Below are 141,369 nucleotides of genomic sequence, written 5' to 3'. Positions count from 1 at the left end.
CAGCACTGCCTGCCCCTCATTCACCAAAATCTGACTCTGGGTCTCGGTTTCCTCACCTTTAATTAAGAGTGGTTGGGCCAGAAGATCCTTGAGGTCCCCCGGCTCAGATCTTCTGAGTCTTGGCACAGAAAACCCCTAGCTAAGATTCAGAATCAGGCTTTGCCTAACCACTAGATACCTGGTGAACCCCTGCTCAGCCTCACTGCTTCTGCTGTAGTGTGGGCTGCTGGCCCTGCTTTGCCTCCCTGGCCTGGGAAGGGTGAGCAGAGAGCCAAGAGCTAAAGGCTGGGCAGGCACCCCCCACCCCACCCCACCCCACCCCCACTCCCGGCTCTGGTGAAAGGGACAAGTGCGCCCTCTGGTGTTACGAAAGGAAACATAACTGATGACTATTTCTCTCCAAGGAAAATCGTTACCAGTTTAGGGACCTGTCTCTCCCTGGCTGGGACCCTTTAAATCAGAATCCCCCAGGCCAATTCACCTGGGAGTCTTCCAGGGAAAAACTGATTTTGGCAAAGGCAGTCACGCATGGGGCATGTCCAGTTCTCCCCCTGGAGGTTGGGGCATCCCTTGCCTGAAGGACAGAGCTTCAAAGCCCGCAGTGCCCTGCTTTCTCCCCAGCCACCCAGGTGGTTCTGGGGAAGCACCTTGATGGATGACTCCATATGCCTTAAATTCAAGACCTGTCACACATCAACCACGCAGGTGGCAGTGTGAGACGCAGGTGAGATCTGGAAAGGGAGCGGGGTCTCTAAGCACATGCCACCGCAGGGCTACTCTGCCCCTGGGCCCTGCTCTCTGCCATTTCTCCCAGCAACCAGCCCCATCCCACCTAAATCCCCAGCCCCATCCTCATCTCTGCCCCCTCTCCTCAGAAGGATGGCCGACACCCAGACGCAGGTGGCCCCTGCCCCAACCATCCCGATGGCAACTACAGAGGACCTGCCCCTCCCTCCACCACCTGCTCTGGAGGATCTGCCACTGCCACCACGCAAGGAGTCCTTCTCCAAGTTCCACCAGCAGCGGCAAGCCAGCGAGCTCCGCCGCCTCTACAAGCACATCCACCCCGAGCTCCGCAAAAATCTGGCCGAGGCCGTGGCTGAAGACTTGGCTGAGGCCCTGGGCTCTGAGGAGCCCACTGAGGGTGACGTGCAGTGCATGCGCTGGATCTTTGAGAACTGGCGGCTGGACGCCATCGGGGACCATGACAGGCCACCTGCCAAGGAGCCCGTGCCTGGCGGCAATGTCCAGGCCACCTCCCGCAAATTTGAGGAAGGCTCCTTTGCCAACAGCACAGACCAGGAACCAGCTGGACCTCAGCCATCTGGAGGAGATGTTCGTGCAGCCCGCTGGCTGTTTGAGACAAAGCCCCTGCATGAGCTGACGGGCCATGCTGAGGCACCGGAGGCTACAGTGAGGGAGCCTGCAGCCAGCGGAGATGTCCAGGGTACCAGGATGCTCTTTGAGACACAGCCACTGGACCGCCTGGGCTCCCGCCCCTCCGTCCAGGAGCAGAGCCCCTTGGAGCTGCGCTCAGAGATCCAGGAGCTGAAGGGCGATGTGAAGAAGACAGTGAAGCTGTTCCAAACAGAGCCTTTGTGTGCCATCCAGGACGCAGAGGGCACCATCCACGAGGTCAAGGCCGCCTGCCGGGAGGAGATCCAAAGCAACGCGGTAAGGTCTGCCCGTTGGCTCTTCGAGACCCAGCCCCTGGATGCCATCAATCGGGACTCCAGCCAGGTGCGGGTGATCCGGGGGATCTCCCTGGAGGAGGCAGCCCGGCCCGATGTCAGCGCAACTCGCTGGATCTTTGAGACACAGCCCCTGGATGCCATCCGGGAGATCTTGGTGGACGAGAAGGACTTCCAGCCATCCCCAGATCTTATTCCTCCTGGTCCAGACGTTCAGCAGCAGCGGCATCTGTTTGAGACCCGAGCACTAGACACTCTAAAGGGGGAGGAGGAGGCTGGAGCAGAGGCCCCACCCAAAGAGGAAGTGGTCCCTGGTGATGTCCGCTCTACCCTGTGGCTGTTTGAGACGAAGCCCCTGGACATGCTCAGAGACAATGTCCAAGTGGGTCACCTGCAGCGGGTGGGACCCCAGGAGGGTGAGAGGTTCATGTGTGAGCGTCTATCCAGTGCTGGCGCCTCAGCACTGTCCCTCTCTCAGAGTGCCCCCCAGAGGCATGGGGTGAAGGGAGACGTGAAGACCTTCAAGAACCTTTTTGAGACCCTTCCCCTGGACAGCATCGGGCAGGGTGAAGCTTCGGCCCACGGGCGCACAAGCAGAGCAGATTCTGCCCAGCAGTCCCAGGACATAGGGTCCCCAGTGTATGCCATGCAGGATGGCAAAGGCCACCTCCATGCCCTGACCTCCGTCAGCAGAGAGCAGGTAGTTGGAGGTGATGTGCAGGGTTACAGGTGGATGTTTGAGACACAGCCCCTAGACCAACTAGGCCGAAACCCCAGTACCGTTGATGTGGTGCGGGGCATCACCCGGCAGGAAGTGGTGGCTGGAGACGTGGGCACTGCCCGGTGGCTCTTTGAGACCCAGCCCCTGGAGGTAATCCACCAACGGGAGCAGCAGGAACGACAGGAAGAAGAAGGAAAGCGTCAGGGGGGCCCTCAGCTTGAAGCACCCCCCAAGGGAGACGTGCCGACGATTCGCTGGTTGTTCGAGACGTGCCCAGTGAGTGAGCTGGCCGAGAAGCAGGGGTCAGAAGTCACAGATCCCACAGCCAAGGCCAGGTCACGGTCCTGCACCTGGATGTTCACGCCCCAACCCCCAGACAGGCCAGAAGGCTCCAGGGAGCAGCACCTAGAGGTCAGCCAGGTCCAGGCTACGGAAAGACAGACAGATGGACATGTCTTTGAGACTGAGCCTCTGCAGGCCTCAGGCCATCCCTGCGGAAGAGGGCCTGTGAGATACTGCAGCAGAGTGGACATCCCTTCAGGGCAGGTGTCTCGTCAGAAGGAGGTTTTCCAGGCCCTGGAGGCAGGCATGAGGGAAGACCAGGGATCCAGGGTAATCCCTGAGCCCATCCCGGCGGGCTCTGTGCACAAGTTCACCTGGCTCTTTGAGAATTGCCCCATGGGCTCCCTGGCAGCTGAAAGCATCCGAGGGGACAGCCTCCAGGAAGAGCAGCCTGTGGGCCCCTCAGGCGACGGGGTGCGGGAGAGGCAAGAGACCGCAGCCGAGGGGACCCTGCGGACCCTGCATGCCACGCCTGGCATCCTGCACCACGGGGGCATCCTCATGGAGGCCCGAGGGCCAGGCGAGCTCTGCCTTGCCAAGTATGTGCTCCCAGGTCCAGAGCAGGGTGGCCCCCACGTTCAGAAGGAGGAGCTGGTGTATGGCGAGCTTCCCAGGATAGTCCGCCAAGTGCTGCGCCGGCCAGACGTGGACCAGCAGGGGCTGTTGGTGCAAGAGGACCCAGCGGGCCAGCTCCACCTCAAGCCACTGAAGCTGCCAGGACCAGGCAGCAGCGGGAATGTCGAAGACATGGACCCCGAGTTCCAGCAGTTGCTGGCTTGTAGCCTTGGGACCTCGGTGGCAAGGACTGGGCTTGTGATGCAGGAGACCGAGCAGGGCCTGGTGGCACTGATTGCCTACTCTCTGCAGCCCCGGCTACCCAGCAGGGCCCCCGAGAGGAGCAGTGTGCAGCTGCTGGCCAGCTGCATAGACAAAGGAGACCTGAGTGGCCTGCACAGTCTGCGCTGGGAGCCACCGGCTGACTCAAGTCCAGTGCCGGCCAGCGAGGGGGCCCAGAGGCTGCCCCTGGCTGAGAGCATCATCCATGTTCCCCCACTGGACCCCAGCGTGGGGATGGGGCCTCTGAGAGGGCTGGGGGCCAACCCCTGCCCCCCACGGGCCACTGGAAAGGCAGTCCGTCCGGCTGGGGGAGAAAAGCAGGAAAGCAGGAGCACTGGACAGAAAGGGACGGCAACTTTGGACAAGTCAGATGGAGCCACGACTACGCTCCCAGGGCCCAGGTCCTCAGACCTCCAGGGTGCCATGCAGAATCTGCAAACGGCAACAGCCAAAGCCCAAAGCCTGCACCAGCAAGTTCTGAGCAAGCACACGCAGGGCCCCACCTCTGGAGCTGCCTCTGTGCCCTCCCAGCATGGTCTTCTGCAAGCACCGGCCACGGCCACCGGGACTGCCCAGAGCAACACCAGGCCTCTGGCTGGAGGTGACCCCAGGATCCCAGCAGCCCCCAGAAAGGTCAGTGGGGAACAGAAAGCACTGCCTGGAGGGCTGCCTGGGGGGTGGGTGACTATTCAGGATGGCATCTACACTGCTCACCCTGTCAGGACATTTGACCCACCGGGGGGTGTCTGGCCTTCTGAGCGAGGAATCCTGCCAAGGGGCAGGGAGACTGCCCTGCACTCCCAGGCTCCCAGCCCGCTCCTGGAAGGCCCAGCTCAGAGTGTCGGACCAGGGCAAGAGGAGCCTGGGGGCCACACACCGAAGGCCTGGAGGCCTCCAGAGAAGGTGACAGCAGGACTCAGCCCAGGGGGCCTCCAAGCTGCAGAGACCCCCCTGAAGGCCGCCCCTTTAGCCCACCACACGCGGGCCTCTGGGCCTCAGGCTGCAGGTGCCAGCCTGCACTCCCATAATGCTTCTGTTCCCCCTCCTCCTCCTCTCCCAGCTGCTGTGACGGGACCTGACTTTCCAGCCCAAGCCAGCCACGATGAGAATTCCATCCAGCAGGCCTTCAAGCCCACACAGGACCCCCTCCTCCACTCCCACAGCAGCCCTGCTGGCCAAAGAAGCGCTGGGGAGTCACAGACAAAGACTCCGAAACTGGAACCCACCAAACACCCAAGGAAGAAGCCCCAGCTGCCCCCCAAACCTGCACATCTAAGCCAGATCCCGCTTCCTCGCTGGTTGCCCAAGCCCTCAGCCCTCTCTCCCAGCTCCTCTAAGGAGGCTGGGCAAGGAAAATACAAACAAGGTGAGACTGGTACAACCGACCATGACCCTTGGCCAACCAAGGTCCCCACCACTGCAGGCCAGGGCCGAGTGTCTCTGGCTGGATGCTCCACTGGACAGAGCCAGCCCAGCCCCCAGCATGACTCCAGCGCCGTGGCCCCCAGGCCCACCAAGAGTCAGGCTGCGGGTAGCAACGACCAGAGCCCTGAGCCCTTCAAGCTCTCAGCTCTCAGCAGTGACCCCACCTCACCGCAGCAGGGCCCCAGCCCCTCAGGAGAGAAGTGCATGAATGGTTCCCAGCAAGAGGCTCCTGAAAGCCCTGAGATTCTGCAGGGAAGCCAGCAAGAGCTCCAGGGCCTCCTGAGCCAGGTGCAAGCGCTGGAGAAGGAGGCCAAAAGCACTGTAGACGTGCGGGCGCTGCGGAGGCTCTTTGAGGCTGTGCCCCAGCTGAGAGGGGCCCCTCCAGCTCCCGCTGCCCCCCGCAAACCTGAGGCCTCGGTGGAGCAGGCCTTCGGGGAGCTGACGAGGGTCAGCACGGAGGTGGCCCGGCTGAAAGAACAGACCTTGGCCAGGCTGCTGGACATCGAGGAGGCCGTGCACAAGGCCCTCAGCTCCATGTCTAGCCTCCAGCCTGGGACTAACACCAGAGGCCATTCCCAGGGACCCCCGAAGGACCACAGTGCCCTCAAGGGCAGTGTCACAGACACCAGTAGAGTCAGGCCCAACTGCCCAAGCCAGGAGGTCAGGAGTCAAACTGCAGTCAAGAGCCAAACTGAGGTTACATGCCACATTGAGGTCCAGAGTCAAGCCAAGGTCAGAAATCACACTGAGGCTAGAAGTCAAGCAGCCCCGAACACCTCTTCTACCCAGAGGCTGGAGACCCTGAGAGAAGATTCGAGCCTCCCTCGAGTGTTAACTCCCAGCCGAGATTCACCCTCCTCCCCAACCTTCATCTCCATCGAGTCAGCCACAAGGAAGCTTCCGGAGGCTCCCAGCCCCAGGGGCGGCCCCGAGGTCTCAGTGAAAAGTGCACACCTCACTCAGGATGTGGGCCAGGCTCAGCCCCACCAGAAAGATGTCAGGGACAAGGCCACGAAGAAAGAAGCCACCCAGTGCTCTGGACAGCCTCAGCCTGCCCCTGCCTCAGCCAGCCTCCTGCCCACCAGGCGGCAGAAAAGTGTTCTGGAGCTGCAGACTAGGCCGGGTGGCTCCCAGCACTACGGAGCCACAACAACAGTGACTGAGGAATACGAGAGGGTGGACGAGTGCAGGACCACAGCACTCACCTCCCCCACCATGGTCACTGAGCCTACAGAGCTGCGGGGGGACCCAGGCCCCCACCTCGGGCTCCACACCTCCCCCTTGATGAGGCAGTTCCTGCGCAGCCCAGCTGGGCTCAGTGAGGTCCTGGCAGAAGCTGGGATGGTGTATGTGCCCTGTGGCCACTCCCAGCCAGCTGCCCAGTGAGCCCCTCCGTCTCCCCCCACAACCTCCATCCCGGGACAGAGATGGGTGCCTACCTCCTGCACACGTGAGGCAAGGACCAAAAAGAAAGGGCACTTTCTGAGACTTGTGGACAGTTTACCTTTCATCAGTTCCATCCATTGGCCAGGTTCTTGCAAAACGGGGGAAAGAAAGGGTGGGAAGAAGCGCCCCCACCCCGAGTAGCCCAAGCCCAGAAGCAGGATGGGGGCGGGTGGCTGCTTGTCGAGGATGTAATATGTACAGACACATGCGCTCCTTGCACAGGCCTGGCCCACATGCCAACAACGCGAGTGAGTCTGCAAGCCACTGCCTGAGACAGAGCCCCATGAGCGACCCTCCACCTTCAGCCGTTATTTCTTTTAATATGAGTCAAATGTCCTCAGTCATCTGCTCTTTAACTCCTGGAGAGGACAGGGCCAGCTGGATTGGTCTCTGTTTTGGATTGACGAGGGCCCCAGAAGGGCCCCTTCATCACCATCTCCTTCATTCATCGAGTTATCCTGGCAGCACAAAGGTCATACAGAAAAAGTCGGTGATCACCAATGTCCCTAGAAGCCAAAGTTCTCTCCACCCCCACTGCCCCTCACTCTGTACCCCAAATGGGAAGGATACAGTCTGAATAAACCCAAGTTTTATTCCCTCCTCTCTGTGTCTGACTGTTTGTGCCTCTGTCCCAGAGTCTGGATTCTCACTGTGGGGGAAAAACAGCCACACCTCCAGGTGCCCTGTTTTCCTGGCAACAGCAGTGTTGGAAGGCTCTGAAAAGCCACCCCTTCTTCTACCATCTGGGCTGGGAACCATAAAGGCCATCCCCCATTCTCCTTGTTCCCCACGCCCCTGCACATAAATACACTGCTGCTCCTCTACCTCGGGCTTCCCTGCCTGCAGCTTCTTGGACATCACCCTGGGGTGGAATCTGAACAGAATCCTGCCCCAGGGACTTCCCTGGCGGCGCAGTGGATAAGACTCTGCACTCCCAATGCAGAGGGTCCAGGTTCAATCCCTGGTCGGGAACTAGATCCTACACGCATGCCACAGCTAAGAGGTCACATGCTGCAACTAAGGAGACCATCTGCCACAACCAAATAAAGGAGCCGGCACAACCAAATACATATTAAAAAAAAAAAAAAAAAGAAAAAGAATCCTGCCCCAGAGTGGAAGAATGGCCCAGTCAGGCCTGGGAAGGAGGGAGGGCCACAAGTCAGGAGAACTCCAGCAGCCAAAACGGCTGGGCCACTTCCTCCTGCTCAGGCCAGGTGCAAGGTGCAGAGCAGACGTTCCTGGGAAGGGGAGGGCACAGATCCTGGCCTGGAAAGTCACAATGATTTGGTGAAGGACCCTTTCCACATTTTCAAAAAATCACTGAGCGTCTGCGGCACGCCAGGCCTGTTCTAGGCAGGAAGGACACAGAGGTGAAGTCTAACAGGGTCATACAGTCAGGGAAATGACTTTCTAGAATGAGGAGGTAGAGAGACTGTGAATAAACAGGAAAAATCATATCAGGAATAAGGGTGATGCACCTGACTGGGCCACTCTCCCACTATGGGGTAGGAATCTTGAAACATGATAATGTGACAGTGACAGGTGATTGCCTTAGAGAATGTGGCCAAGGCATACCCCTCCAAGGGGAAAAAAACTTTTCAACTCAGATCTGAATAACAAAAAGCCAGTTATGGGAAATCAGGGAGAAGTGTAAGCTATGGAGGGGGACGAGCACATGCAAAAACCCAGCATAATTCCTGGATTTCCTAAATACCCTTCGGTATAGGAAGGGGCTTTACCAACTACGACTGTCCACCTCCCAAACACACACATACACATCCGGCCCCTCACAAGGTTAGGCGGGAACTTGTCCATAGTTTGCTTTTGTTAACGGGTAGGCTCCCATCCTACCACCAGCCAAGGGATTAGCTCTCCACACCCCTCCCAGCCCCATCACTGCCTGCTCCACTGACAGGGATTCCCCTGGGGCAGCAGAACTCTGTGCCGGAAGCAGCCTGTCCCCTGGAAGACTGGTGTGTGGGAGCAATTAAGATAGCAAGTCTGCCTACCTGGGCCGGCTACACATCTCGATATTACCCCCTCGCCAAGTGTCCCCTTCCCCTGCCCTCTGTGGCATCTCACCTGATGACAGGGCCTAGCAACTTATGGCATGACTGTTCTCAGTGTTCTCATTTGTAAAGTGGGCACGATCATAGTGCCTACTATTGTGAAGCTTAAGTGAATTAATATGTGTAAAGTGCTTGGAGGTATGCCCAGTGTCTGGAACTCAAGGATGTTCACTTTTCATACTGTAATTATTAGTTTCAACCTATCCCTTTTTCTCACCTCCAGGTGGAGTCCCTGTCTCGTTCATTTCAGTATCCTTACTGCTTATCACAAGTGTCTACAAGGCACTGCACAAATGTCAAATAAATGAACCCATGGATGAATGAAATGATTGAATGAATTCACTGATTCAGCCAGCTAACATTTATTAGCACCTACTTCATGCCAGGTTCTGTCCAGGTTGCTGAGAATAGAGATGAACATGGCAGAACTTGTCCATGACCTCATGGAACTTAGAGAGGGAAGACAATATATTATAAGCAGACAAGGTAATTTTAGAAGGGAGTGATACTGCAAAGGAAATAAAAACAAGGTCAGCCCAAGAAAAGAGAGTCGGCAGTTACTTTAGCTTCCGTGGCTGGGGAAGGCACCTCTGAATGACAGAGGAGCCAATCCTAATAGCTGGAGGTGGTGGCCTGGGGGGGAAAGAGTAGGGAGAGGTTGATGGTTGAGTGGTGAATGCACCGGAGGCAGCACGCAACAACGAGAGCAGCGAGCAGCGACCGCTGGTGAGGTCTCGCCCAGTGCCCTGCACACCTGCTGTCACACCTGCCGCGGAGCCTGAGGCGCCACCTCTCCTCCTGCTGGGGAGGCGGCGGCGTTTGAAGCTGGGCCAACTGGGGGCGGAGCGTGTGGCGCCCAAACCCTGCCCCGAGCCTGGAGGGGGGGTGTTCCCACCCGCCGTCGCCAAGGTGACAATGACATCACCCGGGCCGCTGGGTTCGGAACGTTTCGGACGGCTGTAGCCGTTGCTGGGAAACACCCCGCAGGCGCGCAGCCAGAGGCAGGCTCCCGGCAGACGCCGGACGCCAGTACGCGCCGTCCTGGCCGGCCCTTGCTCCGAGCCTCCCTCTCGATTCCAGAAAGATGCCGGTTCCGGTTCTTACCCACACCGCACCCCTCCACCCCCCCCCACCCCCCCGGCCCCGGGGCCGGACTGTCGGCGGAGCGCCTCCTCCCTTCTCATTACTCTGTCACTGTCTCTGTTCTGAGTTTATCCAACAGTCCCCATCTTCATAGCATCACCCATCTTCACAGCCATCACCCTGTCCAAGGCCACCAACCATCCCCCCTTTCCTGGACCACTGACATAGGCTCCCAAGTGGTTTTCCCTTTGACCAGTCTTTACAGTCTGTCATCCACCTGGCACCCAAAGCTCTTATCAAGAGTTTACCAGACCAAGTCACTCCTGTATAATACGCTCCACAGGCTTTCAGCTCACTCAGTCTGAAATCTAACTCTTCTCAGGGGCCTGTAAGACCAGAATGACTTGCCTCTCAACCTTCCTCTCCAACTTCATTGCCCCACTTTCCTCCTCACCCACATCCCCTTAGTTACACTGGCTTTCCTGATCTTCACAGAACACACCAAGCTGATTCCTGCCTCAGGGCCTTTGCACCTGCTGTACCGTATGCCCGGAAGTCTCTTCTCCAAGTGGCTGGGCTCTTTCTCACTTACATTGCAATTCAAATGTCTCTCCAGAAAGACCTTTCCTGATCCATACCTCTCCTGTCTCCCTCACCTATCCTGACACCCCCTGCCACCATCTATAGCAGCCTTCCTCCAAGTTATCATGATGTGTTACTTTCGTTTGTTTTCCCAAGGACCTATCACAATTATCTTGCTCACGTACTTGCTTGTTTATTGTCAGTGTTCTGGATACTATTCCTGCATGGCAAACTGCCCCAAATTTAGTGGTTTGAAAAACCATTTTACAGGGACTTCCCTGGCAGTCCACTGGTTAAGACTTTGTCTTTCAACACAGAGGGTGTGGGTTCAATCCCTGGTTGGGATAAGATCCTACATGCCTTAGGGCCAAAAAATGAAGAAGCATAAAACAGAAGCAATATTGTAACAAATTCAATAAAGATTAAAAAAAAAAACACATTTTATGATGCTCATGAATTCTGTGGGTCAGGAATTTGGATAGAACACAGTGGGCATGGCTTGCCTCTGTGCCATGATGTGTGGGGCCTCAGCTGGAAAGTCTCAAAGGCTGGGGGTAATTTGACAGCTAGGGTCTGCAAACATCTGAAAACTCATTCACTCAAATGTCTGGCAGTTGATGCTGGCTATTGGCTGCAACCTCAGCTGGGATGTCAGCCAGAACACATATGCCCGGCCTCTCTATGTGGCCTGGGCCTCCTCACAGTATGGCAGTCTGAGGGTAGTTGGACTTCCTGCATTTCATCGCAAGTTTCCAAAGGCATGTGTCCCAACTAACAAGGCAGAAGTTGCATTGCCTTTTTACTTATTTATTTATTTAATTGGCTGTGTTGGGTCTTCGTTGCTGCACACAGGCTTTCTCTAGTTGCGGCGAGCGGGGGCTACTCTTTGTTGTGGTGCACGGGCTTCTCATTGCAGTGGCCTCTCTTGTTGCAGAGCATGGGCCCTAGGCACGTGGGCTTCAGTAGTTGCAGCACATGGGCTCAACAGTTGTGGCTCACGGGCTCTAGAGTGCAGGCTCAATAGTTGTGGCACACGGGCTTAGTTGCTCAGCAGCATGTGGTATCTTCCTGAGGCAGGGATCAAACCCGTGTCCCCTGCATTGGCAGGCAGGTTCTTACCCACTGCGCCACCTAGGAAGTCCTGCATTGCCTTTTATGATCTAGCCTCAGAAGTCACACACAATCACTTCTGCTGCATTTTGTTGGTTACAAGGGAGTCACCAGTCTGTGTAGACTGAATGGAAGGGGTATTAGACACTACCTTTTGATGAGGAAGAGGCAACGTTCTAGAAGAATATGTGGCCAACTTTGGAAAGTGCCATCTCCATAGCCAAGTCTTCCTCCACTGGAATAGCATCTCCATGCCAACCACTTCTCATTTGTTTATTGTTGCATCTCCAGTTCCTAGAATGGTACAAAAGCACATAGTAGGTGATCAATCCATGTTTTAGAGTGAATAAATGAAGGTTTGTCTTTCAAGGAGTCATTTGAGCCCAGTTCTTTCCCCTGTAAGTATAGCTCCTGTCCCAGCCCTTGATTTTGGCCTGGTCTGCTCTAGAGGAAGCCCAGTGTTTGCACTGGAAGGTGGGAAGCAAGTATAGTTTTTTGTTTGTTTTTTGTTTTCTGGCAGGGAGTGGAGGGTGGGAGAGAAAGGGCAGTTATTGGGGATTGAGAAACATGTAGCCAAATGAGGTTCTGGAACAGTGTTCTACTGTAAGGGGTGTTGAAAACCCAGTCTGTTTTTTCTCATTTTGAACTCTGGAAATGCCCAGGTGAGGACTGTGGTTTTGTCCTCTGGGCCATGGGGAGCAGGAAAGCAGCCCAATGGGAATGGAGCTTTGGAGAGGTGCCTGGGGCAGCAGAGAGGGGGTTGGAATGGCTAGTAGGAGCCACTGCAGACATCTGAGCAAAAGGTGGCCCTGAAGCCGCCCACATACCTATTAAGGTACACAAACCCTCTCTGCTTTGTGACTGGTTAAGGACCCTCCGTTTGATCTTCCCAAAGTCTTGAAGCCAGTACAGTTTCTGCTCTTGTTTTCTCCTTTCCAGGAGGGGCGAGCCAGAGAAGTCAGCCCAGGCTTCTTCAGGCCTCAACTCCCCACATCAATCTGTGGCTTCCCCTTCCCCCTTCCTTCCATCACCACTGTGGCTCAGGAAGAGTTTGGATGTCATTTCAGCAACAGCCATCCCAATGCCCTTCCCACCTCCGGTGCCACCCCCAAACTGTCAATCTTCCAGTCCAGCCTTGCAATGGCTCCCCACCACCTCCACCATAAAATCCACACTCCTCAGGTCCTTCAAGGCCCTTCTTGTGCAGCTGCCACCTGTGTTTATAGCTTCTCTCGTTCCATTCCCCCAAGAGAATCAGACCTTCCAGGTCCTTTAATGTTCTATCCAGGCTGTGCACACCGCCCTGGCTTTGTCCAGGGCCAGCTTACCCACTGGGCACAGCAGGCCTGGATGGAGCCTCAGGCCCACAATATTTCAGGGGCCCATGAAAACATTCTAACTTCTTTTAAAATCAGAAGGAAAAAAAAGAAATTTTGGGTAGAAGAAAATGGTTTAATATATAACAGTAGTATCTATTCTCAAATTTTTTTTTTTTTATGGAGGAAGGAGTCCATGAAAGCCCAAGTGCCTAGGGCTTAAGGAAATCAAAATGCAGTCTCCTCATTCCCCCCCTTGGGTCATTTCTGGAAAGCTAGGTGTTGAATACTCAGCTGTGAGGCAACCTCTTCAAGGAAGCAAAAGCCATGGAGAGTGTCCTTCTCTGACCTCTTAATCTTATGTAGTTTTGTAGGTTGGAAAACGCCACTACAAACTTTCGGTTCTATGTGAGTTCCTCCTCCCCCCACGGCTGTACCTGCGAGTCAGTGACACACACACTTTTTCTGCCTCATGAAGGTAGCCGCTTCCCACCTGTGGCAGAGCTGCCAAGTTAGACAACCATCTAACTGCAGAAGAAAACTCTGGCAGAGGCTCAGTATGGCCCCCCCATCCCTGGCAATTACGCCCGGGTAGCGACGGGCGCCGGGACCTCCCCCGGGGGAGGCGCGCGTGCGCGCCCGACTGCGGATGGGGGCGGGGCGTGGGGGCGGGGCCTCTGGCTTCTCCGGAGGCTGTTCGGCCGCACTCCGCTGCCAGCTCCACCCACCCCCGACCGGAAGGAGGAAGCAGCCTCGCCGCGGCTCCCTCCCTCCTTCCCCAGGAGCTCCGGCCCCCTCCCCCGACGCACCTCCTTCTTCCTCCACTCCCTCCTCCCCCGTTAGTTTTCTTACGAAAAAGTGCTGCTGAGAATTCCCAGAAGGTCCCGGACGTGAAGTCACCGGCGTGAGGTCACGGAGTCTGGTTCCAGGAATCTGAAGCTTGTGGGGGAGGAAGGAAAGCGCCGAAAACAGGGGAGAAGGGGGAGCGGGTGGAGCCGTGGGTGATGTCGGCTGGGCCGCCTGGCTCCGCTGAGTCCCACGCTTGCCTCCAGCTGGGTCTTCTGACCCCAGGAGAGATTCCAAGGAAAAAGATGCTTCACTTCTCCCACAGTATAGAAATGTCAATCCAAACCAATATACTAATCCAAAAGGAGTATTTATCCACTGTTGGGAGGCAGAGGGGTAGGAGAGAAGTGGAGAACAACCGGGCAATAGGATCATACTTTTCAATGAACATACCCTTTGACCTGACAGTTGCGTGTACAGTAGCTCTATCACCTCCTAACTTACCCTGGAAATCATACAGTAACACTTCTTTCAGACTTTGTTCATGACAGGTCACTAAGGCCATATTCAAAGGGAGAAGAATTAGATTCCTTCCTTTGATAAGTGTGAAAGAATTTGCAGCTATGTTTTTAAACCATCACAGCTGTTATTGTGGCCCTTAGTCTACGCTAGCTTCGAGTAAGTGAATTATCTCACTTCTTACCTGTCAGCTCCAGTGGGAGGGCAGGGATTTATTGGATTCATTAAGATCTCACCCCATCATTGCTTCCCAATGAACCTAAGGCCCTGTGCACTGCAGAGCTCGATGGATGGTATAGAAATGAATTTCCTCTTGCAGGAGCTGACCCTGGACATGGTGCTCCAGTTCCATTGGATGGCATCCCTGTTGGCCCCATAGAAATCATCATCAGCACATGTGAGAATTGTGCGTGTGAGGGGATAAGTGGGGCATGGCAGGGTCTGCTACACAGACAAGCAATTTTGTTCACATATGTTTCATAAATGTGAGATCAGTGATCATTTCCACAGAAATCCCATTACCTTTGTAATCCTTATCATGGTCTTGTAGGTGCACCTGTACCACCAGAAGTGAGTTGGCCAATTCAGCTTAGTTCATAGTATGGAGAATGCCATTGACTCTAGCTCAACTTGCTAAAAGATTTTTCACACCATTTACATGTGATTGTTTACATGTGTTATAGTTCTATTTTACTGTTACTATTATATGGTAGTATGGCCTCAAATTATAAAGATGGATCAGTAGTTCAAGAGGTTCATTAAAGCATAAAAATAGTATTGAAAATAGCAATGAAAATACTGCAATATAAAATATGATCACATGTACCAGCATAAATGAGTGTGTAGAATGAGATAATTTTACACAAGCAGAAAAAAAAAGTGCAATTCAGAAAGAGATGGGAATGAATATCTGAAAATGGGATTTTGTTAGCTGGTAATCATTTCCTCTAATCATGGAGGCATCATCTCTTATGAAACTTTGTCCAATAGTGGCACAAAGCCCACTGAGACTTTTGCATTCTCTTCACATCAGATCCTGTATGCTAGTTAGCAAACCAATCAAGTCTTTCCATAATATGGGTAAATTAATAATGTCCAGTATGGTCAAGATACATTTTGTCACTAAAGACAGAGAAAAGATCAAAACCAGACAGGCATCACTAAGTTGTGCAACTTACAGTGAAAATCAACACAATGCAAACTATGACATGTAAATTGAGTCAAAGGCTACTAAGGAAAAGCAGAGCAAGCTCCTGGCAAAATTACTTGATCAAACAACACTTTTGGGTGTCACATAAAATCAATGGCACGTAGTGTGAAAGAGCAATGGCTGTCCTGAGTGAGTGCTAGCAGACAATTGGCTTTATTGTTGATACAAACCACTTGTGGCAAGCCTTGTTCATTGTTGATCCAGAATTTTATTCCGTCCCTTCTTTCCTGATAAAAGATTCCTGATTTTGATCCATGCACCAAGGTCTCCAGTCTCAGGCAATTAATTGCAGGTGGTCTAAATCAGTCATGACCAGAGCATTTCTCACTTTCCCAGTCTGCCTTGCTGCTACTTGAGACCCAGTTATGGCCAGTGAAATATGATGAAAAGTCTGCTGAGGGTACTTCTATGAAAATTTTTGGTTTTGTTCTGTATTTTTTTTTTTTTTTTTTTTTTTTTTTTTTTTTTCAGAAAATGGGTATACATGCCGGTACTTACCCCTCTTCCTCCTTCTTCCTAACTTAACCATGGTCATGATGCCTGGAGTTGGGCAGCCATCTTGCAGCTACGAGGCAACCAGCACAAGGTAAAGGCTGAGAGAATTCTAGAGACACCAGCACTGACATTATTGAATGTCAGTGGCTGCCAGCTTCCAGCCTTCCTGTTACAGTACGGAAGTAAACTGCAGCGAATTCTCTATTATTGGTAATTGAAAGCATTCCTAATAGATGTATCACTGATGTGTGCTCACCACATATTTTCCAAAAACACAGGAGGGAAATGTACCTGCTGACTTTTTGTTCTATTTATCACTAAATTCCTTTGCAAGATTAGATGAATGAGCTTCCAGCTTCCAGTTGGGTTCAGCCATGGGGAAGCCCAGCAAGGAAAGGAGAGGGAAAAGAATGAGATCAGGCATTTCGTCCTTTGGTTTCCTGCCTGTAAGTCTCCATGGGTTGGATGTGTCCTCCAGTGGGGGCCACTGTTCCTCCCCAGGCAGCCAGCCCCCTCTACTCAGCTCTCTCTCTTATGGTGACCTCCCCCACCCCTGCATTTTCCCTTCAGGCCTGTTGCTGGTAACAGCTCTGCTGCTGCTCGTCCAGGTTACTGCACCATCCCTTGGGGTGCTCCTACACCCACATTTGTAAGTAGTCCGTTTGTAAATAAGCTTTCCTAAAATGATCCTATTTTGAGTATGCCATTATCTTTTGGTACATGGACTGTCTGATTTAAAAGAACACACACACACACACACAACTTGCATCTGAACACCAACCACACACCACTGTATTCACAAAGATCAACTGTCAGGCAACAATCTGTCCCCTGATCTCGATATGCGTAGAAACAAATCGCAAGAAGAGTCAATGCCCTCCATTCATGCCTCTCCAACTATGCCTATTCAGAATACTGTGTGGAGAAATGGACAGCAGATAAAAGACACTGTTGAACAAAGTATGCTGGCTGTTGAGGGAAAGATATTCACACGAGGTTTTGAAATAAGAGATGAGATACAGCATCCCTTTGTGGTACCGATAGCTGTTTGCCGTAGGTAGCTCGCTCACTCAAGAAGCATCTCAGTGGCACATTCAGTATCCTGATTACCCTGAACCTTTGGCTTCAGGGCGAGACTATCACCATTTTTCATGTTGAGGATATCAAGCATTTTGTTTTGTTCTTTGGTTTTTGTTTGTTTGTTTCTGAGGATACCAAGAATTTGAAGACAGAACTGTGGTGCCAAGGCTCAGCCTTTGAGAATATGACTCTTTCCCTACATATGAAGGTTTTCTTTTCTTGGCAGAGAAATAAATCAATATAGAGGCAACCACTAGAAAAATTAAAAACAGACTATAAACCTTCAAATCATCAGACAAAAATACAAACACATGTGCGTACACACACACATACATATCAAAGAAAACAAAAAACTACACATGTAAAACATAGAAAACAGAGGAAGCATTAAAATAGAAAACTGCAGAAGATGACAGAAGTAGGCATAATGCATGTTATATCAAGAAATGTAAATAGGATAAACCCATCTGTATAACAGAAGAAAAGATTCTCAGATCAGATCATAAAACAATGTTCTATTGTATGTTGTATAGAAGAGACACATCTTTACCATGCTAAATGAGAGAAAAGGAAGTTAAACAGGAGAGACAGCAGTATCCACAATGAGAATCTAGTTTTTAGAAATCTCTAGGCACCAAATAACATAGCTTCAAAATCAAGAATAAGATATGAGAGTTGTGAATAACAATATACATACAGAAAATGCAGATAGAAATTAGACAAGACATGAATACATTTTAATCAACCTCATCAGCTCATGACCTAGTGAGAAACAAAAGATAAGGAGGAATGTGGGGAATCTGAATAGTAATTAGTAATTAAATATGATAGAACGCGAGGTGCAAAAATCTCAAATAAAATACTAGCAAATATAAATCAATAATACCTTCAAAGAATCATTCATCATATCCAAGTAAGTTCATTCTAGTAATGCAGATGGTTCAATATTAGAGAATCTGTAATAAAATTGACCACATTAATAGATCAGAGGAGAACTATATAACATCTCAATACACGCAAAAAAATACTTGGAAAATATCCCACATCAATTCCTGCTTAAAACAAACAAAACCATAACAGAATAGCTAAATTACGTATAGATGATGTGACTGAAAAATACACAGCTATTACAATAAGAGAATTCAGGATGATGGCTGTTTACAAAGTTTAATGTACAAAACTCAGTAGCCTTCCTTTACATAAAAAAATACAATTTACCAGAAAATATAATAGAAAGAAATTGCAGTTACAATAGCAATCAAAAAGATAAAATATAACAATATTTAAAAGACATACAAGGGCCTTTATGAATATTAAAATTATACAGGGAATATTCTATACTGAGCTTTTGAATAGAAAGACCCAATATTATAAAAATGTCAGTGCTCAATTAATGTATCAAATCAATGTGATCCTAACTAAAATGCAGGATTTTTTTTTTTTTAAGGAGGGGAGCTTGTCAAAAAATGATATGAAACAAATGGGTGTGAGTTGAAACTGAAAAAAGAAAAGTAGCACGATGGGGCTACACCTATCAGATACTAAAACACATTATGAAGTTGTAATCTGTAAAACAATTTGGTACCCAAAGATGAAACAGACAACCCAGTGGACCAGAGTAGAGAACCAGAAACAGATTCCAGAACACATGAGAATTCAATTTCTGTTTAAGGTGACATTTTAATTAAAAGAAAAAGGTGGTAGGAAAATTAATCATTTGGGGGAAAAAATAAAATGGAAACCCTATACCATTCCTTAAGTCAAAATAAATTCCAAATGGATAAAGGATTTATGTATTAAAGATAAGACCGTAAAACTTTAAAGAAAAGAATAGGTGAATTTATTTGTAATACTCAGATAATGCAACACACAAACGCCAGGATCCTTAAGGTAAATAAGAAGTTTGGCTACATAAAAATTTAAAACTTCTATATGATAAAACATACTATCAACCTGGGTAAAAAGCAAACCAGGAATAAGTGTCACATGTGGGAAGACAGAAGGCTCATCTCCCTAATCCTCAAAGACCTAAAACAACAAGTAAAGGATATAAACCGGTGGTTTAGAGGGAAACAAAAATGACTTATAAGAGCCTCATAATTAGAGCAATGCAATGAAAACAGTAAGATCTCTTCTTGGTTTCTCCTATCAGATTGGCAGAGATCAATAAGTTTGATAACACTCAGTGCCAGGGAGGGTGTTGGGAAACAGGCATGCTCAAATACTATTGGTTGAGAGTAAAATTGGTGCAACTTTGGAGAGGGTGATTTGGTAATATCTGTCAAAATCCTTTGACCCAGAACTCAACTGCTCAGATTTTCAATCCACAGATCTACACTAAAAAGTTTTTCAGTTTAGATAAACAGGAATGTTCAGGAAATGTACTTGAAGACATCCCCCTCTCCTGGGTTTCGCTTTCCACAGCCTCAGCTCAGTAGGTCTCAATCTTTGATGTGCATCAGAATCAATGGAGGGCTGGTTAGAATGCAGGTTGCTGGGGCCCCGCTGACAGAGTTTCCAATTCAGTGGATTTGGGGGGTACCCAAGAATCTCCATTTCTAACAAGTTCTCAGTTGATGCTAATACTGCTGGCCTGGGAGCCACACCTTTAGCCTGTTTCAGGAACTAGGGTGCGTGGAGGGATGGGGACTTGGAGAGATGAGTTCCTTTGAGGGAAAGGAGGAAGACGCAAGGTGGAGAGGAACAGGATGCTCCCCAGGACTGGGCAGAGGAGGAGGTGGTAGGGTGAGGTTATCCCCAGAGGGATGTTTGAGTGTCCTAAAGAGACAGGACTTAGTCCCTGTTCCCAGCCTCACTAAAGACTCCTCCCTTCCCTCCCTACAACCAAGGGTGGCTGAGAAACAGTAGAGCCCACCTACTCTCGGTGAATCCATAAGCATGACTAGGGGCATGTTAGCCATGAGCAGAAAACGTGGGCTGCAAATCAGAGAGCCAGGCCATCTGGGATGGAGGAGGCACCCCCACTTCTCAAACTTTGTAGGTGGCACATGGGAGAGGGTCCCTGCTGACTGAGGTTGAAATTCTCCTTGAGACTTAGTTGCTTTGATTTGATTTTGAAAAATAGTATTTGTTCAACAAAGGGTGCTGAGAAAACTGGCTATTCACATGCGAAATAATGAAGCTGGAATCTGACCTTATACCATATATGAAAATTAGCTCGAAATCAATCAAAGACATAAATGTAAGAGCTACAACTATAAAACTCTTAGATGCAAAACCCATGAACCTCCTTGCACCTAAGAATCATGGTGGAATAAACTCTTACAGTAATTTAAATGGAGAGAAACCTAAACAGTTGAACCTTACCTGTGAGCCCCAGGTATCCCTTATTGGTCAGGAGGTAGACTTACTGGTGGACCGCTGAGAACAACAGCATCCCTTTCACAGTTATGGCACCATGACTGTCACCCCCTCCTCCCCTCTTTTTATCAAGGTTAGACTAACATACAGTGACATGAACAAATCTTAAGTGTAGAACTTGAATTTTTACATATGTATATACTTGTCCAAGCATTGTCCAGAATGAGATAGAGAACATCTCCAGCACCCCAGAAGACTCTTGTCACCCTTCCTAGTCAATACTCCCAAAGGTAATATTATCTATCACTGTGCTTTAGTTCTGCCTGTTTTTAAACTTCACAGAAATAAATGGAATCATAGTTATTCCTCTTTTGTGCTTGGTTTCTTTTACTCAACATAACGTTTTTAAGATTCATCCCTGTGATTATTCATTCTTTTTCATTGTTGTATAATATTTTATTGTATGATAAATTGCAGTTGTTTTCACTTACCTATTGGACATTTGCGTTGTTTCCAGTTTCAGGCTGTTATGAATAAAGCTGCTATAACATTCTTGTAAGTGTTTTTCAGTGGACATAAGCACCTTTTTTCCTCTTGGGAATATACAGAGCAGTAGAATTACAAGATCATAGAGTTTGGCCTTAGTAGGTACTACCAAATTATTTTCCAAACTGATTGTAACAGTTCACCCTCCCAACAAGAATGTAAGTTAAATCTGTTGAATTCGCCATCTTGCCACATTCAGTACCTAAAAAAAAAAAAAAAAAAAAAGTCCTTTTAATTTTAATCTTTTGGATGGAAATGCATCATTAATTTTTTATTTTAAAAAACATTTAAAACTAGTAGTAATTTTTTATTTACCTAAAATTGGGTGGTCCATGGATGCTGAATGTTTGAGAAACCTGTGGGTGTCTCCTAAGTATTCAGCAATTCCCTGCGGATGTGTGGGTGTGTTTCTGCCTGTGCATGTGCCATAGTCACAGATGGATGCTGCTCCAGACCCACCCTCCTTGCCTGGGAACAGACCCTTCATTTCCCTACCAACAGGAAGAGCTTACTTGTGATCCCAGAGGAAGATGTTTCTCATCACCAAAAACATCTGGGGAACATCTGGTGAGCCCATCCCAGGACAGGGAGATGCTTTTCTAGAGAAAACACATCACTTATTTGATTCCTTTTTATTCTCCTATGTTTTCTCTTATTTTCTCCTTCTCTTCCTGCCTCCCAAACCATAGGACCCATTGGGCTCTCTGCTCTAAGCCCCCACTCCATCCCTTGCCAACTCCTTGCCCAGGTCTCTGTCCTGTCTGGTTTCCCTCATACACAGCCCAGCAGGATGCAAACTGAGACAGCCTGAGAGACCCTCGTTAACTCTAGTGTTCAACTCAGCTCAGTTCCCTGATCAGCAGGCAGCATCTTCTAGAAACTAACTCAAGGAATGTTGAAGGTAGTGGAGTTCTCTGGTCTAATGCCCTCATTTTACAAATTGGAAGACTTGAGAGAGACAGAGACAGACAGACAGACACACACACACAGAGAAAACTAAAACTCCGCTGTAGGTCACAGAGACCCCCCCTTTCTCCTGAGGACCTAGCTAGAGGATTCGAGGCAGGAAGGAGGAGGCAGTGGAAGAAATGATTCCTTGGGACCAGCAAGGTCTACAACACGGCAGCCACAGGAAGACAGTGCTGCTGAGTCTTTGAGGGGGGTGAGGGTGCGTGGGTGGCCACCCGTCTTGTAGCCCTAAGGGCTGAGTCACCTCTAGCAAAGGACACTCAGCTTTATAGCCTTTCGACTCCCTCCAGAGCTGCCTCAACCACACGCAGGGCTTCAGCGTACCGGCTGTCTGCTGATGACCCTTCCATCCCCACTTCCAGCCCTGCCCTCTGCTTCAGCCCCAGCTCCTGGTACACATTTACTGCACAGTTTATTCAATACATTCTTAATGAGCCCGAGCATGAGCACGAAGCATAGTCAGACATGGCCCCTGCCCTCCCAGGGTTCACAGACTACTCACGTGGAAATGCACAAGGAAACCATACAACTAAGTGGGTGCAAGGCAGGTGCAGGCTGGAGATAAGTATCTTTGGAAGTTTAAACCAGGATGAGCACCACACACCCCAAAACTGACTGCTAGCAATCAGGGCTGGAGTGCAGTTATCCAGGGCAGGGGGTGGAAGTGCAGAGGTAAGGGTGGAAGAAACTTACCGAGGTACAGAACAGAATACTTCATTTGTAAATTAAAACTATGCGCGGTTGTACCAATGTTACAAGCACAATGGGCAAACAAAAAGTGCACACGTTAAAGACATTAAAATGGAGAAGCAGGGAAGGGAGTGGGGGATGGGAGTTTGAAGAAAGAGGTGAGGTTGCAAAAGTGGGCAAGGGTCTGATTATTCCTGCTTTGTAGGCCCCACGGAGTTGAGACTTCATTCTGAGGGCACTGGGAAGTCACTATAAGGTTGGCTCCAATTGTCCAGACACCTCCCCCTGCAGGCCCCCCAGGTACACACATTCAAAGCATCCGGGGAGAACAGGGGCTGTAGCTTCCCCCAGCCTGCATTCCTCCTAGGGTTCCTCTCCGGAAAGGTAAAGGGCAGGCAGACCCCTCCTGGCTCCCTCTACATACACATCTGTGGCTAGAGGGACCCTTAGCATCATCTCTACCCCAGATGCCATCCAGGCAGGACAGGTCACCCCCACCCCCCACCTGGAGTTAGGTAGAAAGGAATCCTGAGGGCTGGGCTAGTCACAGACAGCGTTCATCTAGGACAGTCAGAGAAGAACCCAGAATGCAGCGGGAGCCGGACTGATTGGGGGGAGGGTCAGGCTCCCACGAAGGCTCCCTGGAGGAGGCAGTGCAAGCTGAGACCTTAAAGGCTATGGGATTCTGGTAAGCAGCGAGAGGGCAGGAAGGAGTTGCAGGCGAGAGGAACACCTGCAGCAAAGGTGTGAGGGAAGAAACGCTCAGGGCACCAGGGCACGCGCGGTGGGTAGGATCTGACCAGCCGTTGGGAAGAGGGGCGGAGGGTGGGTTCCTGGGCCAGAACTCCCTGCCGGAGCATGCACACACTTTCCCCGGCGCCGTAATTGTGGGAGAGTTGGCCCCTAGTCAGGAAAGGCCTTGGCGGGAGCAGAGCCGGCAGCGGGCCATTTTAAGTGGCCAGGGTCTCGCTCAGAAGAAACCAGCCTTTTTTTTTTTTCCTTTTTTTTTTTTTAAGAGAGGGATCGGGTGGCGGTGGGGATGGGAATAAGCTGGTTCTAGGAACTCCTAGCTCGGGGCTTCTGCAGGGTCTCTGGCCCATGGGCAGAGGTGAAGGTCAGGACCAAGGATGACCTTCTTCCGCAACCCCCCATCTCTACTCCCATCCCCCACCCGCTTCATCTCCCGAGTATACTTTCCAGGCGGATCGGGGGTGGGGGGTGGGGTGGTAGGAAGGGGGCAGAGGAAGGAACGTTTGATGGGATTATAGTAAACTGCCTCAGGCCCCGGGGGGGAGGGGGGTTAGGGTGTGTAGGAGGCCTGGGCTCTACCGCCGGGTGGCCTGACAGACGCCCCGCGCTGCTCCGGGCCTCAGTGTACCGATCTGTAAAGGGGGGCCGCGAGGAGAGGTGGGGATCTTCCCGACCCTGCGCGGGCCGCCGGGAGCGTCGGCGACTCTCCAGACGCGTGCGGGAGAGGGCCCGGGGGAGGGCGGCGGAGGGGCGCGGGACGGGCTGGGGGCCGAGAGCGGCCGCGGTGCTGGCGCGGGGTCAGAGTCCGCAGGGAGGCCCGCGGCCGCCGCGCCTGCTGGCGGGGGGGTGTGTACGGTACCTCCGGGGCGGGGCGGGGCGGGGCGGGGCGGCGGGCGGGAGGCCCGGCGTGCGTCAGCGCCGTGAGCCCCGGAGTTTTCCACTGACGAGAAGGGCGGAGCTGCGGGCGGGGCCGGGCGCAGCCAGTCTCCCGCCGCCGCCGCCGCTGCCGGACGCGCAGAGCCAGGGGCAGCTGGGCCGACGTCTGGCGGCCGAGCTAGCGAGCGAGCGAGCGCGGGGTCGCAGCGCAGGGGGCGTTCCCGGCCGGGACGCGCGGGTCGCGGTGTTGCCCTTGGCGAGCGTCCGGATCGCAGGTCAGCACCGGGGGCTCCGGGCCGGTGGGACGGGACTTTGGGGAGGGGGTGTCCCGTACGGGGGGCGCTGCTCCCCGGACCCTGCCGTTTGTCCCCCGCCACTTGGAGCGGGTGCCGGTGCGGGGACAGCCCGGCTTCGGACGGCGCGCCGTGGGTCGGGAGACCGGGAGGCGACCCTCGCAGGTTTTCCGCTCCCCTCCCCCGCCCCGCCGCCGGGACCCCAAAAGAGGCCCCGGCGCCCCGAGCGCGGGGCGGGTGGCGGCCGAGCCGGGGTTGCGCGCGGGTGGCGGGGTGGCGGGGTGGCGAGGGGCGCGCGGCCGTGGGTGAGTTCCCTTTTGACCCAGTTGCCTGAGAACTTTTCAGAAGTTCCTCGCGTGGCCTGAGCAGGTGACATTTGTCGCCTTCCTCCTTGGGCTCCCCCCGGGGGCGGGTGCCGGGGCTGCGGCGAGTGCCCGGCGCCCGTCAGGGAGGGAGTGGAGGGGTGAGCGAGGAGTGAGGCTCCGTGAGTCACGGACCCCGGGAAGGAGGGAGGGAGGAGGAGGGATTGTGTCGTACGCTCACCTGTTTGTCAGTCACCGTCACACGCAGAGGCCACCGCTGTGAGTCACGGGAGCAGCTACACCGGGCACACGTAGGCTTCTCCCACGCATGGCTCCCTCCCAACACATACTTCCTCCGGTCCTCAGTTTCCCTTCCCCAGGGGCCCTTCCACCCGCCGGGCGCTGCTGAGATGCCCACACCACAGCAGCCGTCACACACTTAGTCACTCCTGCTCCCTGGCACAGTCACACATAGCCCACACTCCTGACACAAGGGGGTCCCTCCCCAGTTCCACTGCCCACCCAACACCTCCACTCAGATGTCTCACAGTCCTCTGGAGTGGAACTCATCGCATACCCCCAAATCCTCAACATCACTCCCTTCTTGGGCCCTCACCTCCAGAGGTCACCAGGTTCCCTTCCCCTTTCTTCTAAGCCTTTGGCCTGTCATCTCTCACCTAACTCTGGCAGCCTGGTCCAACCGGTCACACCCCCCTCCTGTCCAGTGCTGAGCCATCTTTTTAAAATGCAAATCTGGTATTGTCACTCCCTACTTCAACCCTTCTGTGGCTTCCAGTGCCCTCAGGCTAGAGCCTGCCCTGTCAGCCCTGGCGCCCTGGCTCCCGAAGCCCCCTCCCAGGCTGCCCCTTCCCCCTTATCTCTCTGCCTCTTCCTCTTCAAGTCCCTCTCCCTTCCTGTGCCGCCCTCTCTCTCTGGAACTTTTCCTGCTTCCCATCCTTTCCTCCTGGAGACCTGTCTTCACCCCCAGCTCTACCCCTCCCACCCCCTCTTCCTCCTGGAGACCTGTCTTCACCGGAAGCTCTATGCCTCCCACCCTCCATCCCGGCACTCAACATGATTTGTAACTCATTGTACTTCTCCCGACTAAACTCAAAGCTTCACGGGGGGCAGCACTAGTCTATGTCTTGCTTCCTGTATGCCCAGGTGTGTGACACAGTGCTTGGCATGTTATAGGTGCTCAATAAATATTTGTTGAATGAATGAATGAATGAATGGGAGTGAAGGGGGCCTTGCTTAGGTGGAGGAAGCATTCTCTGTCAGGTGCAATTTCCCTTCTGCAGGAGCAATTGCCTCATGTAGCCAGCAAACATTTGGAACCTCCCCAGTGCCAGGCCCTGGAAGCCAAGACCGAGGAACTGTGCCCTCCCCCAGGATCACTTTCGGAGGGATGGGTGGGGGAGGGGTGTGCCAAGGCTTCCTGCCTGCCCTCTCTGGGCTGCCTTGGCTGTTTTTCTATCCAATCCTTGTGGGGGCCTGAGGTGCTCAGAGGTGCCCTCCCCTTCTTCCAGGAAGTAGTTCCTGAGGGTCCGAGGTCACATGAGCCCAGGTATTGAGGGGAGCTGGCCTGGCCTGACCAAGGCCTGGGTCTCTCAGGTTAAAGGACATTCTTCAAATTCCTGAAGGAGGGTAGAGGCAGCTGACGTTGCCCCCTTCCCAATACCAGCTCTGACTGGGGGCTGGGGCATTGGGACTGCTGAGGTTGTAGAGGAGTTGGTGTGACTTTTCAGAGGCCTGGGGATTCCCGCCCCCAAACAGCTTTTGTTTGCTTGGTATCCAGGGTGAGGTGGCCTTCCCGTGGATCACAAAGTGTGGCCTGAGTGTGTAGATAGTTGTGGCAAGTAGGGTGGGGAGGCGCCCCCCTCGCCCTGGGTTGTCAGCTCCTGTGAGTGGTGAAGGCGGGGCGGCCTGATTCTCAGGGCCCAGGCAGATCCCGGAAGAAGCCTGGTTCTCTTTGATTCAGGGCCTGTCGCCTGGGCTCCTTGGGGGTGTGGTATTTCTGTCTGAGCCAGCTCCTGGGAATTGCTTTTCCTTCCTCCAGGACCCTTGGAGGGGGCTGTAGTCACCCTGGGAACAGTGCCACAGTTGGGATCTTGATTCCTGGGTAGCTGTTGAGGGCCCCTCCCCCACCCTCTGACTCACTGTCTGACACTTTTCTTGGACTCTTTCACTATCTTTCATTCCTTTTCTGACTTGGCCTCTCCTGTCTCTGGCTGAGTCTTTTTGCCTCATCTGCGTCTGCCTCTCTTAGCCTCTGGATCTCCAGGTGGGGCAGCAGAGCACAAGGGCCAGGGACTCTTCCTCCTCCCCCAGTGTCAGGGAGGAGATGATTTCCCATTTCCAGGTCTGCAGATTTTGCTAGGTACTCATCATTAGAACCTGCACCACGGCCGTAGCTTGTCCCTGTTTCCCTGTCTGCCGCCTTGGAGTTTATAACCCCTTCACCTTAAGCTCCCATTCTGTAGATATCCCTGAGGCAGAGCCAGGGTGTCTGGCTTGAACTTGCTTCCTTAACACTCCTTCTATTTGTTTACTCTTGGGGAACCTCCTGAGATGCCTGCATTGGCACCTGCCTGCAGCCTGAGCTTCCTTTTCCTGCCCTCAGAACTACCCCCTTCTGGGTGCCATTCTTGCTGAAACCTTCAGGCACAGGTTGGGGAATGGGCATGTCCCCTCCCCCCCCCACTAACTGTGACAGGAACAGGAGGAGGGCACACTGACCAGTGGCCCCCAGAGACCTCATGTGCCTAAATTGTCTCTCTGTGTATACCTGATCTGCAGCGCCAGCTGCCTACCTCTGATGGTCCTCAGGAGCCTTCTCTGTGCCAGACTCTATTCCAGGCACAGGCATAGTGCCAGTCAGGCAGAGAGGCCTTCAGCCTGGCATGAGGGAGATGAGCAGTGAGGCCGTCACAGGAAGGGGACATAAGGGCTGTGATGGGGAAATCCCGGCGCCCATAGGAGCCCAGGGAGGCATGTAGTAGCGGGGGAGTGAGGGTTTCAGGGAGGCCCTCTTGGAGATGACTTCTAAAGGGGAGTGAGGCTGGATTCCAGTTTGTGCAAAGGCCAGGAGGTGAGCGGGTCATGGCCATTTGGGCAACTGCAAGTTCAGCTGGAGTATAAAGTGAGGAGGGTGGGGAGAGGCTTGCAAGATGAGGCTGGAGGGGAGGCAGCAGCCAGGCCTTCTTCAGCCTCTTTTGGAATTGTGGACTTGATCCTGAGGGCTCCCCTTAGGGAATACTTCTCCGCATGGGGGTGGCAGTAGACAAGTGGTTTAATAAGATCACTCTCCCTGCAGGGTAAAGAGTGGCTGTGGGGAGAGGGCAGGAGCAGAGGCAGGGGACATAGGTAGTAGCCATGGAACAGAGACATAGGGGTAATAGACTTTCAGAATTGAAGGTGACATATGTAAAATACACAGAGTATATGAATCTTATGTGTACAGTGAGATGTTTTAGACACCCATGGAACCACCACCCAGATCAACATAGAACATTTCCAGACACCCCTCACCCCTGACATCCACCCCTAGGAAAATTCCCTCATGACTGTCACCAGTGCATGCCCTTCCCACCTGCTGGATAACCATGATTCTGAATCATATCATCACTGATTGGCTTTGCCTTTTCTTGAACTTCATTCACATGTAATCTTGTGTCTGGCTTCTGTCACTCAACATGATATCAGTGAGATCCATCTGTGTTGTGTGTATCCAGGAGCTCTTTCTTTTTTTCTCAATGTAGAATGACGCATTCACCAAGCATTTACCACTCTTCTAAGAACCTGACGTGTTGATTCACTTAAACTTCCCAACGCTGTGAGGTTGTAAGGCAAATAATTGAAGACACAGAGACGTTAAGGAACTTGCCCAGGGTCGCCCAGCCAACTGATAGCCAAGCCAGGGTTCAAATGTAGGCAGTCTGGTTCTGGAGCCAAGACTCTTAACACTGTGCTGGATGGCCTCCATGATACCCACCAAGTCTGTGCCTGGCCTTGTGTGGCTTAAATGATCTAATGTGTACTTCCAGGACTGGGTGACGGGATGTGGATGGAGGGAGACAGGAAGGAGTTGAGGATGACTGCAGGTTTCTGGCTTGAGTAACTGGGTGGGTGGCAGTGCTGTTACTAAGATAGGGAACACAGGAAGAGGAACAGATGGCATGGGGGGGTGGGGAACAGAGACAAGGGGTTCGATTTGGGGCCTGCAGAATTTTATGTTTCTAAGGGATAGCCAGGCAGGGAGACCAAGTGAGCATTTGGTTTGGGGGAGTCTCAGGCTTAGGTGTGTGATTAGGGAGGCATTCATCACCCTGTAGACAGCATCTGGAGTTTGAGAAAGGATGGGGTCTCCCAGCGAGACTGTGGTGGGGACAAGATGTGTGGGTGTGGTTTGTCTGTGTTTCTGTGTCTGGATGCCTCTGTGCTCTGTCTGCTTGTATGTGTGTGTATGCCTGCCTCTGGGCCATGAGTTCCTCCATCTCCTGGGAGAGCCTTCAGGTCAGCTGAGAGCTGGGTTGTTTTTGTTTGTGGTTTGACCCTGGGAGGAGGGGTGCCAAGCCTGAGAAGCTATCTGCCGAGAAGCCCCCGGAAACACCTGTGTGTCCTCTTCCCCTGGGCCCGGCGTTGTTGGAGGGTTGGCAAATTGGGGAGCTTCTTTTGCTGCTCATGTGCATGTGGGGAGAGGCTGCCCCTGGGATGAATTTCATCTAGTAAGTTGGTTGACAGCACACCACCTGGGTCCGGGATCCACAGACTTCGTGGAAGGCCAGGCAAACGGGGATAGGGGTGTTTAGAAAGGACACCTGAGTAGGGGAGATCGCCAGCCTTCTGGTTGGTTTTTCCTGTTCGCTCTCATTTCCTGTGATGGCAGTGGGGGAGGGGCTCCCCAGCACTGGGGCCTCTGCATAGTTTCCCCTTCCTCCTGGTGACCTCCTGGGGCCCAGCCCTGAGTGCTCAGGAGGCACAGAGAGACAAGGTAGCTGGGCTAAGCCCGAAGGAGCACGTCCTTTGGGGATTCCCAAGCAGTGGAAGGGGCTGTTATTTGCTGCAGCATTTAGGGGAAGGAACCTCAAGTCCCCTCCACTCGGGTGAGGCCAGCCAGGCTGTGGGAATCTCTGGTTGCACTCTGGCTGAGACCCTTAAAGGGGAGACACAGCGAGCAGTGTGTCCGGGGGTGCTCCAAGTCACCGAGCTACAGACGGGAGAGCGTGGGACATCGCCTTGGCCGGTCAGTTTCACTAGAAGAGGGTTTTTTTCTTTAAGGGGAGAAAATAATTTCCCTAGGAAGTTAATTCACATAAACAGGGTTAGATAATGGCAGGGAAGGCAAGATGAAGGTAAATTTTGAAGATCAAACAGGAGATATTAAAGAGACATGAAGCCCAGGTGGCTCTGGTCCCACAGTCAGGCCTGGAGGCAGGGGACTTCTCCTGTGGGTGGGGGTTTCTAAGGGAAAGTCTGAGCAGCTCCATCACAGGAAAGCTGTGCATTGGAAATCAGGGCCGATGTCAAAGCCAGCCTGTTCCCTGAGTGCCCTTGTTAACCTGGCCCTGAGCGAGGGCCCGTTGTGGGGGTGTGTGTGGGGCGGCATGTCTGTGGGTGTGCTGGGGGCAGGAGGAAGAGGAGGAGGAGGAAGCAGAGCCACCGTACGAGGGCCGTGCAGGCTGTCGGCGTGCACCCGGCCTCACACACACAAAGGCACACAGATGCAGCCGTGTGAATCACCCAGCCAGTGAGTCAGCCCCCAGGATTCCTGCCGGGGACTGAGCGTGGCCGGGCTGAAGTCTGCTGGTCCATCTGTTGGTCTGGTGTGTGCGTGCGTGTAGGTGGGTTATAGGAGGTAGTGGGGGAGGTGCTTGGTGCTGTCCCGGGAAGGCTTTGGGGCAGAGGTGGTAGGAGTCTGCAAGCCTCAGGATGAGGGTTTGGACCTCAGTACTCCGTCGGTTGCAAAGAAGCCTCCTGGAGACGTGGCCCCGGCATGTAGGGCTTCTCAGGGAGGGCCTGGGCCACCTAGAAGGGTGGACGGGAGAGGTGATGACCAGGGCTGGGTGCCCACCTCCTGCCCTCAGGCCTGCCACTTAAAGCTTTCCCCTTCCCATTTCAGGCTGTCTGTGCCCAGACCCCAGAGCACCTCTCACCACCATGACTGGGCTGCTGAAGAGGAAGTTTGACCAGCTGGATGAGGACTCCTCCTCGCTCTGCTCGTCCTCCTCCTCTTTGTCCTCCTCGGGCCGCCACTCTCCCTCCTGCTCCCCAAGCTCTTCGGTCTCCCTGACTTGGGACTCGGATGAGGAGAGCTCCTGGGATCAGATGCCTTTACCTGACCGTGACTTCTGTAGCCCCCGAAGTTTCACCCGTGAGTCCTTCCGCCCTGGGAACCCATCACACCCCTCTTTCCTTCCTTAAGATGAAATTGGGGGGCCCCGATGAAGCTGTCCCGGCCTCTGGGGGTCATGTCCCCATAGCTTTAGTTTCCCTACTTGGCTCCCCACCTTGACCATTTCCCGTTCTACAGGGGTCACTTGGGAATGGCCCCATCCAGAGGTACTTGGGTCCAGTTACATTCACCTTTGACCTTGGGACTCTCCAGCTTATAAGTCATCATGTTTTGCTGGGCTCCTTGGTGGCCCTGGGGCCTTCCCGCCCAGCTGGGTCCCTCAGTTCCAGTTTCGTTTCTCCAGCTGGCTCCCTATCCTCTACCAGCTGAACTGCCCGAGTCCCACACCCCATGCTTCTGTGCTGCGGGGCCTGTCAGGCTGGTCCCTCACCTAGCAAAATGCTGGCTGGCTTTGCCTGAACGTAGTGAAAAGGTTTTTTCCCAGTTATTTTTTCAAGTTTGCGTAATTCTGATTCCAAACTGACGAAGATGGCCCTAGAGCAGTGTTTCTCAACCTTATTTTTCATTATTGCACCCCACCAGCCCCAAGGAGCCCATTGAGACATTTTTTCCCTGATCATCTGCACCGTGATGTCCTAATACCACAGATATGTCTGTTTATGTACTACATGCATATCTGCACATTATACATGAGAAAGTATAATTTTTAGCAGATAGAGTCTAACAGTACATTAACTGACTAAATTACTATGGATTTACTCTGGAAATACAAGGATGATTTAATACTATAAAATCTAATTATATAGTTTACCAAATGATTATGTCAGAGGAGGAAAAATATAAGAGCTGCTGCAGATACTGAAAGAATATTTGATAACATGTAATAGTCCTTCTAGATAAGGCCCTTGGTATGATAAGAATAAGTACATTCTACCCTAAAAAATGTATGTCTCAACCTAAAACCTGGCAATACAATTAATGAGGAAATACTGGAAGCAGTCCCACTAAGTCAGGAACAAGATGAGGACATTGTCTGTCACCACTGTTAGTTAACATTGTTCCGGAAGTGCTAGCCAATTCAATTAGCAAAGAGAATGAGAATTAAATATACTGGATTGGGACAGGCAAAATTGCCATGATTTGCAGGTGGTCGACTACATGATAAATTTAAGAATATGTATACAGAAAACCTATTAGAAGGGAATTCCCTCAGGTAGCTGGATACAAAATTAATATATTAAGTTTAAATATATGGAATTGTCAAGGTTTGATTATTTTATGGTAACTTCTTATGGTTCAACCTAATAAAAATCAATAATATACCAATATAAATATCAAATATGCCAATATATAGCTTACTAATCAATTTGCTTAATAACTTATAAAGGGTAGAACTTTCTAAGCTTATTGCAAAATGCAGAAGCTATAAAGGAAAAGCTCAATATACTTTTGATTACATAAACCTTACAAATTATTTCACAAAAGCCCACAAGCAAAAATAAAGAACAAAAATAGTTACACAGATAGGTTAGACAGATGATTAATGTGTAATACTGAATATATATATAAAAAGCTCCTACAGGTCAATTTTTTAACAACTACAGAGGGACTTCCCTGGCAGTCCAGTGGTTAAGGCTCCGTGCTTCCACTGCAGGGGGCATGGGTTTGAACCCTGGTCAGGGAGCGAAGATCCTGCATTCCTGCATGCCGGACCCCCCCCCCCCCCCCCCGCCAAAAAAAAAGGACTATAGAAAACTGTGCAGGGGACCTGTAAATGGTTACTAAAGATGGGAAAGATGTTTAATCTTACACATGGTTGCATTTGGACTAGTAAATAACAACGAGCCAGTGTTGACATAGGGTGATGTTGGATTTTATGGCTCCAGTCTCAGCCAGGCCTGCTCCTAGACTCGGATCCACTTCTTTTTGGGGATGTGAGGGGTGTGAGGAGAGATGGTTCAGTATCACCTCCTGGGGGTTAGGCCCTGTTTCACAGAGAACTAATGCCCACCCTTCCCCTGCCTGCCTTCCAGCCCTTTCCATCCTGAAGCGGGCCCCCCGGAAGCGCCCAGGCCGAATAGCTTTCGATGGCATCACTGTCTTCTACTTCCCTCGGTGCCAGGGCTTCACCAGCGTGCCCAGCCGTGGCGGCTGCACCCTGGGTATGGCCCCCCGCCACAGTGCCTGCCACCGCTTCTCCCTGGCCGAGTTTACGCAGGAGCAGGCCCGGGCACGGCAAGAGAAGCTGCGCCTACGCTTGAAGGAGGAGAAGCTGGAGGCGCTGAGATGGAAGGTGGGGAGACCTTCTCCATGGCCCTCGCCCCAGGAGTTGCTCTGAAGCCCTAGCCTTGGGGAGACAGGCGTCAGGGTGGATGCTGATTTGCTTGTTGTGTTTTTGGGAGGCCTGTGGGTCTGTGATTGGCTTCATCGGGGTCTGCTGCCAAGTTATCTGCAGGCAGATGGGTGTGCTGCAGGGCTGGGGGTGGGGTGCCTGAATCTGCCTGACCTCACTGGGGAGGGGCGTGTTCTTGGCTGTCCCATTCACTATGGCATCCACAGTGCCCAGCCCAGAGTGGGGGGTGGGGTGGGGGTTTTTATCGAGTGACCGATGCTGTGGGGACTAAAACCGCGTCTGTGTCTGCCTCTCACATCCCTCCTCTCTCCTCTGGATGCAGCTTTCAGAGGCTGGGGTACCCAAGACAGAGGCCAGCCTGCCGCTTACAGTGGATGCCATAGATGATGCCTCTGTGGAGGAGGACTTGGCCGTGGCCATGGCAGGTGGTCGGTTGGAGGAAGTGACCTTCCTCCAGCCCTACCCAGCCCGGAAGCGGCGGGCTCTGCTGCGGGCCGCGGGCGTGCGGAGGATCGATCGGGAGGAGAAGCGAGAGCTGCAGGCCCTGCGCCAGTCCCGGGAGGACTGTGGCTGTCGCTGTGACAGGGTCTGTGATCCTGAGACCTGCAGCTGTAGCCTGGCAGGCATCAAGTGCCAGGTATGGGAGTCAGGCAGGGAGGGAAGGCGAACCTGAGTCGGGGGCTCTCCCGGGCTCCGCTGGAGCCTCACCTGCACCTCCGCTTTCTCTGCAGATGGACCACACAGCGTTCCCCTGTGGCTGCTGCAGAGAGGGCTGTGAGAACCCCAACGGCCGTGTGGAATTTAATCAGGCACGAGTTCAGACCCATTTCATCCACACACTCACCCGCCTGCAGCTGGAGCAGGGGGCCGAGAGCCTTGGGGAGCTGGAGGCCCCAGCCCAGGGCGGCGCACTCAGCCCCAGCGAGCAGGTCCTGGCCCCCCCATTCCCACTGGCCAAGCACCCGGTGAGCAGCGAGCTGGGAGACAACAGCTGCAGCAGCGACATGACTGACTCGTCCACAGCATCGGGCACCAGCGAGGCCCCCAGCGGCTCTGCCCACCCGGCCCTGCCTGGCCCCAGCTTCCAGCCCGGAGTGGACGATGACAGCCTGGCTCGGATCCTGAGCTTCAGTGACTCTGACCTGGGTGGAGAGGAGGAGGAGGAGGAGGACGGGGGTGTGGGCAGCCTGGACAACCTCAGCTGCTTTCACCCAGCTGACATCTTTGGTACCGGTGACCCTGCTGGCCTGGCCAGCTGGACCCACAGCTTTTCCAGCTCTAGCCTCATGTCAGGCATCCTGGATGAAAACGCCAACCTGGATGCCAGCTGCTTCCTCAATAGCGGCCTTGAAGGCTTGGGGGAAGGCAGCCTCCCCGGCCCCTCTGTGCTGGCCAGCACGGACGCCGGCCAGAGCAGCTCAGTGGACCTCAGCTTGTCCTCCTGCAACTCCTTTGAGCTGCTTCAGGCCCTGCCAGACTACAGTCTGGGGCCCCACTACACCTCCCGGAAGGTGTCTGACAGCCTAGACAACCTCGAGGCACCCCACTTCGCCCTGCCTGCCTTTTCTCCCCCTGGGGACGCCAGCACTTGCTTCTTGGAGTCCCTCATGGGCTTGTCTGAGCCAGCTGCCGAGGCCCTGGCTCCCTTCACGGACGGCCAGTTGTTTGAGGACACTGCCCTGGCGTCGCTGGTGGAGCCTGTGCCTGTGTGAGGGTTAGGGTGCCTTTTCCTGGCCCCAAGAGCCCTGTTGCTGCTTCGTTGTCATTTGGGGGCTCCCTGAGGTCTGTCTGTATATAACCGTCTCCCGTTGGCTGGCTCCCACGTGGGCACTCCTAATTCTCATGCAACACTCTGGATTGATTTATTTATTTTTGTACCTTTCTATGCTGAAGGGGGGCAGGGGGGCACTTCTCCTTTCAGCCGCCTGGTCCCCCATATGCCTGCACTCTCTCTTCCACTTCCATGGCCATGCCAGGAGCAGGAAGAAATGTGGCTCCCCTGGAGCTTTGCAGACTCCTTTTCGGTCTTGTTTGACGTTCCTAAGCCCAAAGACAGCCACACAGGGCTGAAATCAGCCACTTCTTATGGCTGCTTCTGCCACCCTGAGCCCTAGACTCATGGGTGGCTGAATCCTCTGGACTGTGAAGACTATAATTTATTTCCATAATTTATTTGGAGACTAGGTGGCTGGCAAGCAATGCCAGGGTTGGGGTGGGGCACAGACCCCTGTGAGTCCCTTTGCCTTGTAGTCCTGCAGCCCTGCCCTTGCCGGGGCTTTGGTGTAGACCAGGCGTAGATTCGAGCCTTCTGTCTAACGTGGCAGCTGCCCTGCTCCGGATGGTTGAGCAAGCAGGGGCTGGCCCGGGACAGCATCTGGGCAGGGGGAGGGGCTGGGCTGACCAACCGTGACCAAAACCCTCTTCTGCCCCACGCAGCCCCCTCTCCTTCCTGTCCTCTGCCCCATCTCTCCCCTCCCCAAAGGCTTTCATTCCAAGCCCATCAATGTAGGAGGGGGAAGCAGGAGGCCCAGCGAGGGCAAGCAGCTGCCTCAGGGCCTGTAGCACACCCCTGACCGCTCAGGGCTTTCCCGGCACTGCACTCCAGCCTGGTCCACCTGCCCACACCCTAAGGCCAGTTGGCCAGGGGTGAGGGGTGGCTCCTTATGGCTTTCATGCCCTTTGTTTGCTGATGTTGAATTTTGCATTATAATTTCTATATTGTCCCTGAGTATTAGAACTATAATTTATTCATTTTTCTCTGTGTCTGTGCCAAGAAGCCCAGGCTCTGGGCCTGCCCTCTTGCCCAGGAGGCCTTGCCAGCCTGCGAGCTTGTGGGAACACCTTGTACCTGAACTTACAGGTACCAATAAAGAGGCTCTATTTTTAACACTGTGGTCTGCGTTTGTGGATCTGGGAGCACACCTGTGGGACCAGGAGCACAGGTACACCCTCAGGAGGGAGGAGGGAGGGCAAGGGGGAGACAGGCCTTGCTGAGCAGCATGGACACTGAGACTGTTGGGGATAGCAGTGCGGGGCACACTGGGCCTCTTTCCACGCCAGCCAGTCAACTCCGACAGGAAACCAGCGAGAAGAGGCTGGCCAGGCAGATGGAGCAGTTTTCCCTTTGGATGAAGCCATCTCCAGTGGTCCCCTGGGCGGTGATGGGGAGCCACAGCAGGGCAGTCTTCTGGGACAGGGCTGTCTGCTTGGGATGGGTCTGGGCATGCTTCCCACTCACCGGCACTAAGTTGGGGCCTGGCCCTGAGGGTGAAATCATTCCCTCTAGGTGGGGGCAGGCAGTGGGATGTGGCTGGTACAGGCCTTATGTGGGACTGAGTGGCTGAGGTCCCTGGGGACCTGAGCACCGGAAGCTGCAGAACCTCATCCATCTGTACCAGCCAGACCTGTCTGACCTGTCCCTGCAGCCTGGGCCAAAGGCCAGAAGAGCAGGCTGCACCCTGCCCCAGGGAGCCCTAGTCTGGGGACCTGAGGAGCAAGATTGACCTCTCCTCTAGGAATAATCATGATTTATATGAGTGCTAGAAAGGGGCACTAAAAAGACCTGACTTACATCTCCCTTTTCTTGCTCTGATTCTCTGCCCCTGGCCTGTGCTGGGCACCCCTTATCTCCTCTCTATGGCTTACTGGTTAAGAGCACGGATCCAGAGTGCCAGGGTTTGGATCCCAGCTTTTCTACTAACTAGTGAGGTGACTTATGCAAATAACTTCCCCTCTCTGTGCCTGGTGTTCCCCGAGCTGTCCAAATAATAACACTGCTCACCTCACAAGTTTGCTCAGTTCACACGCACCCAGCGCTCAGAGGAGTGCCTGGAACAGGCAAGCCTCGGTGCGTATCTCTGACTTCCCATTCTGTTTTCATGTGTCTGCTTCTATTTCTGTATGCTTTATCCTCTTCTTTTGCGAGTTCTGTCACCCTTTAGGTATCCATCTCTTGCCTCAGGACATGTGTGGACATGGTCCTGTGGTCATATCATCAGTGGAGTGGCTGTTAGAGAACTCGTGGCTTGGAGTCTGGCCTATGGTGGGCCTGCCTGTCCCTGGAACCAGCTTAGGCAGGGACAGCCAGGTCTTAGGTGTTTCAGGGTGGAGTATCCTGGTACGTCAAGTTGTTTCGTGTCCCCTCTCACGGACCCCTGGGAGCCCTATTGTACAGATCGCTCCAGCACACATGATCCAAAACCTGGGTCTCTCCGAGGGTCCCGAGGTTCTGCTCTGACCAGCCTGGGGGTCTGGGTGGCCGCCCCCCCACAGCTCCACAATACTGTGGCTGGAAGCCCCTGTAGGCTCCTACCCATGGCCACGGCCCATGGCTGGGACTGAGCCTGCTCATTCCCCAGCTAGGGCCACAGGGTCATTTCTTGGGTTTTTTCTCTCAACATAATCCACCCCAAGAAACTTGGTTGTAAAGCAGATCATAATAAAGGCAGCTGGCTTCCCATAGGAAGGATGGTGATAACCTGGGGAAAACGTTTCGGATCACTGACTCATACCAAAAGGCCATGCATGTGATATCAGAGGGATGTTATAAAAACAAGGCTCAAAGCCATCAGGGGAGACTTTGGCTGTCCTAGAAGGGACCCTCAGCCGTTCACTGTTCCCAAACCTTAGTCACTGGACAACTTCTCTAGAAAACTGCCATATCTGTGTTCTACTCACACTAAGTATTTTACTTTACATCAATTATATCAATATGCTTAACAGTTAGAACCATTCTACATAACAGCACTCACAAATGCATGAGTTTATTGTGCTATTTTTCCTCTCTTATATAAAGGTATTTAAACACACAGTTATTAAACTTCCAAATGTTTGCAGGGATTTGTACCATGATTTGGGAACACAGAGATCTAGTCTAATTTCCTGCCACAGATGGGGACACATAGAGGGGAAGGTCACACGGGAAGATTCTAGGCCTCCTGACTCCCAGTTCAGAGTTCCTTCACCCATTATTGCTATCCTGAGAAACAGGAAGAGAGGTATTGGGAGCACACCAAAGGTGACCTCTGTCACCCTCTTGTCAGTTACAATTAACATCATTCATCTACACAGGGACCCCTGCTTGTGTCCCCTTCAGTGTTAAAAGGGTTCATGGAGGATGAGTTGGTCACTGTCTTTTACTAAAGCTGAAGTGGAAGCTAGTTTTTCTTAGGATGTATTTTCCTGCCCGAGGCAAGAGTAATCAGGCCTGTCCCAAACTGGTAAGGACTTGGGGAGGAGGAGGCAGAACGTAGGGACAGAGTGGGCCTGTCTGGGCCCCCTGCCAGGGAGGACGCAGTGGGCAGCATGGCAGGGAGGAGTAGTTGCTTCTTTACTCCAGGATTCTGGGGACCAGAGAGGAGAGGGGAGGCTTGTATGGGCCGACATAAAAATATTAAAATAGCTGTAGGGTATTTTTAAACCACCTCTCTGTTCCCCTTTGGCCCCTGAGCGTCTGGGATAAAAGTGGGGCCCATGAGAAGTTGCCCAATGAGCTCAGCGGAAGCTAAGCTGGTTGATATCTTTCTTCCCTACAGCAAAATTGCTTCTTGTGCCTTAAAAACATAAAGCTTTGGGATGTCCCTTAGACCAGATTAGGCACGATTTAAATAAACCACACACCATTCAGAAATGGGGAAGAATATGTTATTTTCTGACTCTCTTCTCCACTGACCCACTTCCCACCCCCTCTGTGAAACTTCTGTAGGTTGATAGTTTCCACCCACCCTGGCTCCCACTGACCACAGCTAGGGCCTCAGAGACCCTTGGGCCTTTTCCAAAATTTCTTCTCTGATTTTGGGGTAGTTGGGGTGCTCCCTGAGGACCTGGGACAGAGAGAGAAAGGGTGTGAAGCACAGGCAGGGCTCCCTGCCACTGCACAAGCCCCACCCCCCACCACTGCTGGGGGCTTACATCGTGGCAGACTTCAATGGCCTCCACAAATCTCTTGTCCTTCAAGTAGTTGAAAGCGAGTTTGAAGCCTGTCCAAGGTCAAGGAGAATACAGACAATGGGTGGCATTCTGATGACCCAAGAACCCCCCCTGGTTCCCACAACAGCCAGAACACAGGCCTTGTGTTGTGGGGTCAGGATGGTGGTCCTCCCGGCCCAGCTCCCCGCTACATCTACAAGCGCCTGCCTGGCTGCCCTACCGATGGCAGGGTTGGCACGATGGCTGTACTTCCAGGCCAGCTCGTAGTTGGTGGCTGCATCTTTGTACGACTGCTCTCTCTCCATGATGAAGCCGATGTACTCATAGGCCTTGCAGCAGGACTGCAGGGAAAGCGGGTCAGAGCCTCTGCGGAGGGGAAGCCACACCCCTTCCCAGCAGGGTGGGACCCAGTGGGGGCGAGGGATGGGCGGTGGGTGCATTAACCCAAACCACTCAGGGGCTCCAGCAGCACCTCCCACCTTGGTGAGGGGTGAACTCTGTACCCTCTTCTCAGCTATTCCCATGCTCGCATGACCCCTTCCTCCACAGCCCTCCTGCCCTGACCTGTAAACGCCTCTCCAGGTCTGACCAAACCCTCCCTGTACGCCGCCGCCGCCCCTCGACCTCATGAACTCTTCTCATCTCTCTTCCCCATTCCACGTTCCCCACTCAGGGCTGCCAGACCCTGTGCGCCTCCTCTTGCCTTGCTCCGCGTTCCTATCCTGCTCTGTGGTCCACGGGGACCCTCTTGCCTCTTCTCATCTCTTTCCTACCCCCCACATCTCTGTCCCCAAAGCCCACGTGCCCCCCGCCCCAACGGCCGTGCACCCCTCGCCTTGTTGTACTGCACGCAGCGCCGCAGCAGCTCCGAGGCCAGGTCAAACTTGCCGCCTTGGCAGTAGATGTCGGCCAGCAGGAGCCAGCTCTTCTCTAGGTCCTCGGCCTCAGCCAGCGTCCATGGGGCCTTGGCCAGACGCTTCAGCTGCGTGCGTGCCTTGGGGATCTGCTTCAGCAGCGAGTAGGCCTGTGACATGGCCAGCAGGGCGGGGATGCTGTCTTTCTGTGGGGGTGGGAAGTATGGGTAGTCTCACCCGGCCCTCGGCTTTCCCCCCCTGCCCACCGGCCCGCCCACCTGCTCAGGCAGCCGGCGCACCTCGGCCTGGGCCATCTTGATGAAGGTGCCCAGTGCCGCCTCCATGCTAGCCTTCTCCCTGGTGGCCAGCAGGCACAGGCTCTGCAGCAGCTGAAGCTGGGTCTGGCCCCAGGCTGAGTGTGGGTAGAACTCTCGCAGCAGCTTCTCAGCCGTGCGTATGCCATGCTGCTCCAATTCCTTCCTGTCAGTGGAGCCGTGGGCATCAGATGCTGCGCGGGAGGGTGGAGGGCATCGGCCTGCCAGCCTAGCCCTTGCCTGGCCTCGGTTCACTCTCTCTGCCTTCCCCAGGGTCCCGCCCCTGCCCTCACTGGCCAGCCAGGCCCTCACTTGCTCTCAGTCACCAGGTTCTCGAAAGCCTCTCCGCCCACGATCTCATTGTCCGGGTTCAGACAGATTTGCACCATGTAGTAGATGGCACTCTGGCCCCAAGAGCTGTCCTTGCGTGCTTTGTTTAGGAACTTCAGGGCGTCGTTGGGCTGCCCTACGTGCCTGTAGTGGAGGAGAGAAACACCAAGCGTCAGACAGGGAAACCGAGGCTCGGGGAGTGCAGGGACACAGGGGGCCACTCTGTGACTCTGCACAAAGCAGGGGCAGGGTAGCTGGTCTCCCTGCTTCCTGATCTGGAACTGAGTTTCTGCTTCCCTAGCAAAGCACAGCGTGTGTGTTAGGGACAGCCTCCTGCACATAACTGCCAACACATCCACCCCAACCCACCAGCAGTAGATGCCTCTGCAGTAGTTGAACCCTGGCTCCAAAGGCACACGGCTGGACATCTTCTTGGCCAATTCAAAGAAAGCAGGAGCATCTTCTAGTTTGCCACTTCTTCGTAGCAGATCGATTAGTTTGTTCAATACAGGAAAATTGTCTAAAATAAGAGAGCAGAAACCTTCAGCTGTGATAACCAATAGCTGAATCAGGCAGAGAGACAGGCAGGGAGGACCAGGAAACACTACCCACCCATCTGGGCTGAGTAGGGGCAACCCAGTGGTTCCAGTGCCTCCACTGAGACACAATGATGTAGGTACTCTTATTGTTCCCATTTTACAGATGAGGAGACTGAGACACAAAGAAGTAATCTGCCAAAGGTTACACAGCTGGTAAATGGAAGACCAGGATTCAGACCTAGATAGTCTGGCTCCAGGACCTACACTCCTAATAGCATGATCGCTGGGCAACTCTGCTGTGGGCCTGGCTGGGGCTCCACCCTGAGCCTCACGTCTGGCCCCTTCCCCAGTAAGAAGAGGTGATTTTATGTTGCAGTGAGTGGGAATGCAGCTACATGTCAGGAGAGAATTTCTAGCCACCTCTAGGTGGCTGTGAACTCAAAAGGGGACTTATGTTGAGCCCCAGTGTCTGTGATTCAGGGACAGACAGGCTGTCTTGGGTCCAGGGCCAAGGACTGCCCTGCCTGAAACCAGGAACTGGCCCCTTGGACTTGGGAAGGGCCAGCACGTTCCACTGGGACTTTATCAGTTTCCTGCCTCTCTGGGAACAATCAGAGAGGAAGGGGCTTCCTCTGCTTGGTCAGGAAGGAGGGGAGAGGGCCCACCCTTCTGGGGGAGAGCAGCCCTTGTTTGGTGGGAACTGACACAGGCAGTCTCAGCGGGCAGGATCGATGCAGGCAGTTACCTGGCACTTTCTCCAGGACTTGGTGGTAGAGACTGATGGCAGCGTCGTGTTTCTGCTTTCTAAACATCAGGTCAGCCATCATCTATCAGAAGACACATGATGCTGGGACAGCAGCTTGCTGGGGCATGGGGGGGAGGCTGTGATGGGAAGCGGGTGGGTAAGGAGGGAAGGCAGGAGAGGACGTCCGAGGTAGCCTCTCTGGGCGCTGGGAGAAGCTGCCACAGGAGAAGCCCGGGGCAGCCTGGGGAGCAGGGGTGGGGGGGAAGATGGAAGCAGGAAGGAAAGGCTGGGGGTAGACACCTGAGGAGCTAGCCCCGCCATCCACGTCTCCGAACTGCCAGCTCCAGGCAGCGAGGTGGAATGGGGCTCCCCACCTCCGCTGGGGTGGCCCTGGAGGTGGTCTGGGTGACAGGGTGGACAGGGGCAGGACCGGGGATGGCTCTTCCCACACGCTTCCCGAAGCCCCAGGAACCTGTCCCACCCCTGCCTGCACCCATTGGGTGTGGTTTCCCCTGGAGTGAATCAGCCTCGCCGCCTCCCCTCAGACAGGCCTGGGAGGGTGCTGCTGCCCCCTGCTGCCAGCCCGCCCCTCCTGTCCGGAGGGCAGGGCGTCCAGGGCTGAGTCCCTGCTGCCCCGCAGCCCTCAGGGCCGGGTCAGCTGGGCACCTGGGGTTATAGGGCTAGGAAGCAGCTTACATGTGGTCATGGGGACCCTGGGGAGGGCAGGGAAGAGGGCCCGGAGCCCCTTACCACAGAGGCTGCCTCATGGTTCTTTTCGGTCTGTAGGAGGATGGCACAGTGCTGCTCACACAAGTCCAGATGGCCCTGCAGCAGGTAGAGCTGCGCCAGCTCCAGCACCACCTGGACAAGACCAGATACAATACCTAATCCATGCACATCACGGGAAGGCTCAGAGACCAATGCCTCGTTCTCTCACACCCAGGTTCTGTCAGCTCTGCCTTCAAAATATGTCTCTGCTCCCCTGGGACGGTGTCTCTGGCTCTCCCCTTCTCCCACCCAATACTCTAGTCACACCATATCTTTTACGAACTAACCACCGAGAGTCAGGGCCTGGTTAACTCATCCTCATCCTTCAGCTTCAGCTCTGACCTTATCTCCTCTGGGAAGCCCTCTGTGCCCAAGACTCTGGGACAGATACTCCTCTTCTGAGCTCTCATAGTGTTGTGACCCCCATGCGGGTATCACACGATATTAGAACTGCATACGTACGTGTCTGTACCCTGGGCCCGAGGGCAGTCTTTGGGCAGAGACCGTGTCTTGCCCCACTGCATCTCCAGGCCTAGCCAAGTACCTGGCTTGCACATTTTGGTAATCTGTTAAATGACAGCATATTCAATAAACGAATGGGTCTGTCACTAGGCTCTTCATCTACCTCCTCCTGTGAACTCCAGCCGCCATTCCCTATCTGAAGTCACACCTCTCACATGACTTTAAACTTCCTTGGAAGTTTAGCCTGGGCTTCCTGCCCAAAGAGCCCCCAGCAGCCACACTCTGTCTCTCCACCTGCAAGGGGGACGTGAACACACCAGGCTTACAGTATCTTTCAGCAACATCTTCCCCGCTCCACCCTCCACAAGTGGCTGTCCAAAGTGAGGCTTCCGAGGGGTCATCTGTGGTGGGCCAGTGGTTAAGGTTCCACGCTCCCAATGCAAGGGGCCCGGGTTCGATCCCTGGTCAGGGAACTAGATCCAGCATGCTGCAACAAAGAGCCCGCCTGCCGCAACTAAAGATCCTTCATGCCACAACTAAGATCTGATGCAGCCAAATAAATAAATATTAAAAAAAACAAAGTGAGGCTTCTGGTCTTGCTCCAAGGGCTGTGGTGTCAGCTGGAGCAGGCCCCTCCACACCAGGGTCTCTGCCCCTTGCAGGGAGGCACAGAGAAGGAACTGGCCTCTGTCCCTAGTGAGGGAGCTCTGCAAGGCTTCATGCCCCAAGAGAAGGAAGAGGGTCTCGCTCTAAGGACCCCACCTTATTGTCAATGGGTGAGTAGGAGAGGGCATCCTTGTAAGACTGCACTGCCTTGGCATACTCCTTCTCTGCCAGGTAATACTCCCCAAAGTGGATGCAGATGGAGGCTGCCAGTTGCTTCTGGGAGGGGATCACTTCTGGTTGCTCCAGGGGAACACGCTTCAGGATCCGAGACTGGAGGTCCATGGCCTTGGAAAACCAGTAATCTCAACATCAGAAACCCAGGGCCTGATGTGCCAGATCTCAGGTCAATTCACAGCAAGTTCCCAAGCTCTCATCTCAGGGCTAGCGGTCTTAGCAAGGGCATCTCAGGTGCCCTTGAGCAAATCTGGGTCACTCTGGACGGGTAAGGCCACTGGCTGAGTACCCAGGGGGCAAACTGGCACTGCCTCTGGGGCTGGAGCAGAAGAAAAGGCACTCAAACAAAACCCTCTATTGTACTTGACTTGTTTACCTGTTTCCATCACACCTTGGCACTCACTGTGTCTAATTTGCTGCGGCTGTCTTACAGGCTAGAAACAGCACACAGTAGGTATTCAATGCAGGCTGTGTTTTGATGGATGCATTTGTTCTGAATATTGCCCTGCTGGGAATTTAAGGCGGCCTCCACAAATTTCCAAGACATACAGTGATCAAGTGAGTAACCAGAGAGCACTGGGGCAAGAGGAAATGATGATGCCAGGGTTAAGTTTTGGGAAGTGGGCACAGATCAGCCCTAGGTTCCCTGAGGGCCAGAGAGAGGAAGGAAATCCAGTGGGAAACAAGGGGATAAGTCACCTTAAGCAGTCTGAGATGTTCTACAACCACAGAATATACTCCAGGGGCAAGTGCCAGGCCACACCCTTGGGAAAGAGTGAAGGAGTAGAAAGAATGGCCAGGAGTCGCCCAGCAGGAGACTCTGGGTTGGGACAAGCCAAACCTGGTTCAAATCTCAGCTCCATCACTTACTTAGCAGTGTGACTTTGGGTACATTTCTTAACCTCTTTGAGCCTTATCCGTTAAATAGGAATGTCGCAGTGCTTAACTCAAAGGGCTACTGTGAGAATTAAATAAGAAAGCAAAAAGCCTAGTACAGAACTCAGCACAGAGCATTTAATGCTTGGGAGCCCGCTGGCATTGTCTATTATCATCACCACAAGCATCCTTGAGGACAAAGGCACTGTCTCATGCCCTGCATTCCCCAGCCCAGCCCAGGCCGGCTTAGAGCCCTTCCGTGCACAATCAATAAAAGAGCAAGGGTGGGGGGATAAATGGAAGGTGGAGGTCAGAGGTGTAACCTAGATCCTCTTTTCAGGACCAGGCCTGGAGCCTTCCAGACCTGCAGTCCTATCCTGTCTTCAGCTCCCATCAGGAAATGCCAGACAAAGAGCTTGCATCTCCTTGTCAATTACCTTGTTCAAAGTTTCCATCACATCTTCTTTTTTATGGCTCTTGTAAACCTTTGCCAGCAAAAGTAAGCACTTGACATCATTCATCATGGATGGGATGTCTTTGACTGCAAAATGGAAACTCAAAGTAGTGTTTTCTGGCCCCTGGGAAGCAGGGGATAGGGGAGGAGGGGGGCTGGGTTCAGAGCCCCCACCAGTGCCCATTCCCTGCCCCATTCTGCAGGAGAAGAGGGTGCGGGCTGGAGGCAGTCTGTCTGCTCGAAGGCTAGGGGAGTGAGGATGCTGACTCACCAAAGTCATGATCTAGTGCCTGCTTCAGAACTTTTTCTGCTTTGTTGAACTTCTTTAACTTCAGGAGCAGTTCAGCCAGATCGCAGCACAGAAAGTCCTGTCCACTAATCTTCTGGGCGGCCTCATAATAATTAATTGCCTTAGTGCACACAGAAAATATTGGCATCAGGTCTGGTTTCACACATGAGCACCTCGTACCTGGCACCGTGACCCTGCCCCGCTCCCCACCATGGCCACAGCGCCTGTGTGCCCCTCCAGAACACAGAAGCATCAGATGTAAAGGCCTCCCTCCTGGCGCAGGGCTCAAGCCCCAGCCTCGGCAGGTGTTGGGGGAGGTGGGGAGTTGCTGAGTCCTCCCCTTGACACCCTGTTCAATGGGGTCTCCCCTCCCATCCAGCTTCCCACCCATGCACCCTCCTCCATCATCCCTGCTGGGGCGGCCCTCCCTACCCCTGCCCAACCCAGCCCAGCCTGACCTTGGTGTACTGGTGGGTCTTCACGTAAGCTTGCCCAATCCTGCTGATCAGAGATGCGTCGTGTGGGTTCTTTCTGTAGGCCTCGTCATAGACCTCGAGGGCTTTCTCGGGCTGGTGGGGAAAGGGTCCACGGTTTCTCTCTTCTCTCTCACTGGAGAAGTGAGACTGAGGGGCCACTTGGCGAGGTCATGAGACCTTCACTCACCTCCTGAATGTTCATGAAAGCGTCACCCAGTAGCAGGCTGGTGTGAGGGCCAGGCAGATGTTCACAGAGCTCCCTGCAAAAGTAACTGAAACCTTAGCTCAGACCCGTGCATCCTTCCTACTCCTGAATCCATCTCCTCTTCTTTCCCACTCATTCTGGCTGCCATTCATTCATTCACTCATTCATTCATCACCCAACACTTATGGGCTCAGATGAGGCATGGTGCTAGCTCCCTTAGTTCAGGCTCTCTTCATCTGTCGTCCGGACCACAACCAGCACTTCCACTCCTCTGGCTTCCACGCCCAACCCCCCAGACCCTTCTTCATGAGGCAGCCTGCTCTTTCTAAACCTCCATTGTGACCACGTCACCTCACTGCTCTTGGCATCACATCCCCTTCCTCCTGAACTGGCTAGACAGAGTTTTGCCTGAGGAAGGGGACAGGGGTGGTATCCTTGTAAGTCCCAATGTCAAATCGTAGAGATAGCAACTTGGGGCTTCCATTCCCTGCTCTCCATCCTCCTTCACTCACATCGGTCACATCCAAGTCACTGAACACTTCCTCAAGGACAGGCAGAGCCAGGGGCCAGGGCAGAACCATGGTTCCCACCAGGATGTGAAGCATAATGGGGGGCAAACAGGGCTCAGGGCAGATTCACCCCTGACCCTCACAAGTCAGCAGCAATGGCCTGAGTGACCTGTCATACTCAAATTCTAACCCATGGGGAATTCCCTACTTTCATCAAACACACCCTGAGGACACATTCTGCTGAAGACCCAGGGTGAAGAAGACAATCCTTAAGATGCCACTGGGGCCGGGGCTGTCAGTGCCCTGCCCGGGGCTCACCGGTAGCACCCAATGTAGAGGCGGGCATCCTTGCGGGTCTGCAGGTAGATGCTGGCCATCTTCTCCTTGGCCTCTGTGTAGCAGGGCTGCTTGGGCGTGATGTTCCTCAGCATGTTCAGTGCCAGGTCCGCGTTTCCCTTGCTTAGGGCCAAGTCCACGTTGGCGATGGTGATGCGGATCTCCTCCGGCGTGCCGCTGAACTCGTTGATGGCGTCCTGCATGACCTTGGTGGCCTCGTGCTAAGACATGGGAACCCAACAGACCCTCCATCTGCCGTCACCCACCTCCACCTCAGAGCGGCAGGAAGGAGAGAGAGCCTCTCGGTGTCCAGGACCACTGTTACTGGAGGGCAGGGCCAGCTGGCGGACATGAAACCCCTGACTGTAAGAACTCGTTCCTGAGCATCTCAAAGTCTGTTGGGAATTCCTTCCTATGGGAGGCCTGTGGATGCATCTCCTTGTATTTTCCTGCTTTCAGTCAGAGATAGTTTAATGTTATGGTACTGGGCACATAAAGGTCTATTTGAATTATATCTTATTGTATTTGTACCCTTGATTATGCTAACAAAGTTACTCTCTTTGCCCATTTTGGTGCTTCCTGCCTTTACCCAGCCAGGCTGTCCAAGGCTCCAGGGCTGCCTCATACAGTTGAGCAGGTTGTACACTGCAAAACTCTAAGAGGATGTAACTGGCATTCACTGGAGCTATGCACTGCCCATTCTGCACAACCACCTGTGGTGGGGCTGGTGGGCCTGTGTGCTCTGCCTCCCTGAGATCCTTACAGGGACAGTGAGGTAGGCAGGGGACAGATCATGCAGGACTCAGTGGGATTTGGAGTTTATCTTGAGGACAATGGGAGCCATGGAAGCCTTTTAAGTAGGGGAGAGGGATGCTCCCAAATGAACAGAGGCTCAAATAAAGCACAAGGAGACATCAGCCAGAATCAAACAGCCTGGCTCCCAGGCCTACCCTGGACTTCTGGCATGCCCCAGCACCAAGGGAAGAGAGCAGGGCACTTCTTACCAGCTCCCCATTCATCCGGAGGGCATCTGCCAGTTCCAGTAAGATGGATACCCGCTCGGTGGGCCCCACAGAGGGCCCACGGAACTTCTTGCTTTCTTCCATCTTCAGGGCTGGTAATTTTATGATCATCTTCAGTGCCTTTATGGCTTCTGGGTAGTCCCCAGACTTGTTGAGGGCCCTGGCCTTGATGAAGTGGTAGAGGGGGTGGTCTCGGACCTAGAGGAGCGTAAGCCAAGCATGGGGCTCCAGCTCCCAGAGGAGAGGAAGCCACAGGTGCCCACTGAGCCTGCCCCTGCCTCTGGGCCAGCAGAAGGGGCTGAGGGATGTAAGGCAGCTCCTGGGGCTACTCTCCCCAACCAAGGTGGAGCCGGTGCCAGCTGGGCTGCGGGACGCTGAGCGGGCAATAGGGCATGGGGGACCCTCACCTGGAAGTTGTGGCTGACGCCCAGTTCCAAGCAGTGGGAGCACATGGCAAAGTTGCCCTGAGCCAGGTAGATCTGAGACATGAGGAGGTGGGCGTCCACGAAGGTGGGGTCCAGCTCCAGGCAACGCTGCAGGGTGCTCTGGGCATTCTCTAATTCTCCTAGAAATAATAAACAAATCTCTACACCCAGGGATCCTTGGGACTCTCAGGACCCACAATGCAAAGGCAGAAGGAATTTTACATGTCCCGTATCCAGAAATACCCAAGTTGGGCATTTTACCCAGTTCTGTTCTGCTTGACTCAGAGGCCTCTTCCTAAAACTAGAACTACACAGTTTTTGCCTCGACCCAGACAAAAGCCAGGAAAGTCAAACCTTGGTGTAACACCTCCCTTCTCTCTGTACCCTCAGGGAGATGGCCAAGTCACTTCACTGCTCCATCTGGAAACTCGGGGGAACACTGAAGTCTCAATTCCCACACCTAAGAGCAGAACAAAACCTAATAATAACAGCAACCATAATAGCCAGAATTTAAGAAGCCCCTGCTCTGTGCCAACGCAGGCAGAGCACTTTGGAAAGGCTGGCTTAATGTCTGCCCAGCCCTGCAAGGTTGGTATTATGATACTTGTCTTTCAGATGTAGGACTGAAACTCAGTGATGTAAGTCACTCAGCTTGGAAGGGACAAAGTCAGTATTTTTAAATCCAGGCCTACTGGCTCCTGAGGCTGAGCTCTGAATGCCTTGGCACACTGGGGCTGAGAGACCTCCCTGCAGCCAGGCTGGCCCTTAGCAGGTGGCAGTGGCAGCCCAGGGGCGGGGTACAGTGAGCTGGTGGGACAGCCCTCCTCCCTCTGCAGCCAGGTCCCTCAACAGCTCCTGCTCGGGGTCCATCACCCAGCTGGTGGGGAGCACCTGCTTCTGGGTCCCAAACTCCCTGCTCCTTCCCTTGTGCTTCAGAAACATAAAGATGTCACCATGACAACCTAAGCAGCTGGAGATCTTGCTTTGTCCCTAAAGCTGCTGGCAGCTGCCAGCACCCCTGTGTGTGTATGGGGGTGGGGGGGGTCTGCCCTCGCCTTGTACCCAGGAGACTTTGAAGCAGTGGGTAAACCTGGCAGCCAGATTAACACTGGGAGGACCAAGGATGAAGACCCGGGGAACTCTGGGCAGAGCACAACCCACACAGCGCAGGGCCAGAGGACACAGGCACGCCAAGCAGTCTGGAGCCCTTGGAAGCCTCTGGACACGAGAGATCAGCTTGGCTTTCAGGCAGATGGGGGTGAAAGGCTGCAGGGAGCGAGGACTTCAGAGAGGACAACAGGCCCCCACAGAGCCTTCTCCCCCTCTTTCCCTCTCTCTCCAGGATCTCAGCCTTGAGATGGGACAGGCTCCATGGGGACTGTTCTGGCCACTGGAGCCGCTGAAAGTCTAATGGTACAGGGTCTCCCCTCCCCATGAGGCCTTCCTGACCACCTTTTAAAAACTGCAACCCTGCCACCTCTGCACCCCGACCCCGGCTTTCATTTTCTTCACTGCACAACTGTATCCTAACAACAAATACATTTACAAATATATGCAGTTTATTGTAAAAAATAAAAAATAAAAAAAAAAACCACTACATTTACTGTCCACGTCCCCTTACTAGAACACAAAGTCCAGGGTGGAATTTTTGCCTGTTTTGAGTACTGCTGCCCCCCAGGATCAGAGCAGTACCAGTGCGTAATCAATTTCAGTGACCACTGCCTGGCACAGATCAAGTGAGTCATCAGCGAAGGGGTGGGAGGGAGAGACCCCTGCTGGTGAGGAGTCAGGAAGGTGTCTGGGGGATTGGAAGCTGAAAGGACTGGGTCTGCCTGGTGAGGGTGAGGGCGTGTGTGTGGGGATTATCCCAGGCAGGGAGCCTGTGGACACTAACCCAGGGGTCCCACTGACCACGAATACTCACGAGCTCACCTGAGAGATACTTGACCTGGGCCATCACATACAGAGGGTCGATGAGAGCTGGTGCTGCCTTGACTACTGGATTCAAGATCACAGCGACTTGTTTAAGAAGTGGAGACACAATCTGGCCTGGCAACCGGGGCTGTAGGGACACGGGGGACTAGCTGTATGATTTGCCCTGTTCCAAGAGAGACTCCTGGAGCGCTCAGAAAACACTCTCACAGGGAAGCAATTTTACTTTCTTCTCACATACATATACCATCCACTGTGTACCTAGTGCAAGAGCATAAGCTCCTGAGAACGGGGACTTTCTTTTGTTCACTGTTGCATTTCCCACTCCCAGCACGGCATCTGGCACACGGTAGTGCCCTCAATAAATATTTGTGGAATGACATTGCAAGACACTGGCGGGGGGGGGGGTGGATATTAAGGCGTGTAAGATACGATCCTTGCCCACAAGGAAGCTTGATTGTCTGGGAAAGCTGGACAAACAAGAGAAGACCAACATACTTCTTAGAAGACGTCTGGAAAAAAGAGAGCCCAGTTCTTTCCTAGGATAATCGCAGGGACAAAGGCCAGTGCCCTGCTCCTCCAAGTGCAGCCCCTGGACCAGCAGCACTGGCATCACCTGGGAGATGCGGGGCTTGTGCCCCACCTCCAGGGTGATTGGTGTAAGCGTGCAAGCGTGAAAAGCACTGGGCTCCCCAACCACCCGAGGCTCTAGCAGGCTGGTGACTGGTCAGGTAGGTCCTGCCTCTGCCCGGACCTGTCCTCCAGACTGACCCTCTACCCCTGCCCCCATGAAGATGCACCCTCCTCTAACCTGCTTGGGGCAGAAGACCAAGTACTCCTTGGCGATGCAGACCAGGAAGAGGGGGTCGAGCCTTTCGAAGTACTCGGTGCTCAGAGGGAGGGCCTGCATGCTGGAGAAGTGCAGCTCGGCTGCCTCCTTCAGCAACGCCGTGGCCTCCTGCTCCCCCTTGTGCTTCTTGGATGCCAGGAGGGCTTGGAGAAAAACCAGCACCTGTGGGAGACAGGCCCAGGGTCTTGGAAGCAGCACCCACTGGGCAGAGTCGGCAGACAAGGGCAAAGCAGCCCAGGCCATCTTGGTTGCTTTACTGGAAACGGGGTGGGAGGAGGGCAGGACGGGGCACAATCCTGGAGCAACCCCGGCGCCCAGAGGGCTCTGACCTCAGACTTCCCAAGGGACTGCTGCACCTCCTTCAGGAATTCCAGCTGGTGCTCAGCCTCCTCCAGGTGGCCGTCTAAGATCTGGCACCAGATGATCCCTGGGATGGGACAGAACCAGGATGAGCAGCCAGCTCTGCCGCCAGCAGTCCACAAGCGAAGGGGACGGGACGGGACGGTGGGTGGCAGGGGACCTTTCCGACTTCTTCATAAAGAGTGGTACGTGCTCAATGTAAAGAATGCAAATCATGAGGCAAGGAAAACATCCCTAGCTCATGTTCTGGCTTTAACTGTGTCTCTCACTAGAGAGAACTAATATGAACACTTTGGGGTATATATCTTCAAACATCTTTCAGAGCATTTCTATGTTATTAGTGTATACCATGTTTTCCCATGTCTACCCCATTCTCTCTAATCTTGACATAATATCACACTGTGGATGCAACCATTTATTTAACTACTGCCCTACTGACGGACGCCTCATTTCACATTTAGTTTGTCTGCAGCGTTTAAATATTACAATGCCATGGTCAACATTCTTGTGTGTTCTAATTCCTGAAGTAGTTGATAGGTCAAAGGGCATGCATATCTAAAACGTTGACAGATAAGGCCAGCTTGTCTTCCAAGGATATTTGAATTAATATTACTTCCAAGAATTTGAAAGTGTTCTTTCTTTCCCCACAACATCACAAACATACTTTACTCTCTACCAGGCTAAAGAGTGAATTCACATTTTAATTCACATTAAAAAAAATTTTTTTTAGGGATTTTTTTAATATATTTATATATTGAACATCTTTTTCTATATTTAATGGTCTTTTCTACTGTGACGTTCCTGCTCATAGCTTTTCCCTGTTTTCCTTCTGATAGATTTCTCTCTCTCTCTCTCTGTATGTATGTATATATTTTTATATTCTTTATATGTACTCTTTGCTACAAACATTTTCCATTAGTTTGCCTCACCTTTTAACTATTTTACTGTGCCTTTTGCCAGCCATTAGTTTTAAATTTTTACATAGTCAAATTGGTCAAATGCTGTCCTTTACAGCTTCTGAGTTTGTGGGTAGGCTTAGCATCCCCCAGGGAACACAAGTCCAACTTAATTTTTATGTTTAAATATGGAATTCATCTGGAACTTATTTTTGAGGATAGTGTGAGATGGGCATTTGTTTTTTTCATAATGGATAGTCAGCTGTCCAATCACGAGTTACTGAAACTCTATTGGTTTGAAATGTCATTTTTATCGTAAGACCTGTTTCTTTCCCATTTATTTATTTGTTTATTCCAGTGTTGGCCTCATACTGACTTAACTACTCTTGTTTTGAGATATGTTTTGATATTGGGAGGACAAATTCCCTCTGTTCCTCCTATTCTTTTTTTTACAAGATATCCCTTCGCCATTTTGGTGCCTTTATTTCAGTCTTTCAAATCACCAATTTGGTTTCCAATTATATCCATCCCACTATTTGCCTCATCTATGGAATTTTTTACTTTGCAATAATCATATTTTAAAATTTCAGCAACTTTCTTTTGTTCTCTGTATTTTTTTCCTAGTAGCATGTTCTTTTTTCAATATGCACTTCTCTTTTTAACTTAATTAATTTATTTGGTTGCATGGGTCTTAGTTGTGACAGGCAGGCTCCTTAGTTGTGGCTGGCAGGCTCCTTAGTTGCAGCACGTACGTGGGATCTAGTTCCCTGACCAAGGATGGAACCCGGGCTCCCTGCGTTGGGAACTCTGAGTCTTAACCACTGTGTCACCAGGGAAGTCCCCCAGTAGCATGTTCTTTACTTACTGACATAACAGCCTCTAGAGCCAGCCAACATGGGAGGTGTTTGGGGGGAAAAGCCTTTTCTGTATCTGGCTTTAACTTTGCTCCTCAGAAGGGCACTGCTTTGCATGTTCGACTTGGTCCCTCTTTCAAACTGCTAGTAGATTTATAAGTGGACGAGAGTGATGAGTTTTAGCATCCGGGGCAGATTTCCCAAATTTTTAAGGTCACTGATTTCCCCAGACAGGCCAGATAAGATGGATGAGTCCAGGACACACACGAGTGGGCTCGGCCTGGGCTGGAGTGTGCGGACTTGCCTTTTGGCTGATGGGCTGGGACTCTCCCTTGAATGAGCAAGTAAGGAAGGACTCAGCCTGGCGGAGGAATGTTTCCGAGGATTTTGCCTATGTGCCGGGCACCCAAGTCTTTTTGTCCTTCACGTCCCTGATGCTGGTGGGGTGTCATGGGGGACTCTGTTTTGCTCCCTCCTACCCCAGTGCCTGGTAAAAGCCTCCTTGATCCCATTCTCTGGCTCTCAATAACTCTCCTGTTATCTCGATGACTACCCCAATGGCATGTTTTACTCCCAGCCTCTGGGGATCCCAAGCTTATGTTTTTTAAAATTTTCCTTTTCTTAGACCCCTTTGGGGAAAGCTGATCTATTAATTTCTCTCACTGTCCCATCTCTGCCCATGTTGGCTTATGGATTTTTAGACCTGCTTGGAGTCTCCATGTGTTGGATGCAATCTGCTTTATAGTCTCTAGAAATATGAAGTCCTTCAAAGTTCCTGGTCCACTGAAGGCACCTTTCCCTGTTTCTGAGGCTGCTACGGGGACTTGTTATCTTTTTAAAACGTCGCCCATGATTTCTGTGGGATCTGGGGAGGGAGGAAGAGGTTATGACGGCTGAGTCAGCCTGACATGTCGAACCAGAAATCAAGACCAACCACTTGGCTTTTTTGATTGTGCTGCACAGATGAGGAGCCTGGAGTGTAGAGGGAAGTGACTTGCCCCAAAAGACACAACTCCTCAGAGCCGGGGCAAGAAGCTGGTCATGAGACTGCCTCCACTAAAATCAGGATTTGCCGGAGACCACAGATTTGAGGGCTTTGTGTAAAAATGAAAATTGGGCTGTGGAAAATTCATTTGACCTTTATATAAAGTGGGAGGGAAGCGTTGGGACAGCAGGGAAGTAAAACTCTCAAAACTACTCACTCCAGTGGCCTTTCAGCGCAGTGGCCTGAAGAGGGAGGGTCTACAGAGGTGAGGCTAGAGGCTCTGAGGAGGGCGTGCTCTGGGAGTAGAACTGTCTCCCGCACGGGCCTGGTGAGGCCTGAGAGGAGGCAGGGCTGACTGAGCATAACAGGCTGAGTGTGGCTATCAGAGGTCGGATATAGATCAGAATGGCTCCAACCACTTTTGAGAATTCCTGTGCCTCTTACATGTGGATTCGTGAACGGGCACCCCATCATACAATGCAGCGCCAAGCACACACACACTCTAGGGAGAATGCTTCCCAGCCCCTCTCTCCTGGACCCACGGAGGCCCCTAACCCCGCCCTGCCGCCCCTCGCTCTGCCCGGCCTGCACAGACCTGTCAAGGCAGCCACGCTGCTCTCGTCCAGTTTCATGGCCTCCGAGTACCACAGAGATGCCTCCTTCACTCGGTCCTGCAGGATGAAGAGGTAGCCCAGCTCCGTGGCCACGTGGGTGTAGGAGGATGTGGCCATGAAGGCTCGCTCGATGAAGCTACACACCAGCCGCATAATTGCCTGGTGCCTCCCACACTGCGAGGAACAGACATGGGAACGGGGAAGCCAGTCAGTCCAGCCTATCTGAACGACGCCATGTCACTTTGGCAGGACTGGGGGGTGCTCAGGAGAGCCCAAGAGGTACCCTGTGTCCAGGCAGCCAGGTCTAGGTAGCTGTCCAGCTCCCAAAGAACCCCCTGTTGGTCACATGTGTGGAACCTGCCTCCAGCCACAGGGCCCTCCGAGGGACCCAGTGCCTATCTGGTCACAGTCATTGTGAGTCACCAGGAGGTTTTTCACAAATTGAAGTTGCATGAGAGAAACTCTTTGTGTCCCACTGATGGAAAGTGGCTTTGAAGGCTGCGAGCAGCCACATTCCCTGCCATGTGTGGAGAACGAGGCAGAGAGAATCAGACACAGATGTGGAGGGACAGAGGGTGTCTCGGGGGCATTCAATTCCCCAGAGCTGCCCCTGTTCTTATGGCAATTCCTTCTAGTAAATCCTGCTCTGGGGCTCAAGGGTCTTACAGAGACAGATGGTTTGGCAGCTTGGTCTGTTTGCATCTTGCCTGGTGTCGGAGAGGCTTAGGCAGGCCAGCCTCACCAGGTCTCTTCCACAGAAGGAATCTGGGAGTCTGGTGCTCCAGCACCCTGAGGCTAGAGCTGGGTGTTGCTCTGCTGTACCACAGCTGTGCCACTGCCCTCCTTCCCCAAATAGGACACCTCCCTCTCTGAAAGCACTTCTAGACCTCACCTCTGTGATCTTTATAGCATCTCTGAAGGGCACACAGGCGCAGGCTACAGAGCCCACATGATACAGTGACTGGCTGGAGGCAGGCAGGGGCCCCAGGGTCTGGGCCACCAGCCTGAGAGGCCTAGTCTAAGCCAGAGGGGGAGGGGCAGGGTCCCCAGGGAGCTTCCGGGGGATCACGGATCTCCCCTGGGGAACATAAAAAGAAGCGCTAGTTCAGAAACTAGGGAGCACCTTCTTACCAGTCTGCTCACCGCAAGAATTTTTTTAAGATGGAGGCTTGGATTTTGGGGCTCTCTTGTTTCCAGTGCCTTAATCAGGTCTCTAACGTGCTCGGCAGCCTGCAAGAACAAAACACGATGTCAAAGGCAGTATGTAACAGGGGAGTGGGGCAGAGGTTCTCAACTGTGGCTGTCCATGAACACCAGCTGGGAGATCTTAAAAAAAACCCGGGCCCCCAAGCCAGCCCCAGAGATTCAGAGTTTATTGGCCTTGGGTGGCCCTAGGCTTCAGTATTACTTCGGAGCCTCATAGGTGGAGCTTTCAGGAACATTATTCACCCCAGAGCTGGCACTGCCCTTTTGTTCAAAAATCTGTGACGAGCAGCTGCCCTTTGGGACACCCCCAGGCAGGGCCAGGAGCCAGCTGTCACAGTGCCCACACGGCGCCCACCAGGCTGGCGGCAAACCCCGTGGGCTGGCCCAGGAGCCAACCAACCTCTGGCCCCAAACCTCTGGTCCATTTTGATGTAGTCACCACATTGGTGCCTCTGTCATTCTAGTGAATTCTCCCAACGACCCTGTAAGTCAGTGTAACTATCGATGCCCAAGTTTTCCAGTCCAGCGGATGAAGGGTCAGAAACGTCAGGTCATTTGCCCAAGGTTACCCAGCCACATAGGTGGCTAACTGACCCTAAAGCCTGTGTTCTTTCCAATGGACTCTTCTGCCCACTCTCTGTGTGGGGGTAGGGAGTCCTTAGTCCCCAGCTGCAAAGACGTGCCAGAAGAGAAGCCTGGCGTGGGGTGGATCTTTTCTGCAAGACTAGAACTGGGCAGCCTGAGCTGGGGCCAGCAGCAGATCCCAGGGTTTGAGACGGGGGAGAAGGAGAAGCGTTAAATGCTAACTGCCCTTGGGCCTAACCCTCAGGCCAGGCCCTGGGAAGGTCTGCCCAGGACTCTGGGGTCTCAGGGAGCTGAGGACAGGCCTGTTCTCTCGTTCCGACCCAGAGACAGTGGTAGAGCCCTTTACGAGGGCTCCTCCCAGATACGAATGGTGCCCTCCACCTCACCCCACCCTGCAAAATCCATAATTTCAGAGCTGGCCAGAAGGAACCAGAAACTTCCTCTTCCTGCCATGACCTGTTAGAGCCTCTCGATTTGTCACACTCTCCGCAGAGGCAATGTCTTTATTAAGAAGGCAGGGTTTTAGCTCAACACACAAGCTCTTTTTGAAAATAAAAACTTGTCTGGGCTTGGAGGTTTTCATTAAAAAGTTCTAAGTGATTCTGACTGCAATTGAGGGCTCTTTGGGTTTCTTTGGAAAACTACAAGGCTTACGAGTGAGTTTGGCGCCAGGTAGTGCCTGGTCAATACCTGAGCAATTCCAACCATTACTTAAAAAAAGGTACTTCCTGAAATATGAAACACAACCATGGGGAATTCCCTGGTGGTCCAGTGGTTAGGACTCAGCGCTTTCAGTGCCATAGGCCTGGGTTCAATCCCTGGTCACAGAACTAAGATCCTGCAAGTCATGCGGTGTGGCAAACAAACAAACAAAAAGAAAACCCCCACCACAACCACGACTTCTATCAGTTAACACGGAGCAAATTATTGTAGTGCTCTGTGCACTGTTCCCAGCTGTCCCACTTGTCATCTCATTTAGTCCTTATAACAATCTCACAGAGAAGGTGGAATTATTTCCATTTTATAGATGAGCATCCTGGGGCTCATCCAGGTGGAAATACCTGCCCAGGGTCACACAGGGAACACGTGGCAGAACCAGAGTCAGCCTCACTGCTGGCCTTTGGAGCTGTGTGGCTCAAAGACCAAATTAGAGCAGACCTCCCTGGCAGGGAGTGTGGGGGAAGGGGGAAGGAGCTGAGAACCAGGGAGCCCCCTCCAAGGCCTTGGGAGTGGAGGTGTGGTGAGGGGTCCCTCCTTGGCTGTGTTGGTTTCAAGACTCAACTTCTGAGTCTTGAAAGAACTTACTGTGGTTATGTTTCCTTCTCTCGCAAGCTCATGCACAGCTAGAATTTGGTAGGCATCAATATTGCTTTCATCTTTTTCTAGGATTCTGAAATAGGAAAAGGAGCCACATGAATTGAGAGCATTCAGAGGCAAGGCTAGGATGGTGTGGCAGAACTTCTGATTGTCTCCTAACATCCATTCTCCCCTTCTCTTTTTAACAATAGAACCCCCAGAGTGCTGGGGCATGGGGCTACCTGAATAAAGACTACATTTCCCAGTCCCCCTTTGCAGCTCAGGTGTAACTGTGTGATTACGTTTTGGCCAATGGGATGCAAGTGAAAGTGCCCAGGGTATATCCAGTGGTGCCCCTACAGCATGCCTTCCATTTCTTTTCTTTCCTCCTTCCTGCTGGCTGGAATCTGGACCCTGGGGGCAACATCCTAGGAACGGGACAGCAGTGAGAGAGAAGGGGCCTGGGACCTTACAGAGTTAAGCTGTCATCCTAGCTCTGGCCCACCACCCACACTTTTCCCTGAGAGAGGGATAACCTTTTATGTTACTTAAGTCACATGTTTGGGGGTGTCTTTGTGACAGAAGCCCATTATATCCCAAATAACACAGGCATGACCGTGGTACCAAGGTCCGAGGGGTGCCAGAGAGGTGCTTGGAGGGCAGTCTGTGGCTGTAAGATGGAAATGAACCTTGGTTTCCATCATGTGTCACTGGGAAGATGCAGCTCCTGATCATACTGTGGAGTTTTCAATATTGTTCCTCTCTTTCTTTTTTTAAAAAATTTATTCTTATTTTTTGGCCACGCTGAGTGGCATGCAGGATCTTAGTTCCCCAGTCAGGGATCGAACCCTGCCCCCTGGATTAGGAGCATGGAATCTTAACCACTGGACTGCCAGGGAAGTCCCAATATTCTGTTTCTTCATAGGAAATTTCATATTTTCAGCCTGATCAGGGAAAGGCCCTTCTGCTTAATAGACAATTACTCTAATTGACATATAAAATTCCAACAAGATTAGGCACAGTCAACGCTCAAAGAGTTCTAAGCATTTATGATGATTTTGAAGGCACTGTGCACCTCATAATTTGGAAATTAAAAAAAAACTTTTAAAAGACATAGAGACTAAAAAAGAATCAGAACGAATGTTAGAAAATTCTTAGAACCAAATGATATTGAAGATATTACTGAAGTATCCAAATGTGTTGATACTGTTAAATGGTGCCTCAAGGGACATCCATAGACTTAAATGCTTATCTTCTAAAAGAAGACTGAGAATGGCCAGGCATCCAACTAAAAGTTAGACAATAACAGCAGAGTAACTCCATAGGAGGTGGTTGGCAGAAAATAATAAAGAGCAGAAATTAATAAATTAGAAAACAAAGATACAATATTTTGCATCAATAAAACTCAAAGCTGGTTCTTTATCAAGACTAATGAAAGAGACATTATTTTAGTATCAGTGGAGAAAAATAAGAGAGAAGGAAAAAATAAACAATATTAGGGCTGAAAAGAAAAACACACCCACAGAGAACAGAGATTGAAAAAGCAATGGGGGAAGGACTTCCCTGGTGGTCCAGTGGTTAGGACTCTGGGCTTCCATTGCAGGGGGCATGGTTTTGACTCCTGGGTGGGGAACTAAGATCCTGTATGCTGCAAGGCACAGCAGAAAAAAAAAAAAAAAAAATTAAAGAGCAATGGGGGATCTCTATGAACTGGGAAACCTTCCATGAGGGAACGCATTGGGTGTTGGACTCAACTCATTTGCACCAAACACCTTCTCCCTGCAGGTGGGGGCAGCAGGGCCTGGGCAGGGAGGCCTTCAGCCAGGTGTTTCCAGGTATCCTATGGGCCCAAGGCAGAGCCTCCAAAGCAAGCTTTTGACCCAGCTCCTGCCAAGGACACCCGCCAGGTGTCAACTGTGAGAGACCCGCCCAGGTCTGGCACAGGCTGGAATCACTTTCAGTTTCCTACCAGCGCCTCTGAGACTCAAATTCCAGTTATCATTAGAAACGTTATCATCCCTCTACAGGGAAGGAAGAGGTATGTGTGCGTTTTGTTTTCTTTTTCCACACAATTTAGTAACAACTTGTAGTGGTGACTCATGGTCACCCTGAAAAAAACACAGACCATTAACTCTTTTTAGGAAGGAAACTAATACTGTACCTTTTAGGATTACTGTGATAAAAACAGTTAAAGTTAGAGTTTAAAGAAATAAGCTTCAGTTATCTAGAAAATTCCATTCTCAAAAAAACCCTCCATCGCACATCCCTCCCCTGAAGCCATCTTTATCTCTATTCACAGGGAAAGTGCTTCAGGATCATCCTATACTTGCTGTCTGGTTTCCATGAATCCCCATAACTCCTGAAACCTCAGTTGTCCTCCTGATGCACTCAGCTTGCTACTAAAGTCTTCTCTCAGGCAACAATGACCCTTGTCCCCTGAAGTTTTTATTAACGTATACCACACTCACAGTTTTAAGAAGTAAATAATAAAATAGTCCCTTTCTCCCTTTACTCCCCCCCCACCCCGCCCCCCGCCACACACACACTTCTCAGAGACAACTGCTGTTTACCCTGTAACTCTTGTTGCTTTGGGTACCTTTGGGAGTTCCCTCCACTTCTCTCCTAAACACTATGCTTAGACCTGTTGGCAGGCCTATTTCTTGATTCTTCCACTGCAGGCCTCTGCTGCTGGCTTCCTGATGTGACAGGTGAGTGTCTAGTTCACGTCCATCCTCCCTTTCCTCTCCCACCCCCAAAAGCTCCATTGACAATACTGACTTTTATGTCTTATTCCATCAAATACAGCACCTCCCATCTCGCCTCTGGTAAGATGGGAACGATTAGCCCCCTTGGCTGGCAAAGGAAGGGAACAGCAGGTTGGCCTTGTCCCTCACCTGTGTCCCGTTTCTATTGTCTGTTCCCAGTCCTGCCGAGCCAAGAACAGCCGCATCTTTAGGACCAAGGCTGGCAGGAAACTCCCCCAGGCGACGGTGATCTGGTTTACCACCTCCAGGGCCCCCGAGTAGTTCTGTAGCATCATGAAGTACGTTGCCTGTCAAAAGCCAAAGAAAAGAGCCCACTGGTGCCCACGAAGGATAGGGGTTGGTGTCAGGGTCCCCACCAGACAGGAGCAGAGCCTGACATGTGGGCAGGAGTCGTCACTCAGAGTGACAAATCAGGGTCCACAGCAGTCTTGGGTTCCTCGTCAGGCAAGGCAGGGGCTCCAGGAGACAGCTGAGCCCTGAGCAGGCCTGGGACAGAGCAAGGTCATGGGAGGACCTCCCTGTAGTGGAGAAGCTGGGGCTTGGCACTTTCCAATTCCACATATAGCCCATCATTTCCCAATCACTTTCCTAAAATTCACCACTGGAAACTGCTCACTGGGGCCAGTGCAGCAACTCAGAATTGGTTAGGGTTTGCAGGTAACCCTCTTCCCCCATGCAAGCCTGCAGTGCTTTTTCTCTCTCAAGGCCCACAGGGCTGGGGTCATGGCCTCTGCAGGCAGCCAGCCACCAGGCTCTCCTGGGCGGGTCATGACACAGATGCCTAAGGGGCAGAGGGCAAAGTTCCCAAAAGGCGTGAAACTGGACTCTGAAAGGATGGCTTTGGCTTACAGTAACCCTCCATTAAGAGCCTTATTAAAAACAAGAGGAGGATTATTCTAAATAAAGATTTATGCATAAATATGTTCACTGTAGCACTCTTTCTAAGTGTCTGACTAGAAACAATCTCAATATCCAAACAACAGGAGGCGGGGTTGGCAAATTACATTAGGCCCACACAATAGGGGCCTGGCTTCATGTAGACATTCAAAATGGCATGTGCTTATGACATGACCTTACAGGCAAAGAGAGAAACCAAACGGTAAGGGGCCCTATGATTAGAACTATATGAACTGCCCACACCATCTCCCACCCCGTGGTGGGTGCTATGTGTAATCTCCTTCGGGGCCAGGGCAGCTGGCCACTGATAGCTCTCGGGGGAGTCTCCCTCCTGGGATCACCCGTGGCTGTAGGGAGCTGCCCGCTACCAGGTCACACCCCTCCCTGAGGGGCAGCCCACAGCCAGCATTTCGTCAGTGAAGAGGGTCAGTGAAGGGCCCTCCCAGCTCCATAATTCTAAGCAGAGCTGGCTGAGGCCTTCACTGGGGCTGCTTCACAGCCCAAATTCTCCCTCCTGCTTCCTTCACTTCCTCCACAAGTGTGGATCCTAAGGGACCTGCTAAACCTCCTGTGTGATAACCTCATGGCCTCTGCTCCCCAAAAAACCATGGAAGGCACACCCTGAACCAACATGTAGAAGAAAGACTTGGAGGCATGGCCCTAAAGTGTTAACATGGGTTATTCACGGGTGGTGAGGCTAAGGATGCTGTTTTAAATCACTTTTTGACTTTCTTACACTTCTGGTTTTTTAATAAGTATGCATTCATTTTATAAGAAAGGTATGTACAACCAGAAGTGGACACGAGGATGGTTTTTCTCTCATGGATTGATTCAATGAGGGCCACATCAGAAAAAGGAAACGATTTAAATTAAGATCAGAAAATACAAAACACGTACCTCCCTTCTCTTATGGCCAGCTAAGTGAATTTAACAGGTGAGATGAGAAAGTGTGAAAGAAAGATGCATAGGAAAGGCGCAGTGGGTGAAAACAAAAGGCAAAGAGACAAAGTGTGCCAGAGCCCAGGGAGTCTAGCCCCCAAGGAGACCCGACACAGGAGATGGAAACTCAAGACTGGGCAGGAAGCAGGGAGGACCGGAGCAGGCCCGGGGCTGCTATGTGACCCTGACGCTCTCTGGACCTCTCTTCCTCCTCCACCAGGTCGGGGGCCTAGAGACTGAGGTCTCCGGGTGGGGACACTCTCGCCCTCCTACCTTTCCCATCAGCCCCAGCACATCTTTGGTGTCCTGAATGCCATGCTCCAGGTACTTGATGGACTTCTTCACCACGTGCGGTTTGTCTGAGCTGAGGTCCATCCAGCCTCTGAGCACGTAGCCCTGGCATGAGAACAAGGGGAAAGATGAAGTGCTTGCTGCTGCATCGCCTCCATCCAGCCTGCCCTTCATCACTCCACTCCCCGAGGCCCTGCCTGCCCCTGCTGCTCCCAGGTCCCAGGGCAGCCCTGCTCTCTCCCTGCAGGCCTTCGTACCTCTTGTTCCTTCATCTGGAATGCCCTACCCAGTATGCACCCCCCAAACCAGGTCCCTTTATAGGATTAACTACCACCAGTCTTTAAGACTCAGCTGAGGGGGCCCCTCCTGTAGGAGGCTTTCCTTGGCCTTCCAGGCTGGGTTGGGGCCCTCCCTGTGACCCCCACGGTTCTCTGGCCCCTTATGGAGGCGCTACCACCTGTCTTGTCACTGCCTATTTATTTCACACTGGGGTCAGGGTGCCAGGGCAGGGCCACTCCTGCTCCCTCCACTCCTTAGACCAGCACAGAGCCTGGCATGCATGGGAAGCTGGGAATGCCCTCTGAGCGGGCAAGTGGCCGTGCCGAGCTCATGGGCCTTGCGGGCTCCCCTCCAGCCTTCACCCGCCTCACCTGGCAGGTGCCACAGGTCACGTCCAGGAGGCAAGATTGGAGGGGTGCTTGGAAGACCCTGCCCTGAAGCATCTCTCATGGCCTACAGCAGGCTTCTCAATTCTTTTCCATTATTGCTCTCCTAAGGAGACTTTTTAGACATTTCTCCCCTAATCATTCCCTCCCCCTACAAGAAATTTTATTATCACAGATATAGCATTTATGTACTGTGTGTATATGCGTTTTACACATAAACGGTGAGGTTTTTTTCATCCCCTCCTCCAAGAACCAATTTTCACCGCCTTGGGGGGCTGGGGGTGATATATGCCCTGCTGAGTTGCACAGCCTAGACTGAGGCTTCTAATTCTACCACAAGTACAATTCTACAGCACACGAGATCCACCGCATACGAGATCTTCCGTGTGAGCCACTGCTGATACCCAGCAGATCACTGCGAGGAAGGAATGCAGGCCCAGTGTAGCCAGCGCATCTAGTTTTGCAAAAGAACCAAGAAATCTGGACTTTTAGGTAAAAATCTTCTGATTTCTAAATGTCGGCAACTAATTATTAAGATTTTAAAAACATACAGAGCAGGCCATAAAACACGTATCTGTAGATCCGACTCTATGGACAAAGGCCATGTGTAGTTGTCTTAACCCTGAGCCAACATGGGTCTGGTTGGTGTCTGGGTGTGGCCCTCCCCCAGTCCCAGGGCCCTCCATGGGAGTAAGGGCCACTCTTTATGATGTGTTCAGATGCTGCTTTCTTTAGCTGTTGCCCCCATGATGCCCATGGCCGGTACCTCTCTGGAGCTGCTGGAGACCTTCAATGTGCGGTCAATATACTCCTTGGCCTTGTCATGGCGGCCCATGAGCCAGAGGAAGAGGCCGGCATAGTACAGGGCAGTCCCGCTGGCTGTCTTGCGGATTTCCTTCAGGTTGCTCTCAAGCTCCTGAATTGCTTCTCGGTCTGGGAATCCGAGAGATAGGAGGAAGAGGATAGTAGGATGGGAAGATTTGTCTAGTCTTGCCTCTGGACACTCTGGGCCTCCCTCAAGACATGGAGCCAACTACATGATGGCCCAGGGCCTGGGAACCAGCAACACTGGCCCCTGTGACGGCACCGGAGCTGCCCAGCCCTGGACTTGGGTTTGCTGGCTGAGATTTATCTTCTTCCCTCTGTGCCCAGCACTTTGCTGGGCAGACAGTCAAATCTGAATCCCTCACCTCAGGCCCACAATCCATTCTGGGTGGGGAAATAGTAGTTGGTACATAGTCTTTTGGAATGTCTCCCTGACTCTAGAGAGGTGGAGGTTAGGGGTAGAATTTTGTATTTTGGCTCGGTTTTTCTCGACAAAATCTTGGCAAAGGAAAGCAGGGTGTTTCCCCAGCTCTTGGGACGTGGAAGGAGGACCCCTCCCACTGTCATGCTCTGCGTCTATGGTTCCCACTCAACTGGGCCTGGGCATGGGGTCTTCTCTGAGGTCTCCGTGGGGAGGGGACTGCAGTCACTCCTCACAGCAGCTGCAGTCTTGGGTGCACACACTTCCTGCAGCAGCCCGAGAGGGGCTATATCTCCGGAGTGGGGCTCTTTTTTTCCCTGCTTGGCCAGGCCCGGTTAAGCATGGCTGCACTCACCAATGGTTTCACAGCACTTGTGAGCATAAATGAGAGCCATGGTGGAGCACAGGGATACGTCTGGGTGATTCCGGATGCTCTCTAGGCTGCTGATGGCATCCTGGATGCGCTCTGCAAAGACAGCCCACACGGTTATGCTCTGGGACCCCATGCTCAGAGGGCAACTCCATGGTAGACACAGGGCTGACCCAAAGCTTGGTACCACCTGACCCAAGACTTGGACTAACTGGTCCAAAAGGTCACTAATGGCCCAAGTTCCCTGAGGACTGAAACTTCCTGAAAGGGCTGCTGGCGCCATGGTCCAGGCTGCCAGGGTACAGAGGACTTGGAGCTGAGAGATGTACCTGTGAGTATTCGTAAGGATTCCTGTAGGTTGGTTCTGAAAAAGGACCTCTGGGCATTCCCAGCTAGCTGCTCAGCTATATTTATCCTTCCGTGTCCACTGACATTGGCCATGGGCAGCTCAGCCGTCCCCCTGCCCAGAACGACCTCCTAAATGTCAGTGAGTCAGCACCTGCATGGGCCCCACTCCTCTCCCTGCTCCTGTTGCATACCTGCCGGTGGCCACATCTACCACTTTGTCCTTTTCTTGCATGTCTGGCTCTCAGTTTCCAAGCCTGGGATTGGTTCAATAATCTTGCAGTCATCTTCCCCCCACTCATTTTACAGATAGGGAAACTGAGGTGCAGAGCAGGGGTAGTGAGGTCTCTGAGGTCTCAAAAGTCAACTAGATATGGATTACATTCTGTGGGTTAACCTGGGAATCTAGTCGCTGACTGTAAGGCTATTTCCATGGGAACATGACTGGGGTAGAAGTAGGCATCCAAGTGGAGCTGGTGCTAGTGCCTGAGGTCAGAAGGCAGCACTGACGAGCCCTTACCTTCCCTGAGGACTCCATAGGCTTTAAAGAACTGCAGCACTGGGTCATTGCTGAATTTTTCCAGGCCCACGGCCGCGGCCTGCTGCACATGGCGGAAGTACTTTTCTTGGCTGTAGTAAATGATACCAGCCTGCGAGGAGGAAGACACAACTGCAATAGTCCCAGTTCCTTTTCTGTCTCTATTCTGACCCACTCCCTCCCCTATTCCCTACTCCTTCTCCAGTTCTATAAAGAAAGAGAAGAATATTCAGGCCTCATCCTGTTCCTCCCCAGCCCCAGGAACAGCTCCATACAGTTTTCCTGGGAAGGAGTTTGGAGGTGTTTGCTTTGGAATTAACCACAGATTCTGGTTCACATGTGCTGGGGAATTCAACTCAGGTTTTGCCTTAGGAAGGGAATAAGGGGGAAGAAGACCGATAATAAGAATCACGACACCGACAGTCAGAGTTACAAGTTATTGCGGACTAACCACCTGTGGGGAAGTGTATCAAGGGCTTTATGCCTATCATCTTACGCATTATCCTCTCCACATCCTTCACAGTTAAGGAAGCCGAAGGCCATGGAGGCTGTGGCTCGACGAAGGTCATGCAATAAGAGGGGCTGAGATTTCAAAGCGAAGTCTCACTTCCCCTAAAGTTTGTGGCTGCTGGGGTTGGGGATAGATGTGGTTGGATTGTAAACAGCCTTGTGGGCCATATGAAAGAGCCCAGACACCATCCTGAGGGTAATAGGAAGCAGCTGGAATAGTTTTAAGCGTGTGTGTGTGTGTGTGTGTGTGTGTGTGTGTGTGTGTGTGTGTGGAGGGGGGGGTACTTAGGGCAGGGGGGGTTGTATACAGATGCATGTTTTTGCAAAAACCACCCTGACTGCTATGTGTGTGTTGGGGTGGTTGTTGATATTGTTTTTGGTGGCGGTGGTGGTGGTGGTGGTGGTAGGGGGACTGCTGGTGAAGAGAGCTGAAGCAGAGAAACCAGTTGGGAGGGGGACTGTTGCAGGTGCCCAGAGGGGAGATGGTGGTGACCCTGGATTAGGAGATAAAAAGTGGGTGATCTCAGGAGACATTTAGGAGCTGACATTTCTGCCGATATGGAGACGGGTATGGCGAAGAGTAACGGCTGGGGGCAATCAAATGATGGTGCCATCCACTGGGGTGAAGGACACAGAAGAGGCACAGGCAGGGGAAGGGGAGATGACGGCTAGGTGATGGAGATGGCTTTTTACGCTTTGTTTTGGGGGAGCTCGGGGACAGGACTGCGTGGGGATGATGACTGGGGCTCAGAGAACACTAGAGAGCATGCGCTCGCCACAGAGAGACGAGAAGGGACCAAGACCGCCTGAAGTGGCCGGGGACAGCGAAAGGCGGGTAGAGGAGACAGCACGAGCGGTCAGAGAGGAAACAGGAGAGTTGCACGGCGCTGGGGTCACGGGGCCAGGGGCGGAGAGTCCCTGAGGGAGCTGCTGGGCAGTGCTCGGGCCACGCACCATGAGGGAGAAGTCGTTGCTGCTCATCTCCGGGCGCCCCCGGCTCCGAGTCCGGGTCTGGTGGTGCCGCGCTGACCTGGATTCCCGAGTCAGGGTCCCAGGCACGCCCCTCGCGGCCGGAAGTTGGAGGCGCGCGCGTCCTTGGAAACGGAGGGGCCGGCGGCTCGCTAAGGGCGTCAGAGTTAGGGGTGGGCGTGGCCAGGCAGCCACGTGACAAGGCGCCGCTAGTCGAGCGCCGAGAGGGAGAGTTCACGCTCCTGGCACCGGGTCGGTCTCTCCGGTAGGCGCCGCGGTCCCGGGCACCGGCGTCCGAGCCGACCGTGGCCATGGGCTTGGGCGCCAGCGCCGAGCAGCCCGCGGGCGGCGCCGAGGGCTTCCACCTGCACGGGGTGAGTCGCCCCTGAGGCGCCGGTGGCCTTGGCACGGCGCCCGCACCGACGCGCGGGGGTCGCCCGATCGCCGGCCCGGGGGCTGCAGCGGCGGGGTCCCGGCCCTAGTGCTGCCGCCCGGAGGAGGGTGGTGCCCCTTCCCGGTAGGAGCCGCCGGCGAGAGGCGGCGCCGCGGCACCCCTGGGCCCCGGCCCGTCTGCGGCTGCGATCGGCCCGGCGCCAGCCGCAAGTGCGAGCTCTGCAGGAAGCGGGAGCGTTTCCTGGTCCGGTCTGGCCTCCCCGGAATGGCACTTATCCCGGGTGAAAAGGGAAAGCACCAGGTGCAGTCGGGACGCATTTGTGCACTTGTGTGATCGCATTTGTGATCGCCTGCTGTGCACTGCGCTCCTTGCTGGGCCTGGGGAGACAGCCAGAGAAGCCCAGGCCCCGGCTGTCTCCGCCCTTGGTTCCAGGGGGTCGGGGTAACCGAGTGGACGTCAGCTGCGGGGGAGCCCGCCGGCGCGCATCCCGTCCGTGGTGGGGTCGAAAGGCTTCCAGGGGTCGAAGACCAGTGATAACCAGCCAGGGAAGGTGGGAGCGGGAGAGCCAAGAAAATGCAGCAGAGGGCCCGGGGAGAGAGTTTGCAGCAAGGGGCGGGTCCCCGGTGGAACATGGCGGAGAAGCGCTGTAAGGCCGCGGCTGAGAATGTGCCGGCGGTGTCGCCGCAAAGAGGTCTGGATGAACAACCCCCGGGGAAAGTGGAGATGGAGTGGGTTCCTAGAGCCTGAAGGTGAGGAGAGGGGCGGCAGTCAGATGGAGATTTGGGGTGATTTGTACTGCGGAGAGAGAGGGGCTGCAACAGAGATGAGAAGGGCAGGGGGGTGTCTGCCCCCGAGCATCGTGGGGCAGGACTCCCTTCTCCCTTGTGTGAGGTGGGCGGCAGCAGAGATGAGCGCAGGCAGGTAAGCTTGTCAGTTTTGTGCTTGGCTGTTGAGCCGTCTCTGTATTGTGATGGGAGGCTTTGTTAACAACTATGGGGGAGGGCGGACAGCTAAAGAAGAGGAATCCTAAAAGGAAAGCCAGGATGGCTTCAGGACCCAGAGGTAACAGAATCTGTGCTTGGTGATGGGCTTTCCCTAGTGGACATCATGGTGAGGCACTAGACGGAAAAGGGGGACCGTGAAATGCATGCAGTCAGAAGTGTCGTCCAACAGGTCTGATGGAAGGCAAATTGAGAATATTGACAAGGGGGGTGGGGTGGGGTGGTGGTGGTGGTGGTGGGAGTGAAGACAGGAAGGGCCTGTTGGAGAGGGACAGGATGAAGAGATTGGAGAATTGGCGGTCTTCATTCACAAAACAGTTTTTTTTTGTTTTTTTTTTTTCCCGTCTCATACATGTAGCTTTTGTCATGGTCTGAACACGGGTTGGAAAAGAGTTTCCAGACATGACAGAACGTAGAGAAGACAGAATTTATTAAAGAGAAGGGATGCTGCTAGAATAGCGGGCCGACTTCCTGGTAGCCAAGGAGAGTTGATGATGAGCATGGGTTGCTTGTCTGTTTTTATAGCCAGGGAACAAAGGGACTTGTGAGTCACCTGCTGATTGGGTAGGGTCTGCAAGTTTCCAGTGGGATGAATACTTTTCTTTATATGGGATGGGGAAGGAGCAAGGCATGATGCTTGAGAATGCTCAGAGATGTTGCAATGGTTGCTGTGTGACAGTGATAAGGGTCTGGTAACTCTCTGTTCTGGCCATGATGGCCCTTTGAGTTTATCTCGCTCTTTGTCCTTAGAGCACACCACAGCTTTATTATTGAAGCATAGTTAATGTACAGTATTATTTGTACAATATAGTGATTCAAGATTTTTATAAATTTATTTATTTAATTTGTTTATTGGCTGTGTTGGGTCTTCATTTCTATGCACGGGCTTTCTCTAGTTGCAGCGAGCAGGGGCTACTCTTCATTGTGGTGTGCGGGCTTCTCAGTGTGGTGGCTTCTCTTGTTGCGGAGCACGGGCTCTAGGCGTGTGGGCTTCAGTAGTTGTGGCACATGGGCTCAACAGTTGTGACTCACGGCTCTAGAGCACAGGCTCAATAGTTGTGGCACACGGGCTTAGTTGCACCATGGCATGTGGGATCTTCCTGGACCAGGACTCGAACCTGTGTCCCCTGCATTGGCAGGCGGATTCTTAACCACTGCGCCACCTAGGAAGTCCCGATTCGTGATTTTTAAAGGTTATACTCCATTTATTGTTATTATAAAATATTGGCTATATTCCCTGTGTTGTATAATATATCCTTATAGCCAAAACAGTGATTTTGAACACAGATGCTGTGGCAGGTAGAGTTCCAGGCACCAGAGGTAAAGCAGTGAGCAGAAAAGACATTGTCCCTATTCTCATGGAGCTTACATTTGGATGCGGCAGGGAGAGAAGAGAGACAGACAGGAAATAGAAATATATGGTAGGTGGTGATCATTGCTAGGGAGAAAAATAAAGCAGGATAAGGGGATCCAGAGTGATAAGTGGGTGCTGTTTTGGATAGAGGGGTCAGGAAAGGCCTCTGATCAAGTCACGTTTGAACAGACACCTCAGAAGGAAGTAAGGAGTGGACAGTACAGCTATTTGGGGGAAGAGCGTTCTGGGCAGAGGGAGGCCCCGAGGTGGGACTGTGCTTGCTGGGCTTGAGGAGAGGCGAGGAGGAGGGGCTGGTGTGCTTGGATGGCCTGGCCCGTGTGAGGAGTGGTAAAGAGGATGAGGCCAGGTTGTGCGGGGCCTTGCGTCTTGTCCTGAGGATTCAGGATTTTAGGCTGAGATGCGGAGCCATCGGGAGGTTTGAAGTGGAGGTGTGATGCTGCCCCCTTAACATTAAACAAACCGAAGAACAGGTGTGCTGCCTTCCCTGCCTGCTGGCGTTCCCACGGTGTGCCGGGCACGGTGGAGACCTCGCTGTCCTTGGCGAGCTGTTACCAGGCAGTGGGCAGGAGCAGGCTCTGGGCTGGATTTCCTGGGGTCAGGCTGTTGTTGAATAACTGAGTGCTTTTCCTCCTCTGTCAGTTGGGGTTCGTGAGATGGTTAGATGACAGGGGAAGCAGGTGGTGCCGTCTCCTGGCACCCAGCCACGCCTCAGAAGGTGTCAGCCGCCATCGCCATCATTGTTAATCACTCTAGGTGCCCTGATGGGAGATACGGGGGGGTGGGGTGGGGGGCTGGCCGGGGGAGTGTTATGAAAGCTGCACTGATTGTGGGACTGCAGGTTCTGGGGTGAGAGATCCCTCAGGGAGAGCCAGACAGAGGGGGCGCTTGTTGTGGGACTGGGGGTGCGGTGGGCAGCGTCGCAGGTGTTATCCACTGTGGAGCCATAGTGGGTGATACGTCCCAGAGCAAGGGCTGGGGAGTATGGCCAGACCGAGGACTAGGCCACAGGAGAGGGGAGGTGCAGGTGCTGGGTGGGCTGGGAGGGGGCCGGGCCTGCGCCCTGGGGGCCTGAGCCTCTGAGCCTCATTCATGATGGGGCGTGGCGGACACCGTGTTGAGGTGGGTAGAGGGCAGCCGGCCTCGGGAGCAGGAGCCTTGCCCGAGGGAGGTGGCGTGGCCCAGAGCAGGGAGGAGCAGCTTCCCGCCAGCTCTCCCTGGTGAACTGTCCTCTGATGCTCAAAAGATATCTTGAGCCAGCTTCCTCTTGAAGTGATGGGGGGGCAGGCTGCAAGCAGCTGCCCCCGAGTCCAGGCCAACTAGGGCTGGAGTTGGTTTCTGGGCTTATTCCCGGTGCAAGCCACGGCAGCTTCTGGAGGTGGCAAGGAGGGGCGCCATTGGTGCCACTGCCAGGAGGGAGCCCTGATTCAAGGGGCAAACTGGCTTTGATCCAGAGCCTCAGCGGTGAGCTCTCCTTCAGTCTGGGGACTCCAAGACTGGAGGGGCTGGTGAGTGGCAGAAGCCACGGGGGCCTTCCCCTCAACGAGGCATCTAGAACCTGAGGCCACATGAGCCCTGTGCCTTATGGGCTGGGGGCCTGGCTGATGCCTGACCAGCAGGGCATTAAGTGCTCACAGCCAAAGGCCTGAGGGGGTGGGGCCCACCTTCGGTCTGGACCTGGGGATAAAGGCTGCATTATTTGAGCAAGGCTCTGTGAATGGGGCCTTTGAGATGGATTTCTACCATAGCGGCAAGCCTGGTTGGTGTGCTTTTGGAGACAGCAGGGAGTTCAGGAGTCGAGGGCAGGCTTTGAGGGCAGCGTGGGCGTGGCTCCTGGAGGAGCTGCCCTGTGTGGGGAGGTTGGATGGTGAGGGGACTGTGCACCGCGCACCAGGCTCCCTGGCTCAGGCTCAGACCCTGAGGTCTGCGCTCCTCAGCCACTCCTCAGCGGGGCTGCAGGACTGAGCTTGGATCTGTCACCACAGGGCCAGGGGCCCACTGGGCTCTGACCACAGGCTGCCTTCCCCATGCTGTCTTTCCGGGCACAGCTTGGCTCCACCCATCCTGGGGCACTCCTTTCCTGTCCACATTTAAACCTTTCTGGTAAACCTTCTGGCTTTCCAGCGGCCCCAGTCCAGACGTCTGGGGTAGCATCCATGTCACCCTGTCTCTGTGTGGCCTGCTGCCCTGGCTCTCCTGTGAGGCATCTCTGGAAGCATCTGTATCATGATCAGGAAAGAGTCATCTTCTGAAAGGGAAACGTGTGCCCAGGAAGGCAGTGAGAGAGGATGGAGTGAACCTTGACCATACCCTTGTGTGGCCTGCCTGGAACAGTTCATGCCGGTGTCTGTGTCCTCACCGGGACAGGAGGAGTGGTGATGGTTTCTAGAATTGAGGGCTGGGGGCTTCCGGGAGAGTCCTGGGGTCGGTGCAGTGACCGTGGCCTCTGTGTGGCACAGGTGCAGGAGAACTCCCCCGCCCAGCAGGCAGGCCTGGAGCCCTACTTCGACTTCATCATCACCATCGGGCACTCAAGGCTGGTGAGGCCCCCCTCCTGCCTCTGTTTTGCTAGTGTGTGTCCCCTGCTGTCCCACAGGGGCCTCAGCCCTGCTCCTGTCTCCCTTTTCTGCTGGAGGCAGGCTGAGCCCCATCGGCCCTTCTTCCAGGGCAGTACTGAGACTGATGGGAGCCCTGCCTAGAGCTGAGCTCCTAGGCCCTCAGGGGTGGAGTGCAGGCAGGTGGACTCCTGGCCTGCCCAGAGGGGCCTGAGAGGGGCGAGGGCTCTGGAAGGGGCAGCCCAGATCGGGCAGTGCTGCAGAGCTCTGGACCCAGGTGGCTCTTCGCTTACCGTGTTGTGTTTTCCATGGGGGCCGAGGGAGGAAGGTTTACCGGGCCTTGGAGGGGACTGGGGGTCACAGTGGCTGCAGGCCCAGCCCAGCCATCAAGCCTCTTGCCCCGTCTCAGACCCAGACTTGTCTGGGGGGCCTGGCCGGATGTGGGGGGTCTGGGAGTCAGCCCCGCTGCCCCCGCAGAACAAGGAGAACGACACGCTCAAGGCCCTGCTGAAGGCCAACGTGGAGAAGCCCGTGAAGCTGGAGGTGTTCAACATGAAGACCATGAAGGTGCGCGAGGTGGAGGTGGTGCCCAGCAACATGTGGGGCGGCCAGGGCCTGCTGGGCGCCAGCGTGCGCTTCTGCAGCTTCCACAGGGCCAGCGAGCACGTGTGGCACGTGCTGGTGAGTGGCGACAGGGCGTACGGGATCCGGGTGTGGGGTGGGGGCCGCCTGGAAGAGGCCAGCAGCCAGTGGTCTGTTAGAGGGTCCCAAGGGCAGGGTGCGGTCTCCCCGCTCCAGTGTCCCAGAGAGGGCAGCCCCTCGTCGCCTGGACAGTGCCCTGTGACCTTGGGCATTTTCTTACTCTCTAGACCTTGGTTTCATCTTTGGAGAGGTGGGGTCGCCATCTGCTGGAAGAGTGGTTGTACTGCCAGAATGCTCCTGCAGCTGCCTTAGTCTTTATCTAAGAGTGTTTTTTTCTGGTATTCTCTAGGGTGTACCTGTGTTATGTTTGTCTTTGGCAGGTCCCCTGAGAGCACCTCTGGGCACTGGGCTGGTGCCTGGGGTCTGACCTTAATGAATCTCCGTGACTGAGTTGTCAGAGATGTTGCTCTTTGTGTTTGTTCACAGACACAGGCACACCTGCACAGCCACGGATGGTGCCCAAGTTCCCGCGTGCTCTGTCCTATGGCTTGGTGGACAGAGGGTGCCCTGAGCTGGAAATTGGCTGATTTGGTTTCTGGCCCCCTCTGTGGCTCACTGACTCTTTGGGGGAGCCTTCTTAACCTTTTCAGCCGGGCTGAGTTTGTCCACGAGTGCAGTGGGGGTGGTGATCAAATCCCTCTACATTTCCCAGGAGACTGAGGGGGAGTGGAGCTTTTCCGAGGGAGAAGGCAATCCTTGTACCCATTTCTCACCACTCTCGCCTTCAGCCTCCCCCCCTCCCCCCACCCCAGGGGTCTTCAGTCCTATGCCTGCAGCAGTAACAGCAGTGCAGTTGGGCACTTACTGTGGGGTCAAGGTGTGCTTTTCATTCTGCACATATATTATTTTTTTAATCTTCTCAGCCACTCTTTGAGTAAGTACTACATAGCCCACTTTTAATTGTGGAGAAACTGAGGCTGAGGGGTTAAGTGTTTGTCCATAGCGCCCCAGCTAGCAGCTGGTTGAGTGGGGAGTTGGACCTAGGTGGTCGGATGTGGGCGTTCCTACCCATGAGCTGTGGTGCGGTGCTGCCCTCTGCTGGACAGGCTGTGCAGCGGGGGAGGCAGGGGAACCAGGGGCTGGACTGGGAGAGTCTGGGCTTGAGGTCCTGGCCTGGGGACAGAGGACAGGTGGAGAGGCAGCTCCTAGAGAGGCAGCTCTCTACTCCCTGCCATCCAGTAGCAAGGCCGATAGTTGGATAATTTGTGATTCTTTCCCCAGGATGTGGAACCCTGTTCCCCTGCCTCCCTTGCCGGCCTGCGCCCCTACACAGACTACGTGGTTGGCTCAGACCAGATCCTCCAGGAGGTAAGGAACCATGGCCTTCCCCCGCCCCTGGATGGGGCGTGGAGAGATGGGTGCTGTCCATGAGAAGTGTCTTGTCTCGTGAGGCTTCCTATCCCAGGGCAGGAGCAGGGCTCAGGTGCCGTGTGTCTGTCATAGTCCGAGGACTTCTTCTCGCTCATCGAGTCCCATGAGGGGAAGCCCTTGAAGCTGATGGTTTATAACTCCGAGTCCGACTCCTGCCGGGAAGTGACTGTCACTCCCAATGCAGCCTGGGGTGGAGAGGGCAGGTATTTCCTGGGGTTGGAGGGTTGCAGGGTGGGGCCATGGTGGGGCCTGGCCATTGGGCATGGACTTTGAGTCCCATGGTGGGGGTGGAGGGCTGGGCCCTGGGCCCAAGGGTCCTGAGGTTGACGGTTCATCCAGAAGGCCCCTCATTGCTGGTGGATGGGGGTGGCAGGGATAGGAAGGGCTGTGGGACAAGCCCTGGAGTGAATGTTTCTGGCCTTTGGCAGCCTGGGCTGTGGTATTGGCTATGGGTATCTGCACCGGATCCCAACCCAGCCCCCCAGCCACCACAAGAAGCCACCTGGTGTCCCGCCACCTCGTGCCCCACCACCTGGTACCCCACCGCCTGGTACCCCACCACCTGGACCCACCCCCCAGGACGCTCCTGCCCCTTCTGGCCTGGAGACAGGCTCCAGGCAGGGTGACTATGTGGAGGTACGTGGGGAGCCCCTGCCAGCTGGGGTGAGAGGGGAGCTTCATGTGGGCAGAAGGGCCTGCAGCTGGGAAGAGAGGAGGCTGGGGGCTGTCCTCACTGGGAGCCTGTCTGCGGAGCCCTTGGGAGGCCCACCTGCTTGTGGGACCCAGGGGGAGCAGATGGGCCCATTCTGGGACAGTGGAACCTACTTTGGTTCTGCTGCCACTTGGGTCTGGAGGTGGGGGTAGTGCTGGGCACTGGTTGTCATTTTCATTTCATTATCGGGAAACTGACGCTCAGAGGTGGGCAGAGCCTTGTTCTATGCCTCTTTGGGTCTGTGGTAAAGTTAGGCCAGGGGCTGGGCATGTGTGTCTGCAGCCAGGTCACGGCTGTTGAGAGGGGTCCTGAGTGCCTCTGGGCACCGGAGTGGTGCCCAGGGTCTGCACGGGGGGCACTCAGGGACTGCTCTCCAGGCACGGACTCTTCCTGTGGGTCGTGGATGGGGCCCCACCAGGTGGGCCCCTGGGGCTGCTCAGCAGAGTGGGAAGGGCGCCCCGCGTCCGCGTCAGCACCGCACGCGAGGCCAGCCAGGCCCCTCTTGCCTGACATCGCATCTGCTGCAGACGAAGCAGCAGATTCCCAGGGCTGTTTGCTCCCGGTGGGTGTGGGCTGGGGGGTTAGATTGGACGACCCTGTCCAAAGGGGCCCCTCCTGCTCCTCTTTTTCCCTGGATCCCCGTAGGCCCTGCTGCAGGCACCTGGGTCCTCTACGGAGGAACAGCTCCCTGGGCCTGAGAGTCCTGGCCATGGCGCTCCAGACCTTGGCGCCCTTCCCCGTCCCCTGGAGATTCCTCTCCAGCCTCCGCCTCCACTGCAGCGAGTCATGGACCCAGGTACTGAGCGGGCTGAGAGGAGGCTGAGGGCCTGCAAGCCCTGCGCCGGAGCAGACCCTGGGCTCTGGGCTGGACTTTGGCAGACCCGCTGAGTCCTCCTATCTGATATCTGCCAAGATGGTAGCAGATGATCCAGTCAGTATACAGATGGGGAGACTGCTGTCCAGAGGAGAGAGGGGGCCTGCTCAGGGTCACACAGCACACTGGACACAGAGTAGAGCCTGGGCCCGTGGGCTATTCCCATGATACCCAACCCCAGGACCCTTTCTTTCCTCAGAAACTGGCAGTGGGGAACCTCTGGGGTTGGCTGGGGGTGTCGCCACGGGCTGAGGAGGTGACAGTCTCTGGCCAGGCCAGATGCCCCAGGAACAGGGCACAGTGAGCCCAGGGCGCTGCCTTCCAGCAGTCAGGGTTTTGTGCTGGCAGAGAACTGTGCACCTTCCCCTAGGCTTCCTGGATGTGTCTGGCATCTCCCTCTTGGACAGCAGCAACGCCAGTGTCTGGTCCGGCTTGCCCTCCTCCGCAGAGCTGACCTCCACTGCGGTCTCAGCCTCAGGGCCGGAGGACGTCTGCTCGAGCAGTGGCCCTCATGAGCGTGGCGGTGAGTGGCCGGCATCTTCAGAAGCCTTCTCGGAAGGACCCCAGGTTGCGGGGAAGGCGGCCCTGAGTCTCTCAGCTGGGTTGGAGGCTGGCCTGCCGGTGGAATGCAGCCCCATCGAGGTGTTTGTACGCTAAAGTGCCCATCCCCCATCAACACGGGGGGTGGCGGTTGGGGGTCAGTGGGTTTTCTGGCCCAGGCCACGCTGGCCCTGGTTCTGTGGGCCTCCTCAGCCCCACCCTCTGTGTTGCAGGTGAGGCCACCTGGTCTGGGTCAGAGTTTGAGGTCTCCTTCCCAGACAGCCCAGGTGCCCAGGCCCAGGCGGACCACCTGCCTCAGCTGACACTTCCCGACAGCCTCACCTCGGCCGCCTCACCGGAAGACGGGCTGTCTGCTGAGCTGCTCGAAGCCCAGGCTGAGGAGGAGCCAGCAAGCACAGAGAGCCCAGATTTCGGGGCAGAGGCTGAGAGGGCAGCCAGCCAGGCACAGCTCTCCACCCCCAAATAACACCCTGGGCTATACAAGGCCCTCTGATGGCATTTCATGAGGCCCAGAAGTGGGAGGCAGCACTGGCCACACTGCGTGGCCCAGCCACCTGCGTTATGCTTCCTGGGCTGCTGCTGACAAGGGTGTGGCTTGTGTCCACTCAGACCTTACTGGTCTCCACGAGATGACCTCCCAGCATTCATTCTGCCTGATGGTCCTGGCTTTGAGGAATTGGGTACTTGTTTGAGAATCTCAAACAAGTACTTTTGGGGTAGTAGGGGGCCGGGAGTAGCACCCAGGTTAAATAAGTTTTCCAGGAGCTCGGGTAGGAGAGTAAAGGATTCTTTGCTGCTTGGGTAAGGCGTGGAACTTCAGTGGGTAGAGTAAGAGAAGGCCGTGGGCGTTGGGGAAGGGCATCTTTTGGCCATGTACCCATTGCTTGCTCCTGGTCTGGTCACTGGCTGCACAGGAGATAGCAGAGTCCAGGCACCATCAGGTGTGACGATGGGGTGAGGGAGGAAGGGGTTGGTGTGGAATATTTGCCTAATTGCTCTGTAGGGCTTGGAGTGATTCTTCCCACACAGCTCAGCCAGCCCTATCTATGATGGAAGGCACCGCCAAGCCCTGGGGACCCCTGCTGCCCCAGTTCCTGTCTCACTTTGTGCTACACTGCACAGCTGGCTCAGGCTGACTGCCTATTCCAGTCATGGTTGGAGGAGAGGCAGTGAACTTGCCCACCTCTCCTGAGGGAGGAGGGTCGGAAATTCTGCGCCCTTCCGCAGAGACTCACTTGTGCTTGGCCACGATACTTCTTCCCCAGCATCTGTACCCCACAGACGTAGTGGCCCCGGTTGTGACTCCTGTCAGCTCCCAAACTTTTACAACCATCTCTTCTAAATATATAAGCCATCCAGCCAGCCCCAGTGGTGAGTAAAAGTTACAAATTTAAGTTCACCACCCTAAGCAGACTCTCAGAGCCGGTCCTCCTTCCTGGAGCTCTTTACACACAGCTCCTACCCCAAGGATGAATAAGGGGCCTGGACAAGAGTGGGTAAGGGCCCTCTGTTCCTCCCCACAGTACAGGAGAGGGCTGTTCCCCTCGCCTCCAGGGTCGCGGGAGGCTAAGACTAGGTTGGGTCTTCTACTCTGCCTGGTTCCTGCAGGAAGAGGAGGGCTGCAGCCAGGGATAGCCCCTCATCACCTGAAGTCCTCCGCTCTTTGGCCGGAGTCCCTCACCTTCCCACAGCCCCTGCTGATTACCATGAGGGCTGCCTCTAGCCTGGCCATCTAGCCTCAGCCCCATCCAAAGTCCCACCTTTACCACTTGATTTCTGTACTCACAGGGAATTCAACGCTCTGTTAGGCTCACAGGACAAGGACTGTCTGCTCTGGGGGGCACAGACCAAGTATACGGAGGGAGGGCCCCAAATCATCAAACACTTCATTTCTAGCACGGTGACTGCATTTAAAAAGCGAGCCTTTGTCAAGTCTACCAGAGCAGCTGATAAGCCTGCAGAACAGGGAGGCATTGTGTCCAAAGCCAGTGCTGGAGCCTGGTTCTTGGATTGTCTGGGAGCCCAGTGTCTGCCTGTAGGAATCCAGGAAGTAGAAGAGAATCACCGTGGACCTGTTCTGAGGCCAGCTTCCCTTCACTGTAGCCTGGCAGTCTGACCCAGAGTCACCCTCACCCAAGGGACCTGGTTCTTCCCTCCCTCACGTTTATACACTCCCCTCCCTAAATGAGGGAATAAAATGGATATCAATGCTGATTATTTCCAGGGTAAACACAAAACCAGAAGTTTCTTTTTCCTCTGTAATCTGCTATGAGGGAAAATGACAAGTGAAAATAAATGTGTACTACACTTTGAAATATTTTAACTAAAGCCTTTATTCTATACAACTGTGAAATACAGATTTTTACCCTTTTGGCATTGCAGACTGTCAGATTTTCTGGATACTATTACTGGTTTGACTGGAACAACAGAAGAAACCACAACCATGCTGGGGGTCAGATCTATGATGGGAAGGGAGTGCAGCCGCCCCTCGAGGCTCAGCACACAGGGCAGCATGGCCCAGCGAGACCCATTCCTGCAGCCCAAGGGCCCCTCGTGCAAACACAACTGAGGGCTGGTAAATAAGTTCTCTCTCTTTTTTTTTCTTTGCCATTAATTCACAACTATTGCTAAAAAATGTGCACCAAAAGCGCACTGTTGTATTCAACAGATAGAAAGGATTTTTTAAAAAAGCCGGTTGCTCTCTGCATAAGGGAGACAGACTCACTGGAAATGTGGCGTGTCTTTGCTCACTTCTTCAAAGTGCTGGAGGCAATGACCAGTCCACTTTCCAAAGGAGGCTGACAAGCAGTGAGGGAACCCTGTCTCTACAGTTGTGCGGATCAGAATATCTCAAATAGGTCTGGACCCAGGCCCATCAGCTGCCTCCAGCTGAACCTGTGAAGATGTAGAAAAGAAAAAACCTTCCCCACCCCCTCCCCAGTCCCTGCTGTTGTGGGGATGGGCCATGCTGGGGAGGCAACTGTACTGGAATAAACTGCCCTCTGAAGGCACTTGTGCTTCTGGCTTCATACAGGAGGCTTGTCTTATGTAGTTTTATGGGGGTGGACCATTGTTCTATTCCGAATACAAATGACCTTGGGGAGAATCCAAAGTATTTTTTCCTGCCAAGAGTTGAAGTGTTTATCCCCAATAAGTTATAGTCTGTACAAGATCCAAATGATTCTATGAAAGCTTTAGATTGTTAGAAAGAACACTGAAAAGAAATCCGGATATAGGTACAACAACAACAAAAACCTGCATATAAAACTGGAAAAAAACAAACATGTATACTTCCAGGATGTGAATATCAAATTAACGCACTATGATATCCTTTTACTCTGACACCATAAATATTAGGTAGCATTTAAATGAAGTTAAAATCTCATCACTGTCTTAAGTTTTGATGGTGTCACGCTGCTCACCCAGAGCAAGAACCTGTGGTGTCACCTGGCTTTGCCCATAAATAAAATGACACAGTGGAGGAAGGAGTAAGAGCTGCACCTCCCTGTGGCCGCCACACAGTCCGGGCACCACCGTGGGGTGTCACCGCTGGGCACGGGCTGGGCATACTCTAGGTTGGCAGTCCAAGTGCTGTGATGCAGCACCTGGAATTTCAACAGATCTTCCTATAAGAACACATCTGAGATGCAATATTAAAAACAAGCCCAACAATAATCATTTATTATGAAATGGGCTGGCTCTTGAATTGTGCAACAGCAAATTCCTATTAGAAATAACTGTCTTAAATGGTGAAAACAACTTGTTTTTTTTTTTTAATGACAAACTTGGAAAAAGCCATCATAGGTACTGCATGAATGGAATGTACTCTTAGAAAAGCTCCAGTGTGTGTGGGTTTGGAGTTGAAACACAGTGACAGATGTGGTCCTACCAATGTGTTTCTAACAAGTGCTAACAGATCAAGATAAGGTCCTTTGAAACAAAAGGAGGAAGCAAAGTCTGCACTGGCCTGTCATTAGTTTTCTGTACATCTTGCAAGACACAGTCTGCTCGGGGCTCTTCTGCTCTGGCACTCTGCCTTCCTGGGGACAGCTTAATCTACACATGGAGACTGGTTTCTATATTACATCTCGATTAGTCACTTCAATTGAAAGAGAATCTCGGTCCATACCAAATCAGCCGTTAGAAGTCTTGTTCCCCTTGGGGCTCAGTGGGCTTCCTAGGACTACTCTCGGGGCCATAGAGGAAGGTCAGTAAATGAATACCCAGGAGCATGTGCCCACCCTTCACGTGGACTTCTGACGGTAATGGAGGGTGAGGTCACCACCACTCTTCCATATGAAGTGTTTCACTGTTCGAAGGTCCATATTTGGATCCAAAACCTGAATAGCAAAAAGTAAATAATAAAAAACATATCTAACATCTAAGGCTTTTATCGTTAACTCTGGGACTCTTCTCGCCCATGCCTGGTGGCCTGTTCTTGCTGACACAGCTGTCTTGCACGCAGGCACAGATCTGGACACGGTGAGATGTGCAGCTTGTGTGGCTAGGCCAGACAGGCCATGGTCAGCCATTCCTCTGAAGAGATACCTTGAGTGCATCTTCAATGACAACATCTCCATCGATGCTCCACCCACTTCCACTTCAAATCTTAAACTAACCTGGCAGATGCTGCTCTGCAAATCAAGATAAGCATGTATCTTTCTTATCAGGAAAAAAAAAAAGCCAACAGCACGTCCACATTTGTCTGTGTGTGCATTTAAATCTCCATGTCCCTTTCCTGAAAACTGCCCCAGGGTAAATGGAAGCTTTAGGGTGGTTACAGAGCCTTTCACAAGGGGACTCACATATAGGTGGGAGAGGCCCAGCGCTCCTAAAAGCAAAAGCCCCCCAAAGGTAACAGACTTGGAAACCACATCCCACCACATTATGAAATTCTGAGCACCAGCGCTGGAAAAAAATGGGGCTGTGTCCTCAAGCCCACTTACCTGGTCCTGGCACAAAAGTTCAATTTTCTCCTCTGCCAATACAGCAATATCCTCTTCTTTCTCCTGTTCTCCTGGTTTTTCATTATTAGAAGAGCTAGTGGTTTGAGACTCATTATCCAAGTTGATGATTTTCTCATAGACGTGTTCCATTACTTTCCTGACTTGAAGCATGTCACTAGCAGAGAGTCTATCTCTGTAGAAAGCAAGGGCAGACTGTGACACCAGGAAATCACTGGATGTTATCTCTTCCATATTTTTTGGTGTTAACATTTGATAAAGGTAAAACATACCACAGAAACATAAACCAATAAATGTTCTTAGTCACTGCCATAATCCATTTTTAGAATTGCCAATAAATTTTCTATAGTGTCCTCCCCTAAGACATTATGTGCAAATAAATGAGATTAAATACATATTCTTAGATATAGTAAGGAATAGCCTTCTGGGTTTTATTCCCTTAAAGACTTTCTCAGAGCACGGGCAAACTAAATGCTCCTGGAAGGGAAGGCAGCCCCCGGTGCTTACCAGGCTCTGATGATATATGTGCTTGTTTCTCCCAAGGCTTCCTCCTATAGCCAAAGCCTTAAGTTTCAACTGCCTGTCTGATCTCCAGACCCACCAAAACAACAGTTGGCTGCGCAGCTCCAGCTGGATGTCCCAAAGGCACCTCAAACTCTGCATGTCCAAAACTAGATTCAACAACTTCCCCAAACCTACTCCTGTATCTCTGACATCAGTTAATAATGGTCAAACCAAGTAGCTTGGTCTCATACTCTGAAAGCCACCTTGAACTTCCATCATTAAACCTAGTTGAAGTGATATCTGGAACTTGCTTGAAAATAATCCTGTGTGTGTGTGTATGCAGATGGGTTCAATGGGAGGGAGGGCAGGTAGAGGAATAGATGAAATAAAATGTTTAGCCATATGTTGATAATTATTTAAGCTGTTTTATGGGATTCTCTTTTTTGCATATGTTTGGAAATCTCCCTAACAAAAGGTTTTAAAGTCCTGTTGATTCTACTTGCTGGGATACACATCAGTGAAACCCTGAATATCCTTTCTGACTTCCCTCCTAGCATCTCCTGGCCACCCCTCCATCCTATGCTGCAACTACACAGGTCCTTGCCAATTTCAATATCTTATGCAGGCTCCTACTTCCACATCCGTAATCAAACCATTTTCTGGACCTGGAATATCTTTATTTTGAAGTTCTATCAATCCTTACATGTCCAGTTCAAATTCCATGTCCTTTTAAGAAAGCTTTCTGGAACGCTACAGCCAAAAATTCATTTCTTTCCCCTATACTATCATTCCCTAAGTATCCACAAAAGCAGTTATTATACACAGATTGTGTCCTAAACTATGAATTATGGCAAGAGACAAAATCTATGTTTTATTTATTTTGAACATCTGCAACTGGCCCAGTAAGTACTTAGTAAATGGTTACATTATATAAACTTTCAATATTATGAAATTAGCCTTAGATCTAATACTTGCCTCCTGTGCTATAAAAGCAATTATAAGGAATTAAAAAAATATCTCTGGCAATTAATTAGATCAAGGTATCACATGACACCTCCATCTACTTACTTTTTTAAGGTTTTTGCTCCTGAAGATGCATGAGGTTGGAGGTAGAAGGGAATTTTGTTGAATTTGGGCATATTTTTCTGAAATGTTAAAAGTGAAAAATGGTAAAATAGTTTCTATTAGCTGATAAACTAAAATGATGTCAATCGGAAAACTATTCACAAGTTAATAGTTTTGACAATTAAAAGTGACTTTCTATGAAATTTATTGTAAGCTACCAAATTATCTATGTCAGCCTTAGAGAAAACGTATCAGAAAAGTATAACATTTCATTTTGTAATAAAAGATACGTAAAGACAAATTATATGCACTGTCAGTGGTGATATGAAATTGCAGCCTGGATCTTCTCAAATAACAATTCAAGGAATTAAAGGGAAACGAATTTTATTTTAATTCTTTAAGCCATACAAACCAAAATCTCAGTACTATATTAAAATGCCCAAAGGAAAAATTAAGTGTCTTGAGAGAAAGCCACAACATTTTCACCTTTGAGCAAAACCATACACTCTACACTGGTGAGGCCCGTATCCAACTGAAAAGGCCAATCAAGTCCTCCCACTTTCTTTCCCTCTGACATCTGAGGTTTTAAATGAATAGAAACTTCAGCCAACCACCTAGATGTCCACCATGAAGTAAACCACATATGTAAATGAAGGATAAAATTAACTGGTCCATCTTTTCTCTGGGGATTAATCCCCTCTGAGCCTTCATGTCATAACCTGTCTTGATGTCTCCTCTGAGGAATAAGCAACAGGCCTAAAGTCAGCAATGCATCCAGATGAGTTTCACACACGAAGCAAATAGTGGCTTATGGGGAGCTCGGATTTAGAGACGGCCACAGAATATCTATCAGGTGTCACAGACTGGTTTTAAGTTCTTGGAGGTATATCTGAAGGTTATAGAGATTAAATCTCTTTTCATATGGCTTTAGAAATATATAAAATAGGTCAGCAGCACATAAAAGAGTCTAGAAACAGACCCATGTGTGTACAGAAATTTAGTATATGATAAAGATAGCATTTCAAATAAGTAGGAAAAGTTTATTCAATAAATTGTATTGGCACACTGGCTATCCATTTGGAGAAAGTTAGCATCCTACTTCACACCAAACAGAGTAAATTCTAATAGATTAAAGATCTAGACACAAACCGTTACCATAAGCATACTAGAAGAGAATACAGGAGAACATTTTTGCTACTTTGGAGTGGGAAATACCTAAGCATGTCTATGAAACTCACAGCCATAAAGACTCAATCTGGTCACATAAAAATTAAAACTTTCTGCCTGCCAAAGGACATCATGAACAAAGTAAAATTCAATTGAGAGGCAAGATAATAGTCAAAGGGTTAATATTCAATGTGAAGAAGTCCTACAAGTCAATAAGAAAGACAAACAACCCAATAGAAAACTGAGTAAATATACAAACAGGCAATTCACAAAAGAAGAAATAAAAATGGCCAATATGCAAAGATGCTTAACCTTACCGCAAATTAAAACAAAACAAAAACACATTAAAACACTGAGATAATATCTGCTTATCAAAAAAAATCTGCCTATCTTTCAGCAAAGATTATAAGTATCCAGTGGTGGTGAGGGTGTGGGGTACTGGGCACTCATACACTGTTGGTGACAGTGTAAACCGGTAGAGTCTTTGTGGAGAGCAATCTGGCAATATCTATTGAAATTTAAAACATGCATACCCTTTGATCCAGCAATTCCACTTCTAGGAATTTATCCCAAAAAGTACACAAAGATATATATACAAGGATGTTCACTGAAGCACTGTTAGTAATAGAAAACATTGGGTACAACCTAAATGTCCATTAATAGGGACTGGCTAAATAGACCATGGCACATTTATACAGTGGAGCACTACACAGTCATTAAATAAGGAATGATCTATATAGACACGAAAATATGTCCAAGATATATTTTTAAGTGAAAAAAAAAAAAAAGCCACCAAAAAACCCAAGTTGCAGAACAGTATAAATAGTAGGAGATTTTGTGCAAAACAAAATGACCTATACACACACATATACACAAATAACATATGCTTGTGTATGCACAGAAAAAAAGTACTGAAGGCTATGCATTAAACTATTAATATTTACTACCTCCGGGAAGAATAGGGAGTGAATAGAGATGGGAATTTTACCTTATTCATTTGTTATTTTCTTTGATAAGCATATATTATTTATATAGTTTAAAATAAATATATAAAGGGATATATAAATAATTATCAATACTACTTCTGCAACTTCAGAACTGCAGGGAAGCAGAAAAGGGTTCCACTTGGTAGTCTAGTTTTAAATATTATATAGACTAAAGTAGTTCTTAATTTTCGTCATGATTTGGAAAAAAATAAAAGGGCAAAGTGGGCGTGGAGGATACTTACATCCACAGTGATGTCAATTACCCACTGTGGCACCGTCTCATTAAGAAGCATGGACTCAGTCTCACCCCCGGAGTCTCGGCAGAGCAGCCTAAACATAATCCATCAGGTAGTAAGTGACAAAACAAGCACAGATCCCAAAATCACTGTCAATAAGCGTTAGAGGGAGGGACCCTTATAGAGTTCATTTATGATAACCCCCACTTGACAGCTGAGGAAATAAAGGCAGGCAGAATGACTCACTCTGCTAAGCGGGAGAGCAAGTCCTAAACCTCAGGCCCCCAGCTGAGGCCACACATACACTACAGCGGCCTGAGTCGCTCGGTGAGGACAGGAACCTGGGAGTAGGCAAGGAATTTGAGAAAAGTCATCCACCAGCGCTATAGTGCATGGTGCTCCACATACAATGGGGGTCAGGAGATTTTTGGTAACCACACTCTCAGGAAACCACCATAAAGAGAATTCTGTCCCCAAGGGCAAGACAAACATTTTTCTTACTTTTGGCCCTACAGAAGACTCTAGTAGGCTTTCCCCGATGACTCTCCCTGGGCCTTGGCTGGCAACTTGGAGATGAAGCCAGTCTAGCTCTCGCCTGCAGGGACGCATGAAGGACTGCCTCGCACCTCAGGTTGGGCCATTGTTGGGTAAAACAGTTCCCAGGAGCAGCCCCATCCGTCTCCCCTGCCCAGCCTGAGGGAAGTTACCTACTCTGATGCTGTCCTGTGGGCAGGGACTTTTGGTGATGCAATCTGTTCCCTGACCCTGGCTGTCAGGCTGGCTAAGTGAGAAAAAGCATTTCCTGCAGAAACCACTAAGAAGCTGCCTCAAGGTAGCTTGAGGTATCAACCTCATTTTAACACTAGAGGCTCAGCTCTCAATTAGAATGGGGTCTAATAGCATCAGACACTTAACTATTTTATGGAGATGAAAAAGCTTCCAAACCCCTGACACCCCTAGAAGTTAATAATAAATATCTGCTTGAATCAATACTTCTTGGCAAACGGGATGCCTTCTTAGCCCTTCTTACCCATACCTGAACAGGGTGCGACCTCCAGCTTCACCAAAGATCACAGGGGTGTGGGGGGGCACTTGAAAATAGCCATTTCCCTTCTGTACTCGGTTCTCCTGCTCCCCATTTACTAGGAAAAGATACAGATGGTGTCAGCATGCAGAGTTAGTGCTAAAAACACAGATTCTAAACATTTTGTTTCCACAGAGCCCAATCACTGCAAGATTTTTAAAGTCAAAAGTCCTATAAGTCAGTCAGAGACAGAAATAAAGGTAAAAAAACAAAGTTAAATTCCTGAAAATAAGAAATATGGCAACTTGCGATATTCCTCATGAGAAACAACTACATTTTAGAGGATTTTAACAGAAGAGATTAATGTTTGAGATGTGAAACAAAAACACAACCATTTCAGCCATAGGGAGGTCTAGGACAGCCTCTTTAGAAACAATGATCTGCTCTTTTTTTTAGTTGGGGGACAGGGGTTGGTAAAACACCAAGCTCAGAAAAGATGGTAGCCACAACTAATGGCAAGGTATTAGTGAAAACCAAAAACCTGAAAGAGGTCATAATCTCATTTTTACTGCTCTCTGCAGATTTCATTTCACTCTGCTTTCTTTGTAATCATTTGAACCAAGTGCAGTTGACTCCCACTCAAGTGCCAGCTTGTTCATAAACACTTCCCTAACGAAGCTGGAAGCAATATTGCCCTCTGCAACCTTACAGCACTCTCAGAACCTCTCGCACAGCACCAACTCTCTGATCTCATAATGCTGATGTAAGCGGTCCTTTGCCCAACCAGAATGCCAGTCCCTGAAGGGCAGGGTCCATGCCCATTTATCTTTATTACCTCCACCTGCACCACAATACAGGCCCCGGAATACTCGAGCTGCTCACCAAGTATAATCTAAGCAACTCTTGAGTATCCACTGAGCACGGTGCAGGTGTAGCAGGAGATTACCAGGCAGGTAGAGTATGCAGTGTCATGAGCTCTGGCTGGCTCCTACCCTGCCTTTACTAAGCCAATTTGATTTTAAGGATGATTTGGGGTTTCCCATTTATTCTCTACTCCCCCAACCAAAGCATGGATGCAAGAGGTGCTGACTGTCCCACTGTTTTTTGTTTTTTTAAAAATTATTATTTTTAAAAATTAAAAAAAATATTTATTTATTTATTTATTGGCCGCGTTGGGTCTTCGTTGCTGCGCAGGCTTTCTCTAGTTGTGGTGGGTTGGGGCTACTTTTCGTTGCAGTGCTCGGGCTTCTCATTGCAGTGGCTTCTCTTGTTGTGGAGCATGGGCTCTTGGGCATGTGGGCTTCAGCAGCTGTGGCACACAGGCTCAACAGTTGTGGCTTGCTGGCTCTAGAGCACAGGTTCAGTAGTTGTGGTGCACGGGCTTAATTGCTATGGCATGTGGGATCCTCCTGGACCAGGGTTCGAACCCATGTCCCCTGCACTGGCAAGCGGATTCTTAACCACTGAGCCACCAGGGAAGTCCCTGTACCACTGTTTCTGATTACTTAATCTTTATTGGCTCCTGGGGCCTCTGAGGGCATCCTGTCATGTTACAGACGGGGAAAGACAAGCCAAGAACAGGAAATAACATGCCTATAACTACATGGCTGATAAATGCCCATGGCTTTTCAATGTCCACCTGGTACAGGCAGAGCCCATACCAGAAACTAGCTTTCTCAACCCTCTGTGAAGAGACTTTTCCACTGAATTTCTCTGGCTCACAGCCCACTGTACAATTCTGAAGTGGGCCCGGTGACAAAACAAAAGCTATCATGGGCGGGGTCAGTGTCCTCTATCTGACAGGGACATCCGGAGACTGGCTTTCAGAGAGGCATGTCATCCTTGCAAAACAGATTTAAACTCCAAAAATCATTCTGGATGAATCAGTCAACTAGAACAAAGTCTCTGGCAGGAGGTCCTCATGTCTGCTGACCCCCACAAGTGGGCAACCTTCAGAGAATCTTCAGTAGAGTAAGTCCTCAGTGGGTGGGACTCAAGGTTACATATGAGTTGTGAAATTTTAAGTTCTCTTTTTCCCCTTTCTTTAAGCAAACTGAGCCAAACTCATACGCTCAAAATCCTTCCCAGAGAAAATTACTGCCACTCTACTGAGCCTGCGCACTAGAGCCAGCAAGCCACAACTACTAAGCCCACTGCCTGTGGCACACACAGCTTTTCAACGTCATCAGTGACGTTAATTCTTTACACGTACTCATTCATTTACCCTGACATTTCTGAGTTGGGATTTGAGTTTTTTGGGCCAAAAAATCAAACTAGGTAAGATCTACATTTCAGGCCAATGTGAACTGTTACTACACAAGGACATACCTGGCTTTCTGATGTAGCTAATTAGCTAGCTTTGGAGGTAAATCCAGCAGGTCCACAGATACCCTAAAAAATATCTTTGGAATAAGCCTGCTAAGTTGCCTGCTTTTAAGGACAAAGGTTATATGAACACACAGGGTTTATCCTATACTTCTTGTGTATAGAATACATCTCACTGACTAAAAGCTCTCTTTGAATCTCAGTTAAGACTGGATGGATATTCTTTAGGAAGTAGAGGGAGGGCAATAAATTGGGCACACCACAAATATTTATTATGTCATATTTTAGCAAATGCTTAAGAATTTAAAAAAAAAAAAAACATTCTCAGGATAACAAACAATCTAAGTATCCTGAACTACTGAGTAACTTTTAAATCAATATTTAAAAACACGAACCATGGTTTACTTCATTTTCTTCTTCATCTATTGGATTCACATGTGTCCTAGGCCAATATTCTAGCAGTGCCTGGAGTAACAGCCCTCCTAAGTTCACTGCAAAAGAGTTAATTAAAAAAGAAAAGAAATGGAAAAGAGAATCATTAGCTTTAACCTAAAAATAGAGGGAAAGAAATAAAAATGAAAAGTTTCCATATATTCTGATGTTACATTCTTAACCCAATGCCAAGGATGTTTAAAAGCAAGATTTAGAGATTTCACAAAGTCTATTAAAATTTTATCTTAGAATGTTTAAGGCTGTGGTAATATGGAACAAACAGATATTCTGCTTGGTTCTTCAGATACAGTCATTCTTTAAAAATGAATAAACAAAAACAGCAATTGTAGTCTTTAAAGGACTATTTCCATATAAAGCCAGTACACTATATTTATATATATCAGGTATTTCCACATGCTACATTCTTAGGAGAATACTGATCAAAGATATAATAACAAAATATAACAGACTCTTACGAAGATGAGTCTCTTCTCACCATACACAAGAATTAACTCAACATGGATTAAAGACTTGAATGTAAGACCTGAAACCATAAAACTCCTAGAAGAAAACACAGGCAGTAAGCTTGCTGACAATGGTCTTGACGATGATTTTTTGGATGTTACACCAAAAGGCAATGAAGGCAAAAATAAACCAGTGGGACTACATCAAACTAAAAAGCAGAGCAAAGGAAATCATCAACAAAATGAAAAGGTAATCTACTGAATGGGAGAAAATATTTGCAAATCATACATCTGAAAGGGGTTAATATCCAAAATATATAAAAAATTCATACAACTCAATAGCAAAAAACCTGAAATCTGATTAAAAAATGGGTAGAAGATCTGAACAGACATTTTTCCAAAGAAAATATACAAATGGTCAATAGGTACATGAAAAGATGCTCAACATCACTAATTACCAGGGAAATGCAAATCAAAACCACAATGAGATATCACCTCACACCTGTTAGAATGGCTATTATCAAAAAGACCACAAATAATAAATGTTTGAGGATATGTGGAGAAACAGGAAGCCTTGTGCACTACTGCTGGGAATGTAAATTGGTGCAGCCACTGTGGAAAACAGTACGGCAGTTCCTCAAAAATAAAACTATCATACGTAGTAATTCTACTTCTCTTTATCCTAAGAAAAGGGAACCACTAATTCAAAAGGATATATGCACCCCCATGTTCACTGCAGCACTATTTACAATAGCCAAGATATTAGAAACGACTTCATTGTCCACTGATGGATGAATGGATAAAGAAAATGTGATATGCACGCACACAGAGAGAAATATTATTCAGTCATAAAAAAGAATGAAGTCTAGCCATTTACGACAACAAGGATGAACCCTGAAGGCATTATGGTTAAGTGAAAGGCAAATACTGTATTATATTACTTATATGTGCAATCTAAAACAGAAAAGCAAAAAACCAAAGCTCACAGATACAAAGAGCAGATTGGTGGTTGCCAGACATGGGAGGTAAGGGAATAGGCAAAACAGGTGAAGGGGGTCAAAAGGTACAAACTTTCAGTTATAAAATAAATAAGTCATGGGGCTGTAATAACACAGCATGGTGACTGTAGTTACTAATACTGTACTACATATTTCAAAGTTGCTAAGAGAGATCTTAAAAATTCTCATTACGAAAAAAAAAATTTTTATGGATGGTGATGGATGTTAACTAGACTTACTGTACTGATAATTTTGCAATATATACAAGTATTGAATCATTATATTGTACATCTGAGACTAATACATTATATGTCAATTATACGTCAGTAAATTTTTATTTTAATTGGGGGGGAAGAAAGTGTTTCCCAGCTTCGCTTTTCCTAACCTAACAGATTTCCACAATGGTTTAAGGGTAGAGAGTGTGTGCTGCATGTTTAACTGTTAAAACTAAGCCATATACTGTCAGAAAAATCAAGATCCCTTAAACATTTAAAATGGAATAGTATTTTCCATTTCCACATGAGGGAATGTACAGATTTCTGGAAAAATTATTTTTTTAAAATCCAAATATTGTTATTGAAAAAAAAAAGAAAAAAAAAAAAAAGATGAGCACATAGCAAAAATAAACGAACAAACAAAAAACACACCCCAGCCCAGATCCACCCTCTCTGTTGGAAGGAGAAAGAGAAGGAAGGACACTTAAACTTACATTTTGGATCTGACCCGTCAGGGCTGCTAAAGCCAGCATCTTTTGCAGAAACCCAAGCAGCAAAACAGTCACTCTCATCCAAAGTAATCGTCAACATCTGTCAAAAGAAAAAAAATTGTTAGTGACATTCCATTGGAATACATTCTCCAAATCAATCTCTAAACGCTTATTTATTTGTACTATTTGACTAAAGTGCTAAGCCACAGATTCAGAACCAAAATGTCTTTTGTGTGATTCAATGCAACTATAATTTAATATACTGGGATATGAAAAGGCATTTAAACTGCATAAAATTTTTTCCTTTCATACCTAAAAACACAGGACTCTCTAACTAATAATACTTAATTTTGAGCTATATTAGAAATTTTTAATTAACCCCAATTGCACGAATATCAATTGCTAACTTACCCCTGTTTTTAAGTCTACTGAGAACCAATTTGGTACATATACCATCTTAAATCTTTTCTTAATTTCATCTTCAAAATCCACTTTGCCCAGATCTTCAACTTTACATGCCTATACATCAAAAAGAAAGTATGATAATTATCAACGTTAAGTGGTCAGCTGACTTGATTCTGACTTATCTACTCAAATTTTGCACATTTGCCTAAATATAATGGAGTCTTAAATACATTCCAAAAAGAATGTGGTCAAATATTTTTATCTTAAAGCACTGACCTTTAAGTAACTATGTCCTATTAAAATTTTAAATTAAAAAAACACAAAATGTTCTTTTTTGGGAAACTAATTTAATTTTGCTTGTATTGATATAACATACCACCACACTTACCTGGAAGCAAGGTCGAATGAAGCAAAAAAAAAAGTATTCAAGGAACAAATGACAGTTTCTAAGCACTGTAAGAGAACTGTGACACTATCAACACCTTCAGACAACAGCTATAGTACAGGCAGCCTTTTTACATTTCTCTTTCTTGACCATATAGCCTTTCTTATTCATTCCTTAAATATCTATGCTCCCCCAATATTATGTCCTGAACTTCTCCTGGTGCCATGGAGCATTTCCAATCACCGTTCATCTCAATCCTAAACCGTATCACAGAATGTTCCCTCTATCTACTCTTCCTAACAGCAACCTGGCTCTTTCCTGAGGGTCCCATCTCATCAGCTGTTTTCTCAAACGGGTGACTCTGTGTCTTCTCCTATATCCCGTAACTCCCTAATGGCATACAGAGACCACCATTCCACCATTGCTATGTAAAAACTCCTATTTCTTTGAGCCTGTATCATTTAGCTGCAGTAAACCATACCCCTTTTCCTCATTGCCATCTGGCAACCTTTGTGCTCACTCTCCCTCATTCACTGGCAATTTGAGCCTGGCTTAACGTCTTGCAACCCATCTTGAGATCTTGCTTGCATCCTGGACAATATCCACATCCACATGGACAACACACAGGACATGATGGCCTCTCAAATCCTTGACAGTATTCCTACTATAAATGTACAGTCATTAACGTGACTTGGGACTTCTTTCCAAAGTCAGCTCTCCACAACATCTTTGTCAAATCTCTCCTCTCCTCATATCTCTGACCTTGCTGTCACCACCTCTCTCACCATCCCCAGCACATGACTCTGACCTCTACTTCTCAAAAAAAGGAAAGCCTTGACAAAATCCCCTTAACTTTCTGCTACTGTTCTTCCTGGTGCAAGGAAAAAGGTGTCCCTTCTTGCTGTGTCTGAATCCCCTCACCACTTGCTTCTTGTGGACCTCGTACCATCATTTACCCTCTCATGTCTCTATTGGCTTCTCCTCATGAACAATGAACCATGATCAAATTTCTCCCACCTTAAAAATACCTAAACAACAAAACCAAACCTTCCCTTGACCTTCTCATGCTTAAACCTCCTCCAGCTACTGCCTTTCCTGCCCATCTCACCAAAGTCAAATTTCATCAAAGATTGTCTCCACTCAAATTCTGTTTCTTCACCTTCCAAATGCTACTTAACCCGCTCCATCTGGCTTTTGCCCTTAGGTCTCCCTAGAAACTGCTCCCCCCAGACACCATCCTCTTTAGCTAGATTCATGTGCACATTCCATTCCATTGTCTCACATGAACTCTCAGCAGGCCAATGCAGCTAACCACAAGCTCCTTTCTGAAATGCTTAATTAGTCCCCGAGCTGCCATCAGTTCTTCATTTTCTTACCCCTTTTTATTACACACCTTTGTGGCTTCCTCTTTTTCTAAAAATTCTTGAAAGGGAGATGACTTGGTTTCTTTTATTTTCAGTATAGATGTATCCCTTGGAAACTCTGACCTTTCTAATGGCTCCAATTATAATCCACAGCTGATGAGTGCTGAACTGATTTCTCCAGCCCAGCTCTTGCATCCGTGCATTAGGGTGTACAGCTTTCTGCTAGCAAATGCCTCTACCCAGATATCCCACATAAACTCAAATCTGTTGTCTTTCTCAGCATGTCCCTTCTCCCCAACAATTCTTTTTTCCTCTTATGTTCCCTACATCACTTCCACTCACCAAACTAATCCAGAAACTGAGGACTAATCTCTGCTCCTTCCTTTTCTTCATACTCCCTTTTATTCAAGCATCACTCTTATCCACAGGCCTAAATATCTTTCTAATCATTCTATTTTTCCCCACCCTACTCCAGAGGAATATCTGATATTTATTAGATATTAAATAATCTAATTTATTAGTATTAGTGCAGCAGCCTCCTATTATGTGTCAATCACTACAATAAATACTTCTCAAACACACCCTTAACATGATCAAGAAATAGGTACCACCCAGATTTTAGGAATAAGCATATTCTGGCGATCACTTGGCTAGTAGCTGGCAGAGCCAAGGTCAGAATGCAGCTCTGTCCAACTCTGAGCATATGGTCCTAAGTACTCCTGACTTCCATACTTCTGTTTAATGTCATGTCCATTTTGCCTGATCGCTTGATCTTGAAACCTCAAGGTCTAGTGTCTAGACAAAGGAAGCTGCTAGGGATACAAAAATGCCAATGATAGTGCATGCCATCTCAGTGCCCCATTTAAGTAGAACTACCTCCCATTCAGACAGCAGAATTCTACTCAGACTTCAATTAATTAGACCAAGAGAGGACTTCAGACTCATAGGCAGAAAATCAAAGAGAAGCTGGCTTGACTTGACTCTGTTAGATACTCTGGAGAATATCAGGTGCTGGACAGCATGAGGTAAATAAAGCCTGGCCACAGGGCAGAGGTAGGGCCACGTTAGTGGTGAAGTAGCCAGGTTCCTGCTGATGATGTCCTTAGGGCTGCTCTGGATCCTCCCTGTCTCCACAGAACCCCTCTCTGAAACAAACATGAGTTTCTAGTCCCCTGACATGCACATCTGTACCGTAGAGAAAAAACCAATCAGACTTTTGGAGCCTATTGCAATTAAATTTTCCACTCAACTAAGGTCTCTTGTTCTGAAGCCATGCTCACCAAGCAACTGTTATGTAATGTGATTTCCCACACAGCTGTGCCACAGGGAGGGAATGTGTTAGTCAGGGTAAGGTTTCCGTTCAGAAACAGTCTCCTTCTCCCAGAAAGAAACTTGTTTATTCTTTGGATCCAGAAGTTAACTTAAGTGACTCTCTGTTCCTTACAACCAGAAACCTAACAAAAATACCAGATCTTTTCAATTCTTCCTTTAAAGTATACCCGACATCTATCTCTTATTTTTGGATCAAACCATCTTATTGAGGGACTCCAGGGGAGGGCAGAAGGCCTGGAGGACAATGAGATCTGATGTCTTCGGCCTGGCCAGGATCTCTCCAAAGCTTCACAGTAGCCAAAAGTCATCCATCTTTTTCTTTAGATCCCCAAGTCATTATGCTTAAGATAACTACTTCCTGACTTCCAGCTTCTTTTCCATTACACATACTGCTAACTGCTCTGAACACAGGGCTTTCCTGCTCTCAAATCGTCTAAGAATCCTTAGGAAGTACCAAAGAAAGGCCAAGTCTGGAGCCTGAAATTCATGACTTTTTGGGAAATGACTTGAATCATCTTTTATCCTTACACCCCTACTACTCCCTTATACTCACTTTGGTCTCCAATTTTACAAAACTGCTTACCTGGCCCTGAATAAGCATGTATTGAGTACCTTCCTCTTCTGTGCCTTTGTCATTCACTCCCTCTTCCTAAAATGCCCTCCCATAACCCATCTGCTGGAATACTTTAAGGCCCTGTTCAAATGATTTCTCCACTGTGAAGTTCTCCTCATTTCTCCAGTTGTAAGTAATCATCCTTGTCCATAAGCTATCTTGTTCTCTGTTGTCCCTCTTACCAGGAGGGACCATGAAATAGACTTTTTCATCATTTATGACCCTCAACACAGTTCTTTGCACACAATTTTCATTCAATCCAGAAATATCTGTTGAACAAATACAACAACACTAAGAAGGAACACTGTCAGGATTCTAAAAGCAAACTTTTCAATCTGTCTATAAATTCTTCAGTGCTATTTAGAATTGTGGTTGAACAGCTTAATACATCTCAATTTTCCAAGGAGTCACCATAACAACCCAAAGTAGTAACTGCTGCTCACACCAACGGCTATAAATTCTAATAAATGGCCAAACTTATTTTGTGTACTCTAGTGGTTCTCAACCTAGGGTGATTTTGCAGTCTTCTTCTTCCTTCCTCCCCCTAAACATGTGACAATGTCTAGAGACATTTTTGGTTGTTATAACTGAAGTGGGGGATGGGGATGAAGGTGGTTACTGGCATCTAGTGGGTAGAGGCTAAGAGATGCTTCTAAACATCCTAACAATGCACAGGACAGATCTTACTCCCCTGGCAGACAAGGACTTATCAGGCCCAAAATGTCAATAGTGTCAAAGATGAAGAATTCTGATGTATTCATTTTAAGGGAAGGCAGCACAACAGTTTGTGATATACTAAACAGAGAAAATGGTTCCATTCAAATTCTGGGTACTTAAAAAGATAAACTATGGCCTTATCCAATAGTCACATAAGAATATATCCACCCCCAAATAAGGCTGCAATTAAATCTTTATTTATATGTTTATTATGTTGGGTATTTTATATACACACACATACAACATATATACATATACACACAAAGACTACAATAAAAAATAAAGGGATATGTAATCCAATAACGTATATTTAATTACAAAAAGATACTTACCTTTAATACATCCCAATATGCCACATTATTATTGGTATCTTTGGTTAATATATGTCTCTTATCATTAAGAATGTGACACTGAATAATACTAGCACCCCCTAAAGGAAAAAAATCCACACATTTAGCAAAACAATCCTACATTTAAATTCACAGTATAGTAACAGCATCAACTGGCACGTATTGTAACAGAATGTAAATCATACTAGCCCCAAGAAAGGAGAAAGTAAATTAGAAGACCATACAATTATATCTAAGGCAATTTAAGGCTAACCAAAGAAAACCTGTCTGATTTTTTAAAAAAATATTTATTTATTTATTTGGCTGCACTGGGTCTTAGTTGTGGCATATGAGATCTTCACCTGTGGCATGTGGGATCTACTTCCTCGACCAGGGATCCCACCCAGGCCCCCTGCACTTGGGAGCGCGGAGTCTTAGCCACTGGACCACCAGGGAAGTCCCAACTGTCTGATTTTAATAGCAGATTACAGATGAAGAGACTCTTCATTTACTTCAAGGGGCTAGTAGTGGAAAATTGTTAGGAGCAAACTCCTTAACTTTTTTACCTACTAGGAAAAGTTCAAATGATGACAGGACATCTCTGAATTAATCCCATCTCTCATTAACTCTTCTTTCCTATCATCCTTCTCTTTTATGCCTCCTGAATGGACATTCTACCTAAAGGTAACTGCATGAACATCTAACTATAGACAAAAACACACCATTCAATACTCTAATCCTCTTGAAGTCAGACCTGCCCCTCCCAGTTGTAGCACGCAGAATTTGGGGGCCAGATCTGACCCACCCTGGCTTGTGCCAAAAGACAACATTAAACCTTATACCTTTTACGAAGTGGTTGCTGGCTTTACCAAGACCATGATTATTCTTATGCTGGGCAAAAACACTGCTCAAGAAAGCTCAATTTTTAAAGTCCACTAAAAAGCATTCAGAAAACATTATTCTTCTATTAAAAATAAACCAATATATTATGTCTTTTGTTGACATCAGAATTACATTTAAAGGAAGATCATCTCCTTTATTTCTGTCAATTTCTTAGTATATAATTAATGTCAACAAAAGGAACAATACCTTACAATATCCTTACTTACCTTTAATAACCTGGTCAGGCTGCGTACAAAGGGGTGTTATAGGATTTGTACAGTCATTGTCATAATCTCCAGACGCTCTAAAATTATGAATTCCCTTCAATGTCTAAAGGAACAAAATTTATTATTTAATCATTGTATGCTTTATAAGCTTTGCCAATCAGTTTAAAGTGGCAAGAAAAACAAAGAACAAATGAGAAAAACCCAGCAATAACATCAACCAAAAAATACTTAATAGCAAAATACAATTATCTACCATGATAAAAAAAAAAATACAAAACAAAAATTAAGAAGGCAATGTTGTCTTTTTAGAGAGAAGACTAGGCACTCTTCCAGGTAAAGCTATGTTGATCTCAAACTGGCACAATGAAATTTAGGTAAGTTATAGAACACTTTTTTACAAGTACAGAGAAAGACCAGTTGATCTACTTATAAACAGGAATAAATGGAAACACTTTCTGTTTCCCACAAATAGTCTGGTAAGCAAGAAAACTTAAATCTTCTTCAATTAAGACTTAAGAATTAATAGTACTTTTGTGACTTCTCTCTGCGTATCCTTTATTTCTATCCCTGTCCTTCATGCCATGAAGAAAAAGGAAATGAGTTTGAAAAACATTTTCTGCTTTCTCTTATGTTTAGAAAAGTAGAATCCTAATGAGTTTCCCTGCTTTTGGTACCTGGGCTGCCTCTTTTCAAATATAGCTCCATGAGATCAGAGGCTGTACTACTCTTTACTGGTTTTATCAGGGAACAGTGCTTATTCTAAACACACCAAATGTGTATCTTGGCTCATACTGAGCATTTGCTACTGGTACCTGGGAGGTCTGTGATAACAGACCACATGTTTATAAACCAGGTATACAGTGGCTCACTTACCCATTTATTTACTGTAGACTTCGTCGTTGCAACCCAGATTGCAGGAGGGGGATCGGCTGATCTGTCAAGCTCCATCTGCAACAAAGCACAAAAATATTGCTCTGTGGAATGTTGACTCTTCTGAACTGCCAGGACCAGCTATATGTTATTTTATTTATTTCATAAATTAATTAATTTATTTATTTTTATTGGCTGTGTTAGGTCTTTGTTGCTTCACATGGGCTTTCTCTAGTTACAGCGAGTGGGGGCTACTCTTTGTTGCAGTGCGCAGGCTTCTTAGCTCGGTGGCTTCTCTTGTTGCCGAGCACGGGCTCTAGGTGCACACGGGTTTGAATAGTTTTGTCACTCAGGCTCAGTAGCTGTGGCTCACGGGCTTGGTTGCTTCGCGGCCTGTGGGATCTTCCTGGCCCAGGGATCGAACCCATGTCCCCTGCATTGGCAGGCAGATTCTAAACCACTGTGCCACCAGGGAAGCCCAGCTATATGTTATTAAATATCAACTCCTTCATTCAACATCTATGTGCTGATGATACCATGGCACATGTTAAAAGCCAGGGATGCACAGAAAAATGAAACAGTCTCTTTGCTAAAGGAATTCATAACCCTATAAAAGTGTAACAGGGGTGACTTCTTACCAAAAACAGTGGCTTAAAGTTTTAGGTGTGGTTAATTTAAGGGTTCTAAATGGGCACAGTCAAACCGATGACTTACCATAACTTTTCGGTTTTTCTACTTTTTTGTTTTCATGTTCTTGGTAACAAAGAGACATGTTATTTTCTTTGAAAACGTTTGTAGCAAAAACCAAAACAGCCATTCTAACAACATAGCAGAAGTGAAAAGTACCCACATAATGTACCCCCGCCACTTGCCTAAGGAATACAACTGTACACTGTGAAGAGTTTACTGCATCATCCTATATTTTAAAAATACTATACGTATAAAATATACATATACTCATGTAGACATTATGCAAATGGAATCACTCTACATTTGCCCACTATTCTTCCTGCACCAGGAAACTACAGGTTTGGAGACATGGGGACAGGGCTGAACCTCTAGCAAGCAGTAATCCTCTTCAGTTCAAACTGATGCTCCTTATAGCACGGTTATGCCTGTACTAAACACTTCTTGTCTTTTTCTCCACAGCCAAGAGATCCTGGCAGCTGCAGGACTTGCAGTGCAGAGTTTCTCCTCCACACTTGACTCTCCCCATCAGTGTGCTTCTTGAACACATGCTGTGGCTGTTAGATTTTAGCCTCAACTCTCTTGCTTCTCTAAAGGATTGCTGCTTTTGTCCATTAGGCTGTGCCATCTGTTTTAAAGAACCTGGCCAGTTTTATGTGAGCTCTTAGACCACAGGCATCCTCTCAAGGGTCTCATTTGACCTCTGTTCCCCTTTTCAGCCCTTCCTCCTATACTGCGCTCTGAGTTTCAGATGTCACTTAGTTTTGTAGATTATGGGTATTTACAGTTCTGTTTCCTGCTTTCCTTGTTGTTTTCAGATGATTTCTGAGAAGGATGGGTGGGGGAGTGCTGTCTTTATGTCTCCATTTTAAATCTCGAAATCTCCTCACTCTTCCCTTAATGTGCAATTCTGTGAACATTGGTGAGACTGAACATCTTGTCAATGATGACTGGCCATTTTTTAGTCTAGGGTTCCCTTTCAGCAGGTGTCAATATGGATGGCTTCTCAAGTACCCTTTTACCCACCTCCCAGGACTATGTTGAGGCAGTGATGGTTTGGAATATGAACCAGCCATTCCTTCTTCTTCAGGAGCCCTCTTCCACATCCTCCTCTTGAGGCAGTGGACAAACTTCTGCTTTGCTGTCCACTCACAGATACCTGAACGCCTCATTCCTCCTCTAAGGACAGGTCAGGAAAGCCAGGAGGGCTCAGGAGCACTGTGGGGCCAGCTCACCAGGACTCCCCAGTGTGACAGCCATCCATCCCTGATGTGCCCATGGAGTCACCATTTCTTCTACAGGCAGCGAACAAGTGTCTTTTTACAACCTCACAGTTTACAACCTTTACCACTTGTGTTGTAATATTGATTTTGCTGTATTTGGCGAGCACGTGTAACAATCTTAATCACAAAACTAAAACATACGACATACCTTGAGAACGGGTGCTTTTTCTTCACAAATTAGCACCCTAATGTCAGGGTTTCTTAGGTCTGTACAATAAATCTTCCTGTCCCTTCCTCCAGAATACACATGTGTGAAGGCATCATTGACTTGCAGAGCCCAAACACCTTCATCATGCACTCGGTACGTTGCTATACATCTCTGCTGGCCAAGGGACCAAAGGCGAATTGTCCCATCAGAACTGCCAGAAAGGCACTGGGAACAAAGAAAGCTAAGGTTAGAAACCTGCCAAAAAATTTCTGCTCTCTTGTGCTTTGCACTTGGTTTCTCTCCTGACTCCACACTGTCAAACACACACCTCTAACAACCTGTATTCCTGCCTCTGATAAAGACTTCTGACAAGCATGCACCATAGGCTGAAATGACCAAAGGCAGCATTATGGGCTCACGCAGGGGAACCCCTCTGAGCAAAACTTCCTCTGTGCTGTGTACCAGGCCACTCAGTGCATCACCACCTCTTGGGAACATGTTAAAAATGTAAATTCCCTGGTCCCACTCCAGACCTAATGAGGCAGAAATTCTGGTGGGGCCCAGCAATCTGTTTCGACAGGCTCCCCATAGCGCACAGTCATTCTGGTGCGCCAAGTTTGACAAGCATTGCACTAGGCCAGGAAGTCTTTTGGAGCCCTGGGTCACATCTCTGTTCTGTCCCCCACCTCGCAGCTCTGGATTCCTGATGGCCTGCCAGGTCTCCTGGATTCTATTGACAGGAGCCAAAAGCAAAATCCAGCCTTGACACTCACTCTCTGTGAGCTTGGATACTTCCCATATGAGCCTCAAGTTCAACATCCATTAATACAAAATGTAAACCCTCAGCATTTAGAGTTAACACCGGCAATTCTGACAATTTCTAAAGGCTCAGGAGTGTCAACCTCATAGAAGTTGCTGGGACACAAGGCAGGGCTGAGCACACTGAGAGTCTGACAGAAACAGGCAGAATCAGCCACCCCACATTCACAAGCAGCATGCCTGGTGTTCTCTACCAGTTACTGTGGTGACCTGAGGAAGGGGAAAAAAATTTATTTCTTTGGGGAAAAAACAGCCCTGAGGAGAAAGCAACTGCGGGTACTGGTGTATGGAATTAAGCAAGCAAAGAGCTTCAAAGAAGAGAAGATAGCTGTGGGCTTGGAGACATGGACAGTGTTTGAACAGATGAGGCCTTCAGGAATATTAAGGATTTATTGGCCTGCTCTGTGACTTTCTGGGGCCTTCAGACATGTTTAATTAAACAAACACCATACTAACAGACTCCCCCATAAGCTGTCAGGAGCATCAGTGTTTTAGTTACTGATTTCAACTAGTTCACAAGAGAACCAAGAGACTAACCAATAAAGAAAGTGTCAGGAGTAAGGCGGCAAGCAGGCCTTCACCACGTGTGTAGGAGCACTGTGGCAGTCTGACGGGGAGAAAGCAGGGAGGAGCTCCCCATTCCAGGAAGAGATGGTACTCTGTGGTGGCAAACCTGTTAGCAAAGCTTTGTTCACTCACATTCTAGACCATATATCTATAGGGAATAAGGTCTGACAACCTTCGGATAAGGAAGGCAAGGATGATGGGCTGGAAGTCCTCACAGGCCGGGTGACTTACAACAGTGAAGAGATAAGTTCCAAACCCAGAATGCACAGCTGAAAGTGGGTGAGGAAACACAGAGTATTATCAGAGTGCTATATCAACCCTGATGTAGAATACAAAATAATCTTTGAGGGTAGTCAGTATTCTAAGACTGCTAAAACCAGGCCCCCAAATAGACAGCAATCACTTTCAGAGTACAATGTTAGCAAACACCTTTGCAGCATTTGGTAGTATGGTTGAAGGATGCGTCCATTTTACAGGAATTCTAGCGCCTGATCTCCTATAGGAGCTAGAGGAGTTATCAAAACATTTCCCACTGCCTCCAAACTTCCACTGGATAAAAATGAAGACCACTTCATTATGAGGTGGCCTCTGGGATTAGGACAGAATGCCCCAAATGGTTCTGCTAAGTCAGGCTCAGGGGAACAGATGCTATAGCCTGATCAGTGCTCTGTGCTTCTGTCAATGGAGATGAGAGGTACCAGTGTATTGAGGCCAGGCTGCTGTTGACCAACACAAAGTGTTTTTGGGATGGTCACATACACAATTGTAAATGCCAATAGAGAGCAGCCCAGTGGGCAAGTCAGAGGCAAGGAGTGGCCTAATGCTCAGAGATACCCCTGGACCTATAAGCTAGTTTCAGCAGGACTTGTATTACCAAGGAAAACCCTGTGAGTGACACACAAGGACGTGACCGACTCAGAGCAAGATGCCAGGTTGTCCCAGATCTTCAAGCAATTGTCTGAGCAAGTACAAGGAATGAAAAGTCAGCTGGCTTGGCCCAGGAATGCTGGCACCAATCAAAACAAATGCGATGGTGAGAGACCTCAAATTGTAAGATTTGCTAAGTATCTTACTATCAATACAACAAAGAAAGTGAGGCAACAGCTTGACATTGATGGGATTCTTTGGCCTATTATACATATCATAAGTCCCTGACTTACAATGCCACCAGAGACCCTACATCAGAAGCCTGCAGGGCAACTCTGCAGGATGCAATATATACTCTGGTCTTCTATGTTGCAAGAGTTTGAGAATCAGTACATAAAGGTTTCTTTTTTCCTCTGCTCTTTTTCCCAGTTGAGTAGTTATTACGGGTGTTGTCTTGATCAATTCCTAATGTAAATATGCTGTGTTGTTGGTGGCTAAATCTACATTTAGTCTCTCATTACCAATAAGAAAAATGGATGAGGGAGGAACTAGAGGAAGAATGGTATCTGCTTCATTATGTACTCTGAGGCTGACAGGCAGCTTTTAAAGCAGTACCGCATCACCGTCTCTGCTTTCAGTAAGTGGAGCTGACTTCAGGTGAAGTGTGTTTGTAACTATATGTGCTACTTAAATCATCTTAGGTAAAAGCACATTCATAATTGTCTATATAGGAAGCAAGGCATGGAGTGTAGTAGACACGAGGAGATTTAAGAAAGTCTGCCAGGCCCGCAGCCCCGTTTTGGAAACCATCTGTCTGCAGCCTCTAGTTAAAGGCAGTCTCATGGAGACCATATGATCCAGTTTAATCCTGGACAAAGCTAATAAAATGAGAAATGGACAACCATTTCAAGTGCAGCCTAGCAGCTACTGCAAAGTAGCAAGGAGCTAACTGCACTGGGCTTTTTTTTTTTTTTTTCTGCCACGTCTTGCATGGCTTGTGGGATCTTAGTTCCCTGACCAGGGACTGAACCTGGGCCCTGGCAGTAAATCTGTGGCATCCTAATCACTGGACTGCCAGGGAATTTCCCTGTACTGAGCTTTTTAGACTTACATGAAAATGCTGCTACAAAGAAACTCAAGAGCTCTAGAAAATGCCATGGCTTAAAGACAAGAATATACTTATTATTTCTACTCTTCTCGCCAACTACACTAACTAAATATGAGAGTGAGCCAAAACTTACCTGTACTCTGGTTACAGTAAAACTCCTGTTGGCCGCACTGCCTTATCAGTGCTTTCTGTTCAAGGCTAGAGTCTCCTCAGTCACTGCTGTGCAGGTGTGAACATGTTATATCAGTTGATTTGTAACTGCAGTTGAGAGCAAAAATGGATGCCCCACTAGTGATTTGCACAAAAGAAGAGCAGCATGCAGTGATTCGTTTTTTGTGGTCTGAGGGTGTACCTGGTGCCATTATTTATTGAAGACTCTGTATGCAGTATGGAGAAAGTGTTTTGTCATGAGGAAGTGTGTATGAATGGATAGAGGAGTTCAAGGAAGGTTGCACTACTGTTAGCCATACAAGGATGAAGATTCACTTCTGATGAAGTGAAGACAGCGGTGCATTCGTGGCTCGAAGCTCAGCCTAAAACATTTTTTAATGAGGGAATACGAAAGCTTATTGACAGATGGACAAAGTGTATTGAAAAGCAAGGAGATTAGGTTGAAAAATAATGCATTTGTCTTTTCTAAAAGTTAATTAAAATAAATTCTACAGCCAGAGTGCGGATGATTTTTGCCTCACCCTCCTATCATGACTCCCACTCTGCAGATGAGCAAACAGGGACTGGTAAAGAAGAGTCCTCTCTGCAAGGCCACACAATATATTAACATCGAGATCCTTCCACGTCTCCAGAGACCTCCATGGGCATCTCCAAGCTTCTCTGCCTGGTTCTGAATAATGATTTCTTTCCTTTGGCTAATTTTTCAAACTTTCCTTTCACCTCTGGAGACAAAGGCTTCTCTAATTCATGTGTGAGGCAACGTCCATGACACAATTTCCACAGGAGTAACAGACCGATGGTGTTTCTCATCTCATCGCATTCCTACTCTCCCTCTTCTAACCCCATCACAACCAATTCCAATGATCCCTGCCCTAGGGAAAAAATGGCAGCAGTACATTGCAGAGGTATGTCATAACATAAAAAGGTGCTCAGTTTTTGTTTTTTATTATCTACACTGATGAAAGATCATTTTTCTACTGCTACAGAACAGACAGAATTGAGACCTATAATTCACAAATTATGTGGCCAACAGAGCAATAATACCTGTTCAAACATTACCAAAATGTTTTTCTTTGAAATGCTGACTCTAAGTATTATATTCGTTAACTAAACTTGCAGACCATATCTACACAGTCAACTGACAAGATCTGCTTGGAAAACAGATCCACTGTGAGGAAATTTTCCACTTACTACACTGCCAGAAAGCATTCAATACAAAAGCTTCCTTCTGCTTTATACAAGGGAACATTTTAAATTATTTTAGCCTATACATATCATAATTGCATATACTCACCTGCATTAGAATTATTCTTAGGAAATCCTTTGGCCTTTATTTAAAAGTTATGCAAACAGAATAATTTTGAAATGTGGGTTATTATATGTGCAACTGAGTATTTTAAGGATTTAAAAATTAGACCACAGTTTATAATGTGTGTGGCTTTTGGTTCAAATCAACTATGTAACAGCACACAAAGTGGGGGAGCTCCTGCTTGATGAAATTCTGACAAGGTCAGTAGGTAAATTTTCATGTGAACTGCATACCTGTGTGCCATCTCTGTTCAACAGCAATGCTTTAACATTGTCCGTGTGCCCTTTAAGCTTCATTAGTTTTGCACATGTTCTTGGATCCCATACTCTTAAAACCTGTGAATTTTAACAAAGTATCATACAAATGATCAAATTTAAATAATAGATGACTTTTATAAATCAAATGACAACAATTAAATTCTGAGAGGGAAGTACTACTTCTGCCAATAGACAGTGTCCAAGGCTCCCAACTTTTTTAAGTAGGAGGAAGCCTTTTTAATGTTAAAAAAAGCACAGGCCTCCCCCACCTCACCCACCGCCCCCATTACCACACACATACATGACAGTAATTATACAGTTATACTCTTATTTGTTCAAATAAAACCTTCATTTTAGTATCCACCAGGCAAAAGCTCTCTGTATATTTTGTAATTACACAGGTCAAATTATTTTGGTTTCTTTATTTTCTAGTGTTAAAATATACCCTTTCAGTTTTCCCTTACCTTCTCAGTGGACCCTGATACAATGATTGTTCCCAGTTGATTCATTGCCAGGCTATAAATGGAATCTTTGTTCCCACTTAAAGAAGATGCTATTAAGGATAAATGGAGCTAAATGTTAAAATCATCAGCTGTTTAGTAGCTAGTTAGCACAAATTGCAAGTTTAATTATTCGATTTAGAAAATCTTATCTTTATGAATACTCTAAGGAAAAGAACTCTACCTATAACGGAGATAATTCTAAATAACAATATTGTTAACAAAATTTACATCTCTTCTGGATTTGAGCATACACAAGTGCTCAATAAACATTTTCAAAATTGAAGTGCACTGCCATGTAAAAAACTATCTGCATAAGTAATGTATTTTCAAAGATATACATGTGCCAATAAAAATGAAAACTATGGCTAAACTCACTATTTATAAGAAAACACAAATCAAACCAAAAACATTATTTTCACCTACCAAATAAGTTAAAAAACAAGGCAATACTCAATTCTCAAAAAATACAGCTAAAATGACACTTTCATACATTACTTGTGGAATGAAAATTTCGTACAACCCTTCTAGAAGGAAATTAGGCAATATGTAGCAAGAATCATATTCATGCCCTTTGATTCAGAACTCAATACCACTGAAGAATGTATACAAAACTATCTACACAGTATGATTCCAACTTTACAACAAAGAATCAGTTTAAACAAACACACTGAGATGTTGTGAGTAAAGGAATAAAAACATGTATTTAGAAAAGTAACTGCCTGTATTAAGTGCTCAATAAATGTTAGCTACTTTTATCTCCATAATTATATAAAAAAACATTTGATATTCTTTCTAAGCAGTTCTAAGCAAAACATATCTGTTGCAGAATCTATAACCACTAAGCCTCATCTCTGACCTTGGGACAATCCTGCTTTTTTTTTTTGCTTTCTTCCCCCTTGTTAGTGCCTCTTTCAGGCAGGCCTTGCATCTAGAGAGAGCTAAATCATGTATTACGACAGCCCCCAGCAGGGACCAGCTGCTGAATTCCTGAGGTTGTGTGCAGGTGAAAAATCATGGAAAACAAGGGAAGAATAGTGTTTAGACCTTCACATGTTTCCTGAGAAAAAGGGCAAAATAATATTTAAGAAACGATAAACACCAGTCTCCCAACCTGCCCTTCTTGGCACATACTAGATTATATTAGAACTGTTAGTTATGTCAGCATGAGAATTCATGTTGGACCTGCTATGTAGGGATCTAGATTGCTCAGGCCCATATCCTGAACACAGACCTTCTCTGTCAGGCTTAGCTGAAAATGTGCTAAGAGTCCCTGCTGACACCCAGCCTAGAGAACTTGTAGGCTGGGCCAAGTGTGAGGCCAAGTTTCAAGTCTAGACCTGTCTGAGTCTAACTGGGTAACTGAGATCTCTTAGTTGATGAGGCATCCAGGCTATCGACCTGCTGTAAGTGTCTCTGAATTGCCTCTAGATGCTAATAGGTTAGCCTTCCTGAACTCTACCGGAATTCGCTGGATTCTTTAGGGCTGCTCTGAAAGGGTCCCACAATGCTCGCACTAAAAACCTTTGGGTATTTTCCAACTTGGCTATTAACTCGAAGGCTATTAGTATACAGTAAACTCTGAAAAGTCAAAAACCGCCTACTTTTTGCCAGGTAATCACCACCTCCATCAATAATATCTGCCTAGAGTGTGGCTTTGGGCCAGGCAAAGCTGTGGGATATACAAAGTAATATGACAGACACTTCTGCCCTGTGGAAGCTTACACTTTAGCTAAGGAGCTAACACATGCACACGTACAAAAATAACCAGGTTATACCTGGAGAAATTACCATTTTTAGACTGCAGTCAGGAACTAGTTCCTTGCTGTTTAATCATACTCTTGGGGGCTGGAATGCTGTAGGTAGAACCACCGCCTTGATGCAAACTTAACAAATTTTTTTATAAACCATTCTTTATGTCAATATGTCTTTATGATCACTTTCAAAGAAATTTTTTTCAAACACCTTACTTGTGACAGTGTTATTTGAGGCAGTCAATGCTGTTAGAGTATTCACATCCCAAAGGAATATTTGTCGGTCCAACCCAGCCGATGCTACCAGTTCTTTATCCTTGGCATATGCTAAGGCCTTTACATAATCCTGCAACAAAATACACATACTATGATTTACCCTGTAGATCAATAAGCAAATGAGCCACGTAAAATATGAGGATCCCAGTATTACACTAAAGACACTGAAAATTGTGTTAGTTGTTTTACCTTATGTGTCCTTAATGTTGACATGCAAAATCCCTTATGTGCGTTCCATACTTTTACTGTTGTATCAGAAGAAGCAGATATTACTAGAAGAGGCAAAGAATTAAACCCCTTAGTAGTGTGACAACACCACTTTAAAGAATTAACGTAAAACAATGTAAAATTGTCTCAAACTTTCATACATACATACACAATGTTCATACATAAATATTTGAATATTTATGTATATTGAATATTGATAATATTCCCAACATTAATTCAAATATCTTAATATTCATACATACATACTCACACATATACATATATATCTGAAAGTTCTTTCTAGAACCAATTGTAGTTTGTCTCAAATATTTATTTATTTATTTATTTTTTCAAAACATTTATTTTGGCTGGGTTGGGTCTTTGTTGCTGCACGTGGGCTTTCTCTAGTTGTGGTGAGTGGGGGCTACTCTGTCACGGTGCGCGGGCTTCTCATTGCAGTAGCTTCTCTTGTGGTGGAGCACGGGCTCTAGGCACGTGGGCTTCAGTAGTTGTGGCATGTGGGCTCAGTAGTTGTGGCTTGTGGGCTCTAGAGCACAGGCTCAGTAGTTGTGGTGCAAGGGCTTAGTTGCTCCATGGCACATGGGATCTTCCCGGACCAGGGCTCGAACCCATGTTTCCTGCATTGGCAGGCGGATTCTTAATCACTACACCACCAGGGAAGCCCTCAAATATTTTTTTAAATAGGCAAGACAAACTTTTTCAATGTTTCAGTTGAAGGCGCAACTAATTTGATTAAGAAAAATTTCTCTAACACAGACTGCGAAACCAAGAAATGGATCTTAACCATAATGAAAACAAAAAGAGATATTACTTAATAAGGTTAAAAGAAGAATACATATTGTATGCGTCTATTTATATACAGTGATGATGTAGGCAAACTAATCACTAGTGCTTAGAAGACATGAGAGCAGTTACCCTGGGACAAGGCGTAGTGACTGAAAGGGTGGCATAAGGGGGCTTCTGGTAATCTGTTTCTTGATATGAGTGTTCACCTTATAAAATTTTATTGAGTTGTACTCTCAAGGTGTGTGCTTTTCTGTATGTATGTTATACTTCAATAAAAAGACTCACATTAAAAAGTGAAAAATATATCAAATAGAATTAAAATCTTTCAGTAGCCCAATAATTCAAAGCAATACTTACATGTTTTCCCATTACAGCAGAGTACAATGTCATTTACCCAATCGGTATGGTGTTCCATAGATGCTATATACGGATCTTGCTGAAGAAGAAAAATCATAAAAATGTCTTTAATCTATATTAGAGGATAAAATATATCACAAATTATAGATATGTTTAGATTCTTTAATTAATCTCACACACTGCTCTCAGGTCTTAAAATTGACAACTGAATTCAGAGTAGAATTTCATCAAACAATTGATGCATCCATATGACAGATATAAATTGAAGTTTTGTTTCAGGACAGTTTTATTACTGATGAAAGCCTAGCTTTCCAGGACAAATGCTTAATTTTTATGCCCTGAGTTAGTGAAGGCAACAAGATCTGGGCTAGGCACTGTGGTGACATGAGTGCAACAGGAAGGGGTTCACTAGAAAGGACAGGACATGAACAAATCTGCAGGTTGGAGGGATCTGACTCAGTAGTGGTGAAGGCTCAAAGCAGATAGCAGGGACAGAAAGGAAGCTGATGAGAGTGGTGAGAAGCCTAGCTGGACTGCGGAGGGAGATGCATGCTTCTGCTCTTAGCTTCCTACTGCTCTTTTTTTAAAAAAAAATTTTTATTTATTGGCTGCATTGGGTCTTAATTGCTGTGCGCAGGCTTTCTGTAGTTGCGGAGAGCAGGGGCTACTCTTTATTGCAGTGGCTTCTCTTGTTGTGGAGCACAGGCTCTAGGTGTGCAATCTTCAGTAGTTGTGGCACGTGAACTCAAAAGCTGTGGCTCGTGGGCTCTAAAGTGCAGGCTCAGTAGTTGTGGTGCATGGGCTTAGCTGCTCTGTGGCATGTGGGATCTTCCCGGACCAGGGCTTGAACCCATGTCCCCTGCATTGGCAGGCGGGTTCTTAACCACTGTGCCACCAGGGAAGCCCCCTACTGCTCTTTTTACCTGTGAACTAAACATTTCTTCACAGTATCTACAGTCCTTCAGAGAAGAAATGGAAGCCAAGGGCTAAAGGATCATCATTTCAACTCAGTTAACTCAAGATTTTTCTATTCCTCTCACTTTACTTAATTAGCAGAAGAGGCCTTTTAAAGAAGAGTATTTAGTTACATCCTACATCTAAGAAAGGCAAATTCAAGATGTTTCATGGGCAAAAAGAATAGCTCTCTATAAGTCTATTTGAGAAATGATGCTATTCAATCTTGTCATAAAAATGACCAGAAAGAGATGTCTGAGAGCAGGATAGGCAGCTAATTCTTCCAGGTTAGTTCTTGTGTTTTCCTTAATTTGTTTGAAATACTGTAAATTTCCAGGAAGGTGACATTCCAATTCAAATATAAGTTCTGAAAAGCATTTCAGAGCTATAATTTTCTTTCTTTCCATGTTTTTAACATTGGGTCACCACTGTTTCCACTGGTTAAAGAATTTAAACTCCATTTAAAGAAACTATCCAGGAACTGTGCAAAGTTGTGGTTCTTTTTCGGATGGAACATCAGATTTGTAGAGCTTGCTAAATGACACAGACTTTTAAAATGACAAGTTCTAAAATCAGGGTTTCAGGGTTAGATTGGGTTCTAACTCTCTGTCATGAACTAACTACTTAACCATGGGTTTCTCTGAGCCTGTTTTCTCATCTATGAAAATGGATTATAACATCTCCCTTGAAGGTAAAACCATGTTGGATAGGAAAGTGCTAAGTGTCTGGTACATAGCTAGGAGTTCAAGAAATGCTCGTTCTTCTTCCCTGAATCTTTCTTTCTATGTCACTCATAATACAGGCATTCAAACAAAATACAAAAGGAGCTCCTTTCTATTTGACCTGGGATTTATCTTTACATATCATTAAGTCCTGCTCCCTGTTTTCATATTTTTACAACAACTTTATACTATACAATAAGGCCATATGGGTTTTGTGGGCACCCTAATCACTTTTAAATGAAGAGATCAATATTTGTTCAAGGTTAGTTATAAATGTAAAAGCATATTCAATCTTTTTCTAGTAGTACTGAAAAGGGATGCCAAGAAAACTTTTCGGGTGCATATTTAAAACAGAAAAATAAATTGTTGAAAAGAATCCCCCTACCAGACAAATTTCTTTGCTCCTTTGTAGCAAAGAGCTCTTATCACAAACCGAGTTTATAGAGTGTCTGCCTTAGCTAAAACACTTCTGAAACTCCCCTGGGGTGTTTTTCTCAGAAGCTTACTGAATTCTGGTTGCAATGTCTTTATTTATAGAATGTACCAAATAACTCAGGGCTGAAAGAGATTAAATCTGAAACTGTGAAAGGCACCGTATTAGACAGACCAAAATTTACTGAGTATAGATTTAAAATATAAACTCAATCTCTGCCTTACCTTGTGCTGATTGACACTCCATATTCTTATGATGGAGTCTCGACCAGCCGTGAAAAGTCTGTTTAGTGCTGGGTCCAGCTGCAGGGCATTGACCCCATTTCGGTTGTACTTCTCCACTTCATCTCGAATAACATAGGAAACCTGACAAATATGTCAAGATTGGAGGTTTATGAAGTAACAAAACATGTGATAATAAAATGTAGCCTTCTAGTGGCCAACCTGAAATTCAAAATCCCATGTTTTCTAATATAAAACTTATTTCCCAATCCGATAAAAATTTTATTTTATTCTATAGAGACTGAAGGGCTGAGGAGAGAAGTGTCATTAGTAATAGCCTAGACCAAAATAAGCTTGAGGCTAAACCACGGCAAATGCCTCGTAACTGGACTTCTCTCCCACCCTTGTTTGTCTTTAGTCCATTTCCCACAAAGCAGCTGGATGAATCTTTAAAACATGAATAGAAATGTCTTTAAAAAACTGTAAATAAGAATGTCGCTTCCTGTTCAAACACCTCTCTGATTGCTTACTTCACTAGACTCAGGATCAGATCCAAACTCCTCAAGCGCCTCTCCTGCCCCTCATCCTTGCTCACTTCTCCCACTCCTTGCACACGCCGTGCCTCCAGATGGTCCCCTCTGTGTGGAAGCTCTTCCTCCCACTCTGTCTGGCTATTTCTGTTGAATTGATGCTTCCTCAAAAAGGCCTTCTCTGACCTGCTAAGCAAAATGAGGTTTTGCCCTCCAATAACACACTAAACTTGTCTTTTGGAGCACTTTCCCATACTTTGTTATGGTTGGTAACCTCTGTTTGCTCCATGAGAAAACCCAAGAGAACCAACTGAAAGCAATTACAATGAAGAAAAACTCAACAAGTTGGCTGGCAGCCAAAAGCAAAACTTTTCTATTCTAATGAAATAACCAGTTAGGATATAATGGGGGGAAGGGGACCTATTTACAATAGCAACAAAAATAAATATCTATAAATTCATTTTACAAAGATACATAATCAACAGAACAAGGAACATAGAAAAAAAAAACTTGAATAAAGGAGACATGCCATACTGTAGCACAGGAAGATTCAAAATACACAATTTTTTCCTAAATTTGTGATTTTAACCCAACTGTGGTCAGTTTCACTAAATTTCTTTCTAGAAGTTGACAAAATATATATCAATACTATGACGTTTTCAGGGGACTATCCAGTCCCTTTTTTAAATGAAAGGATATTTTTTAAAGATTTTAAATGGTATTATAAAGCTACTGGAATTACAAAGGAGGACCATAATAGGAATATATAAAAGGATCAATGGAATAAAACAAAATTCAGAAACATATTTTCCCATTATACATTTTTTATTTTGATATAAACAGATTTTGAATCAATGAGTGTAAGATAAATTATTTAATAAATTATCGAGGAACATCTAGTGATTCTATTGGAAAAAATAATATCCTTTCTCCAAATCTTAAACTAAAATGAATTTTCATATGGATTAAAGATTGAAATTTAATAATCTAATCATTAAAATACTTGCAAGTAGTTACATAGTCTCTACATAGAGAAGGCTCTGGTAACATGACAAGAAAGGTGGCAATCTTTGCAAAGGAAGAAAAGCAACGCTGATCTGACCAAACACAAGCCCGAACTTTCTGTACATACACAAATGTTCATAGCAGCATTACTCACAATAGCCAAAAAATGGAAACAACCCAAATGTCCATAAACTGACAAAGGATAAACAAAATGTGGTATATCTACACAATGGAATATTACTCAGCCATAAAAAGGAGTGAAGTACTGAAACATGCTACAACATGGATGAATCTTAAAACATTATGCTAAGGCCATATATTTTATGACTCTATTTATATGCAGTGTCCAAAACAGGTAAATCCACAGAGATAGAAAGTAGATTAATGGTTTCCAGCAGCTCGCCGGAGAGGAGAATGGGGAATGACTACTACTGGGTACAGGACTTCTTTTTTGGGGTGATGAAGGTGTTCTGGAATTAGGTGATCAGTGTACTCTGTGAATATATTAAGAATCACTGAAATGTATACTTTAAGAAGGTAAATTTATGTGAATTTTATCTCATTAAAGCTGTTACCTAAAACAAAGCAAACTTATGAAAGTCAAAAAATAATGAGTGGAGAGAAAAGATGGCGGCGAAGTAGAGGGACGTGGAGTGCATCCCTCTCCACAGATGCATTGGGAATGCATGGAAGGACGCAGTAATTCCCACAGAGAACCAGCTGAACACCAGCAGACGGCCTCGGACACCAGAAAGGACTGCGGGGAGCCCGACATAGCCGCGCCTCTGCAACAGGCAGTGGAGAGACGCCCTGCGGGCCAACTAAGGCGCTCAGGGATAACAAGCACCCTCAGGCACTTGGGCAGGGCTAGATTAAAACCCCTTGCAACGCCAGCAGCAGGGAGGCTGAGAGGAAAAAAAAAAAAAAACAACAGCAACAAAAAAAAAACCCCCGAGAGAGGCCCAACTCTAAGACTTTCTGTTTAAGCCTGAGCTACCAGCGTCCCTCTGCAACAGGCACCTCCAAGCCCGACTGAAACAACAGTGTGCCACTGCTCACTCACTCCCAGGAGAAGGAGCCACTATTGTACCCTCTCCTTCCCCACACACCGAGGCTTACAGACGAACAATAAAGGAACCTCTGCTGGTCACAGAATAATGCAAAAAAACCCAAGGCAAGGAGAAGGACACTTACAGCTGAGACGCTAAGGAAACAGAAATAGCAGTATCAATACCTATTGAACTGGTCCATTCTGGGATCAGTTCTGGATCTTTTTTTTTTTTTTTTCTTTTCTTTTTCTCTCTCTCTCTCTCTCTTTTTTTTTCTTTATTAAATACGATCTTAGCCCTAAGGGATCTACAAGTTTTATAACATAATTTTTTAAAGATATTTTTTATTCTTTCTTTTTTTTTTTTTGCCTTTTTATATACTTCTATATCTAGCTAAGTTTTTGGTAGTATGGACAATATATCTCTCATACTTTCCTTTCATCCCTATCTTTTATACATTTCTATTCCTTTCTTTTTATTTGCATATTTCCAACCACAATATGCTCTTCTGTTCCCCTTTCTTCCAGCCTTTTTAAGTTTATTCTATCTTAACATACTTATAAGCAACATTATCGGTCTGCTCAGACTCCTTGCTCTATTCTCCAGATGACGCACTGCCTTGGTATTTAATATTAGGCTTTTGTCTTTATCTTAGTTCTTAGTACAGTTGTCTAATTACATTCTGAGAATCTCCATTCTCTCTAGTGGTACTCTGGCTCTTTTCTGTATTTGATCCTAGCTTACAAAATCTCCCTGGATTAATGTTTGTATGTGTAAGGTGTTATTTGTTTGTCTGTTTGCTTTTGCTTTTGTCTCTGATTTGTTCTGTTTCAGTTGTCAATTTCTGTTGGGTTTCTCTTTGAATATCTGATAGCACACTGGGGTTCTGTCAGGTCTTTCTAGAGCCTTATGTCCTAATGGATTCAGTAATTTTGTGTCTTATACATGTATGTGTTTCCTAGACTTAATATTTGTTTAATCCAATACTTAGACATTAGTCTGAGGCTTGGACAGTCTTCTATAAACACCTCTATCGCCAGGACAAGCAACCCCCAAAGTTTGGACAACCATGAGGAAACAAAGAAACCCCATGCAGGCAAAGGAGCGGGAAAAAAACCCATAAGACTTAATAAATGAAGAGGAAATAGGAAAAATGCCTGAAAAAGAATTCAGAGTAATGATAGTAAAAATGATACAAAATCTTGATAACAAAATAGAGAAAGTACAAGAAACAGTTCATAAGAACTCAGAAAAACAAACAGCAATGGATAACAAAATAACTGAAATTAAAAATACTCTAGATGCTATAACCAGCAGAATGACTGAGGCAGAAGAACGAATAAGTGAGTTGGAAGATAGAATGGGGGAAATAAATGCCACAGAACAGGAAAAAGAAAAAAGAATAAAAATAATAGAAGACAGTCTCAGAGATCTCAGTGATAACATTAAGCATACCAACATTCGAATTATAGGCATCCCAGAAGAAGAAGAAAACAAGAAAGGGTCTGAGAAAATATTGGAAGAGGTTATAGTGGAAAACTTCCCCAACATGGGAAAGGAAATAATTAACCACGTCCAAGAAGTACAGAGAGTCCCATACAGAATAAACCCAAGGAGAAATACACCAAGACACATATTAATCAAACTAACGACAATTAAACACAAAGAAAAAAATTTAAAAGCAGCAAGAGAAAAGCAACAAACAGCATAAAAGGGAGAACCCATAAGGATAACAGCTGACCTTTCTACAGAAACTCTGCAGGCCAGAAGGGAATGGCAGGATATACTGAAAGTCCTGAAAAAGAGAAACCTACAGCCAAGAATACTCTACCCAGCAAGAATCTCATTCAGATTTGACGGAGAAATCAAAAGCTTTACAGACAAGCAAAAGTTAAGAGAATTCAGCACCACCAAACCAGCCTTACAACAAGTGCTAAAGGAACTTCTCTAAGGAGGAAACACAAGAAAAGGAAAACACCTACAAATACAAACCCAAAACAATTAAGAAAATGGTAACTGGAACACACATGTCAATAATCACCTTCAATGTAAATGGATTAAATGCTCCAACCAAAAGACACAGACTGGCTGAATGGATACAAAAACAAGACCCTTCTATATGCTGCCTGCAAGAAACCCACTTCAGACCAAGGGACACATATAGACTGAAAGTAAAGGGATGGAAAAAGATATTCCATGCAAATGGAAGTCAAAAGAATGCTGGAGTAGCAATACTCATATCAGACAAATTAGACTTGAAAGTAAAGACTATCAAAAGAGACAAGGAAGGACACTACATAATGATCAAGGGATCCATTCAAGAAGAACATATCACAATGGTAAATATCTATGCCCCCAACATAGGAGCACCTCAATACATAAGGCAAATGCTAACAGCTATAAAAGGGGACATCGACAGGAACACAATAATAGTGGGAGACTTGAACACCCCACTTACATCAATGGACAGATCATCCAAACAGAAAATAAATAAAGATACACAAGCTTTAAATGACACATTAGACCATCTCGACTTAATTGATATTTATAGGACATTCCATCCAAAAACGACAGACTACACTTTCTTCTCAAGTGCACACGGAACATTTTCCAGGATAGATCACATCTTGGGTCACAAATCAAACCTCGGCAAATTCAAGAAAATTGAAATCATATCAAGCATCTTCTCAGACCACAACGCCATGAGACTAGATATCAATTACAGGAAAAAAACTGCAAAAAATACAAACACATGGAGGCTAAACAATTCACTCTTAAACAACCAAGGAATCACTAAAGAAATCAAAGAGGAAATCAAAAAATATCTAGAAACAAATGACAACAAAAACACAACAACCCAAAACCTATGGGATGCAGCAAAAGCAGTTCTAAGAGGGAAGTTTATAGCAATACAGTCCTACCTTAAGAAACAAGAAAATTATTGAATAAACAACCTAACCTTACACCTAAAACAACTAGAGAAAGAAGAACAAAGGAAACCCCAAAGTGAGCAGAAGGAAAGAAATCATAAAGATCAGAGCAGAAATAAATGAAAAAGAAAGGAAGGAAACCATAGCAAAAATTAATAAAACTAAAAGCTGGTTCTTTGAGAAGATTAACAAAATTGATAAACCATTAGCCAGACTCTTCAAGAAAAAAAGGGAGAAGATGCAAATCAACAGAATTAGAAATGAAAAAGGAGAAGTCACAACAGACACCTCAGAAATACAAAACATCATGAGAGACTACTACAAGCAACTATATGCCAATCAATTGGATAACCTGGAAGAAATGGATACATTCTTAGAAAAATACAATCTTCCAAGACTGAACCAGGAAGAAATAGAAACCATGAACAGACCAATCACAAGTACGGAAATTGAGGCAGTGATTAAAAATCTCCCAACTCACAAAAGCCCAGGGCCAGATGGGTTCACGGGCGAATTCTATCAAACATTTAGAGAAGAGCTAACACCTATCCTTCTCAAACTCTTCCAAAATATTGCAGAAGGCGGAACACTCCCAAACTCATTCTACGAGGCTACCATCACCCTGATACCAAAACCAGGTAAAGATGTTACAAAAAAAGAAAACTACAGAGCAATATCACTGATGAATATAGATGCAAAAATGCTCAACAAAATACTAGCTAACAGACTCCAACAGCACATTAAAAAAATCATACACCATGATCAAGTGGGGTTTATCCCTGGGATGCAAGGATTCTTCAATATATGCAAATCAATCAACGTGATACATCATATCAACAAATTGAAGGATAAAAACCATATGATCATCTCAATAGATGCAGAAAAAGCTTTTGACAAAGTTCAACATCCATTTATGATAAAAGCTCTCCAGAAAATGGGCATAGAAGGAAATTACCTCAACATAATAAAAACCACATATGAAAAACCAAAAGCCAACATCGTTCTCAATGGGGAAAAACTGGAAGAATTCCCTCTAAGAACAGGAACAAGACAAGGGTGTCCACTCTCACCATTATTAGTCAACATAGTTTTGGAAGTTTTAGCCACAGCAATCAGAGAAGAAAAAGAAATAAAAGGAATCCAAATTGGAAAAGAAGAAGTAAAATTGTCACTCTTTGCAGATGACATGATATTATATATAGAAAACCCTAAAGACTCTACCAGAAAACTGCTAGCACTAATTGATGAGTTTAGTAAAGTAGCAGGATACAAAATTAATGCACAGAAATCTCTTGCATTCCTATACACTAACAACGGAAGAACAGAAAGAGAAATTAAGGAAACTCTCCCATTCACCATTGCAACAAAAAGAAGAAAATACCTAGGAATAAACCTGCCCAAGCAGGCAAAAGATCTGTATGCAGAAAACTTTAAGACATTGATGAAAGAAATCAAAGACGACACAAACAGATGGAGGGACATACCATGTTCCTGGATTGGAAGAATCAACATCGTGAAAATGACTGTACTACCCAAAGCAATTTACAGATTCAATGCAATCCCGATCAAATTACCAATGGCATTTTTCACAGAACTAGAGCAAGAAATCTTAAGATTTGTATGGAAACGCAAAAGACGCCAAATAGCCAAAGCAATCTTGAGAAGGAAAAATGGAGTTGGTGGAATCAGGCTTCCTGACTTCAAACTATACTACAAGGCCATAGTGATCAAGAATAGAAAATAGAAAGGAAGATCAATGGAATAGAATAGAGAACTCAGAAGTAAGCCCAAACACATATGGGCACCTTATCTTTGACAAAGGAGGCACGAGTATACAATGGAAAAAAGACAGCCTCTTTAATAAGTGGTGCTGGGAAAATTGGACAGCAACATGTAAAAGAATGAAATTAGAACACTTCCTAACACCATACACAAAAATAAACTCCAAATGGATTAAAGACCTACATGTAAGGCCAGACACTATAAAACTCCTCGAGGAAAACATAGGCAGAACACTCTATGACATCCATCAAAGCAAGATCCTTTTTGACCCACCTCCTAGAATCATGGAAATAAAATCAAGAATAAACAAATGGGACCTCATGAAACTTAAAAGCTTTTGCACAGCGAAAGAAACCATAAACAAGACTAGAAGGCAACCCTCAGAATGGGAAAAAATAATTGCCTATGAAACAAAGGACAAAGGATTAGCCTCCAAAATATACAAGCAGCTCATGTAGCTTAATACCAAAAAAGCAAATAACCCAATTCACAAATGGGCGGAAGACCTAAATAGACATTTCTCCAAAGAAGACATCCAGATGGCCAACAAACACATGAAAAGATGCTCAACATCACTCATCATCAGAGAAATGCAAGTCAAAGCCACAATGAGGTATCACCTCACACCGATCAGAATGGCCATCACAAAATCTGGAAACAACAAATGTTGGAGAGGGTGTGGAGAAAAGGGAACTCTCCTGCACTGTTGGTGGGACTGTAAGTTGGTCCAGCCACTATGGAAAACAATTTGGAGGTTCCTTAAAAAACTACAAATAGAACTACCATATGATCCAGTCATCCCACTCCTGGGCATATACCCAAAGAAAACCATAATCCCAAAAGAAACTTGTACCATAATGTTTATTGCAGCACTATTTACAATAGCCAGGACATGGAAGCAACCGAAATGCCCATCAACAAATGAATGGATACAGAAGATGTGGCATATATATACAATGGAATATTACTCAGCTATAAAAAGGGATGAGATGGAGCTATATGTAATGAGGTGGATAGAACTACAATCTGTCATACAGAGTGAAGTAAGTCAGAAAGAGAAGGACAAATATTGTATGTTAACTCACATATACGGAATCTAAAAATGGTACTGATGAACTCAGTGACAAGAACAAGGATGCAGATACAGAGAATGGACTGGAGAACTCGAGGTATGGGAGGGGGCGGGGGGTGAAGGGGAAACTGAGACGAAGCGAGAGAGTAGCACAGACATATATATACTACCAACTGTAAGATAGATAGTCAGTGGGAAGTTGTTGTATAACAAAGGGAGTCCAACTCAAGGATGAAAGATGGACTAGGGGACTGGGGCGGGGAGGGTGGTGGGGACTCGGGGGGGGGGGAGTCAAGGAAGGGAGGGAATACGGGGATATGTGTATAAAAACAGATGATTGAACTTGGTGTACCCCCCCCCCAAAAAAAAAAATAATGAATGAGCAAGGTTACAAGGCAGACACCTAACTGGGAAAAAAAATGAAAAATGAATACAAAAGACAGAAGTTTACTCTTGACAACATAAAAAGATTCCTTAGATAACAATAAGTCAAACTCTCCAACATAAAGAGAAACAAAGATCACGAAAAGGCAATTTTTTTTAAAAGAAAAGAAAACGGCCAATAAACATATAAATAATCAAAGATGTGAAAAGGGCAAGGGTTGTATACACAAAGACAGCGATGCTGTTTTAACCCAGCCTTTCGGTTGCAGGTCACTGTAACTGAAATCTACTCAAACCAGCTTCAATTTTTTTTAAAAAGAATTTTATTTGAGAATTTAACAAGGATATCTAATAGAGCCCAAGGGCAAGAAATACAATCATGACTCATAAGAGACATTTTAAAAATAAAATCATGGCACTTCTCTACTGAAGCTTTTCATGGCATTTGAAGTCAAGTCCAAATTCCTTGCATGCTTTGGTTCTACCCTGCATCCTAATACTCACCTCAAAGTAACTTCCTCTATGCTCTTTCACGATAGTCACACTGAACTCCTTCCTGCTTCCTATTCCTCAAACACATCAAGTTCTTTCCCATCCTGGGGCCTTCAAATTTACTTTTCCCTGTGCCAAGAAGATTCCTCACCTCTCTAATCCCCACAGGAACACTATTCTTCCAGCTTTTATATTGGCTGGCTCACCCTCACCCTCCAGGTCTTAGCAGAAAATTAATTTCTAAAAGGCCTTCCCTGATCTCCTTCCCCTACTCATTTCTTCTGCAGTTCTTACCACGCTGCATAATTATCTTTTTTGCTATTTCGTCTCCATTAGAATAAAAGCCGCAAGAGGGCAAGGAACTTGTCTGCCTTGTTCCTCCCATCACTGTATCATTACAGTATCTGGCATATAAAAGACATTTCATAAATATTTGTTGCATGAATCAGATACTGAAAAACCATCGGGAAACAAGCTGGCTTCAATGTCAGTTTCAGTCTCTCTTAATGCCTCTTTCTCTGGAGCCTCAAGGCCCCTTAGTGTTTTTCTCAGTACATTTCCTTTAATAGAGATGAGGTAGCATATATTAATCTCGACTTTCAAACTTCTGGGAGATGATCTGATTGGTCCAGTGGGAAAGGGTCAGAGAATAACTACATGATTGCCAGGTCCTCATTCCAGGTGAAAAGGAATTCTTAGCAAAAGATGTTTGGACCAACCTTTTTAAGGGATTCTATTACAGATATGTGATTGAAAACAGCAAAGAACTAGAAGCATCTTAGTTGGGTAAATTTTTGGCACATACATTTATAAAAGAGAATACTATATAATCATTAAAAATGTTGGTACAACTCTTAACACGGGAAGAAAACTAGGATATATTTAAGCGAAATATGCATGGTCCAACACAGTAGTGTATAATAATCATTACTGTAAAAATGCTGCAGAATATTAAATATATTTAAAAATAAACACACAGGTTTAGAAGGATATACATATATAAAACTACCAGTACTTATTCACTTATTCCTAGTGATGGAACTATGGTGTCTGTCACTCACTCATGCCTTTTTAAAAAAAGTTATTTTATTTATTTATTTATCTATCTATCATCTATCTATCTACCTATCTATTTATTTATTACTGCGTTAGGTCTTCATTGCTGTGCATGGGCTTTCCCTAGCTGTGGCGAGCGGGGGCTACTCGCTGTTGTGGTGCGCAGGCTTCTCATTGCGGTGGCTTCTCTTGTTGCAGAGCACGGCTTCTAAGCAGGTGGGCTTCAGTAGTTGCTGCATGTGGGCTCAGCAGTTGTGGTGCACAGGCTTAGTTGCTCCTTGGCATGTGGATATTCCTGGACCAGGGATCAACCCATGTCCCCTGCACTGGCAGGTGGGATCTTAACCACTGCACCACCAGGGAAGTCCACTCATACCTTTTTAATCTAGTATGAATGTTTTACAACAGGCATATATTACTTAGTTTTTTGAATTTACAATTTAATTCTTATCCAACTAATTCTTGCCTGTATTCAGAAAATCAAGTAGTACTGAAAGACAACAATGAAAAACCATCTCCCTACTGTCTGGGTAAGACTCCCCATACCCAGTCTTAATCCTTAGAGGTAATTAATTTCAATTCTTGGTTGTTTCTATTAGATAGCTGCTGCATTTCTCAAATATTATGCTTATCCTACTACTTTCTGATTTATTCATTTTAGACATTGCCTATTTACTTAAGCTATGGTAGATTAGGATATAACTCTGAAACTTCCCTCAATAACTCTCCCCTCTACTCTTCTGATATAGATAGATCTATCACTATTTTTGGTTGATAAATAATCAGTGCTACACTGTTGGGCTGTAATTGCTGTTTACTGAGTAGCCAAGTACTGTATTATGAATACACTTCCTTCCTCAGACAGTTCTTCATTTTCCCTGGAATTCCTTCTTGCCTTCAATGGTTTCCTCTATTTTAACTTTAATTTTCTTTAATTGCTGCACCATATTAGATAGTCCAGCAAGAACCCACCTCCAACCCCTCCTTTCCCAGAAGGCTTCTCCCTCAGAATCCTCCACATTCTCACTCCAATCTGAGCTGGCTGCCCCTCGTCTGCTGGCACAGTTGTCACCTTCGGTGCTTCCTTTACTGCTTTTCTGGGTTAGAGCCATTGTTTCCTGAATTCCAATGTCTCCTTTCCTTACTTCCTGGTTTGGCAGAAGTACATTCCCAGGACCTTAAGAAACTAACATAGAAGACGCTACAGGGGAGGTAACTTGGCCCTTGCATGTCTGAAAAGGTCCTTACCTTTACACTTGATTTGGCAGGATAAAGAAAAGTCCATGTAGGAAAAACTCAGCTTTTGAAGGCACTACTCTGACTTCCATTAGCATTCAGTGCTGCCACTGAATTCAATGCCACTCTGTTTCATTAAACTTTAAGGTGATCCCATTTTCATTCTCTATTGCACCACCACCTACACACCCCAAGATTTTAGGATCTTCTCTTTTTACTTGGTGGGGTATTTTTTTTTGGGGGGGGCAGTTTATCATGATCATTTTTGGTCATTTTATCTTTAATTTTGGTATGCACTTTGAAAGCCTTTTCAATCTAGAAACTTTCAGCTCTGGGAAATCTTATATTAACTCATTAATAACTATCACTGTTTTCTTTGCTCCTTCTTAAACTCTTATCAGTCAGATGTTGGAACTTTCAAACTGATCCTTCATCTTTTATGCATTCTACACTATCTCTGTCTTTTTGCTCACTTTTGTAAGACTTCCTTTACTATTTCCTAACTCTATTAATTTTTTAGTAAATTTTAGTATGATGGACAAAATAGGAACAATATCTTCAATAAGGAAATGGCTAGATCAACTATGATCCATCCATTCTATGTAATTATTAAAGAATGAACTACATACAATATGTTACAAGATATATTACACTAAAAACTTGTTAAGGAAAAAAAAATGGCTGTAGACAGAAGAAAAACAGGATTCAAGTCTTGCAACAAATACTGATTAAGCATCCTCCAGTTGCCAGGCTCTATTCTAAATGCTAAGCATACAGTAGTGAGCTCAGAAGCCCTCCTGGAGCTTTCATTCTAGTGGGGGAAAGAATATTCTAGTGGGGGAAAGACAGCATGTTAGGTGAAGTTTTTTTCTCAAGATATAGGCAAGCTTTGCAGGCATTAGAGATGGAAATAAAAGAAAAAGAAAAGTAAAAGGTGCTGGAAACAGAAGCAATGAATGAGTGAACAAAGTCCTGCTTTGCAGGCAAAGTCAAGAATACAGGCAAAGGCAGAGAAGATGAGGACTCATACCTGCCTTGATTTGCTTTAAAAAAGGGGGGTGGGGGGGTGGGTAGGAGGAGAAGGTACTATTAGGACTCTGCAAGGGATGGGAAGCCAGACCTTCGGTAGGAAGTATGCACTTGGAAGAGACAATTACGGGGACTCTGACAGGGAGAAAAATAACAGGGTATTCCCCCAGCAGCAATATCCAGTTAGGTTACAATAGGAAAGCCAGCTCCCAAGCTCATTCAGGTTGGTGGTTAAATTCAGCTCCCTGTGGCTCTCGGCCAGGGCTTCATCCTTGCTCCTGGAGGCCGCCTGCAATCCTTCTCATGCTTTCCATGTGCCCTCTCCTGCAACAGGAGGGTCCCTCTCATGTCTCACATTTCTCTGACTTCTGCTTCCAGCAGAGAAAGTTCTCTGCTTTTGAAGGGCTCACATGATTAGATTGGGCCCACTGGGATAATCCAGGATAATCCTCCTATTTTAAGGTCTGTAACCTTAATTACATCTGCAAAATCCCTTTTACCATGTAATCACAACATATTCATAAAATTCCAGGGATTAGGGCATGGGCATGGGGGCGGGGGGGGGGGGGTGCATTCCACTTACCACAGTAAGTAAACAATTTTTTGTTTGAAAACAAATGTGGATATATTACAGAATGAGTACAAAATCACACTATTTTTTTTAAAAAAGAAAGGAGACTTAAAAGCATTTCAAGCTTACAAGGAAGACACTCCAGGCTATTCCCCAGGCTTCCCTGAGGTGTGCATTAACTCATATCTACTTGGATGTCTAACAGACATCTTAATCATGGCATGTCCCAAACTGAGCTCCTGATAGTCCTCTCCATATGAGCTTTTCCTGTCTTCCTCATTGATGAAGTTAATGGCAACTCCATTCTTCCAGTTGCTCAGGCCCAAAACCTTAGTGCCAGCCTTACTTCAATTTCTCTCATCTCACATCCTATTAGCAATTCTTGTCATCCAGAATTCAACCAATTCTCACCACCTCGGGTGGAGCCACTATCACATAGCATCTGGATTTCTTAAATAGCTACTGGTCTCTCTGCCCTGCCCTTGCTCATCTGCAGTCAGGTGATCCTGAGAAAACACATTTTTTCTGCACTAAATCCACCAAATGCTTCCTACCTCACTACAAGCCCTACTTTGGCTTGTAGTGCTCTACATGATCTGGCCTGCAGTTACCTCTCTGATTTCAGCTCCTGCTCCCTTCCCCTCACTCACTCCATGGCAGCCACAATGGCAACTTTATTATTCCACAAATAGGCCAGGTACATTCCCACCTCAGGACCTTTGCATTTGATATTCTCACTGGAATGCTCTCCCCCCAGGTGGCAATCTCATTTCCTTTAGATCCTTACTCAAAAGTCAGCTTCTCAGCAAGGCCTTCTCTGACCACCACAAAAAAAATTTCACTTTCTTTTCTCTGCTGCTTTTGACATTTAAAGGTTATTTCCTCCCCAACATTATATTATGAAAAATTTAGAGAACATATAAAGTTGGAAGAATTACACAGCAAACATCCATATACCCATATGAATATATTCTACAATGAACATTTTCTATATTTGCTTTATCTCATACCCATCCAACTATTTGATCTGTTATTCATCAACCACTTTCAAACTAAGTTGCACATCATCAATAACATTTCCTCCTAAGTACTTCAGCATGTATATCATTGACTGGAGTTCATTATTTATTTATGGCTCCTTTTTAAAGGTAAAATTTACATTCAGTGAAATGTACAAATTTTATGTATACATAGATACTTCTGACAAATTAATACACCTGTGTAATACAAAACTCTACCAAGATATATACATCACCACCCTAGAAAGTTCCCTTATCCTCTTTCCAACCTCTACACCCCAACCCCAGACAATCAAGAACTGACTTTTTTCATCACAGATTACTTTTGCCTGTTCTATAACACTTTATAAATGGAACCACACAGCTCTTTCGTGTAAGGCTACTTCCAGCTCTCAGGCTAAATTTGGCCAAGAAAAATTGGCCAAATATGAATAATTCTTACATGTGTTTTTCCTGTTCAATCTCGTGAACCATGACTTTCTGCTTGTATCTATGTTTCAAGAGTTGAGTTTAAAAAAGTATTCTAAAAAGCAGTCTTGCAAATAAAAATAGGACACTCTAGCCTGACTTCTTTTAGTCAGGGGTTAGTAAAAAACTTCTACAGGTTAGCAAAAAACCACCCAAGGGCCAAATCCAGGCCAAAGTCTGTTTTGTAAACAAAGTTTTACTGGAACACAGCCACTCCTATTCATTTGGGTATTGTTCTATTGCTGGTTTCACATTATAATGGCAGAGTTGAGTGGTTATGAAATAGCAGAATCACCTGCAAAGCCTAAAATATTAATATCTGGCCCTTTAGAGAAAAAGTTTATTGACCCCTGGTCTACTGGATGTCATACTGGCACTACATTTTTTATTACCCATCCTACATAAAAAGTAACTCACCTTGGACATATGGTTAACTTATAAGCGTCTTTCCTTGAGAAACCAGGATTTAGGCATCATTCTACTACCTTAAGAAAGTCTTGAAGATTAAACAACCCAGAACTGGGGCTCAGAATCAGGAGTAAAGACCACGCTGAGCTCTGACTAGGTCTAGAATAACTAAATATTTGGCAGGGAAAGGGGATTAGTGCTGGTAGAATAGACATTTGTTGGTTGCCTCTATATCTCCACTGCTCCCCAATATCTTCCTCAAGGCAAGCAAATCCCAGAAGAAATTGTGCAGGGGCTATTTAAGACTGTTACCATGGATAGTATGGTGAAAGAATATGAGGTCTAGAACAGGTGCAGCCACCATGCCATGAAGAGGGAAGGCCTAGATCTAGGAGTTTGGGAATAGGAGAGGATAACTTGGAGGCAACCCAGTGTAAAGGTGACTTTACATCACTTGTTAGGGTAGAGTCACAGTGAGCCTGCTGGTTCAAGATCTGCATGAAGCTAGCACTACTTCCTAAGTTATCATTTACATGAGCCAATACATATGTTTATTATGTGAACCTGGTTGTGTTGGATTTCGGGTCATTTCCGAAGAAAAGAATCCTCCTGTTATGAAAGACCAAGTATTTATATTCTTGAACCAACACTGAGTAGTAGGGCATGGTTACTGCTCCTAAACTAGGAACACTAGTGACTTTTGTCCAACCTCATTCCAAGAGTTCTGAAGCAAGGAAGGAAAGAGGCCACAGCTGAAGGAAAGATGGAGACAGCCAACAAACAGACCCACATTGGTGGAAAATCATAACATTAAAAGTGTTGCCAGGGACTGAAAAGACTGGCTTTGATATCTCAATTACCAGGAGAGAGCTACATCACACATCTAAATTCACACATTTGTCTGGTCATCTTTCAGACAATCACAAATCCACCCCTCCTCCTCATAGTCACCTCTAGTCTCCTTAGAAGCTGAAGATGGTAGGACATGTGCTCATTCTTCATTATGTCTATAATTAATCAGTAGTATGTTTGGACCCTTCTCCACTGGTTATTTATCAATATTGTAAATCTCAACAGTTCTTTCTGGCTTACTATCTGATAATGGAGCTCGGGGCTACTGCTTCTTGGTACAAGAAACAGAGAGCCAAGAGGCAAAATATATTTCTGTAGCCATATATATTTTTTCCAAAACGTAAAGATTTTTTTTTAATTTATAAGAGCAAAGAATGCTGTAAAAAGTTAAAAAATACAAAGGTTCATATCTTTTAAAGTAAAAGATATCCTGTTTCCTGCCTTACCAATAATTACATAATCTAATACTCTAGAAATAATCACTGTTGATATCCTTCCAGACTTTGAAAATGCCTTATTTCCTTCATGCTATGTTGATTTCCTATTTTGACTTCTGGACACCTTTCCTTTTTAATAACATAAACCTAGCTTATCTTTCCAACTGCAAATTAATCTACTATATGAATGTACCTAACTTATCTGCCAATTGACTACTGATAAACATTCAGATTTTTGTTTTTCACAATGACAGCATTCCTATAATAAACACCCTTGCATAACAGGAGAAAGATACACGCATATGTAGTTTTTAAAACAATTTTTTAGACAAGGAATTGCTGGGTCAAAAGGAATGTGTATTTAAAAATCTGACAAACAGCAAGACACGAAACAGTGAATACCATGACTCTACTTAGAGTAAAAAAATCACCTAAGTAGGGTACACATGCCTGAAGAAATACAGAACAATAGTTTGCAACCAGCAACAACTGTGCCCTCCAGGGGACACTTGAAAATGTCTAGAGTCAATTTTGGTTGTCACAACTGGGAAGGTGCCAATGTCTAGTGGCAAGGCAGGATGATGCAAAACAATAGCCCTCCTACAATTAAGAATTATCCAGCCCAAGATGTCAATAGCACTCCAAGTGAAAAACCCTTGGCTAGGATTATACCTCACACTCTTCCAAGCAGTTTTCTTTGAAGAGTGGAGGACAATTATCATTTACACTTTTGTATTGTTTGTGGGTTTGTTTTGTTTTTTGCAATGAACATGCACTAGTTTAAAAAACACTTCCATAAACAAAAACTCTCCCTCGTGTTGAGATAAAATCAATCTCTTTGGCATAAAATCAATCTCTTTAGCGTCTCATACTGGTTCTACACCTTAGTGACAAATTCTGAAAGCAGGTAACAAGACTCATTGAATCTTCTCTGCAGCAGACTGATCTTAGATGGTTCTTTTGAATGCTCTTCCTAGGAAATAGCTTCAAGCCACTTCACCAATCTGATTGCTATACTTATTAAGAACAAGATGACAAGTGCTGATCCCCAAACTCTAGTTTTGTACTCTGATCAGTGAAGAGTGAAATTATCATCTCCCTCATTTTGCATACAATGGCTCACATTCAGCTTATTAAAACACTCAGTTTTTCCACACGAGGCAGCTAATTTACATTTTCCCCATCCAGGATTTTTATATTACCTTTTAAGTCTAAATGCAAAAAACTAAAACGCTTGATTAACTCTCCTTACTACCCTAAGGAGTAGGGTACCACTCCAGTGTCTAGAATACAATTAGTTACAATTAAGTTACAATTCTGAGTTACATTTTAGTCAGAAACAGATATTCTCACCACCTGACTTGGATGCTGGGGTTACTTAAATCCTATCACTGATGCACTTAAAAATCACCTAACAGGGTATGCTATTTTAGATTCTTATTAATGTCACTCGATTCAACAAACATCTAGTGAATGCTTAGAACACTGTACTGATCAATGAGATCAATAAAACAAAGAAATGAACTGGTCAGAAGACAATGGACTACAGTAATTTCTGGGTGTTACCTCAACTAAGGAACCCCTTGTCCGGACTACCTATTAAACACTCACTGATTTCAACCTGTAGAACTACATATGTTGCTGTTTTATAAAGAAAGATTGGGTGTTACTTATTCCTGTACTCTCTCAATTATTCCCACATTTGGGGGCCTAAACTAAGTGCTCAGTAAATATTTAATGAATAAGTGCACCGTACTGTCACCGCTATATGCAATATACCTGCAGGCAAACACCTGTAATAGGGCTTTTACTCCTTAGATCGTTGAAAATAATATGTAGCAATAACTCTTAAACGTACCCAGAACAAAACTGGATTCAAGAAGGCATAAAGTACCACACGGGCGGGTTAGGTAACTCTTTAGCCTTGAATAATACATTAGAGAAACAAAAAGAAAGATTCAAGGATGCACACTTAAGATGAAGAAACGGTGAAGACGAAATTAAATTCTAAAACAATTAAAGTTGTAACTCCCCCACCAACACCAGCACACTTCACGTCGTTTCCACCTCGCGGGGGGAGAAAGCTCCGACATAAAAGCAGGCAGGGGGCTCCCACGTGCAGAACCCTGCTCAAAAACCCGGCAGGGCTCCGCAGCCCCGCCACGCCCCCGCACGGATCCACTCACTCCGCTGCCCGCCCCGCGGGGAAGCGCCCGCAGGCCTCCGCTCCGACGCCGCTGGGCACAGCGCCTGTGAGACTGGCAAGGGAAGGTGGAGGCAGGTGGGCGGGGAACGAGCCCAGCCAGACCCCGCAAGCCCAAGCCTACGAGACAGCGGCCGGCCGGCAACCCCGGGCTCCCAACCTGGAGCCCGAGGGTCCGGGGACTGGGCCCCGGCGGGTCCAGCCGGCCGCCCCCCGCCCCTTCCTCAAGCCGTTAGCGCCACGGCCCCACCCCTCGCCGCCGGCCGCGCCCCGTCCCACCAGCCCCAAGCCGCTACTCCAGCCGACCGCGGCCCGAGGCATCTGCTCGCTGGAGGTGGGCCCGAGGCTGCCAGCCACGCCTGGGAGGTCGAGGAGCCGGGTTCCCCTACCTGCACTTTCCTCCGCCCTGCCGTGTTCTGCCGGTGATGGGCCGCCATTTTGCATGTTGACACTCCTACGTCACTTCCGGAAGTGGCTTGGACCGGGCGGATGTCCCTCCTCTTCCCCTTTGGCCAAGGCCTGGTGGTGTTCTCTTCAAGGACTGTTTGTCGCTGTGGCCGGTGGCCCTGTGGTGTGGGAAGAGCACTTAAAAGCGTTGCGTACATATAATGCGGGCGGAGAGAGAGCCACTTTGTGAGCCGAGGGAGCAATCTGAATCCAGCTGTGTGTGGGCCTGGATCCTGGCTTGTGCTGTTCTCCATCCAGTGTCTCCTCACAGGCCCAAGTAGGATAAGAAAAGCGCTGAAGGAATGAATGCTGGGGGTGGGCGCCTTGGACGGCACCTCCACCCTCTCAGACATTCGTGGGCAGCCAAGGGAACCGGCGTATTTGCCACGAAGTACCAAAAAAGGCAGAGAATTATAAACTGGCCTAGAAGGAGGAGAAATGGAAGGGTTTGCACAGGAGGTGTCCCTGTCTTCACGAGGCGCAAAGTATCGGTTTAAATAAGAGATAGGGAATTCCCTGGCAGTCCAATGGTGAGGACTCGGCAGGAACTACCCCCTGCCCCCCCCCCCCCCAAATTGATGTTATAAGAAGGCAAAAAGTACTACTTAAAATTGTTTACAGAGAGACTTACTTGGCGGTCCAGTGGTTAAGACTGCAGGGGGCATGGTTTTGATCCTTGTGGGGGGAAATAAGACCCACGTGCCCTGTGGCCAAAAAAAAAAAAAAAAAGATTGTTTACAGAGACAACTAAGTTCCAAATCTTGAAGGATTTGGGGCTCACTCTAGTATCTGGTTTCAATCATCTCATGCTGGGACAGTTAGACCTTTCTGGATGAAGGTTTGGCCTGAGGAACTTTTCCTGACACAAACTGTAAGTCTTGGGTAATAATTGATGGTCCAAGGCTAATTATTTGGTCAATTGGCCAAGGACATGGAAAGAGCACGATTGGAGAACTGGTGACTAGGAAGACCTGGGAAGGGATATGGTGATGAACTTTGCAGAATGAATCTTAAGAATCATATGGATGAAACAAACCATTTTGTGGATTAAACTCAGCCTCCTTTTCCAGGCTCAGTGATTGCTCAGTGGACTTATGAATGAAATGGCAATGATAACAAGATTGGAGCTATGCATGGGATCACCAAGCCATTGCTGAATGTTCAGGTTGCTAGCAGCAGTGACCAGTCCTGAGTTGGTGATGTACCTCACGCTCCAAGAGGACCCGCCAACCACTTGCAGGCAAGTGGATTCCATTGGCCCTCCCCATCACTGAGGAAGCAGTAGTTATTTGTCCTCTCTGAAGTACACTTATTCTAAGTTTAAATTTGCTTTCCCTGATGGCTGTGTTCTGTCAGCACCACCATCTGGGAACTTCTTGACTACTTTAAACACTGTCATTGTGTCTCATACCATATTGCTTCTGATCAAGAAATTCACTCTGTAATGAAAGAAGCAGTGCAATGGACTATTGCCCATAGAATTCATTGGTCTAATTGTATAGTCTATCACCAAGAAGCACCTGGTCTTATTGAAGACTTAGTTATGGTGCTTTCTGGAAAATAACCGTTTTTGATGCTGTTTTATAGGATGCAGTAGATGCTTTGAACTAGTGTCCAATATTTGGCACTATTTCTTCCTGTTCCTGTTATCTATTGCTTTATAACCACCCCCAAACTTAGTTCATTTACTTCAACATTTACTTTGTTTACAAATCTGTCATTTGTACAGGGCTAGGTCGGGACAGCTTATCTCTGTTTCACTTTCCACTTGATGCCAGTTGGGGCAGCTAAAAAGTTGGGAGCTGGAATCATCTAAAGGCCCACTGTTTTACATGCCTGGTGACTGATCCTGAGTGTGTGGGCAGGACACGTACTCATGGCCTTTCCATAGTGCTGTTTGGCTCCTCACAACATAGTAGCTGGGTTCCAAGGGCAAGCAACCCAAGAGAGAGAAATCCAGGTGGGAACTGTAATCCCTTTTCTAAACTAACAGTGGAGGTCCTGTGGTGTCACTTCAAACCACATTCAGTTCTTGGAACTTAGTCACTAAGGCTGATTATATCTAAGGAAACTCCTTTTTTTTAATGGGAGAAATGTCAAATAATTTGTGGATATGTTTTAAAGCCACTACATTTCCAAAGGCAAAATTAGTGGATTTAGGAACAAAGGGATAGTATAGCTAATGGACCCCAATTACAGTTTTTTTTTTTAAACTGCCATCCTCTGAGATTCTAGGCTTTGCCAGTTTAGAGGTTTATTACCAAAGAAAGGAATTCTTGCAACAAGGTTGAACAATGGTTCTGCTGATTTGAAGCTGGGACTGCCACCTAACCATTTTACATGTCTTGTGTCGCTGAATAGGCAAGAGAAGGAGAAGAACACGGTTATGGTTTTGGTGGGTGTAATTCCTGATCCAGAAGCAGAAATAGGTTTTCTGGTATAGCTTTAAACAGATAGGTCCATCAAATACTCAGATCCCTTAGAAATGAAGGTACTGGTTGACGGTAAGGGGAAAACAGAATGGCTGGTGGAAAAAGGAAGTCATAAAGAGAAGTGACGTTCTCATGATCAGAGGAAGAAATGAGAGCAGCATCTTTCCTTTCCTTTCTTGATGTATCATGTATACTATTATGTGTTTTAACTTTCATTTTGTTTCTTTACCCTTTACTTCACTGCTATATGTGGGGTGTGCTATTATTGGTTAACTTCATCATTTAGTAAGTTGCAGAGGAATAGATAGTAACTAGAGGTTGTAGACTTAGAAATGGATGATGGACATGGTAACTGATGAAACATTGGGTTGACTCTTTTGGAGGGTGACAGAGTGAGTACATCTTTGACCGTATAAAGGATAGTTGCAATATTTTAAATGGCGGCTTTTTTTGAAGTCTGTGCATTGAAAGCACTTGTTATATTGGTGTTGGGCAGCCCAAGGGATGACTTTACATTTGATACTTTTGTGGCTTTATTTTCTGCTGTCCATCATTTGAGTTCTCTTTCTGTGTTTGGGGAATTTCCCACTATCTGTCTTGGTGGTGGTGAGAACTGCTTACAGAAAGTGAGAAAGACAGTTACTCAGTTTTTCTAGACTTCTTATAGCAAGAGTGTGTGCATGTCACCTCAGCTTGATTAATCAGATGACATCTTGACTGCAACTTGATGAGAAACTCTGAGCCAGCAGTATTCAGCTAAACTGCTCCTAAATTCCTGCCACTACAGAAACTGTGAGATAATAACTATTTGTTGTTGTGGGATAATCGTGGGATAATTTGTTATGCAGCAGTAGATAACTAATGCACCCTTCCCTCTCCATGAGGAGGGGAAATGGCACAGCACTGTCACAACTTTACAAAGATATTCTCACCATCAGCTTCTTCAGTCTCCATTTCTTTGTCTTCTTTTGTGTAACTGTCAGGAGACTTATCCTGGCAGAATTCCTTCATCAATCTCTCAGAATTTCCTCCATAGAAAGGCATCTTTATTCAAAATGTAAGAAGCCTCGACACCTACCGTATTGTTCTCAGTTTTTGAGACCTCTGTTTAAAATCCTAGACAACATGAAAACGGTAACATCCAGAAAAAAAATCCACGCGTGTATTAAATAAAAATACAATTTAAAAAGTAAATAGGCTAAGAAAAAAATATCAAATTGTACACTTTAAATATATGCAGCTTATTGTATGTCAGTTGTATCTCAATAAAAGTTCTTAAAGAAAAAAAAAATAAGAGTTCTAGAAGGTGTCTGCTTCCAAATAAACTAAACTCGTTCTCTTAAATCTTACTCTGGAGATTGACGCTTCCCTCTGTCAGTTACTTGAGGAAGTTAATTAACTTCTTACATCTTCAGTTTTTTAAATCTGTAAAATGGAATAACAACTGTACATAGTTCATATAGTTTTATGAGATAATCTTAGCACAGTACCTGGTAGGTAGGAAATAGTCAATATATTGGATGGGCCCAAAAGTTCGTTCGGGTTTTTCCATTACATCTTACGGAAAAACCCAAATGAACTTTTTGGCCAACCCCATACTTTAGGTGTTATTTTTAATCATCACCTTGCTCAGGAAACATTGCCAAAGTGTTATAATAACATTACCAAAGTGTTATAATTTCCTCGGATAGATTTTCTCCTGTTTTATGTAATGTAGGCATTATCACTTTTTAAAGTTTTCAAACCAGCTTGAAATCTCATCTTTGTTCTTGCCTACTTTCTTGTTTTCAACAGGCTTGAAAAAGATTCGTGAAATAAGGTCTTTAAACAGATTTGTCCACATGCTTAAATACGTATTTTCTAGCTCCATGATCAATCCATTTACTGAAGGAAGTGAAGGTGACCAGGTATGTCTTTATACTATACCCCAGACTTACCGTCATCAGGGGGGAGACATGGATGTTTTCATGTTTTCTGTTTTAATTGTTTAAGAGGAATTAATATATTTTGAAAATCTGTTTTAAAACACATAATCATGTAGCACCTTGGTTTGCAGCTACTACTGTCTGCTAGTGCTTAATAAATTAATTTGCATATTTTAAAGATGTTAAAAAGAGTAGAATTTTAAGCCTCATGCAGGTAATGCAGAAGTGCTAAAGAAACTTTAATGCAAGTCTGTCATAATATCAGCCAGATTCATGGACAAAATTGGGAAGCTGCATTATTTCCTTATAATTCTTTAATGATTCTCTAAAAGAATACTTCCCTAAAGAAGGGTGTTACGATAGATAATAGACCACAAGATCATAATTAAATAAATATGCATAAGTGAAGCAATATTATATAAGTAAACATAGAGACTCAGAATGCTTAAGATGTTTATGTCAAAAGTTGTGTGCTAGTTTACGTCTTGTCAGCAAATCCTCAGGTTTAAATACAGTCTTAGAAGGCTTAGTACTGAGTGACTCATTCAGTGTTAACTTATTTCTGAACGCACTGGGAAAAAAGTATCCTTTAGTTCTTTTTATTTCTTTCTGTCTATATTTTTACATGTCAGTATTAGAAATAGAAACCAGTCTCTTTTCCATTACAAAAATGCTTTGACCTCGTCTAGCTTTCCCACTGGAGGGCAGTAGAGAACCATTGAGGCCATCTCTGACTCTGGACCTCACTGGCTCTAATCTGACAAGTCAGGCCTTAAAATCCTTGATACTTATTTCCTACTGATAAAATGTCATAAAGTACATTTTCAGAAAGCCTATTCACTCCCATAAAAAACCATAATTGATTATGAGAATAAAAGAAAATAAAGCAAAGTGTATGCATTTATAAGTATTTACTAAGTGGACAAAAAAATTTAAAACTACATCACAAATGTACTTTTTTGTGGTGGAATTTTTGTACAGGAGCTGAACTGGCTGAGCCTTCCTAAAATACTAGTCCAAAATGATGGAAAAGTCAACCTCAGTCATTGTTAAGACCCCCCTGGGGACTTCCCTGGTGGTCCAGTGGTAAAGAATCCACCTTGCAATGCAGGGGATGGGGTTTGATCCCTGGTCAGGGAACTAAGATCCCACATGCTGAGGGGCATGCATGCTGCAACTGAGACCCAATGCAACCAATTAAAAAAAAAAAAAGACTTCCCTGACTACCTTGATCCACATTAGTTCACTTATGAGTGATGAGGGATCATATATGGGGAGATGCCAACAATCCTCAGGCCACAATAGTTAGGGCTCAGGCGCCCAGTGTCCTTTGAAAGTGGCCTTTTCCTCCGCTGGGACTGGCGTTTTTGTTATAGCTGGAAATCCCAGTGCCTAGGGCCCCACCCTCCTAAGCTACACAGCTGTCATTGACCAGGGTCTGCTACCAACTGGGATGCTTTCAACAGTGGTCACAGGTCTTTACTCCTCATAGAACCTCTCTTCCTGCTTTCACTGATTTCTTCTCTGCCCTACAAAGAGTAGGAATTTTTCCCCTGTATACACTTTCCCACCTCGATTGATAGCTTAACCTCTTCAGTGAGCTTAGGCTTTCACTAAAGGCAAGACAGGAGGTAGTCATTAAGCTTTAGGCCTGCTTTACAAACCACTCCTGAGATCAGCAAGCACAATGGATTGGCAATCAGCGGAAGGTGGGGGAAGGAGGGAAAATTGCAGCAAAAACAAAATTGCAACAAATTATCTTCCACAGAAGCTGGAAACCAAGACAATTCTTTTCCTGGTAATTTCCCTATAGAAACCACAGGTATTCTTTGTGCTCCAAACACCTTTAAACTGCATTCAGAATTAGGGTGGTGAGTCTAGAAATCTTTCTTTGCTAATATGTTGTACATGAATGCCTGCATAAGCCTTTGAATGGTGAATGCTGTGGGAGGGGCAGTTTCCATGGTAACTTTTCAATGCACCCTTTTTCTTGCACTTCAATTAGATCTTCATTGCTGATTGGTTGTGAATGAGAAGGTAAGAGCTCAGTCACATCTGGAGTGCTGAAGGAGATGTGAGAGTTACAGCCTTTCTAGATGCAGCTACACTCTCAGTCCACCGAGTTGTACTACACTTGTCTTGCCCCATCTCTTCATGGTACTCCAGCACCAAGATGGGAAAATATGTTTGCAACACACATGACAAAGGACCAATTTCCTTAGTATGCAAAGAGAGCTTACAAGTTAATATGAACAATACCAAAATACAATGGAAAAAAATGAGCAAAGGATATAAATAGGCTACTTACAGAAAAAGAAAATTAATGGCTTACATTGTATGAAAATGTGTTTAATCTCATTCATAATGGTGGAAATACATATTTAAATAAGATTCCATTTTTTCACCTACCAGATTGGAAAAGATCTAAAAGTTTGATAGTGTACTGTGTTCAGAGAATGTGGAAAACCCATCATTTTATAGACTCTTCGTGAGAGGGTAAATTGGTATAATCTCTTTGGAGAGTGATTTAGCAGTTTCTCTTCCAAAAATTCATCCTACAGGTGTAATTACATTTGACTTAAAAATACAAGTAAAAGAATATTTATTGATGCTTTGTTGAAGCAGATGACTGGGACAGATAAAATGAGTTGATATATCCAGACAGTTATTCACACTGGACAATGAGAGACAAAAATAAATTTGCGTTTTCCTCAAATCCCAAAATTGTACATTCAACCTATTTGCGAAACAGTGTTAAAGGAAAATTCTAAAAGAAAAAAAAAAAGGTAAAATCATGACTCTCACACAGATATAAAATGAACAAGTGTTAAAGATTTCATTTTGCTCATAATGAAGGAACTGTTGTCAAACCTAAGTTCATGTGCCCAATGCACAGTGAGGCCAAGCAAACCAAAATGTCAACTTTTGGAGCAAAGAAAGCTTTATTGCAAGGGCCAAGCAAGGAGAACGGGCTGCTTGTGCTCAAAAGACCTGAATTCCCAATGGCTTCCAGGCAAGGGTTTTTTGTTTTTTTGTTTTTTTTTTTTAAGAACTTTTATTGAGATGCAGTTAACAGACAATAAACAGCATATATTTAGAGTGTACAATTTGGTATCCCAATCTTCCAATTCATTCCCCCCCAACCCTCCCTGCTTTCCCCACTTGGTGTCCATATGTTTGTTCTCTATATCTGTGTCTCTATTTCTGCCTTGCAAACTGGTTGATTTGTACCATTTTTCTATAGTCCACATATATGTGTTAATATACGATACTTGTTTTTCTCTTTCTGACTCACTTCACTCTGTATGACAGTCGCTAGGTCCATCCATGTCTCTACAGATGTCCCAGTTTGTCTACTGACTTTGGGTTTTGTTTGCTCTTCTCTCTCTAGTTTCTTTAGGTGTAAGGTTAGATTGTTTATTTGGGATTTTTCTTGTTTCTTGAGGTAGGATTGTGTTGCTATAAAGTTCCCTCTTAGAACTGCCTTTGCTGAATCCCATAGGATTTGGATTGTTGTGTTTGCATTGTCATTTGTCTCTAGGTATTTTTTGATTTCCTCTTTGATTTCTTCAGTGATCTCTTGGTTGTTTAATACCGTATTGTTTAGTCTCCATGTGTTTGTATTTTTTACAGTTTTTTTCCAGTAATTGATTTCTAACCTCATAGCGTTGTGGTCAGAAAAGATGCTTGATACAATTTCAGTTTTCTTGAATTTACCAACACTTTATTTATGACCCAAAATGTGATCTCTCCTGGAGAATGTTACATGTACACTTGAGAAGAACGTGTAATCTGCTGTTTTTGGATGTAATGTCCTATAGATATCTATTAAATCAAGCCGATTTATTGTGCCATTTAAAGCTTGTGTTTCCTTATTAATTTTCTGTGTGGATGATCTGTCCATTGGTGTAAGTGGGGTGTTAAAGTCCCCCACTGTGATAGTGTTCCTGTCAATTTCCTCTTTCATAGTTGTTAGCATTTGCCTTATGTATTGAGGTGCTCCTATATTGGGTGCATATATATTTATAATTGTTATCTCTTCTTGGATTGATCCCTTGATCTTTATGTGGTGTCCTTTCTTGTCTCTTGTAACATTTTTTATTTTAAAGTCTATTTTATCTCATATGACTATCGCTACTCCAGCTTTCTTTTGATTTCCATTTGCATGGAATATCTTTTTCCATCCCCTCACTTTCAGTCTATGTGTCCCTAGGTCTGAAGTGGGTTTCTTGTAGACAGCATATATATAGGTCTTGTTTTTGTATCCATTCAGCCAGTCTGTGTCTTTTGGTTGGTGCATTTAGTCCATTTACATTCCAGGTAATTATTGATATGTATGTTCCTATTACCATTTTCTTAATTGTTTTGTTTTTGTAGGTCCTTTTCTTCTCTTATGTTTCCCACTTAGAGAAGTTCCTTTATCATTTGTTGTAGGGCTGGTTTGGTGGTGCTGAATTCTCTTAGCTGTTGCTTGTCTGTAAAGCTTTGGATTTCTCTGTCGAATCTGAATGAGATCCTTGCTGGTTAGAGTATTCTTGGTTATAGGTTCTTCCCTGTCATCACTTTAAATATATTATGCCACTCCCTTCTGGCTTGCAGAGTTTCTGTTGAGAAATCAGCTGTTAACCTGATGGGAGTTCCCTTGTATGTTATTTGTCGTTTTTCCCTTGTTGCTTTTAATAATATTTCTGTCTTTAATTTTTGTCAATTTGACTACTATATGTCTTGGCGTGTTTCTCCTTGGGTTTATCCTGCCTGGGACTCTCTGTGCTTCCTGGACTTGGGTAGCTGTTTCCTTTCCCATGTTAGGGAAGTTTTCAACTATAATCTCTTCCAATATTTTCAAGGGTCCTTTCTCTCTCTCTTCTCCTTCTGGGACCCCTATAATGGGAATGTTGGTGCATTTAATGTTGTCCCAGAGGTCTCTTAAGCTGTCTTCAGTTCTTTTCATTCTTTTTTCTTTATTCTTTTCTGCATCAGTGATGATCACCTTTCTGTCTTCCAGGTCACTTATTCGCCCTTCTGCCTCAGTTAATCTGCTGTTGGTTCCTTCTAATGTATTTTTCATTTCAGTTATTGTGTTGCATATCTCTGTTTGTTTGCTCTTTAATTCTTCTAGGTCTTTGGTCAACTTTTCGATCTTTGCATCCAGTCTTTTTTCAAAGTCCTGGATCCTCTTCACCATCATTATTCTGAATTCTTTTTCTGGAAGGGTGCCTGTCTCCTCTTCATTTAGTTGTTTTTCTGGGGTTTTATTCTGTCCCTTCATCTGGTACAAAGTCCTCTGCTTTTTCATTTTCTCTGTCTTTCTGTGGCTGTGGTTTTCAGTTCCACAGGATGAAATACTGCTGATGCTGCTTGATACTGCTGTCTGCCCTCTTGTGGAGGAAGCTATCTAGGAGGCTC

At 47.5% G+C, this 141,369-nt stretch overlaps 5 protein-coding genes across 24 annotated transcripts in view; 3 read left to right on the top strand and 2 right to left on the bottom strand.

Annotated features, from left to right (window-relative positions):
• The window catches only part of XIRP1 (xin actin binding repeat containing 1), a 9,068-nt gene extending 2,349 nt beyond the window's left edge, over window positions 1-6,719 (top strand). Inside the window, exons 2-3 of one of the 2 annotated variants that reach the window (XM_057705662.1) lie at window positions 876-4,224; window positions 4,652-4,728. In XM_057705662.1, the coding sequence (XP_057561645.1) occupies window positions 880-4,224; window positions 4,652-4,660 (3,354 nt within the window). In that variant the 5' untranslated portion in view covers window positions 876-879 and the 3' untranslated portion in view covers window positions 4,661-4,728. Of the gene's footprint in view, window positions 1-875 lie in introns of both variants that reach the window. The other variant, XM_057705661.1, reaches the window with a different exon arrangement.
• Window positions 6,720-23,953: 17,234 nt separating this feature from the next.
• CSRNP1 (cysteine and serine rich nuclear protein 1) lies at window positions 23,954-36,054 on the top strand. The gene is made up of 5 exons (XM_057705663.1): window positions 23,954-24,139; window positions 30,581-30,832; window positions 32,848-33,107; window positions 33,490-33,804; window positions 33,899-36,054. Exons 2-5 carry the CDS (start codon window positions 30,619-30,621, stop codon window positions 34,877-34,879), a joined length of 1,770 nt encoding a protein of 589 aa, XP_057561646.1. The 5' UTR covers window positions 23,954-24,139; window positions 30,581-30,618; the 3' UTR covers window positions 34,880-36,054.
• Window positions 36,055-37,930: 1,876 nt separating this feature from the next.
• TTC21A (tetratricopeptide repeat domain 21A) lies at window positions 37,931-67,894 on the bottom strand. Of its 9 annotated transcripts, none has more exons than XM_057705644.1 (30): window positions 67,638-67,894; window positions 66,156-66,285; window positions 65,276-65,386; window positions 64,441-64,607; window positions 62,992-63,114; window positions 61,012-61,169; window positions 58,127-58,211; window positions 56,162-56,260; window positions 55,012-55,204; window positions 51,651-51,748; window positions 51,283-51,483; window positions 50,472-50,601; window positions 48,522-48,679; window positions 48,097-48,312; window positions 47,075-47,313; window positions 46,230-46,302; window positions 46,025-46,135; window positions 45,549-45,687; window positions 45,261-45,364; window positions 43,870-44,058; window positions 42,628-42,738; window positions 41,878-41,959; window positions 40,963-41,113; window positions 40,576-40,737; window positions 40,249-40,429; window positions 39,931-40,155; window positions 39,316-39,436; window positions 39,078-39,145; window positions 38,907-38,989; window positions 38,372-38,509 (listed from the first exon to the last, which is right to left on the bottom strand). In XM_057705644.1, the coding sequence occupies exons 1-29, from the start codon at window positions 67,662-67,664 to the stop codon at window positions 38,912-38,914; spliced, it is 3,930 nt and encodes a 1,309-aa protein (XP_057561627.1). In that variant the 5' UTR covers window positions 67,665-67,894; the 3' UTR covers window positions 38,372-38,509; window positions 38,907-38,911. The 9 variants fall into 9 exon arrangements, 8 of the variants coding, with proteins under 8 accessions (XP_057561623.1, XP_057561624.1, XP_057561629.1 ...); XM_057705643.1 differs by having other exon boundaries at window positions 38,445-38,509; window positions 38,891-38,989; XM_057705640.1 differs by lacking the exon at window positions 38,907-38,989 and having other exon boundaries at window positions 37,931-38,509.
• On the top strand, window positions 67,866-82,145 carry GORASP1 (golgi reassembly stacking protein 1). Of its 11 annotated transcripts, none has more exons than XM_057705654.1 (11): window positions 67,866-68,026; window positions 72,879-72,959; window positions 73,452-73,541; window positions 74,898-74,984; window positions 75,120-75,250; window positions 75,476-75,683; window positions 76,405-76,555; window positions 77,004-77,156; window positions 77,407-77,636; window positions 79,577-79,769; window positions 81,660-82,145. In XM_057705654.1, exons 1-11 carry the CDS (start codon window positions 67,964-67,966, stop codon window positions 81,842-81,844), a joined length of 1,572 nt encoding a protein of 523 aa, XP_057561637.1. In that variant the 5' UTR covers window positions 67,866-67,963; the 3' UTR covers window positions 81,845-82,145. The 11 variants fall into 11 exon arrangements, with proteins under 11 accessions (XP_057561637.1, XP_057561633.1, XP_057561640.1 ...); XM_057705650.1 differs by having other exon boundaries at window positions 73,452-73,655; XM_057705653.1 differs by having other exon boundaries at window positions 67,974-68,026; window positions 73,384-73,655.
• Window positions 79,510-131,608, bottom strand: WDR48 (WD repeat domain 48). Its single transcript, XM_057705648.1, has 19 exons — window positions 131,549-131,608; window positions 112,640-112,780; window positions 110,307-110,385; window positions 109,125-109,207; window positions 108,876-109,005; window positions 106,870-106,958; window positions 106,382-106,483; window positions 101,308-101,532; window positions 99,193-99,267; window positions 98,320-98,422; window positions 97,214-97,311; window positions 92,477-92,584; window positions 92,069-92,165; window positions 89,861-89,956; window positions 87,153-87,258; window positions 86,123-86,210; window positions 83,731-83,807; window positions 82,141-82,333; window positions 79,510-81,534 (listed from the first exon to the last, which is right to left on the bottom strand). The coding sequence occupies exons 1-19, from the start codon at window positions 131,594-131,596 to the stop codon at window positions 81,439-81,441; spliced, it is 2,034 nt and encodes a 677-aa protein (XP_057561631.1). The 5' UTR covers window positions 131,597-131,608; the 3' UTR covers window positions 79,510-81,438.
• Between the last annotated feature and the right edge of the window lie 9,761 nt (window positions 131,609-141,369).

The sequence above is a fragment of the Hippopotamus amphibius genome, chromosome 13 (assembly GCF_030028045.1).
Source record: "Hippopotamus amphibius kiboko isolate mHipAmp2 chromosome 13, mHipAmp2.hap2, whole genome shotgun sequence".
Lineage (NCBI taxonomy): Eukaryota > Metazoa > Chordata > Mammalia > Artiodactyla > Hippopotamidae > Hippopotamus > Hippopotamus amphibius.
Note: the sequence above shows the minus strand (reverse complement) of the source record. Positions and strands in the feature narration are given on the sequence as shown.

Excerpts from the sequence above, each read along its gene's own strand:
- CSRNP1 (XM_057705663.1), top strand. The coding sequence starts at position 30,619 with ATGACTGGGCTGCTGAAGAGGAAGTTTGACCAGCTGGATGAGGACTCC. Across the intron at positions 30,833-32,847 it reads TAGCCCCCGAAGTTTCACCC|CCCTTTCCATCCTGAAGCGG; the intron begins GTGAGTCCTTCC and ends CCTGCCTTCCAG. Across the intron at positions 33,805-33,898 it reads TGGCAGGCATCAAGTGCCAG|ATGGACCACACAGCGTTCCC; the intron begins GTATGGGAGTCA and ends CTTTCTCTGCAG.
- TTC21A (XM_057705640.1), bottom strand. The coding sequence starts at position 67,664 with ATGAGCAGCAACGACTTCTCCCTCATG. Across the intron at positions 44,059-45,260 it reads TGATGGAAACTTTGAACAAG|GCCATGGACCTCCAGTCTCG; the intron begins GTAATTGACAAG and ends TGGTTTTCCAAG. Across the intron at positions 38,510-39,077 it reads CCATTGAAGTCTGCCACGAT|AATCCTGGAGTAAAGAAGCA; the intron begins GTAAGCCCCCAG and ends TCTGGTCCCCAG.
- GORASP1 (XM_057705649.1), top strand. The coding sequence starts at position 68,711 with ATGTGCCGGCGGTGTCGCCGCAAAGAGGTCTGGATGAACAACCCCCGG. Across the intron at positions 68,796-72,878 it reads TGGGTTCCTAGAGCCTGAAG|GTGCAGGAGAACTCCCCCGC; the intron begins GTGAGGAGAGGG and ends TGTGTGGCACAG. Across the intron at positions 72,960-73,383 it reads CCATCGGGCACTCAAGGCTG|ACCCAGACTTGTCTGGGGGG; the intron begins GTGAGGCCCCCC and ends GCCCCGTCTCAG.
- WDR48 (XM_057705648.1), bottom strand. The coding sequence starts at position 131,596 with ATGGCGGCCCATCACCGGCAGAACACGGCAGGGCGGAGGAAAGTGCAG. Across the intron at positions 110,386-112,639 it reads GGAGTGTCAATCAGCACAAG|CAAGATCCGTATATAGCATC; the intron begins GTAAGGCAGAGA and ends TTTCTTCTTCAG. Across the intron at positions 87,259-89,860 it reads AGAAAATGAAGTAAACCATG|TAAATGGGGAGCAGGAGAAC; the intron begins GTTCGTGTTTTT and ends ATCTTTTCCTAG.